At 49.9% G+C, this 137905-nt stretch overlaps 7 protein-coding genes, 2 long non-coding RNA genes and 2 other non-coding genes across 34 annotated transcripts; 3 read left to right on the top strand and 8 right to left on the bottom strand.

Moving 5' to 3' along the window:
* Window positions 1–5563: 5563 nt before the first annotated feature.
* Window positions 5564–12936, bottom strand: LOC134478618 (uncharacterized). The gene is made up of 2 exons (XR_010051369.1): window positions 12791–12936; window positions 5564–6388 (listed from the first exon to the last, which is right to left on the bottom strand). It is a non-coding gene; the product is annotated as an uncharacterized LOC134478618 (long non-coding RNA).
* Window positions 12937–17296: 4360 nt separating this feature from the next.
* LOC134478753 (uncharacterized) lies at window positions 17297–39511 on the bottom strand. Its single transcript, XR_010051616.1, has 3 exons — window positions 39273–39511; window positions 29559–29684; window positions 17297–17814 (listed from the first exon to the last, which is right to left on the bottom strand). It is a non-coding gene; the product is annotated as an uncharacterized LOC134478753 (long non-coding RNA).
* A 22372-nt stretch (window positions 39512–61883) lies between these two features.
* On the top strand, window positions 61884–66328 carry LOC106029170 (uncharacterized). The gene is made up of 5 exons (XM_063260530.1): window positions 61884–61888; window positions 62008–62066; window positions 62277–62318; window positions 62477–62541; window positions 64980–66328. The coding sequence occupies exons 1-5, from the start codon at window positions 61884–61886 to the stop codon at window positions 65553–65555; spliced, it is 747 nt and encodes a 248-aa protein (XP_063116600.1). The 3' UTR covers window positions 65556–66328.
* A 1990-nt stretch (window positions 66329–68318) lies between these two features.
* Chrd (chordin) lies at window positions 68319–77012 on the bottom strand. 3 transcript variants are annotated; one of them, XM_063261167.1, is made up of 23 exons: window positions 76850–77012; window positions 76625–76728; window positions 76057–76186; window positions 75816–75950; window positions 75617–75716; window positions 75447–75534; window positions 74953–75094; window positions 74698–74838; window positions 74536–74618; window positions 74311–74458; window positions 74080–74186; window positions 73866–73985; window positions 72950–73106; window positions 72420–72640; window positions 71904–72017; window positions 71362–71628; window positions 71183–71276; window positions 71041–71094; window positions 70678–70781; window positions 70059–70161; window positions 69361–69506; window positions 69133–69232; window positions 68319–68761 (listed from the first exon to the last, which is right to left on the bottom strand). In XM_063261167.1, the coding sequence occupies exons 1-23, from the start codon at window positions 76995–76997 to the stop codon at window positions 68706–68708; spliced, it is 2862 nt and encodes a 953-aa protein (XP_063117237.1). In that variant the 5' UTR covers window positions 76998–77012; the 3' UTR covers window positions 68319–68705. The 3 variants fall into 3 exon arrangements, 2 of the variants coding, with proteins under 2 accessions (XP_063117237.1, XP_063117238.1); XM_063261168.1 differs by having other exon boundaries at window positions 68319–68758; XR_010051615.1 differs by lacking the exons at window positions 68319–68761; window positions 69133–69232 and having other exon boundaries at window positions 69366–69506; window positions 70743–70781.
* Thpo (thrombopoietin) lies at window positions 76351–85032 on the top strand. Of its 2 annotated transcripts, none has more exons than XM_063261171.1 (6): window positions 76351–76675; window positions 80210–80373; window positions 80592–80719; window positions 81239–81325; window positions 83477–83644; window positions 83864–85032. In XM_063261171.1, exons 2-6 carry the CDS (start codon window positions 80361–80363, stop codon window positions 84524–84526), a joined length of 1059 nt encoding a protein of 352 aa, XP_063117241.1. In that variant the 5' UTR covers window positions 76351–76675; window positions 80210–80360; the 3' UTR covers window positions 84527–85032. The 2 variants fall into 2 exon arrangements, with proteins under 2 accessions (XP_063117241.1, XP_012996249.1); XM_013140795.3 differs by lacking the exon at window positions 76351–76675 and adding an exon at window positions 77414–78988.
* A 2662-nt stretch (window positions 85033–87694) lies between these two features.
* Polr2h (RNA polymerase II, I and III subunit H) lies at window positions 87695–93680 on the bottom strand. Of its 2 annotated transcripts, XM_063261172.1 has the most exons (6): window positions 93610–93680; window positions 92658–92920; window positions 90793–90876; window positions 90599–90692; window positions 89256–89339; window positions 87695–88037 (listed from the first exon to the last, which is right to left on the bottom strand). In XM_063261172.1, the coding sequence occupies exons 2-6, from the start codon at window positions 92728–92730 to the stop codon at window positions 87920–87922; spliced, it is 453 nt and encodes a 150-aa protein (XP_063117242.1). In that variant the 5' UTR covers window positions 92731–92920; window positions 93610–93680; the 3' UTR covers window positions 87695–87919. The 2 variants fall into 2 exon arrangements, with proteins under 2 accessions (XP_063117242.1, XP_003477112.1); XM_003477064.5 differs by lacking the exon at window positions 93610–93680 and having other exon boundaries at window positions 92658–92921.
* Window positions 93681–94289: 609 nt separating this feature from the next.
* Clcn2 (chloride voltage-gated channel 2) lies at window positions 94290–107833 on the top strand. 7 transcript variants are annotated; one of them, XM_063260491.1, is made up of 24 exons: window positions 94290–94552; window positions 96563–96719; window positions 96868–96969; window positions 97310–97438; window positions 97533–97666; window positions 97779–97856; window positions 97945–98023; window positions 98201–98326; window positions 98423–98507; window positions 98599–98700; window positions 99812–99896; window positions 100031–100186; window positions 100535–100604; window positions 100853–100963; window positions 101223–101436; window positions 101755–101888; window positions 102084–102256; window positions 102370–102484; window positions 102641–102714; window positions 102901–102960; window positions 103084–103203; window positions 103285–103389; window positions 107087–107173; window positions 107315–107833. In XM_063260491.1, exons 1-24 carry the CDS (start codon window positions 94484–94486, stop codon window positions 107507–107509), a joined length of 2760 nt encoding a protein of 919 aa, XP_063116561.1. In that variant the 5' UTR covers window positions 94290–94483; the 3' UTR covers window positions 107510–107833.
* Window positions 107834–108322: 489 nt separating this feature from the next.
* Window positions 108323–115892, bottom strand: Fam131a (family with sequence similarity 131 member A). 4 transcript variants are annotated; one of them, XM_013160232.3, is made up of 8 exons: window positions 115706–115892; window positions 115189–115325; window positions 114725–114785; window positions 113608–113750; window positions 111297–111390; window positions 110917–111099; window positions 110553–110669; window positions 108323–109350 (listed from the first exon to the last, which is right to left on the bottom strand). In XM_013160232.3, the coding sequence occupies exons 5-8, from the start codon at window positions 111364–111366 to the stop codon at window positions 108875–108877; spliced, it is 846 nt and encodes a 281-aa protein (XP_013015686.1). In that variant the 5' UTR covers window positions 111367–111390; window positions 113608–113750; window positions 114725–114785; window positions 115189–115325; window positions 115706–115892; the 3' UTR covers window positions 108323–108874. The 4 variants fall into 4 exon arrangements, with proteins under 4 accessions (XP_013015686.1, XP_003477110.1, XP_063117240.1 ...); XM_003477062.5 differs by lacking the exons at window positions 114725–114785; window positions 115189–115325; window positions 115706–115892 and adding an exon at window positions 114378–114567; XM_063261170.1 differs by lacking the exons at window positions 113608–113750; window positions 114725–114785; window positions 115189–115325 and having other exon boundaries at window positions 115706–115877.
* A 514-nt stretch (window positions 115893–116406) lies between these two features.
* On the bottom strand, window positions 116407–133947 carry Eif4g1 (eukaryotic translation initiation factor 4 gamma 1). 11 transcript variants are annotated; one of them, XM_063261155.1, is made up of 34 exons: window positions 133776–133947; window positions 132928–132984; window positions 132600–132693; window positions 132216–132302; window positions 131701–131721; window positions 130944–131120; window positions 130686–130785; window positions 129514–129626; window positions 128615–128707; window positions 128346–128412; window positions 127271–128101; window positions 126940–127028; window positions 126672–126858; window positions 126452–126585; window positions 126174–126329; window positions 125861–126049; window positions 125507–125704; window positions 125148–125294; window positions 124736–124972; window positions 124502–124606; window positions 124245–124404; window positions 123933–124033; window positions 123011–123113; window positions 122706–122808; window positions 122148–122380; window positions 121900–122018; window positions 121647–121819; window positions 121277–121402; window positions 121063–121144; window positions 119450–119548; window positions 119213–119347; window positions 119028–119109; window positions 118760–118900; window positions 116407–117025 (listed from the first exon to the last, which is right to left on the bottom strand). In XM_063261155.1, exons 3-34 carry the CDS (start codon window positions 132657–132659, stop codon window positions 116844–116846), a joined length of 4830 nt encoding a protein of 1609 aa, XP_063117225.1. In that variant the 5' UTR covers window positions 132660–132693; window positions 132928–132984; window positions 133776–133947; the 3' UTR covers window positions 116407–116843. The 11 variants fall into 11 exon arrangements, with proteins under 11 accessions (XP_063117225.1, XP_063117230.1, XP_063117226.1 ...); XM_063261160.1 differs by having other exon boundaries at window positions 122196–122380; XM_063261156.1 differs by having other exon boundaries at window positions 125861–126046.
* On the bottom strand, window positions 124109–124184 carry LOC111753621 (small nucleolar RNA SNORD66). The gene has a single exon (XR_002788420.1). It is a non-coding gene; the product is annotated as a small nucleolar RNA SNORD66 (small nucleolar RNA).
* On the bottom strand, window positions 127148–127223 carry LOC111753622 (small nucleolar RNA SNORD66). The gene has a single exon (XR_002788421.1). It is a non-coding gene; the product is annotated as a small nucleolar RNA SNORD66 (small nucleolar RNA).
* Window positions 133948–137905: the final 3958 nt, after the last annotated feature.

The raw sequence follows: 137905 nt of genomic DNA, 5'->3' as shown, positions 1-137905 counted from the left end.
TTATTAAAGAGGCCTCTTTGTCAAATATAGTGGCTGAGTGTGTTTGGAATTGTTTCTGCATCTTCCAATCTGTTCCATTGATCCTCGGATCTGGGGTTTTTGTTTGTTTTCTTGCTTGTTTTGTTTTGTTAGTACCATGCTGTTTTTATCACAGTAGCTCTGTAGTATAATTTCAAGTCAGGGATTTTGTCACCCCTGCTTCTCTTGCCCTCAAACTGTAACTTATATCATTAGCCTTCTTGTTCTCAGGTCTTCAGACTTAGATGAAAATTCATGCCATTGCTTCTCCTGATTCTCAGGCAGCTGAAACAAACCACCAACTTTTCTGGGTCTCCACCTTGCAAATGGCAGGTTGTGGGACTGCTTGGCTTTCACACATACACACATATATTCTGTCTGCTAGTGGTTCTGTCTCTCTGAAGAACCCTAACTAATACTGTGCATATTTTTGGTACTGAAAATGGCTCTAGAAGAGCGAACTGTAACAGTGAGTTTCCTGAATGTGTGCTGGGGTTTCTGGAATTAGCTCTCTAATCTGATTAGATCTGTCATCAGAAATCTGCAATATGTCTCCATAGATACTCCCAATCAACCACTTCTAAGAAGCAAGGAGCTTAGAGGTTAGACTTACAATACTTCCGGGCACTTTTGGCAATTTTATGAATACACTGAGACTGGAGAGTTGTAAAATGTTGAAAGAAAAGGATGAGCTCAGGGATCCAATTTTCAGCTCAACAGCTGCATACACAATCTAAACGCTTCTGTGTGTCCTAAAGCGTTCCTTATCTTCTGTAGTTGCAGAGATGACGTTGCTGAAAATGAAATATAGAATCTCCTCCTCCCATCAGCTGAGTTACAGCTCACTGCTCTCCAACCCTACAGAGTATCTTCTAATAAAGTAAAGACATTGATCCATGAAGAAGGAATCTTACAAGTTCAGACAAGCCTGTGTAGTGAGACTCCATGAAACTGTGGACCCCGAGCCCCTGAATTGGATGAGACTTCTTTACCAGTGGAAACAGCCGCTGCTTTCCCATCTGAGATATGCATTGCCCGAGGAAATGTAATTGCCTCTCCCGAGACAGCTGCCTCAGGAGACACTGCTGATTCCCCTGGGGGCCCACCCTATCCCTCCTCTCAATACTACCAGGTAACTAACCTGGAGTCCTGGCACGTGAGGAAATGTGCCACATTCCAAACAGAACTGTGCACACAAATTCAGGGCCTGTGTGTGGGAATGGTATTTGAATAACAGTGGGAGATAAATCAAGCTGGGTCAGGGCAACTGTACTGGCACGGACCGCCTAACCTGAGGTTCTGGATTGAACACTGCAGCTCGGGCAGTTAGACAAGGCTCTAATAGTTTGCCTGGGTAACTGATACATGGTCCCACAGTGAGCTCATTACAAATGCTGGATAGGCCTTGGTTTAATCTAGGGGAAGAGAGGAAAAGGCGGGGGAGATTGGCATGATTCAGAGGCTTCGTCATTTAAGGCCCATTCACCCACACTGGGAGAGTCCGGCAAACACCTTGCACCAATACGGTGAGAAATTTATGAGCCCAGAGCTCTCCTCTGTAACTTGGACCTTACAGCAGTCGCTAGGTTGGGAAACCCAAGTCAAGTGGAAGTAATTGGCTCTCAGGGCGTCAGGGGTGAGGTGGTGGCAGCTGACAAGGGCAAGGTGTGGCATGGTCATGATAATGGAGACCAGAGTCATAGCAGCAATCAGAGCTGTCTGACTCATAAGGACCAGTGGCACTGGCTAGTCCATCACAGCGTCCCTAAGTAATAAGATAAGATGCCTGCTAGATTGCTTCATTGGTATCAGCAGGGAAGTCCTGTCCACTGAGAACGTCTTCCTGTGTGACAAGTACTCACACACTTCCTTTCAGTGCCTAAGCTCAGCAGAAGAATGAGAGCTCAGAGCTACGGCAGGGAGCAGAGAGGCGTCACAGATGTCTCTCCCTCAGCCGGAGCCCTGCCTCATCAGCTACCTGAAAACAGACCTGATGCTTGCACTTGCCCATGTGTGGGCAGCAGAGACAGGCCAGTAGGGACTATTTGCCTCCACCTTCTGCCAGCTCGAGGGTGACAAGCTCCTGGTGAGACAGTCACTCACAATCTCCACTCTAGTCCTGAGCAGACTGCTGGCTGAGGCATGGCGCTTTCCCTGACACTCTCTTCCTGAGCTGGTCGGTCATCTGTGACAGGGAGGGCCACCAGGCAGGGACATTGTTCTGAGCCCTCCTGCGGGGCCAGCAACTCCTCTTCTTCTGCTTTTTCCAAGGGACAAGGCAAGAGGACAGGTACATGTGGAGGGAATGGCAAAGGTGGGAACCTTCTTGCTCTTGATCTTTAGGAAGTTCTTTCCTCCTAAAACCAAACACTTACCCGTCCTGGACACAGAGGCCCGTTGGAAGCCTTTGTGGAACCGCAACTTGTGCCACCGTGTTAGGTTTCTTCCTGCTCAGAGGCCTGGTGGAAACCTAAGCAGGCATGGTGGCTCATCCCAGCATGATGCCGGAATGAGTGACATAGCCTTGGCCTGGTTGTTGATGCTGCTGCAAGTGGTGGCCCCCATGGGACACAAGAACACCCTATGAACCCACATTTCTGACTTCCTGCTGCTCCTGGTGTTTACCCTTGAGGTCTAAGATGCCCACCAGTCCCACTCTGAGTGCTCAAGTCTTGGCTGTTGCTTCTATTTGGCTCCCGGATGCTGCAGGTGCCCCTGGTGTTATATGCCCTACTCTCTGGCAGCCCTGGCAGACAGACACTCCCTGCCCCCTGGTCTTCCTCACACCTCCTCTTGTTGGCACCTGGGCTAACACTTCCGCAGCCTCCAGCATTGCGATTGTTCATCCTGCATGGCATTTCCAGGGGCCAGCATGGTCCTAGCTGTAAAGAGCTCTAGAAGTTAAGGGCAGAGGCCAAGCTGCAGGATGGATATGTTTAACTTGAGGACTGTCCTGTCCCCAGTTTTGCTCTGTCTGGATGCTGTAATATACCTTGTAAGGATGCCCACTGGGTGACACTGTAGTCTCTTTGGCTAGGCAGTGTGGCTGTTCACCTTGAGAGCAATATTCCTTGTTCCCAAATAAACCTACCAGCTCCAGGGTTGGCTCTTCATGCTGTCGATCTACCAGATTTTTATCTATCTGTCTTACTGTAAGATATGGTCTCCTGACCTCTCTAAAGGCAATCCATGTCCTTTCCCCTGGCCACTTCAGAATTCCAGGAAAGAACTCTGGAATTAGTTGGACAAAATGAGACTAGAGTTGGGTGTGGTAGAGCATGCCTGTAATCCCAGCACTCGGGAGGCTGAGGCAGGAGGATTGCTGTGAGTTCAAGACCAGCCTGGGCTACAAAGTGAGGTCAAAGCCAGCCAGAACTGTATACAGACCCTGTCTCAAAAAGAAATTGAAAAACAAAGATAAGACTAGATTAGGTAGACAGACAAGGGTTTCTAGCTCCGCTCCATACTGGTATTTGGTAGGAAAAGTTTCCCTTCCTTATGGCTCTTGAAACATAGACTGGCTGTCCCAAAAACTTTGAATAAAACTATGTTTTAAAAAGCAAGTCATTAATAAACACAAAATTTAGGAAGATGGACCCCCAAGGGATGGGGCAGGGGGAAGAGAGGCGACAGAATGGAAAATGGTGGTTGCACAGAGATTTGTGAGGTCACTGCAGATGGTTTAGCTCTGAAAACCAATGCAATGGGCCACTTGAGTTTACAGCTGGACGTGATGTCCAGAGGTGACGCCCGTGTGACGAGGTGGGTCACCGGGGCGGCAGCAGGTGCATAGGTATATAAATAGGTAAATAAAAGGACAACCATGGACAATGATGAGAGTTTTGTTTGGAACCAAGCTCATAATTGTTCTTCTGCAGACCCAAGGGAGGCAGGAAAGGCAGTGTAGGCTCGTGCTAAAGCTGCAGCCTGCAAAGTGAAAGGGAGGTCCAAGGACAGGGGCTTAGGTCCGTGCTCTTTTGACCGTGAGGATTTCTGGTGGCTTCATTTACCAACCTTTTCAATGTAATCTGTGCATGTAGTTTTGAGGGGAAATCATGAAAAGATCCAAATCAGAGCTGATGAGAGCAGAGGAGGAAGGATCACCAAGAAATGTGACCGTTTGGAACCCAGGAGGCAGGAACTGAGCGACTGCTGGTCACGAAGTCACAGAAAGTTTCAAAAAGCCTTTGAACTTCCGCAGAATGAGGTGAAGAGACGCAAGTGAACTCAGCTGAAAGGGCACTAAGTAAACAGCGGAGATCCCAATTTACAATGCTTGATTAGAGCCAGGCGGGCGTGGTGGTGGACACCTACTCCTAGCACTGGGGAGGCTGAGGCAGGAGGATCGCCGTGAGTTCAAGGCCAGCCTGCGCTACATAAACAAATTCAAGGCCAGCTTAAATTGCAAAGTGAGACCCTATGTCAAAAAAAAAAATGGAATGCCTCAGTTACAATAGCTCGACCTGCCCATGAGCTGGTGTGAAAGCCATACAGAGTCCGTGAAAACCACACTTGGGATTTTGAATTTTGATCTTTTCCCAGTTGGGCAATATGTGGTGTAATAGTCTCTGGTGAAACAGAGGTGCCTGGCTCTGAGGTGGCACCGGGCCAAAGGACCTGGCAGAGGAGAAACAGCTCAGAGAGTGGCACCAGGAAGCAGAGAGGTCAGGGGGAGGGAGGAAAATAAACGCTTCCAGGCCACGCCCCCAGTGAGCCACCTCCTCCAACCAGGCTTCTTCACCTCCCAACATAGAGACCAATCACTGATGGGCATCACGCCCCGCGACCCAATCGCCTGCCCAGCACCTCTGAACGCAGCAGCTCTGCTGGGGACAAGGAGCTAGACGCCACGAGTCACCTGGAGAACGGCGTTGGCGCCTGGGACACGCCCTGCGCACTATGTGAGCTCAGGGCATGGTGGAGTGAAGCGGCAGCGACCGTTTCTCATCTGCCTGATTTCGCTGTCTTGGAACCAGCAGACTATGAGCTGAAACTTGTGCAGCCTGGGCTAAATAACTTCTATCCCAACGGCAAGAAAATAAAAAGAATACTTCCTTTCACTTTTTAGGTAGAAACAAAGTGAGACGTGGTTCAGCAAAGAGACCTTGAATGAAATGTTGTAACACTATAAAGCTATGTTTCCAAACACAATTACAAATAGGTGTCCCCAGGGTGAGTTCCCAGCCAAAGCATTCTGCTCTTTGCGAGACCTGTACAGTCATGTGTCTAATGGTGTCTCATGCGGCCTGGTCGCCACATCACGGAGAAGCAAGCTCCAGATGAAGGAGGACAAAAGATGCCTCAACTGGGGCTGGGGATTTAGCTCAGCGGAATAAGCACCTGCCTTGCAAGCTGGCGGTCGTGAGTTCGATCCCTGGTACCGATAAAAAGAGAAGAAAAAAAAAAAGATATATATACAAAAAAAGATGCCTCAACTGCTGGGCCCAGACAGGCCCCAGTTCATCCTCCTGGGGGGAGGGGACGGGGGGCCTGCCCAGGGCCTCCCTCTGACCTGCACCGGCTGCAGACCTCTAAACCAGACAGGCTCGGGAACGGAGGGGCCAGCACATCTGTGCACCCGCAGATCTGACAGCAGAAGAGAGAGACCCTGGCGCAGGGCGGCCCCGTGGGCCTCCTGGGTGCAGAGTTGCGCAGCGTCCTGTCCACCCCAGCTGCCTGGGACACACAGCGGCTGTGGAGGGGGAATCTCTCTCCGCACATCTGCGCTCTGGCCGGGCAGGTCCCTGGCCACGCAGACAAACACTGCCTCTCACACCAGCCGGTTTGTCATATGTTTCTGAGACTCACAAGAATGCGCCGTCTCCCTTTCTCCTTTGCAGACATTATCGTTGAAATGTCTCTCCGTTGTGTCATCTCCACAGAGGGAAAAATATTTATGCTTTTTTTCGGATCACAACAGCAATAAAGGTCCGTTAGATAAACAGCTGGAAGCTCAGAACGCATTAAGAGCGGAATGGAAATTGCTCACGAGCTGGCAGCTCCAGAGCTCTTGGGGGGCTCCAGGGCGGCTCCAGGCAGGGTGGCAGCACGGCAGAGCTCGTGTTCCTGCACCCCCAAAGAGGCAGCAGCAGACAGAGACGAGAGCAACCCCCTCAGTGCCCTGATGCGCGGTTGTGAACACCATGAAGAATAAACAGGGAGGCGGCTGGAGGACGTTCCTTGGTGGTTTTTTTGGTTCTTGGTGGTGTGGTGTTTTGCTCCAGTTTTTGAGCCAGGGTTTCACTATGTAGCCCAAGCAGACCTCAAACTTGCAGCAACCCTCCTGCCTCAGTCTCCCGAGTGCTGGGACTACAGGTGTGCACCACCATGCCCAGCTTCGTTTTTTTCATATGAAGGGTCAGATGATGTACTAGAAGAAAATACGATAAACTTTTGGATGGTTTTGCTTTCAATCTTTAAACTACATGTTAACATATGTATTACCAGTAGCAAGTTCTCTGATAAAACTTTTTTTCTGGGCCAGGGATTTAGCTCAGTGGCATAAGTGCATGTCTGGCAAGTGGGAGGTAGTAAGTTCGAACCCCAGTACCGCAAAAAAACACTTGGTTTTAAACAAACTAAACATGTTTATCTTAGAAAAGTAATATTGTTTGTTATGTAGAAAACCTAAACTATTATAGAAAGCCCACAGGGAAGAGTAGAAAGCAGGCAAATCTCCTACAGTACTACCACAGGATAATTCTTCTGGGTATGTTGGCACATTTCCCACCTATGTTAATTGCTATCCTCAGATGGACTGGGTGTGTAATCCCAGCACTTGGGAGGCTGAAGCAAGAGAATCACTACAAGTTCAAGGCCAGCCTCGGCTACAAGATGAGTTCAAGGCCAATCTGAACTACAGAATGAGACCCTGTCTCAAAAAGTTCAGTGATTAAAAAAATAATGATAAATTCATACGGGTCCTGCCATTTTACTCTTGAACTTCTATCCTAAACACTATCCCAAAGGGCCATCCACCTGTCACAGAGAGAGGCAGGGACAAGTGATTAGTCCTAGGTATCCAGAGTAGAGCCCAAGCAGATGGGCCACTTTGTGTCACGGCCAAAAGGAGTGGAAGCTGCTTCCTGAGGCAGGGGAACCTATGTCAGAGGCAGAGGTGAGGGCCAGTCCTTGTAGGAAGCAAGGAGAAAGAGGAAGGCAGCACCAGCAGCAGGAATGTTTGTCCCCAGAGCTGAGCCGACGGCCCCCAGCCTAAGGGTTTGAGGCAGCCCCTGCTCTTTCCCTAAAATCTCTACAGGAGAAATGGCACAGCATAGAGAGCCTCGAGGCCTGGGGAGCCCGTCCTAGGGCCCAAACGCTGACGACACCCTTCACTCCCACACCAGCCTGGCTGCCCACCCCTCGGCATTTTCCCTGGCCCACGACCCCTCCTTTCATCTATGTGGTCTGCTACTGAGCACAATCTGCTCCTCGGAAACCCTGCTTCTTACTAGCTGTGTGTCAGGAAGCAAATGACTTAACCTTTCTGACCCTAATTTTCTCCTTGGGAAAGGAAAAGGAATTAAAATGTGCATGAGAAATGCATGAGGCTCCAAGAGGCAAACTCTACGTAAAGAGCCCAGTGTGTAATAAGGGCTCAGAAATGGTAGCCAGTGTTGCCTGTGCTACTTTGTGGCCCAGAGTGCTGTGGATTGGCCAAAGCAAGCAGAATTTTCCCTGCCTACACAGTGTTCGGCTCAAGACAGAGGTCACAGATTCATGCTCCTTCTGACCACCAGGTACCATAAATGAGAGACGACAGGGTGGTGGGAATTAGGCTGATCCTGTAGGATGGCAAGTCTTAAGTTCGGATCTCGCCATTTTTCTCTCCACAGGGAAGTTACAGATTAGAATTTGTATGTGAAATGATTGGATTTTTTTAAATGGCACTTATTCTTTTTGGGGAAAAAATGCAGAGAAAACCAGTGTGCGGTGCTTTCCAGGGTGGGCCAGTGCACTGAGGACCCCTGTGAATAAAAAGATTTTAAGTAGAGAGGGCGAAGGGTCTCTGTGGGAGAACCCCGTATGGGGTCACAGAAGGGGACAGTGGAGTTTGGAACTTGGTGTTGAAGGTGTGAGCTCAGCAGTAGGTGAGAGAGAAGAGCTGGCTCATAGGAGATGAGAGGCCTTGGGATGGACGGGACAGGACAGGATAGGACAGGACAGGAAGCCAGCAAGGGGCTGCCATCTGGCCAGGACATAGGAAGGGCTGAGCTGGCAGAGAAAGATGTGCAACACAGGTACTAGGATCTTCAGTGGGAAGGACGGCAACCCAACAACAGCCTCAGAAGTGCTGGAAACTGGGCGACAGGCAGCGAGCCCTGCCGAGGGTGAGTGGGGCTCCAGGAGCACCTCCAAGGGGAGTCTGGCATTCCCGGAAGAACAGCTGTGCAAAAGGCTTAGCTCCAGGCCTCGTGGGCACAGATGCCCAGGAAATATCTGACCGGGTGGTTTCCTGATTTCTCTAGTAGTGATTAGCAGGGGAATGTTGTAAGCCAGGGATGACAGGTGAGCAAAATCTGGGAGTTCTTCCCTGAGAGAGAGCTGAGAGGCCAGAGGAGGAGCCAGGTGAATCAGGCGGTGCTGGCCAGCAACCCAGCAAGGGCTGTCACCCTCTGAGGGCCGGACCTGGGTGGGCAGGGAGCTTGCTGAACTCCAGCAAGGAAGTAGGATGGTGAACAGAGAGTGCCAGGAAGAGATGGGTGCTAAAGCCACCGGGTCACAAGCACCCAACTGGAAATGAAAGAACCTAGCGAAGCTGGCCCTCTGCAGAAGGAGTAGCATGCAGGTGCTTTTGAAGAGGGAAATCCTGGTGGTGCAGTGGGGTGCAACCTTGTAATCCCAGCTGCTCAGGAGGCTGGGGCAGGAGGATCGCAAGTTTGTGACCAGACTGTTCAACTTAGTGAAACCCTGTATCAAAAAAGAAAAACGCTGGAGTGTAGATCATTGCTAAAGTGTTTGCCTAGCAAGCAGGAGGTCCTGAATTCAATCCCCAGTACAAGAAAAAAATCCCAAGGCATGACAACGCCATCAGGCCCCGACAGGGGAGGGGGGCCCTCAAAAAGCATTAAGCAAGGAAACAACCATCTGAGCCCACACTTTCCTCATCTACCTGTGCACCAAGCACTCTTCAAAGATCTTCATAAAATTACAAATACATTTAACTCATTTAATCCTCCTACCAGCCTTATAAAGTAGGTCCACAATCCTTACTCGCAGTCGACAATCCAAAACTCTGCAAATCTAAAGATTTTTATAACTTGCTTGGCAGCAGCATTGGAGCTGAACTGACATGCAGCTATTTCTAGCTTTGTTTAGCTCCCACGTCCTGTGAATATTCATATGTTTTACTGCAGAAATACTGTTTGATTACAGGATATTGCCTCAGATCTCTCAGGGAATGTTAACAGATGTATGATACACACAAATGGCTGCCTTTTATGAAAGCTAATATCTCCCAGTTCTAAAACACAGAGTCCCAATCTCTTGTCAATGCCAGCCCCACCCTTATAACCCATTCATCCTAATTATCTCCCAATTAGCCCCATTTTGTAGATGAGGAAACTGATCAAGAAGTAATGCCCCAAAGCTTACGCAGGTCCTAAGGAAGAGAGCTCAAATATGAGCTCAGACATGCCAGTGCCAGAGTCCACACTACAGGAGGTCTGAGTTGTTCTCTGTTTAAGAAACATGTTTGTACTTACTGCTAGCACAAAAACTGGAGGAAGTCAAGGCAGTCAACCAGATATAGGGTGACGATACAGAAGAAAGGAGCGGAGACTGAAGAGAGATTTAAAAGGGAAATCAGCAGAGACAGCTGGGAGCACTGAGGGTCCTGGGAAGGCAAGTTATGCAAGGCACCCAGGATTTCTGGATTCATCCCTGGGGAAGACCAAATAAAAGAGGGAAACAGAGGAGAGGGGTGATGGGCAAGAAGATAATGAAGTCACGATTCCATGTCTGGAGTTTAAATTGAGGTGTCAGATAGGTGGATAGACAGCTCGGGCTGGTGAAAAGGGGCCTTGGGACCAAGACAAGAGTTGAAAAGCGTTCCACCCAAGTGGTCGTGAAGACATGACCATGGTTAGAAGGCCAAAGAGTCACTGATATTGGTGTTAAGAAGTAGAAAATAAGATAGTTCAAGAGATTAAAAAAGAGAAGGCAGACAGGTAGAAAGCCATGAAAGAACGTGTCTTGGAGAAAAAAGACAAGGCCAGTGACGTTAGATGTTCCTTCCTGCTCTCTTCCCCACGTGGGAGGTGAATGCTGGGTTGACTATCTTTTCCAAGGAACAGGGAGGACCTGGCCCTCGCCTCCTCCAGCCCCAAAGGAATCTGAAGAGCCCAAGGCCAGCAACAAAGAGCAGCAGAAGAACCAAAAAGATGGCCAGGAGGAGGGGCTGGAGCAGCAGGGGAGGTGGGCCGTGTCCAGGGTGTCACGGGAGCCGAGCTGTGGCCTTTGGGTGACAGCTTTTAGGAAGTCCAGGCTGAGCCTCCGTGGGCAGTAAATTGGAGCCCTACCTCTGTCTGACTGTCTGGATGACTCAGTGTCTAACCTCTTGGTTCAGGGTCTCCATCTAACAATCAAAATAGTAACGTCTATGTGGTAGGCTTGCTGTGGCTCCATTACGTCTACTGCTTTGCTCCATTTTCTATGCTGTAACTGAATACCACAGACTGGGAACTGCATAAAGGACAAAGGTTTCTTTTACTCATAGCTCTGGAAGCTGGGAAGCCCAAGAACATGGTCCTGGCATCTGCTTGGCCTCTAGTGAGGACCTTATTTCTACCTTGTAAAATGGCAGAGGGCATCACACAGTGAAATGGAACAAGTCGCTAGCTTGGATCATTCTTCTTTTCATGAAAACATTGGTGTCATCATGCCAGCCTCACCCTTATAACCCAACCCATTCATCCTAATTATCTCCCAAAGGCCCCACCCCCAAAGACCATTCCCAGAGGATTTGGGGGATTATGTTTCCAACGCATGAAGTTTGGGGGAACACACTCAAACCATAGCATTTACCGAGCATCATACCTGGGTTAGAGGTGAGGCTCAAAAATTTGTTTGCACAATTACTTGTACTGGTACTCCAAATTATCATTGTTATTCACCAGGTAGAAGAGGGCAGGGTGAGGACTTTCCTGGCACAAAGAACACCATGCACCAAGCCTGGGCAGGGCAAGGTGTGTTCAGGTAGCAGAACTGTGTGCAGGGTCACAAAGGATTCAGGGAGGGGTTGTGGGGCGTGTAAGGAGGAGGGAAGATAAGGTCCAGCAGCCTCTGCCATTCTGTTCTCCAGTTAACATTTTTTGGGGGATTCCCCACCCCTAACCAGGCACTCTCTACAGAAATGCTCACTACATCATGGTCCCTCTCCAGTCCCCTCCTTGTACAGGATAGGAAGTGTCTCTCTAGCCCACTTTCCCCCACAAGCCCTCGTCATCCCCTGCCTGGTCACAGCAAGTCTCCTAACTGGTCCTCCGTCCAGCACAGGCCCCAGCGCCATCTCTGAAGTTCAGCATGCAGTCCCTGTCCACTGCCACAGAGCAAAACCTGTTTCATGGGCTTCCTCTGCCCTCTTCCTCTCCCTCCATGCATTCATTCTGCCTGATCTGTGGTATCGGAGCAGTCTGTCCCTCCAGCAGGTGACCTGTTCTCCTGACCTCTCTGGAGCTGGGCAGGGTGATGGTGGGGACCACAGAACCACCTGCCTCCACCCAAATGTACTGCACACTTGTGCCTGGGCCCTTGCACATGCAGGTCCTCCTGCCCATGATCCCTTTCTCCATTTCTTCCCCTACGCCCGGTCCCCTCGCTTCTCCATGCCACATGGCTCCACGACAGCCCATGAGGCTGGGACACACCACACAGTGAAGCACCCTTTGTTCCATTTGTTCCAAGCCACGAGCACTTTGGTTCTTGGTTGCTTTCAGCACCCATCTCAGGGCTGGCTCTTGACAGGAGCCTGACTGCAATGTGCAGAGCGATTGAAATGGGGAAAAGAAGGGCCAGGCAAGGGGAGTCTGAAACGGTACCGTCGGGGGCTGGGTTATAGGAAACCACCAAAGATTTGGAGGCCAAGTAATGATGTTCTAAGGTGGTTAAGGGAGATGACCTCAGGAGAAGAGTGGGCACAGTGGATCTGCCGAAGATGGTGGGGCCGCCCCTCCCCACCACCACCCTGCCCAGCTCCAGAGAAAAGCAGAGGGCACGAGAACAGTGGTCACCTGCAGGAGGGTCGGACTGCTCTGATGGGACAGAAGGGCTGCCCTCTGCTGGCCCTGTAGCAATGACCCACTGAGAGTGTCCACTCTGATACTACAGATCAGAGCCAAGCCACTGGCAGGAGTGGGGGTAGAGGGAAATCATCCATTCAGCTGGAAAAGTGGGAGAACCTGGGGGATCCCCATATTCAGACACTGCCCCCAGAGAGGCGTATGAGCAGTCCCAGCTCTGCTGTTCCAGGAAAGTCCTGAGGGAACCCAGTTCCCACACCGTGCCTGGCATCCTTAGCAATGAGAGATGCACCCGGCTGCCTCCGACAGCAGGTTTAGTATTTCTGAAGGTTGCACATGCCTCTGCTCAGACCATAGGACAAGGGTGGGAGAGAGAAACCCAAACTTCAGCACCCTCCTCAAGTCCGCACACCTAGCAGGCCCTTTCACCCCACAGCCACTTTGGACCTGAGGCTCTCTCTCGTCCACCAACTCCCTCCTTCTCTCCCCAGGCCTGCCCTGGCATTCCCTGCCCACTCTGCTCTTGGACTCACCTCTGGCACCGTTAGGGTGACTTCAGCTGTTAGTTACAAATCTCAGCCCACCATGTTTCAAATCATAGACAGCATGAGGTGCTCATGTAACCAGGAGGAGTCGGGCAGGAGGGCTTCCCCGGGCTTAAGATCTGCAGATTCCCAATCCGTTTTCCAGCGTTTCCCCTGGCAGTGTACAGAAAGCCCCACACCCACGTGTTACACGGAACAACTCAAAAAAAAAGAAGGAAAAAAACCCTCCCTGTATTTGAGCATTGCACAGATTTGCTCACTAATGTTAGCTAGGGCGGGAGCCCTGTGTCCATTTTTTTTTAAAGTATCTATCTTTCTTCCCTTTCATTTTTGTCAGACTCTCAGAAGAATCTATGACCCAAAAGAGGTGATGACCCATTGTCTGGCAAAAAAGAGAATTAATTCATGATGATTGCCCTTAATTCCTAATGTTGAGCAAATGTTCAAAGTCAACTTACAGCTTTCAAGAATTCGAATGCAGCAGAGGATTCAGTCTTTTTATTTTTTTTTTCAAATACATTTTATTTCAAGGAAAAAAATGAAAAGGAAACCGGGTGTGGTGACTCACGCCTGTAATCCCAACACTCAGGAGGCTGAGGTAGGAGAATCGTTGCGAGTTCGAGACCAACCTAGACTACAAAGTGAGCTCAAGGCCAGCCTGAACTACATAGGAAGACAAAAAAGAAAGAAAGAAAGAAAGAAAGAAAGAAAGAAAGAAAGAAAGAAAGAAAGAAAGAAAGAAAGAAGAAGAAGAGGAAGAAAAAAAACTAAAACAAAATTTCAAAGCACATCAATCAGGGGACAAAAATGGTACACACATTGCGGATTGTCATCCCCAAATCATTGATCCAGAGCACAAGACATCTGCACTCAATTGCACATGGGATTTGTTCTGACACCCACAGCCCCTCCAGGGAATAAAGAAATTCTCAGAGCAGGGCCCAGCAGCAAGGTAAACACAGAAAACTTAGAACCAAACTTCTCATCTAGCTTTGGAGAGGCCTAAAGGGAAAGATTAAAGCTAAAAACCAAGCTCACTTACTATTTTTGCAACTTACTATACATAATTATTCTAAACAACTTATTCTTAGGACACTTGTATGGATAGTGTCTTAAATTATCTTTCTGGTTATGCTTCTGAAGTCCTAAATTAAAAGAGCTCCACGCACAGTGCAGATTAGAACCCCAGAGGGAGGCTACTGTGAACCTGTTAGGGCATCTAAAGAGATCAACGATACGAAGGGTTAACGAGGATAGGAAACAACCAGAACTCTCATACACAGATGGTAAGAACATGAACTGAAACACGCACTTTGGAAAATAGTCCTCTGGTTTCTTTAAAAGTTACGCATACACCTAACCTACGATCCAGCCATAATTCCCTTGAAGGTGTTTACCAAAGAAATGGCAGCATATATCCCTGTAATAACCTGTACACAAATGTCCTAGCAGCTTTAACTAGAGTAGCTCAAAAACTATAATAGCTCAAAACTAGAAATAATCCAAACATCTTTCAAGAGGTGAAAAAATGAACCAAGTATAGTGTGTTCATGCAAACAGAATACTATTCTGCAATGAAAAGGAATGAATTGTTGATATATACCTCATTTTAAATGCAAAAATTATAAAAGGAAATTTCATTAAAAAATAATAGGATAATAACAATAAATAATACATGCTGTTATCTTTAAAGTAGTTGCTCAGGGTACAGAATGCAGGCATTAAAATTTCTGCAATTGATATTAGCACAAACCTTCCTTTTTAATGAACTAAAAGATATTAATACTATAACTGACCTGATTTTTTTCCTTTTTCCCTGCTGTCTTTTCCCCTTTCACCCACCCTAGTTCCTTTTTTCTTTTGAACAATTTTTCCCCATTGCACAATATCTATTGTGCATTTTATACTATATTTACTCTTTCAGTTTCTCATGCCAGGGAGACAATATGATGCTTACACATGCAGATCTGATTTATTTCAATTATGAGGATAGTCTCAAGTTGCATCCATTTACCTATAAAACCCTCAAGTTTATCCTTCTTTATGGCTGAGTATACTGTATAAAAATACCACAATCTTTTTTATTCATTCGTTGGTTGACAGGCAAATGGATTGTTTGCAAGACTTACTATTACAAATTGTGTTACTATGAACATGAGTGCACATAAATTGCTGTAGTATGATGTTTTTAATTCTTTACCAAGAAGGAGAACAGCTGGGTGGAATGGGACCTCTCATCCTAGATTTTTGAGGAACTCCACACTGATTTCCACAGTGGTTGCACCAGTCTACACTCCTACCAACAGTGAAGAGGGGTCCTTTTCCCCCACAGCCCCTCTAGCATTTGTTAGTGGCTGATTTCTTGATGACCGCCATTCTTTCTGGGGTGAGATGGAATCTCAGTGTTGTTTTAATTTTCATCTCTTGAATGATCAGAGATATTGAACATTTTTTCACGTATTTATCTGCCATTTGTATCTCTTTATCTGAGAAGTGTGTATTCATTTCAGATGCCCATTTTTGGATCGGGTCTTTAAATATAGATTCTTTCTGTGTTCTAGATAAAAATCCTTCATCTGAGGGACAGTTGGCTAAAACTGTTTCCCATTCTGTGAATTGTCTTTTCTCTCTGTTGGTGATTTCTTTCACTGTGCAAAAGTTCTTTAATAAGATGAGATTCCAATTGTTGATTCTTTGAAGTACTTCCCATGCAGACTGTTTTGTTCCTAAACTCTCTGCCTACTCCTATGTCTTCAACATTTCTGCCTACTTTATCTTCCAGTAGATTTAGTGTTTCTGTTTTAATATTGACATCTTTGATCCATTTTGACTTTAGTTTAGTGCATGGTAATAGACATGGCTCTAGTTTTAGTCTTCAGCATATAGAGAGCCAGTGTTTCTAGCACCATTTATTAAAGTGGCTGTCTTTCTTCCAGTGAATGTGTTCGATATCTCTGTTAAACACATTGCTTGAGAGTGTTTGTAGTTGTGTTTGCATCTTCTAATCTCTTCCACTGGTCCTCAGGTCTGGTTGGTCTGTTTGTTGCTAGTACCGTGCTGATTTTAACACAATAGCTTTGTAATATAATTTCAAGTCAGAGATTGTGATGTCTCATGTCTTTCCTTTGTTGCCCAGAATTTTTTTTTTTTGCTATTTTAGGTTTCTTCTGGTTCCAAATTAATTTTAGGAATGTTTTCTCTAGTTCTGTAAGGTATGTTAATGATATTTTGAAAGGAATTGCATTAAATCTGTATAACAGTTTTGGGAATATGGCCATTTTCACTATGTTCTTCCTATCCAGGAGCAAGGGATATCATTCTATTTTCTAATATCCTTTTTGATCTCCTTTTCAGAGTGCTATAATTTTCAATATATAGACCTCTTACTTCCATTGTTAGATTGATTCCCAAGTGTTTCATTTTTTGGATGCTATTGTGAATGGTGTGGTTTCCCTAATTTCTCTCTCAGTGAGTTTGTTACTTGAGTACAGGAAGGTTATTGATTTTTGAGTGTTGACTTTGTATCCAGTTATGCTACTGAATTTGGTTATTAAATCCAGAAGTCTTTTGGTAGAGTGTTTAGGGTCTTCTATGTAGAATATCATGTTGTCTATGAACAATGATAATTTTACTTCTTCCTCTCCTATCCTTATTCACTTTATTTCTCTCTCTTGTCTAATTGCTCTGGCTAATGTTTCCAAAACTACATTGCATAGGAGTGGTGATAGTGGATATACTTATCTTCTTCCTGGTTTTAGAGTGAAAGCTTTCAGTTTTTTCCATTTAATATGATATTGGTTGTTGATTTGCCATAGATGGCTTTTATTGGATGGAGATAAAGACCATCTATTCTGATTTTCTGTAGGATTTTTGCCATGAGTGGGTGTTAGACTTTGTCAAAAGCTTTTTCTGCATCTCTGAGATTATCATGTGATTTTTGTCTTTGGCCCTGTTGACATGTATATTATATTTATTGATTTGTGTATTTTGAAGCATCCCTGCATTCCTGGAATGAATTCCACTTCATCATAGTGTATATTCTTCTCAGTGATTTACTATACACTGTTTGCTAGAATCTTAGTGTGGATTTTTGCATCTATGTTCATTAGGGGACTGGCCTGAGGTTCTCTTCTTTGGTTGGGTCCTTCTCTGGTTTTGGTATCAGGGTAATACTTGCCTCCAGGAATGAGTTAGGGACTGTTTCTTCCCTTTCATTAAAGAGTTTGAGGAGTATTGGAATTAAATCCTCTCTAAATTTCTAGTAAAATTCAGCAGTGAATCCATTAGGACTTGACAATATCTTAAGTGAATCTCAAAATAATGTTGAGTGACATGAGTCATACAGAAAAAAGTACATACTATGTTATTTCATTTATAAAAATTTTAGAAAATACAAGACTTCCTTATAGTGACAGGAAGCAGATATATACACATGACTGCCAAAGGACAAGTGAAGGAGAAGCACAAAGAAACTTTGGGGCATGTTAGATGCCTTCACTATCTTCCTAGCATGATGATGTGTGCACATACGTCAAAGCTGACCAAATTGTACATTTTAAATATGAAGTTTATTGTACATGCATTATACCTCAATAAAGTCATTGTGAAAAAAATTTCCAGTATGCCTCTCCCACCCTTTCCTCTTAGGACTTTGATTTGAGAAATTTTTTTAAAGTCCCTTCTTCTGCTCTGTGTCCCTTTCAGTTACACTCACTCTGTGACAATTAAGCTGGGCAATGACACCATTCTTTCACAGCAGTGAGGTGGAAGCGTCAGGATCCATGGAAGCGGTTAAAACACCCTGGTTTCTCCTCATGGTGCCAAGCTAGGAGCCCTGCTGCTTCGGCCACGTGTCAAAGGGTCCTTCCCGTGGCTCTCCCAGACAAAGGGTCCAACGTCTCTGCCAGTCTCGGCAGCTGTGGGTCCAGAACTGGGGTTGCTCCACAGATGACAGCGTAAACAGAGACGTCTTTCCTGGGGAACCCAGACAAGCTCTGAGTAGCAGCCAGCACCTGTCCCAAGACAAAAGCTGTGACTACACCTATTTTATTAGTACACGTTTGCAATGCATTATGATACTTTTGTTGTGATATATTTACTAGGTAAATATATACATGACATATACAAATGGCAAATATAAATAATATTTACAAGCATTTCCAATACAACTATATATATATATATATATATATGTATATGCCATATATATGACAAGTATAAATAATAATAGCATGTTGATTCCACCCACTTCTTAAAAAATATAAAACTCCTTTCATGTGGGTGCCAGGAGGCCTCAAGTCAAGGGAGGGATTTTCTAGGGGGCGACCAGAACCCCTCAAGCCCTCCCTCCCACTACCATGATGAAATGCTGCTTGCCGCCTGCCTCAGCCTGCCCTCATCTCCACCTGGCTTTGGTCTCCCCTTCCATCGAGGTCGCTCTCAGGAGTCTCAGGGCTGACTGTCCCCTCTCTAGTCTCATCCTCTCTGTCCTCTGCCCTTCTGAGTGGTCTGGTAGCTCTCCAATTACTTCTCTGCATTGACTGATTCCCCGTTGTATTTAGGTCTGGGTATTTCCCTAAATTATATCCCTGCCTGGCATTCCTCTCCGTGTACAGACACTCTGAATATCCTGTACTCTCCCATGCTTTATGTTTTCATTTATTATTCAAATGACTCCCAAATCTATGTATCTAACCCTAAACTCTCTCTAAGCTTGAGATTCACAGATGGTTGACTATAAATAAGGTAAGTCCCTAACAAATGAAAAGAAAAGACTATTTTAAATCTGCAACTCAAAATCATGAGGTCTGTTAGTGGAGCAGAAACCATGGAGACTTTCTAAAGGCAGGATGCTGATAGCGTTAGCCTGAAGAAAGAAGCAAGGCCCACATGTGGGCAAGAGAGGACCATGCCCAAAGAAGGAAAGGCCAAGAGCTCCAAAGATCCAGGGCAGCCCAAAGGCGGAACACCAAGAGGAGCTGCCCTGTGTGATCTCCCCCAAACAATCCCTGCCCGCATCTATGTGAAGAGCCAGCAGAGGCCCCTGGATGTACCCTTCGGGCAGCCCAGTGTGCGGGCTTGGCTCAGAGAAAGGCAGTGCCCCGTGTGTTACCAGGTTCTGGGTGGTGTAGGCTCTTTATGGCAATTCTCTCCAGGTTTTTGTTGTCTTAGAAAAAGAACTGGACAAGGCACTTGAAAAAGGTAGCAAGATTTTACATTTATTAAAGGTAGAGAAAGAAATATGTCCTGCAGAATGAGTGCGGGCCACTGAGAAAGCTCACAGCAGCCACCAGCCTCAGGGCAGGCATCTTTCTCATATCCTCCTGTTTTCCAGGCTGATGTATGCCATCCTATCAAAAACCTGCTTGGTTTGGAGCCAGAAGACTTGAATATAGCATTTTCCTATTGGTCCCACCTGCAGGCTTTGGAGCTGGGGTTTTTTTTGGTTTGTCTGTTTGGAGGTTAGTTGTTTTCGTTTTGTTTTGTGTTGTTTTTCACACATGTAGCCTGGAGCTCCATGATTGATGGGTCACTGCCCATTTGCCCCACTGGCTGGCCCCACGCTAATCTCCTTCCTCTTGTGCATACCAGAAACTGGAGGATGCACCCCCACAAGACCAGCTCTGTCATACCCTGCTCTCAGCTGTACACCCGCCTTCCCCCACTCTCCCTCCCAGCCCACTCCGTCCTCAAGGGAGCAGCATAAACAGCTATTAGAATCTCTAATCTGACCTCTCAGTTACAACCATGAACACAGTCAACAATTGTAAGTATTTGAGGAAAGCCAACACCGTGAAACAATAAGAAAGGACGTAAGGAGGCGAAATGTAATGACACCAAGACTGACATATAATCCAAATCCCCAGAGGAAGAAGGGAGGGCTTTGTGTTTGAGAAACAATAGGCAAGTTACGAGAGAAAAAGAATCCATCACAGATCATGAACATTAAAAAAACCATAGTAGTCAAAATAAAAAATTAGCCATACAAAATGTAAATACAAAAGATAATACTAATAATTGAAAGAGTTTTCAGTATGATAAAAGAGAGAATATAAAGTAAAAAAATAGCCTTTGTTCCAAGGACTTGGTGAGGAATCCATGACCATAGACGGCCTGGGTCCCTCTAATTGGAATGTGGGGCATGGGACCTACATATAACCTCTGACTGGGGGTGGCGCTTAGGGCGGGCATTGCTGAGGCGTGAGGAGCTGATCGGAGATTTCTTCACATGCAGACAGGCAGGGGAGCTGCAGTTAAGGCTGAGGAAGAAGCAGGAAGTGGTAGGCGGTCTCGCTTTGGCCTTCCACCACCTTAGACCATCACCATAACAGTACAGTAATGTATACTAGGGCAAGAACCTTTCAACAATTACATTTTATAGAATTACTGAACTAAGAAAGGAAAAGGATGTTATAGTCAAAGGACTCAAAGGAAGAGCCGCTAACCATGGCTGTGGATGTGATTCGGTGGCAGACTGCCTGCCTAGCATGCAAGGACTACAGGTTCACTCCCCAGAATCACACAAGACCAAACAAGCAAAGCAAAACTGCCAAACAAGAGCACTATACCAGGCAAAACTACCCTTCACAAATGGTGAAGGCATACACCTGTAATCCCATGCTCAGGAGGCTGAGGCAGGAAGACGGTGAGTCTGAGACCAGCCTAGGCTACATAAGGAGTTCAAGGCCAGTTTGTCTCACAAAAGGCAAAAAACAAAAAATAAATACATTAAAAAAGGAGAGACAGAGACTTTCTCAAGTAACAGAAGCTGAGGAAATTCATTGCAATTATACCTACCAAACATAGGCCAGGTGTGTTAGCACACAACTGTGATTCTAGCACTTGGAAGGCTGAGGCTGGAAGATGACTATGAGTTTAAGGTCAGCTTGGGCCACATAGCGAGTTCAAAGCCAGTCTGAAGAATATAACAAGACCTGTGTCTAAAAAAAAAATGATACAAGGAGCTCTTTAATTTGAAAGAATGATCAACACAATAGCATGAGAAAGTATAAAGCTCATTAATAAAAGAAAGTTTATAGACAGGTGTAAATACCATACTACTATTAATGATGATGGTTGAATCACTTTAAATCCCAGTATAAAAGAAGACTTCCAAAGGAGGTTAGATGATAAAGGTATTAAAAGTCAGTGTAGGAACCAGGGGTGTAGCTCAGTGATTAAGAATGCCCTGAATATGCACAAGGCCCTGAATTCAATCGCCAGTACCACCAAAAAAAAAAAAAGAAAGAAAGAAAGAAAGAATAATAAGTGTAACCAAAAAATATGTTAGAAGGTATAGTCTTAAGTACACAAGTAAATTGTGAGGGGCTGGGGATTTAGCTCAGCAGCATAAGCGCCTGCCTTACAAATGTGCGGTTGTGAGTTCAATCCCTGGTACCAATAAAAACGAAAAAAAAAAAGACAAAAAAAAAAAAAAAAAGTAAATTGTGATAATACTTCATAAACTGTGGTAGGGGAAAAGTTAGTGTAGAGTTTTATAGCAATTGGCCTAAAATTATCATCAGTTTAACAGATACTATTACAACTATAAGATATTTTGTGTAAGCCCACGGGGAAAAAAACAAAAAAAAATTCAGCAATTACACAAAAGAAAGGAATCAAAACCTATCAACATAGAACATCAACACATACAAGCAGAGTCTGTAAAAGAGGAAAAGATAGACAAAATAATTACAAGGCTAACAGAAAACAATCATGAAAATGGCAACTGTAATTATCAACAATCACTTTAAATGTGAAAAGATTAAATTCCTCAATTAAAAGACACAAGATGACTGAATGTATTTTAAAAACTCAACTATACGCTGTCTACAAGAAACTCAGCTCAGATGTAAGGACATACAAGGTCTGAAAGTGAAAGGAGAGAAGAGACTCCATAAAAATAGGAACCGAAAGACTGCTGGTGACTGTTCTTGTTTCAGACTTTACATCAAACACTGTCATGGGATACATAAGGCTACCTTATAATAATAAAAGGGTTGATCCACCAGAAAGATATAAAAAGTATAAATATATATGCATCCACCATCAGAGGACCTAAATACATAAAGTAAATGTTTACAGAACTAAAGGAAGAAATATTCATAAGCAGTGATGTGACAACAGTAGGAGACTTTAATACTGATGATGAAGAGAACATTCAGACACAAAATCAATAAAGAAACAAAGACTTAAACAAAACTATCAGTGACCAAGGAGAACTAACAGACATACAGCATTTCCACCCATAGGAAGGATGAGCATTTTTCTCAAACCCAAAAATCTTTCTACAGGATAGATCATGTTAGATCACTAAACCAGTCTTAAAAAATTTAAAATTGAAATCACACCAAGTATCTTTTCTGACCACAATGGAATGAAACAAGAAATCAACAACAGAAGGAAAACTAGAAAATGTACAAATATGTAGAAGTTAAACACCAGCTCTTGAGCAAACAGCTCCAAGAAGAAATCAGAAAAGAAACTAGAAAATGGCTTAAGACAAACAAAAATGAAAATGTAACATACGAACATTTATGAAACACAGCAAAGGCGATCCTAAGGGGGAATTCATACTGATAAATGCTGATGTTAAGAAAACAAGATATCAAGGAAGTAGCCTAACTTTACACTTCAAAGGACTAGGAAAAAGAACAAATTAAATCCAAAGTTAGTAGAAAGGAAAAACAAAGATGAGAGCAGAAATAAACACAACAGAAAAACAATGGAAAAACCAACAAAATTAAATAGCTGATTTTTGAAAAGATAAAATTAACCTTTTAGCTAGATTAACTCAGAAAAAAGACTCTAATAATTAAAATCAGAAAAGAAAGAAGAAACATTACAACTGATGTCAGAGAAGCAAAGATATTTTGAGTTATTATAAATATTTTACATCAACAAACTGGATAATTTCAAAGAAACAGATAAATTTCTAGAAACAACCTACCAAGATTAAATCATGAATAAACAAAGTCTGAACAACTCTGTAACTAGTATGGAGAGGAGTAAGTAATCAAAACCCTTCCAACAGTTCGGTACCATAGCGTACACCTGTAATCTCACCTACTATTGAGGCTGAGGCAGCCTGAGCAACCTGGTGAGATCCTGTCTCCAAATAAAATAATAACTAAGAAGGCTGGGGATGTAGCTCAGTGCTCCCCGGGTTGCAGGACTGCAGATGCATGTATATACACACATACACACGACAGCAAAGATGCTTATGTTGGTGAATGTTTGGTTGGTTGGCTGATTGCTTGGTTTTGAGATGGAGCCTCACCACGTTGCCCAAGTTAGCCTTAAACTCTTTCACTGGCCTGGCAAGATCTGGGGCTACAGGTGTGTGTTGCCACACGCAGCAAACAGACTTTTTCAAACCTGGGTTACACTAGCTATTTTTTTCCAGGGCTTGGAATCAATTCCTGGGTCTTGTACATGCTAGGCAAGTGCTTTGCCTTTGAGATACACCTCCAGTCCTGATTTAGTAAAGTTTAAAGAATCGATGGCAGAATTTCTCAAATCTAAACAATTAAAGAAGAAACACTGGCTAGGGATATAGCCCAGTGGCACAGCGCCTGCCTGACAAGCATGAGATCCTGAGTTTGATTCCCTGCACCAGAAAAAAAAAAAAATAAAGAAATGCTTCCTAACTCGCTCTATACTGTTGGCATTACCATGATACCAAATCCAAAAAAATTCTAAAAGAAAACCACAAACGAACGTCACTTATGAACATTAACGCAAAAATCCTCAATAAAATACTAAGCCAAATTCAGCAGCATACTGAGCTATCATATATCATGGCCAAGTGGAATTTATTCCTGGAAAGCAAAAACAGGCATAAAATTGATCAGACTGATTGTACCATATTAACAGAATGAAGAAAAGCCACGTGGTCACCTCCATTGATAGGGAAAATGCAGGATAGAGAGCTTGCTTGCCTAGCATGTTCAAGGTACTAGGTTCAAACCCCAGCAGAATCCTCTCCCTCAAACAGCCAAACAAACAAGCAAGCAAAAGCTGGGCATGGTGGCACACACCTGTAACGCCAGCACTTAGAAGGCTGAGGCCGGAAGAGAGCTGCTGCAGGTAAAGGCCGGCCTGCACTGCATAGAAAACTCTGTCTCAAAAAGACAAAAAACAAAACAAAACAACAACAAAAACCTACTCAACAAGCTAGGACTAGAATGAAATTATTCAACATGATAAAAACTATATACGAGAAATCCACAGTGACCCCATCCTCAGCGTTGAAAGGCCAAAAGCTTTTCCTCTAGAATTGGGAATGAGGCAAAGATGTCAACGTTCTACTCCCAGGAGTACTGAAAGCTCCAGCCAGAGCATTGGTTAAGAAAGGAAAAAAAGACACCACCTTGTAAAAAAAGAAAGAGAGACAGGCATGGTGGCACACTCCTGTAATGCCAGCACTCAGGAGGCTGAGGCAGGAGGATTGGTGCAAGTTTGAGACCAACGTGGGCTATAAAGTTAGTTCAAGGCCAGCCTGAACTGTATACTGAGACTCTATCTCAAAAAGGAAAAAAAGATAAGAAAGATAAAAATAAAATCCTCTGTTGCTGATTTGCAAACAACACAATCCTTTTTTTAATCAAAAAAGTCATAACAAAATTAGAGAATTATAATAGTTAATATATTAACTATTATCTTCTTTTGAAGTTCTGTAAGGTCTCCAGTGTAGGTTTTATTGGTCTTGTTCTGTACTGTTTTGGTCAATTCTATTATACCTGATGATATAGGCAACTCTTTTTAAAATAGCAAGAGACATAATGGTAACCATTTTTGATCACCTGCTATACTATTTTTGTATCATGTACTATGCCCATCCTTCTGTTCTAACTGACTCTGTTTTGTCACATTTGGTTTTATTCTCTTCCAAAAAAAGTAATTAGAACTGTGGGAGTAATAAAACCAAAAAAGCATAATTGTTATTGTAAAAAAGGGAGGAAAAGAAAGTGGTCTAAAGGAAATAACTGCATGTATATTTAAGTGTGTAGGATAGAAAACCATATTACTGAGTTTTTGTTGGATCATTGGACAGAACTGTCTGCAATCTCACTGTATGAATGTCCACTTTCTATGCTTTAATTTTGTAATTTGGACAATTGTTTCTAAGATGACAATATGAAATCTATTAACTAGTGATTTCTAACTGTATATTTTTTTCTTGAAATTCTGTATTACTTGTACCCTCTTACTGCTTTGGGTTTTTTTTTTCCTTTCTTTTTACTCTTTAAATTAAAAAATAGTTAATTTACTGCATATCATTAATTTTAAAGTAGTTACTCAGAGTACAAGAAAGACATAAACCAAAAAGATTCTTACAAAGCAGGACCAAGCAGATAATAACACAAAATTAAAGTAATGAACATGTGAAGTGATGGAAATGTTTATTAGCTTAATTTAATCATTCTACAATGCATGTGCATATTAAAATATCACCTTGTACCCCATAAGTATATAAAGTTTTCATTTGTCAGTTTTAAAGATTTAAACAGAAAATCTTAAAAGACTCCATTAAAAAGCTAGTCAAACTAATAAATGAATTCAGTACAGTTTCAACATATATTAGTATGTTTCTATATACTTCCAAACTAAAAAGAAATTTACAGTGAAATAAATCAGGACACACAGGTTTAAATATCTTTTTTTGGAGGGGACAGAATCTCACTATGTAGGCTGGCCTTGAACTCACTTATGTAGCCCAAGCTGGCCTCAGCTCACAGTGATTCTCCTGCCTCAGCCTCCTGAGAGTGCTGAAATACAAGTGTGAGCTACGACGCCCAGCCTGCACATAGTTTCTCTTACATGAGAAACACAGTATAAATAAACTAAAGGGCAAAATAAGAGATCAAAGATAGGAAACAAGGACATCAATCTTTTGTAAAAGGGAAAGGGACCAAGAGATAAAGGGGGACGATAGGGACAGGGGGGAAACAAAAAGGATGCGGCTTTGCTGTGTGTATGTGCACCAGCACCCCACAATGAGCATCATCATTATTTACAGCAGGCGTAAACTAAAAATATTGGAGAAAACTTAGATGAACAAAAATAAGTAAATAATGGAAAAATCTTAAATTTGAAAAAATGCTTTAAAAATAAGAGAACAACAAAAAATATACATACAATAAAAGAAATTCATGAGGAAAATTCCACTTACACTAAACACCAAAAGAATAAAACATATAGGCACAAACTTAGTAGAACTTAATGAAAACTACCAAACACCGATGAAAGAAAACAAGACAAAAACAAGCTGGGAGACTCCCATGACCTTGGAAGGAAAGACTTCATACTGTTATAATGCCCAAACAAAACAGAATGATTTAGGAATTCAATGCAATTCCTGTCAAAACCCCAGTGGAAATTTTTACCAGTGTGGGAAAAACATGCTTAGATTCATGTGGAATCACAAATGACCATGAATAGTCAAATAAATAGAAAAAAGTTTAAAAAGCTGAAGGTATCACACTTTCTGACTTTAAAATACACTGCAAAGTTACAATAACTAAGTCAGTATGGTGTTGGCACACAAACAGATAGACCAATGGAACAGAACCAAACCCACATGCATACAATCAACTGATCTTCCATAAGGTGTTAAGAATATACAGTAGGGTGCAAAGCATACAGGGCCCAGGAAGAGAGACAAGGCAGCTCACCCTTCCTGTGGACCGACCTGGACTTGGGCTGAGGATCCAGAACACTATGCTTTCCTCCTCCTCCCCTATAAATAACCTGGGTGATGTGGAGGACTGGTTGAGTTAATAACAACTGAGTTACAAATGCTGGCATTGTTTCATTGACTTTGCAGATCTAGGACCAGAACAAGACAGAAGGAAATCCCCCAATCCTGAGAAACATGCAGTATCAGACATGGCACCAATAGACATAAAATGATATCTCCAGAGCCTCATAGACGAGTTTAGGAATGAAGTTATTAACGACCTAAAGCAAGATATAAGTAGAATAGTTAGTGAAATGCTAAGCACTGCCCAAGAAAAAACAGATGGTGGAATGGAAGAACAGAAAAAAAGGGGAGAATTGTTTGATGGAGAAAATAGAGAAAACATAGAATATGTGAAGCAGGTTCAAAGAGATTACTAGGAAACTAAAAACTCTATTGAAAGCTGGCATAACAGCTTGAAAGAAACTAAGGATAGATTATCTGAACTGGAGGGCAGATTCGTAATATGGGAGCATGAAATGGAAAACTTCTTAAAAATAACAAAAAAACAAACAGCTGGGGTGGGGGATTTAGCTCAGCGGCATAAGCACCTGCCTTGCAAGCAGGTGGTCGTGAGTTCGATTTCCTGGTACCAATAAAAAATGAAAAAGACAAAAAAAAAAACAGCAATAATACAAAGGCTAGAAGATGATAAGAGGATTATAACTTAAGAATTAAGAACATAAAAGAAGAAGTAGGGACACAAACAAATGGACTACAAAAGCTATTCACAGAAATAATCCAAGAGAATTTCCCTAATTTAGCAAAAGGTAAAGATACTCAGATGTATGAGGCATACAGGACCCCAGCCACCTACAACCCAAACAGAGCTACACCCAGGCACATAATCAAAATTCCAGAAATCCAATATAAGAACAGAATATTAAAAGCCATCAGAGACAAGAAACAGATCACTTACAAGGGAACACCCATCAGAATTAGACTTTTCGGCACAAACTATCAAATCACGAAGCGTGTGGGGGGAAATAATTCAAGCTTTGAAAGATAATAACCTCCAGCCAAGATTGATATATCTTGCACAACTATCCCTGGAAATTGATGGAAAAACAAGGTGCTTCCAGGATAAAGAGGAACTAGGGAAATTTGCAACCACCAATTCAACTCTACAGAGAATACTGCAGGATATTCTAAAAAAGAAAAATACCAAGATTCCAGAAATAATGGCAGAGAGGCCACAATGAATGGAGCAGAAAGCGAAATGAAGAAGATAAACTGACAACAAACGACAGAAAAAGATCTCAACAGAAATGAGGCAGAGAAGATTGGATGGTAAGAACAGCTATTTTGGAGAAAACAAGACATCATAATAGCTAGTGCTGATTTAGTATCATCGTGGTTTGAAGTCCCATCAAGCTTGTATTCTTCTGTCTCCATCTGTCTTAAAAGGTTGTATCTTATCGGATTTTATTATATGTGATAATATGAGCAAAAACTTTTATAGACAAGAAGATTATACAGAAACCATTGTTCATTTTCTGTTAGCTGGTTCTAAATACCCTGTAATAATATCATTCTCTTGAATGGTTTTACAGTGTCTTGATATGTTTGGTGCTACAGTATATGAAGTTATATTCAAAGATTTCAAGGAAAGAGTCACTATGGTAACTACTTTTATGTCAGGATATCTTGAGGTGAAACACTATTTTGCTTAAATGGTTATGTTTTGACCTGTGCTGTTCTGTTGTTATGCCCTCTTTTATCTCAATCCCCCCCCCATTTTTTTTAAATTAGTTACTTTTTTATTTTTATCTTTTTAATTAAGGGAAAAATAAATAAAAAATAGCAGGAGACATTATAGTAACCTATTTTGATTTCCTATTAACTTGATTTGAAACCCTGTATGCCCTCACCATCTTGTTTTGACTGATTTTCCCCTATTCTGCTTTCCTTGATAGTGCCAAGTTCGAAAGTATAGGCATAACTGTGAAGATAGTGAAATTCATTATGACGCCCATTCTGGTTGACTATTATCTTCTTTTGAAGTCCTGTAATGTCTCCAATGTTTTGGTTTTATTCTTTACTATTTTGTTCAATTTTATTATAACTGATGATATAGGCAATTCTTCTTAAGATAGCAAGAGGCAGTATGGTAACCACTGTTGATCACCTTGTATTTTGTTTTTATTATCTATTATGTCCATCATTTTGATTTGACTGACTCTGTTCTGATATGTCACGTTTGGTTTTACTCTCTTCAAAAGAAGTAATAAGAACTGTGGGAGTAATAAAACCCAAAATGTGTAATTGTCATTGTACAAAAGAAAAGAAAAGAAGGTGCTCTAAAGGTTATACTGCATATATGTTTGAGTGTGTAGGATGGATAACCATATTGCTGAGTTTTTTTGGATCATTGAACAAAACTGTTTGCATTCTCACTGTTTGAAAGTCCACTTTGTATGCTTTAATTTTGTAACTTGAACAACTATTTTGAAGATGAGAGTATGTAATCTATTGACTGGTGATTTCTTACTGTCTATTTTTTAAATTTTGTATTACTTGTACCCTTTTGGTTTTTTTTTTTTTTCTTTTTCTCCTTAAATAAAAAGAAAAAAGAGATCACTCATACCTGTCGGGATGGTGATTATCAAAAAAGTGAAGACGGAGTAAGAGAATGTGTGGCAAATTGAGGCCCCACATCTATTCATGTATGTACAGAATGGTACTGCCATTAGATATTTAAAAACCCAATATGAAAGTTTCTTTTTAAAAATTAGAGCAACAGGTATGTAATTCCAGCACTAGGGAGACTGAGACAGGAAAATCATTACACATTCAAAGCAGCCTGGGCTACAAAGAAAGACCCTGCCTCAAAAATAAATGAATAAATAAAATTTTAAAAATGTTTTGAACTATAAATATTATGATTATATGAGCCAGTAATCACACTTCTGGGTACTTACATAAAAGAATTGAAATCAGGATCTCAGAGAGATATTAGCACTCCTACATTCCTTGCAGCAATGTCCAAAATGCCCAAAGGAAGGAGAAACTTACCTCTCCATCACAGGGTCAAAGAAAATTGACCCTGGCGTGGTGGTAATCCCAGCACTCTAGGAGGCTGAAGCAGGAGGATCACAAGTTCACACCCAGCCAAAGCAACACAGCAATTTAGCAAGACACCTGTCTCAAAATAAAAGCTGTAGGTCAGTGCAGAGGCCCTGAGTGCACACACAAACACAAAAAGAAAGAGAGACAGACAGACAGAGAGAGAGAAAGAGAGAGAGAGAGAGAGAATACCACTCAGTCTTTAAAAAGAAGGAAATTCTGCAATATGTGAATACATGGATGAACTTTGAAGATACTGTGCTAAGTGAAATAAGGCAGCATAGAAAGACAAATATTGAATGATTCCATTTTATGACAAAGCAGTGAAACTCAGGGAATCACAGAGTGCGATGGTGTTACCAGGGGCTGGGGGAGGAACTGATCAGTGGGCAAAAAGCGTCTGTCAAGCGAGATGAGAAACTCCAGGGCACCGCTCTGAACACCGTGTCTACCGGCCATGTTTGTCTCATTCTTCTAAATTTTCCTTAGAAAGGGAGATCACAAGTGTTCCAACAACAATAAAACAGTTTTAAAGTTAGAAAAAAATATTACCAGATCATAAGACCAAGTGAGGAATTCTTGTGAAACTCAACATGCAGGAAAAAAAAATATGACAACATATTTAAGAAATATGGACAGTAGTTTCTGAAGTCAAATATCACTCGAATATGGATTTCAAAAGAAGAAATAAGAATAGGGAGAAAATTTTTCTTCTGAGATCCGCGCCATGTTGGAACTTACGAAGCTGGGAAACCAAGCAAGCAGCCTGCCTCCCTGCTAAGCAATAATGAACCTACTAGTGCCCGGCCCAGAGTCCAACATCCCACTTCCCTTACCCGCCTTCTTCTGTCCCCCCATCATTAGCAAATGGGGACTAGAAATCTGAGCATCTCTTGGGAGGCTGACCATGGGAAATAAGGGGGATTTCCTTCTACCATCTCTTTGAAGGCAAATATTTTTACTACTGTTTTGCTCTGTTCTGATTAATGGTACTGCTCTATTCAATATTCTGTTTTGATAAGTTCTATAATGTTCTGTATTTCATTGTATTTTGATATACATGATTGAAAGAACAACTATTGTAAAGATAATGAAATATACTGTGATACCTATTACTGTTATCCCAGTAACCTTCTGTGAAGTTCTGTACCAATTTCTACATGGTCTCAGTTGGCTTTATTCTGTCTTGTTCTGTTGTATTTTACTACTTTCAAAATAAAATTTTAAAATAAATAAATAAATAAATTACTAGATACTTTAAAAAAACAAAAAACAAAATTTTTAAAGAAATGTTGAAAGTACTGCTCTGACTTCATGAATACATTTACCCATTAGTGGCCTCATTTTAAACAGAGGTTGAAAAATGGTGGAACCAGAGCTGGGGATTTGGCTCAGAGGCCTAAGCCCCTGCCTGACAAGCTCAAGGTCATGAGTTCAATCCCCAGTACCAAAAAAATAAAAATAAAAATGGTGGAACTTGAAGGCAGGGCCCAGCTGGCAGAAGTAAGTCATCCAGTAAGTCTTCTCATTCTTTCTTGGTTCCATAGCCTCCATGATGCTGGCAGCTTTCTTCCTCCATGTGCTGCCTACCACAGTTTTTCTGCCTCACCGCAGACCTACGGGCAATGGCGCCAGTGACCATGGACTGACAGCTCTGAAACTGTAAGCCAAAACAAACCCATCCTCCTGTCAGCCGATTCGGTCTCAGCCACAGAAACCTGACTGACATACTTAGCATCAAGGTCATCAGAAGCAAGAAATGGTTTTTCTTAACAGAACTTCTCTGCCCTACTGGTTTCAGAAATGTGACCGTAGTAGTCAGCTGTCTTATTTCTGGGACAAATACTGTACGGTTTAAGGAAGGAGAGATCTATTTCACTCCCAATTTTGGAGACTTCAGTCCAAAGCCACCTGGCTCCAAAGCAGAAATATTATAGCAGAAGGGCAAAACTACTTGGTTCATGGCAGCGGGAATGCAGAGCACTACGGTGCTACATGGGAAGGGGCCAAGCGGAGCCGAGGCTCACACCCCCACAGCCGGTATGGTTTCTAGCTAGGTGAGCCTCATGCAGACGCAGGTGGGGCTTCGGAAGGTGACTGTGTCAGGTGGGGGGAGAGCTGACTGGCTGGCAGGAGGCGGCACGCTGCTGGGCTCAGTGGCATGGAAGGCCCTCTCCCTCCCTCCCGGCTCCTCCCCTGCTCCCTGCTTCCTGTCGGCTATGCCAAGAGCAGCTATTTTGCTGCCATGCCCGGTGCCAAGTCATCCTATCCTGAAGCCAGCAGACTACGGACGAAACCTCAACAGATTGTGAGCCAAAATAAACTCCCCTCCTTTAAGTTGTTGGTGTCAGGTATTGTGCCTCAGAATCAGAAAATGACTAAGACAACAACCCACTCAGACACACCTAGAGATGTGCTTCGATAATCCCCTCAGCAGCGCTTCCAATGCCAATCAAACCCAGAGGCTTAACCGTCTACACTACACTACCCTCGGCTTTCCGACGGACAGTGGGCTTCAGGTGTTTCATGAGCCCTAGAGAAAAAGCGTCACGGTGAATGGATTATGCACTAGAGACCTTTGTGCATGGAGGGGATGGAGTGTCCCAGCACAGTGCCCAAAGGCAGCTGCCTTAAGTGACCAGAGAGCTGTCCCCAACACCATCCATCTTCAGGAAAGGAAACCCTCCTCAGCCTGGGTGACAACCCAGCAGGCCTGTGACATTCCTGCTGGTACACGGAACAGTCTGTGGTCACTCTTCGTTGCAAAACCAATGCTACTCCAGACCTCAGAGCGTTAATTCAAGGTAGTCATTGAACTCTGAGTTTATTTTTACCTTCACTTCTCTGTCCCCCAGCTTGAGCCTGACCAGCTGGAAGCCTCCTCGAAGGCAGCGTGAGGGTGTTGGCACCCTCTCTCTTTTTCCACTGTGTGTCCCTAGCCAGACACCACAGCTAATACTACAGCCTGGTCCTGGGGGACCAAGTTGGAGGGGGGCTGCTGCAGCTGTAAATGAGAGTCAGGATTTTTTTGCCAGGCAGATGTTAAATTCCTCCTCTTTCTTGTGCGGTGCTTGAATACCCTCTCCACAGGTTCCTGGCTCAGCCTCTGTTTACCAAGACTGTGTCCAACCTGTGGCTGCATCTCAAGTCCAGTCTCATTTCAGACACTGTGGAGACAGCAACCTCAGCTCCTGGGCATCACCTCCAGCCCGCAACTATGAAGCAGCTCTGCACAGGACCCAAGGAGGTCGGGAGTTTGTCACGGTTTGACATGGTGCCCAGAAGCTCCATTGGAGCTGGAGATTGAGCCCTCCAAACTCACATGTTCACGGTATTTGGAGGTGGATCCTTCAGCGGGTAATCAGGGTTAGGTGAAGTCACGTGGGCAGAGTCCCCAGATGGTGTCAGCATCTTCATGAAGAGAAGAGACTTGAGCAAGCAGTTTTGTAGATCTCACCATGTGACACCCTCTACCATGCAGTGATATCAAAGACAGCCCCAGCAGACGCTGAGCAAACGCTGGCTAACACTGCCCTCTAGGACATCCCAACCCACAAAAGTGTGAAATACAAAGCTCTGGTCAACATCAGCTCCTATGGCTTGATTCAACCTACACACTCCAAACAAATTTCTATATGTCACCAATTACCCAGTCTCGAGTATTTTGCTACAGTAGCAGAGAACCAAGCTAAATGGAGTCTTTGCATGCTGTCTCCTATGGGGCCCGCACCTGTCCAGAGGGAACGCCCACACTTCCCTTGCCTGAAAACACTCCAGAGGGCTGGCAGGGTCCATTGAGGTGCCAGTGAGTCCCCTCTCCCTCCTGGCTTCCCTCCAGCTGTGGGTCACTCGTTAGGATCTTAGCAAAGCCAGCCCTCACCGACTGAGGTGAGGGTGCAGAGCTCACCCTGTCCCCTACACCAGACTCACAGTAGAGGTTGCTTCAGGGACTTCCTCCCCACCAGACCCTCCTGTCTCATGTATCTACTCCTGCATCTCAGGGTAGGCAATGGATGTCAAAAGCTGGATGCAACAACATATGCCTACAATCCCAGCCGCTGGGAGGCTGAGGCAGGAGAATCGAAAATTCAAGGCTACCCCGGACAACCTAGCAAGACTCTCTTTCAACTTTAAAAAGTAAAATAAAAATGGCTGGAGGTGTCGGTGGTAGAGCACTTATGGCATCATACATCATACACGGCACACGTGGACACACTCAAAATCCTGGGGTAGAATTTAGTGCCTCTTTAGAAAATCAAAAGCTGACCTGGAATCCCACTCTGTATTTCCACATCTGTGCCATATAGTGTGCTCAGTAGGAAATTTAAGACCCCATGACATCGCTATGAATCCATCTTTTTTTCTTCTAAGTACAAACAACAATTTCTATTTTAAAGGTGAGGAAAAGTCATTTCTCTTAGAGAGGTCAGAGAGGTGAGGCCATTGTCCCCTTCCCAGTCACCCATAAGGCTGGCAGTAGCCAGGTCTGTCTGGCAGCTTTTGAGAGACGCGCGGTCATTGACCCCAAGGCCAAGGGGAAAATACGGGGACACACAGGGAACCGTCTCCCTCGTTTAGGGACAAGTCACCAGGAGCGACTCCATGCTACCTTAGACCCCACCTCCGTCCACTTGGATGGCCTGATTCGGCCCCCAGGCTCACAGGACACATTCTGAGAACTGGGGTAGGAAAAAAGCTGGGACAACTCGGCTTGTGGGAGAGACTTGCCATTCTACCCATCTGGCGACCGTCCCAGCTGGATGTGACTTTCTGGCTGACTCACCTGCTCCACCATCCAAGGCAAACACTATGAGGACAGGACTTGGCTCGGCCAAGACCGGAGCCGCAGGAGGCTGGGAGCCCAGCCAGGTCCTCGCCTTGGTGTTTTCTCGTGTCGAGGCCTTGTTTTCTTCTTATCTTCTGTGAACTTGGGAACAACACCTCCCCGGACCACACAGGAAGAAGCTGAGAGGTCAGCAGCGGGGAGACTGACCTGCCTCATCCTCACAAGAGAGGAAAGTACATGGCCCTGAGCACTTCCAGGATGGGCTGGGCTTGGTCTCCAAGGAGGTCCAGTTGGGTATGAGACGTTAAAAAGGTGCCGTCATGATGTGAAGGGGTGATTACAATACGGTGCTAAGTGAAGACAGCTCAGCTCCATCCTTTCCAGACAGAAGCAGCGTTCCAGCTTGGACCAGCGCTTCTGGTGGACAGGCCTGGAGGGCAAAGGTGCAGGAGGGCCAGGCGGCTGGCTCTGGGGGTCTCTATGGGTCCTGGGATCATGTCCTTTCAGACTGACCTAAAGAGTTGAGGTCAGGACAGGATCACCTCCGTCACATCCCACATCCTCTTGCAGAGATGGCCCTCTACCCTCCCCAAATACAGACGAAGTCCTCCTATGCCACACCGGCTCCCCTGGGTAACTGGGCACCCCATCTGCGATACTAGGAGATCCCACCCAACATACAGTGGGAGCCATGTCTGTGGGGCCAGAGTGAGCATGGAGCCCCTCCTCAGTAAGGGAGACACACGAGACACACTCACACTCAGCCACAACCATACACCTGTCTACCCCAGGACCAGCTGCCTTGAATCAAAAGCCCAGAAACTCATAAATGTTCTTGCTCAGGGTTTTGTTTTTACATACAGTGGGTCCCTAGTAGGTACATTTCCGCGCCACTAGGGCTTGAGTGAAATTCATACTGTAATCTGAAACACTTTTCCCAGGAAGCAATCTGCAGAGACGAACCTCTGCCCATCACGGGCGACCTCTCATGCACTGTGTGGGATTCTGGCTTCTTCCCCACGATGCTCCGCACATCTCTGCACTCTGAGAGGTAAATTACTTCACCTCAGTGTGCCTCGGTTACAGTGTCTGTGAAATGAGGCAGTTACAGACCCCACTGCACAGGACTGTTGTGAGGATGGAGGGAGTGAAATTTATGTTAGTTAGGTGCCTGGCACAGAGTAAGTACTCAGCTAGTGGCTGTAGGTGTCCGCGTGGGCAGTGCTAATTAGAATCACAAAACCCCACTGGCAAATGATCTCCACCTCCCACATCGCTCTCTGGCTTTCTCTCCCTCTCTCCCTCTTCCTTCGATTAGTTTTTTGGGCCAACTCCACCACCCATTTGCTGTCTCTCCACCTTGCAAGTTCAGCATCTGAAAACTGGGCTGTGACCACACTTTTAAACACTCACACTCAGCTCCCAGGCTCACGATAGTGCACACTCACACTCAAGCACCACAGCTCATGACTCAGCACACTCGCTCGAAGCTACCAGGCTCAGGGTGTGGAGCTGAGATGCTCCCGCCCATCGCACCTGGGAAACTCCATGAGCCCACAACTGACCCTCTTTTGCTGATTCGCAGCACACTTCCCAAGTTGTTTCCAGCCCTTTCTCTCGGGTTCCCAGGCTTCCCTCCAGCGCCCTTTCCTGACTGCTCCTGCTCACCCATTCTCTGGGCTCCCTCGATTTCCTTCTCCCGCCCTTTCTCCGCTCAGTCCCTTGATGGTGATGCCAGGACCCGCCTGCAGCCTTCTCTATCCCCGGCAGGAGGGCACCCTGCCTCACTGCTTGTCACCTTCCTCAGATCACAAGGGTGACATTTCCAGCCCCAGCCTCTCCTCGGCTGGAGACCTGCGTGGGCTGGAAGGAGCTGCACTGTGAGAGCCAGAAGCCTCAGCACTGCCTAGAGCCACCGAGTGTTCCTCCTGAGCCTGCCACCCTACGGGCGGGTGCTGCTCCCAAGGGGGAGGCTCAGGACACTCTCCCACTAATCACTCCTCAAGTCCAGGAGGTCTAACGCCCTACCTTTCCGCCAGCCCATCCGTCTCTCTCCACATGAGTCCGTATCAGCGGTAGGCAGTCAAGGCACCAGGGTCTCAAGCTCCGCATCATATTCCTCCTTCCCTTCCTCCTTTTGCACTCCCTCATTTCCCACATATTCAGTCAGTCAATCAACAAACACAGGTTGAACCTCCACACTACAATCAGCACCAGGAATTTAAAGAAGGAAAAAAAAAAGGGGGGGCCCTGAGATCAGGGAGCTCACCATATCATTTGAGAGGAGCATCACAAATCCCAATGCAGGGCCAGGGATTTAGCTCACCAGCATAAGCACCTGCCTGGCAAGCTTGAGGTTGTGAGTTCCATCACCTGTACCAAAAAATTTTTAAAAATTCTCAAGAACCCCAGTGCCCAGAAATATGCCCATACAAGGAATCCATGAACCACTCTCTCTGATAGTCACATAAATCTGAATGTATGATCATCACTGTGACATTTCAAACTAAAAGTAAAGACACTAGTTCAGTAGCAAACATCCAAGCACTCAGCACCCTGCTCTAGGGAATTCTGTGCTCATCTTTCTCCTGCTATCGTGTAACATACATGTACCTGTGTGTCTACTGCATGTTTCCAAACTTCATACGAAATGCGTCACACCCTACGTGCTGTTTTATAGAGGGATTTGTTTGCTCCACACTGGGTTTTTAAGGTGTGTACCTATTTTTAGGGGAGCATTTCAGAGGAGCCCTCCCCTCACTCTCCCACTGATGGACATGTGTGCGATTTCCAGTTCTGCCCTAATACAGCAATATTGTCATGAATCCTAAAAATCAGTTGCAAAATTCCAGGACCGGCATGTCTGATGTTATTCAGACACTGACAAATTGCTCTTCAAAGTGGTGGCACCCACTTATATACACTCCCACCAGCAGCCTAGGAGAGTTTATTTTTGTTTGTTTATCTACGCTCTGTATTTAAATACTTAGTAGTAACCCATTTTTACTGCTGCTAGTCTGCGAGATCTGAGCTTCCTTTTTTTTTATTTCCTGGATTTTTTTTCCCCTTTGTACCAGGGTCTTTCTGTGTAATATAGCTTGAACTCCCAGCAATCCTCCTGCCTCAGCCTCCTGACTGCTGGGATTACAGGTGGGCACCCACTGTCCCTGACTTGAACTCATGACCTTAGCTTGCCAGGCAGGCTCTGCGCCATTGAGCTGTATCTCCAGCTCCTTGAGCCTTGATGGAGTTGTATCTGGATTTCCTTTCCTGCTGAACTGCCTTTACATAACCTGTGCACATTTTTCTATTGTAACATTCCCTATTTTTCTATTTTATTTGTAGGCACTCTTTAAAAATTGTAAATCCTGATCTCTTGTCAATTCTCTAAACAATAAATACCTTCTCCTAAATAACTCTTTGCTTCGGCTGTGTTCCACTTGTCATGCCTAGACAGAAACCGTCAAACAAGCGCAGGTAAATTCACTTATTCCTGATGTATTCTGACCTTCTGTTTTTAAAATCACTATCTGCCCAGATATCATCAGTATCTCCTAGAAGTCTGAAAGATTAGCTTTTACTTATTTTGGAGCAGGAATGTAACAACCTGATCCCAGGTTTTTTCAGTGTGTATAACTAATTTTCCAGGCTTCCCCTATTTTCACAAGTCATTTTCCCCCACAGGTTTGAAAGCCCAGCTGCCGCCCTGGCTTCCCGCTGGGCCGCGCTCCGCACCCCCCCCCACATCCCCCCATCACCAGTCCTTCCCACCCACTCTGTCCCTGCACTCTGCAGATCAGCCCCACTCCCCCCTCCGCCTGGTGTTCTCTTCCAAAATTATCTAGCTCTTAATCCTCCCTATGAATTTCAGATCAGCTTGTCAAAGTCCAACCAGCCCCAAAACTTTTTTTTAAAAAAATTTTTTTTTAACTTCATTGAGATTTTGCTTGGGTTTATGGATTATTCGGGGTATGGGGAATTGGCACAGGTAGGAGGATAGCAAGTTTTCTGATTCATGAACACATGGCTCTCCGTTTATTTTTAGATCTTGCTTTAATTCTTCCCGTAATACTTTGTAATTCCCTCCATAAACATTTGCTATCTCTGACTGACTCACCGCTGGGGCCGACATGCTTTTTCTTGCCGTTGTGGATGGGCTCTTTGTTCTTCTATTCTGTTTTCTCTCTGGTCATCATCGAGGGCTAGGAACACTGGTCATTCTGCTGTGCTGACCTGGTGTCCAACGATATCACTGGACTCACCGCATACATCCAGTTATGGAAATGCTTCAGAGTCATCTGTGTGATGATTGTAGTTTGCAAAGAGAGAACACTTGGGTCTCTCCCTTTCCAAAGCTTACATTTCCTCTTTTTTAGTGCTGTCCCAAAGGCTGAGTTCTCCAAGGTAGAAAGGAAGTGGGACAGTATCGCTTCCTCCTGGTTTTACACCTATGAAGCACACACCTGAAAGTGTGCCTCGCATGTGTGCTTGATGGTTATTGGTAGATTAGCGTCATCATGTTTAAATTTTTCCTTCATGATTTCAAACTTCATCACGAACAAATGGCACAATTTTATCAAATGCTTTTTCGGTATCCAGTAAGAGGATCGTGTATTTTCTCCTTTAATTTCTCAATCTGAGGAGTCAGGTTAGATTCTCCTGAAGTGGACATTCTGACGTGCTGGGATAAACTGTAATGCACGCCGCTTCGTTCGTTTCTGTGGTGCTTTATTTATGACCTCGGTATCTAAGTTCCTAAGCAAACACATTGGTTCTTTCCTGCTGCACAGTACTTATCCCTGACAAGTGAATTCAAACAACAATAAACCGTGCTTATCTCTCAGCTTCTGTGGGTCAAAAATAGGGGAGCAACTTACGTTTATGGTGATCTTGGGGTCTCTGGGGAGGCTCCAGGCAGGTTGTGAGCCAGTGGAGCCGCTGCAGGATCGGACTCAGTTATGGCATGGCAGATTGGTGCTGACAGTTGGCAGAAGACTCAGTGTCTCATGCCATCTGCGGGATGCTGGAATATGCCCCTCACCCAGAAGTTAGCTTCCTCCAGAACGAGATAGACAGAGAGGGCAGACACTTTCATGTCTTTATAACATAGCCTCTGGTGCTGGGGGGTGCACCATATGATGGTGCACACCTATAATCCCAGCTCTGGGTTGGCTGAGGCAGGATTCCAGTGAATTTGAAATCAGCCTGGGCCACAGAAAGACCCTGTCTCAAAATAATAATAATAATAATAATAATAATAGCTTCCAGCATCACACGCTGTCACTTCTGCCCTATCCTGCTGGACAGAGACAAGCCATGGTTGGTGGGGAGCAGGCCCACCCCACCCCAGGAAGCAAGGATCCTGGGGAGCTACCTTGGAGCTGGGCTACCATAGTGAGGTTAGTCTGTAATTTTCTTTTCTTGAACTCAGCAAGTTTACTTAGCCTTTGGAATGTGCAAACCCGATTTAAGGTATCTGCTTTTTGATTCTCTGAAGGTTTAGTAAAGCCTTCCTGTTAAGCCTGTATTTTCTGAAGGGGAGGTTTGATTAACTGCACAGTTAGCGTTGATTAATTCAACTTTTCTATATCTTCCTGAGCAAGTTGACACTTCAGGTTTTCTAGAAAAGTAGGCATTTTTATAATTTCACTGACATGAAGTTATCCTATCATTCATCATTTTTTTAAAAATTTAACCTCATTTCAATTTATGTGCGTTTTTATTTTCAGTATTGCTTCTTGGCAGCCTTTTTCTTTCTTTCTCTGATGGGTCTCACTGGAAACTTCCTGTTACTTTTTTTTCAATGAACCAACGTTTAGTTTTCATTTCTTTTCTGCCTCCCTGACTTCGCTGTTTACCAGTCTCTTCCTCTGCTTTGCTTAGGTTTACTCTGCTGTGCCTTTTCTGCTTCCTTGTAAGAGAATAATTTAACACATAAATAATTTAACTTCTTATTTGTAGATATGCCTTAAAATTAGAATTGTTTTCCCTTGGCCTACAGGTTGAGATATGTAATGCTCTTGTTGTCACCTGTGATCAAGTATTTGGTGATTTTACTCTGCACATCGGTGTACACCTGTGACCCCAGAACTTAGGAGGCTGAGGCAAGACGATCTTGAGTTCAAGGCCAGCTGGACTAGATAACAGTTGGAGGTAAGCCCAAAACACCCTGTTTCAGAAAAGAGACAGTGTGTTTGTGATAAGTTTACCTCATTTATTAAGGAGTGACTAATAGTTAGAAATGTATAAAGGACTTAACGTCACTTTTATCACTAATTTCCAATATGCTTGCATAATTACTCTATGCATGCTTTAAGATAAACGTATGCTCTGAGTCAAGTATATTAGATTAAACTTTGTATTATGGGTAAAACCAGCTATATACTTACTATATTTTTACCTCCTGAATCTATCAGTGTCAGATATGTGTGAAAATCTCCTGTTCTGGGATTTGTTCCTTGATCTTTGCAATTCTAATGGTTTTTGTTGTGTTGCTAGATCCAGAAGTGGTCATGACTGTCATATTTGTTTGCTGGGCAGTTCTTATTACTGCGTAACATTCTATTATTCCTTTGCTATTAGTGGTTTTTCTTGATTTCATCTATTAGCACATTGTTATACCAGCTTTCTCATGAATACTTACATTCTTGTTCATATTATTTTCAACTTCTGTGCTTGATTCTGCACAGGTGTGTCTTTTGAGCAGCATATGAGTAGTTCACGACACTGATCAGTCTCTCATGCCATCTGCTCATCTCTGTATTTAATGTATATATATATATATGCACATTAAATTGTAATATATAAATGGTGATGTTTTTCACTTATTAATACTTTTTTTGTTTCTGCTTAATAACAGCAAAATCTCTGTTATTTTCTAGGGGACTTAAAAGTTTCCTATATTCTATGTTTTAATATTCTTTTGTATTAGTACATGTTTCCAGTACATAATGATCACAGTTTTCATGGGGAGTTGTTACATGTACATCTTAGTTCTTTTTTTCTCTCTCTCTTTTTTTCTCACCCTCTACCCCTCCCCTCCTTCCCTGTTCCTTTCAACTCCTGGTCTCTTTCCCATTAACAAAAGCTCTATTTTCATCCTTTTTTCCTTTCAACTCTTTATTTGTTCCCATCTTTTTTTCCCTCCCCTCCTTTCTTCTCCTTCCTCCATCTCTGATTCTCCCACAAACTTGAAAAATATCATCTCCCTCCTATTTATAAATCTTCCATTCATATATATATGTATATATATTTGAGTTTCTTATATAAGAGAAGCCATGTAATATTTAAGCTTCTGTGTCTTATTTCTCTTAATATTATGGTCCAATTTGCAATCCTCCTGCCTCAGCCTCCCAAGTAGGTGGGTTTATGGGCATGCATTGCTATACCTAACTAAAATGATTTTTAAAGGATAAAATTATAAAAGAGGGGAGAGAAAATTGTGTAAGCTGGAAAGCAGATGGATGAGGAACAACAGACCCAACATACCAGAAAAAAGCTGACACCAAAGCCAGCCACATAGGAAGCACAGCCAGAAGCTCACAGATGGCACAGTCATGAGAAGCCATGGAAACTGGAGGCACCAGAATGAGGGTGGGGGGACTATGCACAGTGTAACTGAATTCCCTCTGAGACTTCTATAGCCATGGGTTCCCTGAGCACGATGGCGGCTCACACACTACTGTCACAGATTAGAAGGTTCCTCCTGGTGAAAAGGGCTGACCCTAGAGAAAAGATCTACAGATGTGGCCACGGGAAAATGGTCCTGCCAGACCACCGCATGGCAACACTGGCTGTGACAAGGCCCACGTGGTCCACAGTGCTCTCAGACACTTTCCAGGACTCTGTCCTGAACCTCAATAAACAAAGCTATCAACCTGTTCAGGCAGTGTCTTGGTTACTTTTCTCTGGTTGCTGGGACAAAATACCCAACACTCAAAATGAAGGAAAGAAAGGTTTATTTAGCTCACAGTTTGTGGAGGTTTCAGTCCATAATTAGCTGACTCCAAGGCAGGGGGGCTCAGCACAGGCGCAACACTTAAGGAGCAGCCAGCAAAAGCAGCAGGAGCAAAAGTGGGAGAAGTGGTCCTCTTTTCCTCCCTTATATTGTAAGCAGGCTACCACCCCCCAGCAGGTGTAGTAATCATAAAATCTCTGTGCCCTCCTCTTAGGAAGGATGAGGATGTTTACAAAGTAAGAGCCCTGGCTCCCTGCTGAGTTTCTTAGTTAAACTTCTAAGCTTCTCAAGTTGACACAATGTATCAGCCATAACACTTAGTTACTTTTTCTTGTTGCTAAGACAAAAAGCCAATACCTACAGTTAAAGGAGGAAAGGGTTATTTAATGCTCAATTTGTAGAGGGCTCATAGTCAGCTGGCTCCAAGACAAGGCAGCATGGTGGAGTGGCATCACACAGGAGAAAGAGTTCATGGCAAAGCAGGGCAGCAGCCAAAGCCGCAGCAGCCTGCTTCTCTTTTATCCCTCACAGAACACAGGCCTTTGTGTGATGCAACCCACCTGGGGTGGGGTTTCCTTAATTCCGTCACCTCACACTCAATCCCAGTGTCACATACCCTAGATCCAGCCACCTCTGAAAAGCCCCACCTATGACCAAATCAGGCTTTGGGAGTTGGGGGGAATGGTTGATACATTGTATCAACTTGAGAAACTTAGAAATTTAATTAAGAGATTCAGCAGCAGGCCAAAGTCCTCACTTTGTAAAACTCCTGAGCCTATGCAAGAGGAAGGCTTGAAGATTTTGTGATTGCTGCACCCAACCTGGGGGCTGGTAGCCTGCTTCCAATATAAGGGAGAAGAAGAAGCTTGCTGTCCCCCTTCTTTTGCTCTGGCTGCTTTTACTGTCTTCTGCTTCCTTGAAGTGTTGCCCCTGTGCCCTGCCGCTCTGCTTTAGAGTCAACTGATTATGGACTGAAACCACCACAAACTGTGAACTAAATAAACCTCTCCTCCCTTAATTCTAGGTGTTGGGTATTTTGTCCCAGCAATAAGAAAAAACTAAGACAGGGAGACATCGAGAAGACTGCCCACAACAAAAGTAATGTCAAGTTAAACAGAGAAGGAGCGTGGCAGGACCCCAGGCACATAAAGCCATTTGATCTTTGATAAAGGAGCCAAAAACACACACTGGAGAAAAGATAGCCTCTCTAATTTAAAGTGGTGCTGGGAAACTGAATACCCACATGCAGAGAACTGAGTACACAGTCATACATCTCACTATGTAGTAAGCTAAAAACAAAATGGCCCAAAGATCTAAATGTTAAAATAGCTAGGTGTGGTGGTTCACACCTAATAATCTCATCATTTGGGAGGCTGAGACAGGAGCATTGCATGGAGTTTGAGGCCACCCTGGACTACACAGTGAGCTCAAGGCCAGCCTGAACTATGCAGCAAGATCCTGTTTCTAAAAAAAGTTAAAATAGAAATGATTAATCTACTGGAAGACACAGATCTTGAAGACACAGTTGTAAACAAGAACATCCTGAACAGAACTCCAACTGCACAAGAAATAATACCAAGAATCAATACGTGTGATCATATCAAATTAAAAAGCTTCTGTGCAGTAAACAATCAAAAGAGTGAAGAGACAACCTACAGAATGAGAAAATTGTTGCCAGCTTCCACAGAGGACTAGTGTCAAGAACATATAAAGAACACAAAAGTTAGACCTCCCAAAATAAAACACCTAATCCAAAAATGGGCAATTGAAATGAACAGGTCCTTCTCAGAAGCACAAATGGCTACTAAACACATGAAGAAATTTTCTTATTGCTGGCCACTAGAGAAATGCAAATTAAAACTACACAGAGATACAATTTTACCGCAGAAAGAATGACTAGCATCAAAAATATATATAATAATAACAAATGCTAGCAAGGGTGTGGGCATTGTTGGTGGAAGTGTAACAAATACAGCCACTGGGAACACAGTGTGGAGAGTCCTAGAGAAAATAGAAATTTCTGGGCTGGGGACTTAGCTCAGCAGCATAGGGGCCTACAGGGCAAGGGCAAGGTCCTGAGTTTGAGCCTTGGTACCAAAACAAACAAACAAACAAAAAAAAAAAAAAAAACAATGGGAAAGGGGAAAGGGGAAGAAATCCCACATATAGAATCTGGAACCAAAATATCAAAGAACCTTTATAAATAGCAACACCAGCTGCTAACAGATAAGAAAGGGGCAAAGTCCTGAAGCTCTGAGAAAATTATTTACAACTCAGAGGGCAGCCTCACTGCACCTCAGGTGTGGCTCCAGAGTAGACACTTTCAGAAATGAATGTTTTCAAAAAGTGTGCCTAGGTCTTACACTCCCGTGCCCAGGAAGCCGCTGGGGAATCCCTTGTGGAAAAGGGGAACAGACACAGAGGGAACCCCAGGGTGACAGGAAGTGGTGTCCCAAAGGGACAGCAGTACAGCAGGCATGGAGCAAAGGGTCCCGGACAGGAAGTTCCCAAGAAAACACAGAAAGTCATGGAATCCCTGGCAAGTTCAGACACACTGAGATGATTACTCGCAAGAACAGAGCTCAAAGCAAATAAGAATAATACCAAACCAGGGCCGGGTGTGGTAGCGCACGCCTGTAATCCCAGCACTAGAAAACTGAAGCAGGAGGATCACTGTGAGTTCGAGAGCAGCCTGGGCTAAAAGTGAGCTCAAGGCCAGCCTGAACTGCATAGCGAGACTCTGTCTCAAAAAAAAAAAAAAAAAAAGCAAAACATTATTATCACCAGAGCAAATAAAAAAAGATACACCCCCCCAAAAAAAGCCTATGTAATCATGCTAGAGTGCAAGAGTTAGCCATGGGTAGTGTGGATATGGTGCTCCAAATATAAGCACTGAGGGAAAAATACAGTGGTACTACCTGGAACCAGAAGGAGAGAAGAGTTTGGAAATTAGGAGAAAAAAGTAAAATATATATGCATATGTATATATGTTATATAAATATATATGTAATTATACAAAGAAATGAAGACACAAAAATGAGAAAAGTATATTGTATAGACACATAAAGGTCAATACCAAAGCAACAACCACGGAACACTAGCTCAAGGCAGCCGGAGGTATGTGTCTTGACGAACGGGGCACAGGGTCAGGGGATGCCTGCACTTCCTCCTGCCGCGTGGTAACTCACCCTCACGCTTACAGGCACAGTGTCACAGTAAACATTCAGTTCCACGTGCTCCTGCCCCTCCTGCCCCTGCCCCAGGCCTGCCCCAGGCTGCAGGAGCCGCTTCCGCAAAGGCTCCCAGGAAGGGAGAAAAGGACCAACGACAGGTGGCACCTGGAGTCCAGACTCCTAAGGGAAATAAATCACACACACACACACACACACACACACACACACACACACACGTATAAATATCACAGTTCCTCTGGAGTGAGAAACAGAAAGAATAAATAAGGGCCAAAATGTGTAATAAATGTTGGGAAATAGGAAGAAACCATTCAAATGGGAAGGGAGGCTAGGGAGGGAGGAGGGGGAAAGGAAAAGAAAAGAAAGAAACAAATGAGAAAAGAGAGACACATTGGAAACAAAGCTTTAGTAAGTGAGAAGGGGAAGGGAGGGGGAGAAAGAAGGGGAAGGGGATGTGGAAAAAATAATATCATGGGGTACAGGTACGGGTACAAGTTCAATGTGACAAATGTGATCATTATGTATATCTAAACTGTACCAGTAAGCTTATTGGTTTAAAGAGTTTTTATTCATCCCAAAAGAAAGAAGAAAGGGGACTGGGGATTTAGCTCAGTGGCATAAGCACCTGTCTTGCAAGCAGGCAGTCATGAGTTCAATCCCCGGTACCAATTAAAAAAAAAAAAGAAGAAAGGAGGGATATTGGGCAGAAGAAAAAGAAAGGAAAAGCCAAGCCAATATGGTGATCCATGCCAGTAATCTCAGCACTCTGGGAGGCTGAGGCAGGAGAATCACTGCAAATTCAAGGCCAGCCTGGGCTGCATAGTGAGATCACGGCCAACCCGAACTATGTAGTGAGACCCTGTCTCAAAAAAACAAAATGTGAAAATAAAGGGTTTGTTTACAGCCAGGACTCATCTAGACTTGTCAGTGAGTTTTATCAGTTTCTACGTGTCATATCATCTCTTGTGCCCTTTTCCTATGTTCATTGTCCTGCTTGAGGGAAGTCCTGTAATAATTCTTTCAGTGAGGGTCTGCACTCTGTATCAGTATTTATATGAAAAGCCCCTTTATCTTACATTTTAATAATGCGTTAGCTGGGTGTGAAAACTTAGTAGGCACCTGGAAGGTTCTACTCCCTAGCGTCAGCCTCACTCTTTACATAAGCTGCAGGGTGGAAGGAATTCCTCAGCTCTGGTCCTCAGGCTGCTTGATTTACAACCTCAGAGTGAGCTGAGGGATGGGGAATGAATTTTGTCTTTTTACCTCTAATTTTCACAGCGTCTCTAACTCTCCTGCACTAGCACCAGAGGCCCAGGAGAGAACCAGGTCTGTTCCAGCCTTTTGGGGCACCCCTCAAACCTGCTCACCCCTTTGCATGTCTGATCTGCTTCTAATACAGAGATAACCACCTTGGTCCGAGGCCCAGCTATGTCCTTCTGTTTATCATTTTTTCCTGCTTCATTTATTTTGCTGTGAGTCTGGAACACAGAGGAGGCCAAAGCATGAACTCACTATGCCAACTTGACTGGAAGTCAAGGACCGAACCGGGCGGTTGTCACGCCAGTAGGGAGGTCCACAGTTACTTTGTTTAATGCAGAAGAGAACAGGTGATTCTCTAAAGCTTCAGGAGGCTTTGCACATTCACACCCCCAAGGGCCCCAAGAGAGCATGGCTCCTCTCTGGAGGCTGGAGCGGAGGTGTGAGGACCTGAGTCAGCCCTGTCTCTATCTCTGTCTCTCTGCTCTGTCTCTCTGACTTTCTGGCTCTCTGTCTCTCTCTGTTTCTCTCTCTGTCTCTGTCTCTCTGTGTCTCTCTGACTTTCTGGCTCTCTGTCTCTGTTTCTCTCTCTCTGTCTGTCTCTGTCTCTGTCTCTGTCTCTCTCTCTCTCTCTCTCTCTCTCTCACACACACACACACACAAACACACCCTGTGAGTGTCTCATCAAAAGGGGAGACTGCAGCATCTCCATGAGGCCTCATCAGAGCCACTGCCTCCTCCTGAGGAGAGCAGGTGGGAGAGGCCCTAGGGTGGAGTGCCCCTGAAGGAAGGAGGCAGCCTCTTCTCCCGACAGTTCCCCGGGGAGCACCTCCCCCTGGTGGCCACCAGTGTAAGCCTCAGTGCCTCAGCCAAGGAACAGACCCAGGACTTCAGGCCTAGACAGAATCCCTCACATCTGGGACCCCTGGAAAGGGGGTGGCCGCCGGAGGGCCCCCTCATATGGAGCCGAAGGTAGGATTCTCTCTCCTGCCGCCTCCACTGCACCCACCGGAACAGAGTCCCCCTACCCAGGCCTGTGCTGCGAAGGCGGGTACTTCATATCTGGCCCTTTTGAGCATCAGCAGGTGGGCACTAGAGTCCACTGGGCCCAGAGTTTTCTGAATGTGTAAAATGTCCAGACCTTCCTTGAGACCATGGAAAGCACTGTGCGACTGGCAGTACCAGGGCCTAGAACTGCACTTGGCGGGGAGACTGACAGGGCCCGCACCCCACATCACACACTAGCTGTGTCTCTGGACAAGTTCCCTAACCTCTCTTTACCTCTGCTTCCTCGTTAGTGAAGTACAGACAGTGGGGTACCAGGAGATTAAAACCAGATCATCAGAACCAAGGAATCACAGAACCCCTCCTCTCCTACGGACATTCAGGGGGCTCTTACTGTCCCTTCCCAGCCCCGTCCTGGAGTCTCCAGGCCTCCTCGAGCCTCAGCTGCACCTCAGACGGCAGCGGGAGCACATTTTTAAAGGAGGAACCAGACCCAGATAAAGTGTGGTTCCAGGGACCGAAGTTCTCAGGCCCTAAAATTGTCCCTGAGACTCTGGAACTCACAAACATATCCTCTGGCTGCTGGTACCCAGTGCCTCTGTTTAACCCCTTCCCACCCAGGAGCCCGCAGGCCCTGCATTCTAGAGAACCCAGTGCAGAATCCAGGAGAACCCCGCAGGCCTGGCTCGGTAGTACAGTAATCCCAATACACTGGATGCTGAGGCAGGAAGATCTCTGTGAGTTCAAGGCCAGCCCAGGCTACACAATGAGTGCAAGGCCAGCCTCGACTACATAGCAACACATTGTCTCAATAAAATAAAGCACCCAGCAAGCTGCTTTCCACTAAACTTCTCAGACACCTGCTCTGTGTTTTTCCCTGAGGACAAAAGATGCAACCCTACCCCTAAGGCCCTCGAAAGCCAGTGGGGACTCACAGGGCTTCAGCACCCCACCCCTGGTCTGCCCTGGGAGTCAGGCACAGCTGCCCAAAAGAGGGGCACCGGCTGGGCACCTGAGCCACACCTCCTGAGGTCATTGGGGTCCCTGTTTCTGCTCTCTGCACAGGGGTCTCAGTGATAAGAAGGGAAAGCAGGTCCTGCAGCCAGGGTTTGGCAATGTCAGGGCTGCCGTGCTCTGCTGCTGAACATAAACAGCTTCACAGGACATCAACCTCAGACAAGGCCACTCTGTGGATCTAGACAAAAACAACCCACCCCGCTCCAATCTCTGTGGCACAGGGGGACCGAGACACCCACAGTGCCTCAGACCCTGTTCCCCTTCACCGCAACGAGCAATAAACCCAGAGCTCTCTACAGCAGGTGGCCTCCTGGTGGTCCCTGGGCGGAGGAAACTGAGCCGGTTGACCTAGAAGCAGCCTGAGTGATATGAGGGGCAAGCCAGGTGGAGGTGCCCTGGCTCGGACCAAGCTTGGCTTGTGTGCAAGCAGCCAGCAGGAGACAGACTGGGAAAATAACCACACGGACCGGGCTTCCTGGTCAACCAGAGCTGCAGACCTGCTAAAGGGCTGCAATGGGCACTTTGTTCCGGGATTGTTCTGGAAGCAGGAAGTACATCCTGTACAATGAACATACAAGCACGAGCCTCCGTGCTTTCATCAGAGACCCTTCGCAAAATCACCCAGGGTCCTGGGGTCTGTCTGTGGGAGCCAATAGGCTTTGTTCCATGAGGTCCAACAATGTGTACATCAATACGTCCTCTTTCTTAATCATTTCTGTGTGTTATCAGCAATGAAGCAGGGACAATAGATGCCAATACCCCACCTCTTGAGCAATCCTATAACTCTCTCTCTATGGATGTGCATGCTCCTAATCCATCGAGGGAAGGAAAATCTGCCCCCTTTCCTTGGCTTAGAATCTTAGGATAAGTCAAGCCAAGTATCTGTGTGGTCCAGTGTGATTTAGTAGTGAGAGAGACTGAGCAAATTTCATCACCAGCTGCAATTTATGCCCCAGAAAGGATACCAAAAAAAAAAAAAAAATCTGCCTTCTAGCTGCTGGCTACATAAACCGGAAATTCCCTGCAGCCGCTCCCGCTGCAGCCGCAGGTGTGGGCGCACACACACGTCCACCTCCCCCGTCACCGAGCCCCCAGCCCCAGCCCGGACATCTCAGGGCCCCGATGCCTAGCAGTTCGTTTCCCAGTGAGAAAGGGCTCAAAGCCATGCAGCAGAGAGCTAAGTGTTATTTTAGAATCGGAGTTTAATAGAAGGCAAAAGTAGGCTTTTGACTTTCTCTAGGTGCCCTGAAGTTCCTGATCCATTAAAATTAATAAAATCAAGTACGGTCTGTTCCATAAGGAGGATGAGCCCCAGTTTGGGCCAAACCCTAGAAATGGCATGCACGAGATTTCTGTCTTGCACCTTGTTGCCAGTGGAAGCCATGAAAGTATTTTTTGTTTTCTTTTTTTTTTTTTTTTATTATTAGCCCACGTTTGCCACACGTATATAATGATCACATTCCTTGCACGGAGTTGGTATGCAAACAATACTTTTTTGTTTTGGGGGGGAGGGTTGCAATTTTTTTTTCTTTTTTCTTTTTATCGGTACCGGGGATTGAACTCACGACCGCCTGCTTGCAAGGCAGGTGCTTATGCCGCTGAGCTAAATCCCCAGCCCCAAAAAATACTTGTTTAACATAACACTCCCTGTTTTTGTTTTTGTTTTTTTAGCCCTTTTCCCCTCCCCATGCCCGCCCTCTCTTGTTCTCATGGGAATGTTTCAAGCAAGAGGATGATGGGGCAGGTTTAAGTGTTAAATATTAGAAAGATCACTCTGGTAGCTCAGCAATAGATGAGGCTGCAGGGGTTATCACACTCTTTCCTAATGGCTTCTTCTTTTTTTTTTTTTAAGATTAAATTCCAAAGGTTTGTGCTAATAATGTTTGGACAATTAAATGCCTAGGTCTTGTACTCTGAGTAACTAATGTAAAGATAACAATACATTAAAAAAAAAGATAACAATACATAATGCATTAACTATTGTTACTCACCTATTATCTTGTTATAAAGCTTTGTGGGGGGGGGTCTTTTTAAAATAATTTTTTTTTTTTTTTTTTTTTTTTTTTTTGGACTGGGGATGGAACTCATGACCTTGCGCTTGCCAGGCAGGCACTTATGTTGCTGATAAATCCCTAGCCCTAAAAATATTTTTTAATTTAAAAAAGAAAATTCCCCTGGCATGTGGTGCACATTTGCAATCCCAGCACTCTGGGAGGCTGAGGCAGAAGGACCACAAGTTTGAGCCCAGCCTGGGAGACTTACCAACTTAGCAAGACCTTGTCTCCAAGTTAAATAAATAAATTCTTCAGGTGGGTTGGAAATGTAGCTCAGTGCAGCTGCCCTTGTTCAATTTCCAGCACCATACAAGAAAAAAAAAATTGTTAATTCATAAGGCAAATAAACAGAGGAAGCATCAATAACAACATTTTTAGACACTAGAAATAGCTAGAAAAATGGCAATCAATATACTAGAACCAAGCAGGCTCAATCTTAAGCAAGAAAAAGCAAACAGTACATTTTACTTATACCCACGTCAACACATGGCTCAGGAATGGATGACACCAAATACCTTCTGGAAGTGATGAAGAGGAGGTGGGTGACAATGGGAACACAAATGGGAGGATTAAGGATTGATTCTTCTACCCTATTCACTCCTTCCCTCATTCTGCTGGAAACAGGATACTTTTCTTCTAAAGGGATAAAACTGAGTCTGGCAGGGGTGGAATTGAGTCTCTGAACCAGCTCACCAAGCAGCGTAAGGGAACCACTCTGACAGTGGGATCAAACCGAGGCTGCAAGTTTAATGCATACACATCCCCTCTGCAATCCTTTCTCAGTCTCCTCTCCACCATGGCACCAGGTTCCCAGCTCCAGCCAAGACCCTGGAAGAGCCATCCACTTGCAGGGCTCCGGCCAGCCCAGGAGGAAACAGTACAGATTCTGAAGTCCACACTTCCCAGCCACAACGCTTGAACAAAGAAAATACACTCCTCCAATGCACTCCTCCCATGCATGCCCTGAAGAGTGGTCAGCTCCAGGAAACAGGAAGTGGGGATAGGAAGGGAGAGGAAGGCAGGTCTACACCTGGAAGCTGAAGGTCTTCTTGAGTTACGTGACTCTTTAGGTGCATGGAAAGATGTCATAAAAATAAATGTTAACTTAGTAAAAGAAAAGTGACTAGAGCAGATTGGCAGTAAAAGAGAGAGTACAGAAGGTGGAGAAGAAACTATTTCACCATCCAGAAGACAGACAATGTGACCCACCCTGTTGCAAAGTTTCACGTCATATGTCAACTTGACTGGGATAAGGGATGCCCAGATCACTAGTAAAACATTTCTTAGTGTGTCTTGGATCAGTAGACTGAGTGAAGATTCACCTTCATTGCTGTGGGCAGGTTATTACCCACTTTCTGCAGAGCCCAAACAGAACAAAAAAGTGGAAGGCAGAGACAACTCTTGCCCTCTGGAGCTTCTGGTTCTCAGGCCTGCAGACTCAGACTGGATTGCACCACTAGTTTTGCTGGGTCCCCAGCTTACAGAGAGTAGAGAGAAGGACTTCTCAGTCTCTGTAATCATGTGAGCCAGTTCCACAATACTGTGCCTTATACAGTAATGTTGCAAATGTATGTATGTCCATATCTCCTGTTTGTTCAGTTTCCCTGAAAACTGATTAATACAAAATTTACAGGGGAGGGGCTGGGGATTTAGCTCAGCGGCATAAGCGCCTGCCTTGCAAGCAGGCAGTCGTGAGTTCAATCCCTGGTTCCGATAAAAACGAAAAAGACCAAAAAAAAAAATTTCACAGGGGCTAGAACAGGGTGGACATAGTGACTAGTTGACTGGGACAGAGGTGAGGAACAGAAGGAGTCCAGGACGTGCCCTGGCTAGTGGCTTCAGTGACAGTGATTCCTTATAATGACCACAAATGCAAGTGTCTTAGTTACTTTTCTTGTTGCTGAGACAAAACACCTGACATCCAAAGTTTAAAGAATAAAAAGGTTTCTTTGGCTCACAGTTTGTAGAGATTTCAGTCCATAATCAACCGGCTCCAAGACAGGTGGCACATGACAGAGGGCAATAGTTCATGGTGGCAGAAGACAGCAAAAGCAATAAGAGAGAAACAAGTCTCCTTCTGTCACTTATATTGTATGCAGACTACCCATTCAAGAGCAAGTGTAGTACTCACACCCTTCATCCCAGCACTGAACTATATGAGTCAATCACAGACTCTAGAAGCCCACCCCCATGACTGCATGAGGCTTTGGGGGATATCAAGATGCAAATCATAACATTCCATCCCTGGCCCCTCTAAGACTCATGTACATCCCTTTATGCAAAAGGCATTAATCCATCTCTAAGCATTGCCAGAGTCCTAACAGTTTCAGCATTGCTTAAAAGTCCAAGTCCCAAGTCTCTTCTGAGATTTAAGATAAACTCTTACCTGTGAGCCCCTGTACAAATGAAAAGAAAGTTAAACACTTTCAGCATTCAATGGTGCAAGATAGATGTTTCAGGACATAAAAGGAATAGGACAAAAGTCCAAAATCCAGCAGGGAAAACATTGAATCCTGCAGTTCCATATGCACCGTCTGAAGCAAGTTTTGAATTCCAAAGGGCTTGGGTGGCTCTGTCCCCATGGCACTGCCGGTGGTTGGAGCTCCCATGGCTTCTCTCTTAGGTCCATTCTGTTTCCTCCTTGCAGTTTTTCTCAGACAACTCATGTTCCTGGTTTTTCCAAACTTCCAAGGTCTCCACTGCTCCTTTGGTTTCACACTCACAGCTTCACCTGCCCTCTCAGAAGCACACTGCACAACCTCCCAGACCTTCTGAAATCTAGGAGGAAACCTTCCAAACCCCACAACTGCTGCATTTTACATGTGCCTAAAACCAGCACCATACAGACGATGCCTACGTCTGGTGCCAGCTGGTGCAGTAGCCAGACTTTCTTCTCTCTTGGTCAGTGGGTTCAAGTGCCCAGATTGCTGACCACTCTGAATCCAATTATGAGTAATAAATTTTCTATGCTGCCATCATTCTGGAACATTATACTCTGGGGCTTTTTTCTCAAAGCAAAGTCTTTTGATTTTGCAAAGAGTGGAGTTCTGGTGCTTCTTGTGATTGCCCTCAGGCCATCTTTTCTATTCTCTGTTCCTTCTTAGCCATCAAGATCTTCCCAGATCTACTTTTGTAGAAGCTTTACTGGAGCTTCCTTTCTAGCCAAGCCCAGAGGTTTATTTTATTTTGCTGTTTTTTGTTTTTGTACTGGGAATTGAACTCAGGACCTTGCACTTACCGGGCAGGTGCTTATGCCACTGAGCTAAATTCTTGGCACCCAGAACATTTTAAATCATTCTTCTGGGCTCTTTGCTCTTGATTCTCAACACAAATCTGGCTAAAATCTCTCATCCATTGCTTCAACATTTGACTGCCTTGAAATTTCTTCTGCAAGATTAATTAGTCTTGGCACCGAGAGATGGTGCTGAGAGGCCTTAGAGGAGATAAGTGAGCCATCTCCAAGGATCACCTGACACCTGGTGTGGACATCACAGAAGGCTCAGGACGACCTGTCCCAGTACCAATGTCAGGATGGAGGGCACTCACAGAGAACACCTGCTGCCATCCCCACCACTCTCAGATGCTGTAGACACAAAGCAACACTGTGGCCAAAGCACCCGTGGGTGGGAGCTGACACACAGCGAGGACACAGGGCCATTCAAGAGCTGGCAGAATACCATTCATAGCCCTGAGCCTTGAACTTGTTCTTTGACCAACAAACCAGGATCATCCAAACACACTTAATCACACAAAAGAAATACAGCTCACCAGGCTGCCCTGCTAGAAGTGGGACCATGCACAGACCCCAGAACCCCACCATAGGCTTGGGGTCCCCAACAGCCGATAGCAGCTGGTTCATTCCCACAAATCCCATCAAGATTCAAGGTTCCTAACCTCACTGGTACTGCCAGCCCAGCCTAGCCCATAGCCAAGGAGGTAGAAATTCTAAGGCAGGCATCCAAAGGCCTGAGCTCTATGAAGGCAGAGAGCTGCTTGCCCACACTAAGCATGCTACCAGCCCAAGGCAACAGTGCACCTCCAAGCCATGCTCTCAGCCCTGAGCCTTTTGATTTTTCTGGTGAAGTTGGTGTGACACTCAGGGCCTTTCCCAGGCTGCCTGGGCCTGCCTGTCTAGTGCCACCTCTTGTTCCGTATTCCTTCTTAAACTCCATTGGGCCCACTCTGCTCTTGCTATCTGCCACTCCATGTCTTGTCCTTGATTTGCAGTATTTTAACATCTAAGTATCAGAAGCTGTGTCCTCTATGAGTCTCCCCTGGTTCTGCCAGCAAAGGGTACATCTCCCTCCCTGATCTCCGATGGACCCATATCTGCTCCGGGCCACTGAGATTCCATGCACAAGTTAAGTCTCTCCTACTAGATGATGAGAACCCAAAATCCAAGGTCTGGACTTGCGTGAAGGCTGGGGAGAGGGAACCTGGAAAGGGGCAGAAAAGTCCAGAGTAGGAGACACGAGTAAGTGGTCCATAGCAAGGGACAGGTCATGGCATCTTTAGCACAGGAGAAATAAAGGTAAATGTGGCACCTGCACTGCCACCCCCAAAAAAATGCAGCCAGTGAATAAGTGGGAAGTAACTCTGTGATGTCTTCCGGCTCACCATGGTCCTCCCTGTGAGTTCCTGCTCCATACCCCACAAGGGGCCCCAGCAGCCATAATTCTGCTCTGACTCCATCCTCCAACCAAATTCCCTCTCTAGACATTTGTACCACAGACTCAGCAATGAATCTCTGAGCATGGCTGCGACTTGAAAATCTGTAACACTCCAGGATATGGACACACATTCTGTACCTGGAAAAGCCAGAGAGACCTGTGTCCTGAAGGAACCATAGCAGACAGGCCAGGAGAAGCAGTACTGGTCAGCTTTGGTTCAGAAACAAGCAGCAGAAACTCAAATCAAACCACCTGAAGCCCAAAAGGATCATTTGGACCTCACAGTGCTAAGGGTGGTTCCTACTTCAGGCCCAGCTGTCCTTGTGGAGCAGAGTTTTGTCCCTTTCTCCGCCTCTTGATTCTACTTGCCACAGTTTGGCTCTAGAATGTCCCCCAAGAGCCTTGCACCTTTTGTAAGGTGATGTGATCACAGGGCGTGCTAGGGGAGCTGCAGTTAGGAGGTGGGGCTGCCTGCAGACAGTCACTGGGGGTCTGCCCCAGAGGCTGTGTCACCTCCTCTCTGTCTCCCTTTCTCTCTCTGCTCGCTGACCCCCATGATGTGAGCAGCTTTTGCTCTGCTATACCTCCCTGCCTTGGAACCAGCCAATCGGGAACTGTAACCCTAAGCCAAACTAAACCTCCACTCCATTCACTGCAGGTGTCAGGTGCTGCGCCTCAGAAACAAGGAAGTGACTATACGACAGCTGCCCTAGAGCCTCAAGCTTACAGGTGGACCAAAGAATACAGACTGACAGACTGACAGTCCCTCCTTCATCCACCTGGGTGCATCCGGGCACTGGAAACTGGCTAGATGAGTCCTCAGGCAGCAACAGAAGGGGTGACACAAAGACCTCAGCCTTGGTCCACCTCCAGGCCGGGGCAGCGGGCCCTGGCTCCTCGCTTCAGCCTCAGAAGTCCACGTGCCTAATGCACCTCCTCGCTAGCCTCCAAATATGTTTCTTTTTGGTTAATTTTCCTAAGGATGAGGTGTTAATTGTGACCAAAAGAACAGGACAGCCACCATTATAAATATGAATAACAGCACGAGCACAAGTGCAGAGGGTCAAACGAAGGTCTTGACAGTAGCTCTTTCTGAATGTGTCGGACTTAAGGTGATTTTAGTTTCCTGCTTTATAAGCTATTAAATTTTTCTTCCCAAGTTTATATTTATTTTACTTTTATTATGCAAGCACTAAATATTTAATATAGAAAAACTGCAAATAAAAATTACAGAAGCTTTTCCATAAGAGTCCTGTATGGGAATCATGATTATTAATATTTTTATTTTCACACACACACACACAAAATGTGGTCTATGGAATCGGATGATACTAGCCACCCTGTGGCATCTTTGTGACAACTAAGTTGTCATAAAATCTTTGGGATGTGAGATTTTGGGGGTTCTTTTTGCTTGTTTGTGTTTGTGGTGCTGGGGATTCAATCCAGGGCCTTCACTCTCAGCTGAATCCCCAGGCACCCTGCTTCTTACAAATTTTTGTGTTAGTCAGACTGGGTCAGACTTGCTCTCCTCCTGGCTCAGTCTCCCAGAGTGGTGAGATTACAGGTGTGTACCACCACACCGGCTAAAATAGGTGTTGTACACCCATGGAAAATAACTTGAACCTTACTCCCATTTGGGATTCACAAGGTCAATAATGAATGCATTGCTGGGTGGAGGTAGGAATAAAGAGGCTTGGTGGACACTCGTGACTGCAGCAGCCGCTGGACGCCCAGGAAGGAAAACACCACAGGTGAGGAAACCGGCCAAACTGCAGTGTGAAGGTCAGGCCAGTCGTGAAATCAAGGGACCCCAGGAGGCTGCTCCCCTAACTCACCTCCTTCCCCACATGCAAAGGGCAAGGAGCAGCACGCACCCACCTGGCTGCACCAATTCAGAGAAGCATTTCTGTGCACCGAGTTTTCCTCGGTGCAAGCTAGGAAAGGGCCGACCACACTCGTGAATTCCAGGGGCTGCCTCGAGGACCACAGGAATGCCGTGCTCTCATCACTGTCCTCAGCGCATAGTCAGAGCTAACAAGTGGTCATGATGGTGACAGTGAAGAAGACAAGAGTGGCTCAGCTGCAGGATGAAGGAGACACCATCCTGAGGGACCCAGGCAGCTCTGCATCAGGGCTCAATCGTCCACTTCCTCAATAAGTCAAAGAGGAATTATGATGCCCAGAAACCTTGGAATGGGTGCCCAGAGGCTGTCAGTATGGCCCAAAGGGTGAGCACTGTCCCGTGAGCCAAAGATGAAGGATAAGGAAGGGCCACCCCGTCTTCCTTGTCAGCCAGCCCCAGGGGACTGCGTGAGGATGCCAAAGACCGAAGGTCAAAGATGAGGACAGCAAGTGGCAGGGACAGGGGCCCATGGCAGGGATTTGGGTGGTGGCGGCATAGAGCAAAGAGGTACCTCAAACAGAGGTGCTCAGAGTGAAACGAGACCCCATCCCCACCTCCCGCTCATCCTTGGCTCAGCACTCTTTGAAAAATGCCAGAAGGGAAAGTGAGTGGCCTCATATTGTGGCAGTTGATTGCCAGGGATCTAGCACGTGGAAGGGGCAAACAGATAAACTGAGCCAAAGCCCACAGTGTAGAGGGGCTGGGACTCCTGTGGGAGGTCTTTCTGCTGCCAGGAACGGAGTACAATCGTGGCTCTCTAGCAAGGCATACCAAGGTGGCTGTCCTATTCCTCTGGTAGCTCCAGGGGAGCACTGAGGAAGGGCTGGCCACATCTCCCAGCCACTCTTCTAGACCTACCTTTGGGTTCCTCCTTTGCTTGTATCAGAATCCCCACGGGAACTTTTGAAAACTGTTACATCCCAGCATAGTGGAGCACGCCTGTTATTCCAGCACTCAGGAGGCTGAGTCAGGAGGATCCTTATGAGTTCGAAACCAGCCTAGGCTACAAAGTGAGCTCAAGGGCAGCCTGAACTGCATAGAGAGACCCCTGCCACCAGGCCCCCCACCACAGACGTTCTGGTTTAGATGAAAAGATAGTTATTTTGTAAATATCCAAACCAGAAGCTCTTTTCAATAAACTCTGAGCCTTGCAGAATCTCTTGAAGACTCCATTTCTTCTTCTGTAAGTAGGAACAGGAGTACCTTCCCCAGGATAATAAGGATAGCATTTAAATACATGTCACTGAAGGAAGGGGTTTTAGCCACATCCCTGGATGGTTCAACCACAGAACTTTATTCTGATAAATTTACATTCACGTTTAGAAGTACCTCCAATGCCTCCTGCTGCGATCAAGTGAGAAACACAGAACACCTCTCAGGAAACCGCCCTCTCAAGAACTTGCCCAAGAATCAAACCAAGACTCCCATCTGACTTTGAATTTGCAGGAAATGTGGGGACAGAAGGACAAACTGCACTATGAATAGGCAGTATATAAATCTAGACTGTGGCTCGGTCTGTAGTGTCAAATAATCCAGTTTCTCCATCAAATGAACAGCAGGAAATAAAGAGAAGGAGGTGAAATAAAACAATTTAAGACATACAATAAAAACAAGTGATTCAGTTTGACAACCAAAGCACTCCAAAAGGAATCACCACATGACCATATGACATACTTGCATTAGGTTAAGTGAAATAAACTCAGTTTTAAAAAGGCCAGTACTGTATAACTCTACTTTATAGAAGGTGGCTATGGAGTAAGACAATTTATAGAGACAGAAAATAGAATAGAGATTACCAGGGACGTGGGAGCTGGGTTGGGAGTTATTGTTCAATAGTTTCTGTTTGGATGATAAAAAAAAAAAACACCTCCATAACTAGATAGTGTTGATGATTGTACAACACTGTGAATAGACTTACTATCTACTGAATTATACACATAAGTATGGTTTAAAAGATAAATTTTATACCAGGCATGGTGGTGCACTCCTGTAATCCCAGCACTTGGGAGGCTGAGGCAGGAGGATTGTTGTGAGTTCGAGATCAGCCTGGGCTACAAAGTGAGCCCAAGGCAAGCCTGGACTGCAATAGTGAGATCTTGTCTCAAAAAAAAATTGTTTTAAAGATAAATTATATATATATATATATATATATATATATATATATAATTTACCAGAAAAAAAGCAGTGCTGCTTTTTATTCCTCTCTTGAAAAACAAGGAAAACCCATAGACAAGGTCCACAGCAACACACTGGAATCTCTTTGCTATCATATCCATGTACTTCTCACCCCACATCATCTTCGGGGGTTTTTTTGTTTTTGTTTTTGTTCTGAGACAAAGTCTTGCTTTGTAGTCAGGCTGGCCCCAAACTCATATTGATCCTCCTGCCTCAGCCCTCCCAGTGCTGGATTAAAAGCATGCACCACCACACCCAGCCATTCAACCTGGGTTTATTTCTGCTCACTTCACCCTCCCACACCACCCCTGCCAACTCCACAGCCTTCACTCCTGCACTTTGCCTCTCCCAGAGCTAGATTAGATAGACGGACATAGCCTCACTCTGAGGAAGAAAGAATGCTTCGTCTGGGGGTAAAGGGAGGGTGAAGGAGGCTGGCTACGGAGAACCAACAGGCTGCCAAAGGTAGAAAGGTTGTGGTCACACCCACGGTGGTAATGGAAGTCTAAGTGCTTAGTCCCTCCACCCCAGCATGACCTCACCCTTCCAGAGCATGTAGCCTGCACAGCTCCACGGCGATTCTCACGCCCATTATCAGAGCCAAGGACTGTGCTGTTATTCAGTGGCCAGCTACTCATATGCCAAGGACAGCACATACATTTCTAGGGCCCTTACAACAACCAAGCACAAAACCATTATGATCGCCATTTTGCCAGAAACAGAGTCACACAGGGCAAAGGCCTTGCCCTTCCACGGTCACACAGCTACCAAGTCTCTCTGTGCTTGGATTCAGAGCACTCTACCAAGCAGCTGCCTGTTCTGGATTCACCACATTTCTGGGACATTTCCGCTAATGAGTGAACGGAGGCTCTTCTCGGCGATCCAGGCATCACAAGATTTGCTGTCAAAGTGCAATTTTCTTCTCCTCGGGAGACTCCCACGCCCCTCAACGCCACCCTCCTCAGCCTGAAATGTCAGTGTACTGAGCCTACATCCACTCCACTCGGCCTTCTTGGCAACCGAAATGAATACACCCATTGCAAATGACTGAGGTAACCATAGCTATATGCGGGCAGCGTTAGGATTTGGGGTGGCTTCTAACAGCTCCCAGGGCCACCCCACCTCCCCCAGAGTGGCATCTTGGACTTCCTCGGGCTGCAGTCACTTCCTGGAAAAAGCGACCACTTGCCTGCGTGCACCCCGATGGCTCCCCAGGGCCTCAGCTGGGTTATTTGGGATGTCCTAACTCACCCTTCATCACGCAAGGCGCTATGTGCTGGCCGGGGCCAGCCACCTCACCAGGATGACCCGAGTCTGGGTTTCAGCCTGGCTCCTGTGCCTGGTTTAACCCAAATGACCCGGCGCTGTGTCTCTTCGAATCCCAACAGCCCATGACAAAATCTGATGATGTGTCCAGCAAGGAAGGAGGGATGTAGCTATCCCCAGAGGGTGAGCCCAACGAAACCCACAGCAAGAAGAAAACGTTTCAAAAGATCTTGTGGTCTCCACAAAGAATTTTTTTTCGTGGTTATTTTATTATTATTATTTGTTTGCATTTTTTAAACCAAATATTCTACTTCAATATTTTTATATTTAAAACACGTGCCTCATGGCCCTAGCATAATGACCCAAACTTGTAATTCCAGCTCTCTGGGAGGCTGAGACAGAAGGATCACAATTTGGAGCCCAGCCTGGGTAACTTAGAAATTAGACACTGTCTCTACATTATAAATAAATAAATAAATAGGCTGAAAATGTAGTTCAGGGCAAAAGTCCTGGGTTCAATCCCAAGTACCAAGAAAAAGAGAGACAGAGAGACAGAGACAGAGAGAGAGAGAGAGAGAGAGAGAGAGAGAGAGAGAGAGAGAGAAACACCACCCTAAAAATGCTAATTTTTAAACAAATCATGGCATATTAAATCTTCAGGAAAAAAATTAGAGAAGAAAAATTAGAGGTAGAAGAGGAGTGGAACATTCTGAGCTGGAGTTTTAATTTTATTAAAGAAATTCACTTAATTTTTCTTCATGTTATGTGGCTCCCATTTTTCAGAACTTTTCCAGTGAAGCGTCATTGCATGTATGACAAATAAAACAGTATTTCTCTCATCCCTGTCCGGAGGTTCCCCTACTCACCCATTTCTGGAGAAAGGCAGAAAAAATTTAAAAATTAAAAAACAAAAAAAGCTTCTCCGAAGGTCTCGTCCAATGCCACTTGCAGCAGCACCTCAGTTGCAACCTATGAGGAAAAAGTTCCTTCGTAATGACGTCAGCCTTGCTTAAAAAAAAAAAAAAAAAAAAGAGTCTCTAAAACTCATGAAAAACACAGTTGATGTGAATCATATGTCTGGGTGGCAGAGTTCCCGCTAAACTGGCCAAGCATACAGATGTTCAGGACACAAATTCCTCTCCACCAAGCAACGTCTGCTCCTTGGAACTGTGGAAGGTAAATAGCCGGGCTCCCGTGAATGTCCCTGCCTGGAAAGCCTGGCCACTGAGTCCTCTGTGATCTATTCCTTTCTCTTGCTTGTTGAAAAAGTAACAGGCTCTGACAAGAGCCATTTACTCTGGCTGACAGATAGATTGTGCTTTCCTCGCATAGCCTAATAGCTCACCCCGTCATTAACAATGAAAAGCTTCCTTCTTCCATTTTCAGCAGGAAAAACCTCTGCTAAGAATCACAGGCATCGGCCAGCAGGTGCAGTAATGTTTTTGCCAAAGGGGGGTGTGGGCCCTAAAAGTAAATCTGATTTAGACTCTTGGAGACTTGGGGTGCCAGGGGGAGTAGGAGGAGGGGTGCTGGTCCTCTCCCACGTGGTTTCCCTGGGAAGACAAACTGGGCTGGGCCCATTTCAGCTGCTGGAGTTACTGAGAAAGAACGGGACATTTCCTGTACTCACCACCTGCGGCTGGCTCACCTGGTGAGTCTAACAGGTACTTCCCCCTCACCGTCAGCCCTGTGTTCCCCCTTTTCCCATTCACCCCTTTCCTCAGAGTTTCCAGGGACTGCCCTGTGTTTCCTGGCAAGGTGCTGCCTTAGGTGGTGTTGGGCAAGCTTTGCAAACTGCAGCCCCAACTGCCTGCCAGCCTGGAAGCCGCTTTATGCTTTCTGGGGCATTTTGGACTCTAACATTTCTAACCACAAAGTATGCGCTTAAATTATAGCTCGTCCTCAGTGGAGATGCTATGGGAATTTCCCTTCCTAGCCCTGAATAAATCCTCCTTTTTCCCTCCTTCTGCAGACTCCCAAATGCCCCAGTGATTATATCTTGTAAGCAAACTCAGACAAACACACCAACACATTAATGCATGTGGCCTAACTGTACCAGGTAATAGCTAGTTCTTTAATGCTCACTCTGGTCATATTTTATCTTTATATAATATATAATTTAAATGTTAGATGAGACACTGTGTCCTTTGAGATTCACATATAACTGAATCAAAATTTCATCCTCTCTTCTTGCGGAGGCTCATTTGTCTCCTCAGTATCCCGAGGAACTCTTTTTCTCAGCTTTCTTTCACGCTGAGTTCTGATGGCTACTGACCCATTGATTTCAGGCAAATTTCACAATTCCAGCATGTGAGTTCCTTTTGTTTCCCTTGACAAGAAATTTAGCCACATTCCTAATGTTTAAAAAACCATTACGATCTGGGTGTGGTGGAACATGTCTATAATCCCAGCATTTGGAAGGCTGAGGCAGGAGGATCCTCATGAATTTGAGGCCAGCCTGGGCTACACAGAAAGTTCGAGACCAGCAGGGACTGAGTGGTAAGGCCTTGTCTCAAAAAAATTAAAATAAGATAAAACTTTTTTAAACTGTTACTTATCCCCATGACACATTCTCTACCCTTTTATGAATTTCCATTCAAAATGGCACCTGACTGGAATGTTTCTCAAACCATCTTTTTCCTTTTTTAAAAACCTGGAATGGCACTCGGGTCCTTGAGCTTAACAGGCAGGTGCTTGTGCCACTGAGCTATATCCCTGGCCCTCAAACCATCCCTTCTAAAATCACATCCAGCTCCTCCTTGCCCACAGCCAGTTCCCCTCCTCTTGCTCTGTTTTCCATAGCCCCACCATTTGACTTATGGACTGTATTTATTGTGCATTGCAGTTGATCTGTTTATTACATGTGCTGCTATAGTTTGGATCAGAGTGTCCCCCAAAAGCTTACTGTTGAAGGGGTTATCCATGGGAGTAGTGCCATTGGCAGGTGCCAGACACTTCAGGAGGCAGGGTCTAGCGGGAGAAAGGTAGGTCACCGAGACTCCAACCCCTCTGTGTCTCCCCAGCAACCATTAGGTAAATAGGCCTCCTCTGCTACATGCTGTCCTGAACCACTGCAGGCCCAAAGCAGCAAGTCAAGCGACCATAGACTGAAACCTCTGAAACCACGAGCCAACATAAACCTTCCCTCCTTTTTAAATTGATTCTCTCAGGCATTTTGTTACTATAACAGAAAGCCAGTAGGTACATTATTGATGATCTTCTCCCACAAGTTTGTAAGTTCCACATGGACAGGGCTTTGTGTCAGTTTCATTCCCGGCTGACTCCCCAGCACTTAGGACAAAAAAATGCTCAATAACTTACCAGAAACCTTAATGATAGAGCTCATTTTGCTGAAAGTGTAAGGTGAGGGGCTGCCTGCATCACTGCTACTCACAAGGTGTCCCTAAACCAGCAACATCAGGGGCCCCTGGTGTCCCATCAGAAAATGAAGGCACTCCGGCCCCACCCAGACCTTCTGAATCAGCATCTGTGGTTAACAAGCCCCTCAGAGGATCCAAGTGCTTTGTGAGAGTTTGAGAAAATCCAGTCTGTATCACAACAATGCAGGTAACTTAGACTTGGACCTTAGACATCCCTATGTTTAAAACGCTTTTCTATATGCAAGGAATTAGCAATGGTGGGGGGGGGGGTGTAGGTCAGTGACATAGTGCCTGCCTGGCAAATGCAAGGTCCTGAGTTCATTTCCCAATACCAAAAGAAAGAAAGAGAGACAGACAGAGAGGGCGAAATTAGCACAGTGAGTCTCTTTAGGGGATGGATCTAGGTGCCCAGATGGGGGCAGTACTCCATACATATCATTGTGTTCCTTACTAGCTATTTAAAAGTGACTAAGCTGACAATGGTACATAGTAAAAAGTACCTGTCAGCTGCTTCTCCCTGGCTCTGACTACTGAGCCCTCTGCCTTGCCGCGCACCTACACACACACATATATGCACCGCACGCACACACGCGCACAACTCTTCCCCCAGTCTAAAACATATGTCGCTACCGCTGCCGATGTAAAAGGCAGAAAAAGCTACAGAAGCTTTGGCTTTGAAAGAACCTTATGTTTTTTTATACTCATGTAGGAGAGACTGGTCCCCAGCTTCCCTCACTTTCCCTCAGAGCAGGGGCCTTTCTGGGACCAAGGCCCCTGTATTCAAAGTCCCGGGCCTCCAGGAATTCCGGCAGCATTAACAGGCTGTGCATTTCACGTCCTTGCCGGGCAAGTGGAATCCCAGCCTCGGCCACCTGCTCCAGCCTCATGTGCTCCTGTGCCGCCGCGTCAGACTCCTGAGGTTCCCCAGCTGCTGAACTGGAAGCAAACGCACTTGGCCGGGGCGTCTTCCCTGCATCGAGACGGCAGCCTTGCTGACCCTGCGAGGAGAAGGCCTTGGCCCCAGCTCATCAGACACTTTACCGGCACCCGCTACTGTCAGCCATGCCTTGTCTGTCCCGCTATGTACAGGACAGAGTCCGTCTCTGTCCCCAAAGTAGGACAGGGACTTCAGCTCCAAAGCAGCAGGAGAAACCTGGAGAATCGCAAGAGGCTGCAGCTCAGCCACTCAGCTGGTAGCCAAAGCAAGCAGACAGGAAGCCCCGGTGGACGACCCCTCCCCAGGAAAAGCAGGAGCCTCCGTAGCAGATACCCTGCTGGGTGGTGACCTCTGCTGCCCATGCGAGGATGGGACATTCTCCTGGCCTGCCCAGCACCCAGCAGCTGAGGACCTGGGGCCCACTGGCGGGATCTGCTCAATTTCCTAAAGATCAGATCACTGAACACCAATTTTCCAGCTTTTCTGAGCTATTGGACATTTTTTCCAACATTCTGCTTTTGTGTCTCTTCAGCTACTTTCAGTGTCAGAGGTCAGACTTCCCTTAAACGTGCTCTGCTCCTCTCCCAGCCCCACCTCCAAAGGCTGCCAAAAAATAACCACCCCAAACTGTAACATCACAGCCACTGCACAGGTGGCAAGACCGAGACACTGTAAGGGGCAAGACCCAGAGCGGGCTGGAGTGCAGCGAAGCAGCTAAATGCTTCACAAAACCGCTCAGCGGCTGCTCTGAGAACCGTTCCTGAGGTTTGGAGTAGCAGGTGATCCATTCCCTCTTCCGTCCCATATCTGCGTATTGCTGAAATTATTCACGGTGATTTCCTTCCATGATGAACAAAACCGATTCTGGAAGCCCCCTTTGTCCACCAAAGTAAAAATTTCAAAAGCAAACGACAGCACCAGGAGTGGCTCCTCCTGGGAGCACTGCGCATGCTCCTCAATCCCTAACCAGCATGAGTGTTTATATCAGCGTCCCATCTGTGCACGAGGGACATCCCTCCTTGCCCCAAGAATGCTCCTTGCTGTTACTTTTGTCTTCCTCTTTCTCATTAGTTTATAAAAGGTCCAGGGATGAAATGCAATAAAACTCCAAAGTCCAAAAACTTTTTTTTTTTTTAAAGTAACCAGCTCGGTTGTGGACCGCAGCATTGCGAGCAGCGCTAGCGCCCTGGACTCTGCACGCGTCGTAGGTCCCGGGACCCTCGTAGCTCTGTCTGCTGATGGCATGTTCACATGGCTCAGGCCACAGTGAGCGCTGCTCTTCCTCAGTCACTCCCGTAATGATCCAGATGCCCACACAACGGCCCTGGTGGCTGATGGCTGCCAGCAGCCTCACTGTGCCATCGCTCCAAACTGGTGGCATCTGTCACCTGACATACCAAAGCCAAGGTTTAAATCCCACAAGTAACTGTTTTGACCTGAAATATTCTATCCGGAAAAATGGGTCTCTCCTGGGGCTTTTGCTGCTGTGTTTTCTTGGCTTGGCTTGGTTTCTTTAGAGAGGGAAATGGCTCTTGACAGTGTCTGAAGGGGAAGGGATGGGGAGCCCTCTTGAGGTCTCTGTATGCCAGGGCTCCCAGGATCACTGCACAGGGCAGGATTTCCCCAGTCACCATGTCACTCGCCCCTTGGGGCATGGGTGGGACCTAGGGCCTGGCCAGTTTGGGTTAGAACGCAGGCTAGGATGGGAAGTGTTTCAAGGACACTGCTCTGCCTGGATCTAGCATCTGATGCCCCCCTCCCTTTGCCCAGCTGAGGCCTGCGCTGAAGCCTTGGAGGTACCTGCAGTTCAGGATCCTGGGGTGAGGACCCTAAGCTGACCTGTGCCTAGTTCCCTGTACCCTCACAGGGAGGACAGTACTGTCCCCACATCCATTTCCAGACCAGATCCTCCCTCCCACCACACCAAGCCCTAAACCCGGTTCCCTGTGTCTAACCCCACGCTGAATCCTGCTGCTTTCTCATCCCTAACTGGCCTGAGCCTGGGGACCCCCATCCTTATCACCCCTGCATCTTCAGCCTGACTCCTCCATGCACAGCCTGGCAAACAGAATGGAAACCCATCAGCCCTCTCTGCCCACATTTCTCCCTGCCACCTCCAGAAATTCCCAAACCAGCTCCAGAAATTCTACTACAGTTAGTGTCTTTGCCAATGAGCACGGGCCAGGCACTGCCCTGCTATGAAAAGCACATGTTCTGATTGTGTCCTGGGAGAGAGATATCTGCTTTATGAAAAGGGTTCACAGAAGTGAAATAATTCAGCTAGTCAACAGCAGAACTGGAACTGGGTATTCCAAAGAGCAAAGACAGTAACGAACTGCACACAGCGTGCCTCGCACTAAATAAAAAGAATACGATTTTCCTTTCCTTCTGCCCTACTAGGTCATAAAATCCTTTCATTTTACCCTGTACGGTTTACACAAAACACAGATCTGCTGGTTGTGCACCCTGTTAAGTTTCCGTCCTGATGGTCTTTATTTCCTGCAGCTCGTGGGGCCTGTGGGAATAACCGGCAGGGGTGAGCGGGAAGGGGGGAAACGTGGCAGGCGTGTGGCGTCTTGTTTTGGGCCTCGCATCACTTGATCTCCAGATGAGCTCAATCAAGAACCGGATCTGAGCTGATCCCGGTCATTCTGATCTGGACGTGTCCTATGACTTGGTCCAGAACATCATGCATTTCCAGGAAAGAACAGGAAGACTCGGTAGGGATAGAGCTCAGTGGCATAGGGCCTGCCCGGCAAGCACTAAGTCCTGAGTTCAATTGCTGGTACCAAAAAAAACATAAAACAAAAGCAAAAAGAATAAAGCAAGTGACTCTTCTGTTCTTCTTCTGGAGCAGCTCCACATACACAGCCAGGTAGAAAACAATTCTGAGCTTCAGTTCGAATCCTGCTTCAGGCTGCTTGTGCTCCGGAAACTCCAATCCAGCCCTGGGGCAGCCCCAACCCCTCTGCCGAATCCAGCTGTGCCAGCCAACTGCTGTGCCATCTTCACCCTGTCCAGAGCTCCCCCTCTCACATCCTACCCTCAGACCGTTTCCCACTGGGACCCACTCAGGTCCCTGGCCAAAAAAGAGCCCATCTGGAGCCCAAAGACTGAAAAACAATGTTTTAATAAATACCAAACTCTCCAGTAATGACTCTGCTCAGCTCAGGGGCAGCAGGAGTGGGGTGGGGGGGGAACCCTTGGTGCTGAGTGAGGATAAATTAAAAATCCCAACAAGCCAGTGACATTATTATGTACAGAAGGAAACGGTGGGGCTTCCAGGGCAGAGGCCAGAGGGCGGCAGGGCAGAGCTGGAGTGGGTATGGCCACGGCCCAGCCTGGCCACCTGGTTCCCAGAGGTAGTGGGGGAGGGGAGAAGAGGCAGAACGGAGGAGCTAAAGGCACTGGGCTTCCACATGGAAGAAGGCAGCGTCCTCGGCATCGCCCCCCAACTCAGACCCTGGCCTCTTGGTCACACGACCTTCCGGCTGCTTCCTATGAGCCTTGGGCTTCTTTCTCCAGCTCTGGAACAGTCCTGGTCTCAGGGGCTGCTGGAGACAGAAGGTTGGAGGAGGAGAGGGAACAAGGTAGCAGGGAGAAACCCACAGGGGACCTGAGCATAGCACCCCTGCCCTGGTCCCAGAAAGAAAATGACTGTCCCAGTAAGTCAGTGCACACCAGCTGTGTGACCTCAGTCTAGCTGCTTGATCCTCTAAGCTTCAGAAATCTCATTTGTAAAGAAATGATGATACATGACAACCCCTGGTGGGCGACAACCTGTGTGGGCAGACTAGGATGGTGCCCAAGAAACAGATGGCACGGTTCCTGGCAGCACACAGGCTCCCAGGGCTCCCCTCCCTCCCAGGTATCCCGCAACCAGCAGGCCAGTCCACAGCTGCTGTCCCCAGCCTCCCTCACTTACACCGCCGACGTGTACAGTGGGAACAGCATCGACTGTCCTTCCCCGAGCCACAGGACAATGACAGTGAGCAGTCATCCCGCTCACAGTGGGGCACCCCTGCCTGGTGTAGGACAAAGCAGACACTGAACATCCCCAATGGCGCTAGGCTGCAGTGGACATCAACCTCTTCCAGGAAGCCCACCTCTAGGAAACCCCAGGAAGAGCTTCCCACTGCAGGGCCCCACTTACCCCACACCTGCAGGTGATACAACTCATCTCCCCAAAGGGAGGTACTGATGGGTGCCAGCTCTGGCTCTCTGGGAACCACTGTCCAGCAAAACGGCAGCCCCGGGGGCCATCAGCTTGCATGGAGTCCCCCAGCTGGGGGTGGGACCCTGACCCCATGGTTGGGAGGGAAAGAAGCAAGGGTCAGCCCCACCTTTGATTTCTCTTTGACTTCCCACCACCTAGCAGTTTCTGGCACTTAGTGGGTGATAAATTTGGATGGATGGATAGATGGACGGATGGATGGATGAATGGATGATGGATGGATGGATGGATAGATGGATGGACGGATCAACGGGTAGGTGGGTGGTTGGATAGATAGATGGATGAATTGATGGGTGGATCAATGAATTAACAGATCAATAGATGGATCAATCGATGATCAGTGGATGGATGGATGGATGGATGATGGATCAATGTATAGATGGATGGATGGATGATGGATGAATGGATGAATGGATGGATGGACAGAATAGAAACTAAAATCCACCACGTCCCACTAGGAGGGGCACATTCTCCGCACTGTGCTCAGAGCTTTGGCTTCAGGACGGGCACAGAGCTGTGCTCATTAGATGCTGAAACAGCTGAGAGGCCCCTTCCTCTCACCCAGGTTAATGCTGTCCCAACCCCAAGGGTAAGGTCTCAGAGCCCAAGCTCCTCACCTGGACACTGCTTGCAGCAGTCAGTGGGGTTAGCGCGGACAGGCTGGGCACAGGCCAGTCGGGGACATTGCACCTTCTCACAGTGCACCTCTCCAGTGCCCCCCTGTGGGAACCCAATGCATGATGGGTGTCAGGGAGGAGCAGGACACATAAGCCTCCTTCTTCCTCCCACTTCTTTCCCCACTCCAATGAAATATATGCATGGCGTTTTACTCAGAGTCCTGGGCCTGCTCTACACACCTGAACTCAAATCGTCACTGTGCCCTACAAGATAGGTGATGTTTATTTGCTTACAGGACAGAAATGGGTGACACAGGGAGGTTCAGAAAACACCCAGGTCCCATGGAGTCAGCAGGGGGCAGAGGCAGAATTTGCACCCAGGTCAGCCCCTTGTCTTCTATAGCAGTGATGACAAACCTCTTAGAGCTTTCAGTGACAACAAGCAGCCCACTGAGTTCACCACCACGATGCAATCAGAAGCCCACAGGGCTTCTCCAGCATGTTTGCATCCTTGAGTTCCCCACTCTGCCCAACATGGACAGCACTGCTTTCCAGCCCACTCCCGCCCCTACTCTGCAGACCCCACTGGCTTATGACCAGAGACCATGGGCGGCCATACCTTGCAGGTGCAGACAGCACACTTAATTAGGCCAAAGGGGGGCACGACAGGGTGCCACCGGGTACCTGCTGCCCGCCAGCTCCGGTCACCATCAAAATAGCAGCCTGGTGAGGGAGGGTGCCCAGCTGCTGTTAGTACTGAGCTCATCATCTGTGCCCACAATCAAGGCTTGAGCTTCAGGCCAGCACACAATAGCCTAACCCAAAGGCTACTGGGGGCCAGAAACACTAATGAGGCCTGTCGGGTGACACCTGGCCCCTGTGTCCTTTGCCCTTCCCCTCTCCCACACACTCTCATATCCTCTTGGTCCAACCCAATGGCTCCCTAAATGCTCCCACCCCTGCATGTACCCTTCCCGCTCACCTCCCTGGTCCTGACTCCTTGGAAGCCCCGGCAGGTCTCTAGTGTCTTGCTTCTCTGTGGAACCAAAGAAAGGGAAGCAGAATGTGACCCACCCCCTTCGAGCCCTGGGAGCCCATCCCCTACAGCCCTGCAGAGAACTCACCAGGGCACACTGGGCAGCACTGGTCAGGCGCCTGCACCGGGTGTGAGCAGCTGGGGGTCGGGCACACCACGGGGTCACAGATCACCGTTCGTCTCTGCAGAGAGGAGCAGAGGCGCTGACCAGGTTCCAGTCCCTTGTCCCCCATCCTCCTCATTGCCCTTCCTGAATCTCCTACTTACCTGGCAGGTGCAGAGGGAGCAGAGTGGGTCATAGTTGGGTGCCCAGCGAGCCCCATGGGGGCGCTGTTGCCCCTCAAAGAAGCATGTGTTGGGGTCTCGGAGCCGCCCAGAACCTCCAGGTTTGGCAGGTGCAGGGGCCTCAGGGGCCAGGGCAGCGGGCATCACAGGTCTGGTGGCTGCATCCAAAGCCTCAGGCATCCGCATCCCCTCTGTCCCGGCCGCAGCAAGGTGCTGGGCCCCCACCTCACACTGGTGGGCGATATGTACCTGGAAGCAGAGGCCGGTGGAGGGGCTGTGTGCTCCAGACATCCCCTAGCATCACCAGCCACGGCTCTGACCCTTGAGTGCTGCAGTTCCAGGTGACTGCAGTTAGCCACAGCGATCACCGAGCTGCAGGGCCAGGGCTGTGGGCTGCCAGCCCCCTTAGATGCCTTGTATGGCTTCACCCTTCTCACAGGGTGTTGAGAGACCAAGTGACAAGTGCAAAGACACATGGCACTGGCTGGCCGCTGCACCTTGTTATGGCCACACTGCTCATTTACCTGCCCGCGGAGCTCCCCTCTAGGGCTTCCCTTGGTGGCGATCAGCAAAGAAGCAGTGCCCTGCGCCAGGTGTCGAAGTAGCTCAGGCTCCAGGTCCTTCACCACACCCTGGGCCTGCACAGGATGAGGGATGGCAGCAAGGCGCTTTAGGGTGGAACCTACTGTCCCCAGTTTGTAGAAGAAAAACTGAGACCCAGAGAGATTGAAGTCTCTCCAGTAACAAAGCCACGAGCAGTGTAGGAAGCTTGGAAGCTAGGTCAGGTCTCTCTGATTCCAGGTCTATGGGTTTGGTTCACCTCCCCCCAATCCTTTCCCCTCTAGTGGCCAAGGACATGCCACAGTAGCCCACGAACTCCCTGAGAATGAATGCAAAACAAAAGGCTGAGCCAGATCACACCCCGGTCCATCTGACTCCCCAGCCCATGCCCGGTCTGTAATAGCAGGCTGCCGGCTCTCTGCCTCCCCACCACAGCCCTGCTCAGCCCTCCACGCTGTCTCCCACCATCAGGTCCGCACCTCTGGGCCGTAGAATCCCTTCAGCAGCCGCCGGGGCCCTGGCATCCCAGGAGGCCCTAGGAGGTGGGCCGTGACAGTGCCCTGTTCTGAGCCACCGAGCCCAGCCAGTAGCACCTCATAGTGGAGGTGGCAGTGTGTATCCAGGGAGAGCCAGGCATGCCCTGCTGCCTGGCTCTGCACAGGGGGCAGCACCAGGGCTCCTGCCAGGGGCACAGGCAATGCTGGGTCCAGACAGAGGAGAGGTGACAGATGAGAAGTCAGCCTAGAGCCCCTTAATCTCAGCATTCTCCATCTCCCCCACTGTTCATAGGGCCAGAGCCTGGAGAACAGCAAGTGTTAGACTCATGCATGCACCGTGGCGACAGACAGGGCCTGCCAGCAGGGCCACCCTGCGTGTGCCCCATTCTCCAGATGCCAACCCAAAGCTCATGCAGGGGAAGACACATAAGACTCTGGCCGGCTGGTAGCATCTCACATCTGAGTCACAGGGCAGGGGACACGGGAGGACAGGCAGACACCAGGGCACTCACTGTCATGGCGGGCACTGTGCCCACTGTAGGGTAGGGTAGCCACATGCCCCCGCAGCTCTCCATCCGGGAAGTCCTTGGTACCCACATTCAGGAAGAGCTCATTCTGCAGCAGCATGTGAGCCCCTCGTGCACCCAGCCTGGGGCAGATACCCACAGCCTGGGGAGGGCAGGAGAAAGAGAAGAGCCCCTCAACTTTCACACAACCCCAATTCTGAGGCCTTTCCACACCCTGTGTCCCCACTATACTCATAGACACATGCCACACACACACTAATAAAGAACTTTCTAGATCAAGTTCTCTCTCTGCCCCTTCCTAGCTACATAACAATCTTGAAGAATTATTTCAGCTCTCTGGGCCTTTACTTCCTTATCAGATGGGCAGCATGAAAGGCAAAAGATATAAAAATAAGGTAACCAGTGAAGTGCCTCTTTTCTGCTATCCCGTACCAAGGATTGAACCCACAGCCCCGTGCATAGGCCAACACGCCACACTGAGCTGCCTTCCCAATCCTACCTGAAACATAGGAAGTAGCGACCATTGCTATCATACTGATTATTCTACAGTCTATTGCACTATTCTTCCTCACTCTTGCCATTCACCTGAAACTTGCTGAGGTGGGGGGCTGGTGGCACACGCCTATAACCCTAGCACTCAGGAGGACCAGAGCGAGTTCAAGGCCAGCCTGAACAACAAGGCAAGACTATCTCCACTAAACAAAACTGCAGCTTGTTGAAGACAGGGGGCCACATCGAACTGTCCAGTCCTCAGTCTGAGGCTCACTGAAGCTGTGTCACAAGCCAGCGAGAGAGCTCAGGATGAAATGAATGATGCTGCATGTCCCCGCTGTCCCACCTGGCTCCCAGCAGCAGCCCCAGCACACAGGCCCCATGGCCCAGCTCTGCCTGGCGCTCTCACCATGTGTCCTCCAGGCTGGAGTCCGGTCATGTGGCACAGAACAGTATGCTGATTCCTCTGCTGAGGCTTGGTCTCCAGGGTCATGGTCACCACCTCACTGCCCGTCCCCACCACTTGGACCTGGTGGCCAGGGGAGGGGAGGAGGAACTGGAAAGGCAGCAAAGGGGCCCTGCCCCACTGCTCTCCCCAGCCCCTGCAGCCCCTGACCCTGTACCTGGTAGAGCAGGGAGCCATTTCCCAGCAGGGTGAGGCTGGCAGAGCCGGCAGCGCCCGTGCGAACAGGGACCAGGGCATCGGCCCCACAAAGGACACTTTGTAGGACTGCAGAGGGCCAAGACAGGTGGTGGCAGGCTTGGCCCATGCCCACGCACTCCCCAAGCCACCCAGCCCTCTTCTGTGCCTCTTGGTCACATGCCCCTAATGTTCCAGACCCACGCTGCCTCACCATCACAGCTCCGCCGGACAGCGATGTACCCCCTGAGGCGCAGCTCTGGTCTATCTGCCCTCTCCAGCGCCATCTGCAATTCCCCCAGCACCAGCCAGTCCATCTCCTGGGCTGTCAGACTGGGCAGCACCTCAGCGAAGCCTGGATCCTGGGGACAGAGCAGGGTGCAGTGGGCAACAGTGAGAGGCCAAAGCACATGACAACATTGGCCGGACCCTCCCTCACCTGGGCCGAGGTGTTGGCCTGGAGTTCTCGCAGCAGCTGCCCCTCTCGCAGAATCTGGAGCCTCACAGGAACCTGGGCTGGTCCTGCAACAGCCCTGCATGTGGACGTTTCCAAGAGGCTGTGCCCTCTCCGCCTTCTCCAGTGTTTCCCTCCCCCACTTACCGGCATTCATGGGTTCCAGCAGCCCCCGGAAGAGCAGCAGAAAATGCAAGGCATCCTCTGTGTCACTGAGGGTGAGCACGGCTATGGCCCCTGCACCCTGCTGCTGGGGGCCTTCCAGAGTCAGGGTGGCACTGAAGGTCTCTGGAGGAGGGGAGATGGGGACAGCCCATCAGAAAACCCCTTCCTCACCCCACCCAGGCCCCTGGACAGAGAAGCAGCAGATCCTCACATGCCAGGGCCGGGTGCTCCCCTTACCTGCAGCCAGGGCCCGGTGCCGGATCAGAGGCCCCCCGACTTCCCCCAAGGGGTGAGTGGGTGTAACAAGTGCCACATGCACCTGTTCTGCCCTAAGGAGCCGCAGAGACAACCGAGGCACTGCCCGCCACACCCCACAGACCTGGAGCAGAGAGACAAGGCCTGCACTCAGTACACATGAGAGGTTGGCTAAGAAAGATTCCCAGGCCTGGTAAGGAAGCATAGGGCTGGCTGAGGAGGCTTAGAAAGGACCCTGGCAGCGAGAGGCTGTTCTCAAATCCTGGCTGCTCTGCTTACTAACTCTGTGACCTTGGACAAATCACACTCTGCTACCGAGCCTCGGTTCCCTCATCTGTAAAATGGGCCCCATGGTGTCAGCACCTTCCTCCCGCCGAGCACTTTGCCAGGACCCAGGGCAGCCAGGCAGAGCCTGCACTGCTTCAGGTCCAGTACCCAGACTGGACAAGCGCTTATCATAAATGGCATCGTCTCACCAGGCCATCTTGAGTGGGTGCTGCAGGGTGTTCAAAGAGGACGCTGCCTGAAGCATCGGAGAAGCGGACCCGGCTGGGGGGGTCCAGCCTAGCAAGGAGAGGTGCAGTGAGGTGGGAGGCTCCTCCCCCACCCACTCCTACAGCCTCCCTCCTTCCTTCCCCTTTCTCACTGCCGGTAAGAGATGGAGAAGCGGAGGCTGGAGCGCTGCAGCGAGACCCGGGCACGTGCCACCGCCTGCGACCTCGGCCCTGTCAGCAACGCCACAAAGTCTGCAAGGGAAGGAGGACGGCGTGGGTACTGTCAGCCCCCGCTGGCGCTGGCGGCCCGCCCCGGCCTCGACCCCACCCCTTCGGCCCCTGCCTACCCACCCGTGTGGCCTTCGGTGCGCGCGCGCTCCTCGGCCCCCAGCTCGCTGTGGTCGCTGTAACTGCGGTGCTCTGGGTCCCTCGGATATTCGAAGGCCAGGCTTGGCGGCGGCTGCTCCAAGTCGCTGCGCTCTGTGCCTGGGGTTGTAAGAGACGCTCTGGCTTCAGCAGGCAGCCCCGGTCCAGGTCTAAGCCGCCCTCAACCTGGTGGTGCTCCGGGCCCTGTGGGCGGAGCCATCCTTACCCTGGGGGCAGGTCTGGCAGCAATGTCCTGGCAGCTGGCGGGGCTGCCCGCAGGCCAAGGTTGGGCACTCGGGCTTGATGTTTTTGCAGCTGACTCTGCCAGGGCCCCTCCCACGACGAACCCATTGAGGCTGATCGCAGAGAACACGGAAAAATGAAGTGAGTGCAAGATGTCAAATGGTCAGACCAGGGGAAGAAAGGAGCAGTCCAGGGACCAGAACGTGCTGGGTCAGCAGAGTCAGAGCGGGTGGCCGCGACCCTGGACAAGTCGCTTAACCTCCGTGGGGCTCGCGGGCCTCAGGGTCCAGTCCAGAAAGTGGGGGCGACACCGGCATCTGCCTAGCGAGGCTGCGATGGGAGTTAAGTGACACAGGCTACGGACTGTGGTCGGCGCCGAGCCGCCCCGCGCGTTCCGCGGCCCCGCATACCCGAGACCCAAAGGGGCGACCTCTCTTCCTGCACCCGCACAGCATCCCGAACACTGGCAGACCTGCCCCTTCTCTGGAGTCCACTCCGCTGCCCCAGCCCTGCACTCCAGGACCCCGGGCGGTGGCCGCGCGTCCACTCACCGCTTCGCAGGCGCAAAGCACGCAGCGCATCACCCCGAAGGGCTCCCCCAGGTCCGGATGCCACGTCTCGTCCACGGCGTAGACCTTGCCGCCGAAGGAGCAGCCTGCGGGGACGAGCCTGGCTGGCGGCCGCGGTCCCCCCCCCCCCGGGTCCCTGTGCGCCCCTCCGCCCGCCCGCCCGCCCGCCGGCCGCGCCACCTGCGCCGGCCCTCGGCGCCCACCTACCTGCCGCGCCCCGCACGGGCAGCGGCTCCTGCTCCGGGCGTATGGGCAGTGCGGGGGGCTCGGGGCCGGCGCCGCGGGCCGGCCGGGAGCCGAGCAGCAGCAGCCCGAGGAGCAGCCGCGAGGCCGGCGGGGCCGGGAGGCTCGGCATGACGCGGGCGGGACGCGGGAGGCGGCGCGCGGCGCGGGCGGGGCGCGGGGAGGAGGCCGGGCCGGGCCGGGCCGGGCCGGGGGCGGGCGGCGGCGAGGGGCTCGGCCAGCGGCCGCGGAGTGCGAGTCGGAGTCGGAGTCGGAGTCGGCGCCGGGCGGGGCGGGGCGGGCGCTGACCCGGGCCGTGCGCGGCTCCAGTGCCCCGGGCGCCGGCTCCGGCCCGTTTTATGCCCCGCGCCCGACACCCCGGCCGGGGGCCTCCTCCTCTGCAAACGGGGCGGCGGCGGCGGCTCGGCGAGGGGCCGGGCTGAGCCCGGGGGGTCCGGCCCAGCAGCAGCGGCCCGGATCGCGCGTGGGGGAGGGGAGGGAGGGGCTGGGACCGGGCAGGAGAGGAGGGAGGGGAAGGGGGCGGGGAGGGCCGGGGGCGCACAGAGGGGGAGGAGAGGCGGTCCCGGAGCCCCCCTCTGCCGACAGCCACAGGGTGAACCAGGACATATGTGTCCAGCCTGAGATCCTCAGGCAGAGGTTGGGCCCGAGGCCTGGACCCGTCACTGAGGGGAGGACCCATCCCTGCCTGAAGGATGAAGACTTGTCTTTAAGGGTGACAGCCGATCTCTCCCTGACCCTGGGTCTTCTGCACCCTTCTTCCCTCAGCCCTGGCTCTGGCTGCATTCACATCCCTCCTGAGGGTGTCTGCATTCTAGGGCTCCCCGACAGGGACTTGGCCAGAAATAGGCAGTGTTTCCCCTTGGGTGAGTGGCAGGGTTTTCTTCTCCACTCTCACTTGTCCTCAAACCCATTCAACCATCATCCTGTCACTTTCCCAACCTCTTCCTTCACCCCAAGGACCTTCTTCTTCTCCAACCCACCCCCAGCCTCCTTTGTCCTGGTTTTCTGGTCTTATGCCCTGTCCCCTCCCACCCACTCCCCCATGAGCCTCCCCCAGCACCCTCCTTCCTAATCTCGGGAGGCATCTCGTCTGGCTGAACTGGAGAATTCCGGGATCTAGGCCATCCTCTGTAGCGGACAGCCCTATCCTTGGGATGAGGAACAGGAGAGAGCTGGGAGAAGGGAGGGGTGGGGTCAGGAACCCCTGAAGACAGAGACTGTGGGGAGCCTGGGACTGAGGGAAAAGCCAAGGAGCCACAGCCAAAGGAAGAAGGGGGCCAGCAGCGAGGTACTTGCTGGATGAGGTCCAACAGCTGTCTTTTCTGAGACAGGGACACATGGGCACAGAGATAAGTGGCCTTAGTTAGTTATCCAAGCCCCTGGGCCCAGCAGACAAGCGCCCACCTGGGTAGGCACCCAGCTTCCAGCTTCCAGTCCCCTCCAGCTGAATGCACCTTTGCCTATAATGTGACCCCTTACAAGATCACTAAGATATACAACATGCGCATTTCCAAGGAGAAAAGACTGACAAGAGGGTCTCCTGGGTGGCATGGGGCTGGACTCTGGGAAAGAAAAACAGGAAACAAGAGTCCTATTGGATTTTGACAGCAGGTGTGGTGTCCAGGGAAAAGAAATTTGGATAGCCAGCAACTGAAAACCCCGCCAATCTAAAATAAGACCTCCAAGACTCTTCCCCAGGGATGAACACATACTGCCAGATCTCTCCTGAACAAATCCTCCCCTCCTTTCCCACCTCTTCTCCAGCTGGGTCCCAGGTTTCCAGCTCCTAGGAAAAACTGGATCCCCCTATGTAAATCTTCCCTGTGGTGTGTGTGGGTGGAGGAACTGGGCCTCATTAGTGGACCATGGTCCAGGGCAGGGGATCCAGGCCCAGCACGGGTAGGAGGAGAAGGCGTCACTTCCGGGGGCCTTCGCCAGTGTCTAGTGGCTCTCTGCTCCCTGATTGGGCAGAAGTGGCCAGGTCAGACGTGTGACCCCACTGCTATGGAAGGGCTGTGCCCCAACGCCACATGTCTTCCGACTCATCTGCTCCCCAGAGTGCGGTCCACTGTGCACCTAATCCCTTAAGCCCTTCTGCACCCGGTGAGTACGAGTAGCGTGCTGGGTCCGTGTTGGAGAGGGTCGGAAGGACAGCAAAGAATTGGGCTCCCAGCTGGGGGAGGGGCAGGCCAACTGGAACCTACAGGCATTGACCTTTGTCGAGAAGAGTGTAGCTTTCCCAGAATGGGAGGAGCAGGGTAGAGCTAGGGGTAGGGGGTGGGGTGCTGGTTTCCGAGGGACTGATCACAGACGTAGAACACAGCACCATCCGGACTAGCTCTAGGGAAAGGAGACCTGAGCCCAGATAAAAAATAAAGGAGGTGCATGTACAGTGACAGAATCTAGCACCAAGATGGACACAGCCCCAATCCCCATTCTTACAAGGTCACAACTCATGAGTTTCGGGTTCCCAATTCTGGGGCTGGGGAAGCTGGATCAGGGAAGCCAGGGGCACCAGGAAGGGTGTTAAGGGAGGAGGGCTGAAGCATATTGACACACCCACAGGAAATCCCAATATTGAATCAGGTGCAGACTTCTTTGCACAAGTTGTGAAAGGAGGCGGAAGCCATGTGGGGGGTCCTGGGAAGGAGCTGGAAGGGATCTGCAGAGGGGGCAGAGAGACAGGTGCAGCCGTAAGACAGGTTGGCTGCCCGTCTCAGGGAAGTAAGCCATGTAATGTGGGCACCATCTTCCTTAGGAGGTGCCCACTGCTGGGCTACTGGCTTCAGGAAGGAAGGCCCAGGACTGCCAGGCCATCTCGGTTTTTCAGAATGTGGATTGCAAAGCAAAACTCCAGGAGGCTTTATGTGTGGGGCAGACAGGGAGGGAATAAGAGAGTCTTGCACTGGCTTTTAATCCCTGCCTTCTGGTGGTTGAAGTTATAGCTTTGCCCAATTCCTCCTGAGCATGTTATGCATATTTGCAACTTTCTCATCCCAACCCATATTCCCTTTTCCATGCTTCTCCCCTTCCGCATCCCCATCCCAGAGCCTCAGCCCTAACAAGCAAGCTTGCTTAGAATTTGAAGCCAAATAAGCCATGTGTGTGTACATATCACGTCCTGCTGCTCTCAGCAGGTGTGACGAGTATCGATGGCACCAAACTCACACCAGAGTCACTGATAGAGACCACACCATATGCTGCAGTCCCAGGAAGACCTGGGGACAGTCAGAGCTGGCCAGGTCCTCCCAGCATCTGTTCCCCCAGCCAGGCAGTCTTTTTCTTGAAATTTGGTGAAATGGTCACTCTTCCTGTCATTTACAGGACAGATTCCAGACCCTCTTTCTCGGCCCACCTGTGCCCCACCCCACTCTGCCTAAAAGTGCAAAAGCCCAAGCCGCCTCCATGGCCCCAGGAAGGATTCAGCGGAGAGGTCCCGTACAGGGAGCCACTCCAGCCAGACACCCCAGCCAGAATGGAGCTGACTGGTAAGAAAGCACTCAAGGAACAAGGGCCAGACTGAAACACAGCAGGGGAGAAGAAAAAAAAAAACAGATTATGAGGGGGGATGGGGAGAATCCACTCTCCAGGATAAGGTCTGATCAATAGAACCCCAGGTTTGGGTCCTAAATGGGAAACCCTGGATCACCACCTGACAGTGACTCCTTCCTTACTGCCCACCCCCAACCTTTCTACCTCATCTAAGAGTTGCTCCTGGTGGTCCTTCTTCTCCTTACTGCAAGACTAACTCTGTCCAACCCAGCTCCGCCTGCCTGTGACCCCCGACTCCTAAATAAACTGCTTCGTGACTCTCACGCCCTTCATGGCAGACTGGTAAGAATCCGACACACCAGCCCGCTCTCCACTTAGCTGGTAAGCTGCCCTCCCTCACGCCACTTTCTTATACTCCCTGACCAGTGACTATTCCTCCACTGTCGTCTTTGGCAAAACCACCACCATCCAGGCATGGTGGCAAACGCCTGTACACTCAGCTGCTCAGCAAGCTGAGGCAGGAACTGTCCGTTTGAGCCCAGCCTGGGAAATTTAGTAAGACCTTGTACCAAAAAAGAATAGAAAAGAAAAGAAAAGAGAGAAAAAGGTGATGGGGTTTAGGAGTATACCTCAGTGGTAGATAGCTTGCTTAGCATGAGCTCAATCCCTGCACCAAAAAAATACTAATAAAAACACTTCTGCGTACTGTTGATTACTTCCTGCCAGGGACTGTGATTTGCACTAGATCCCTTCTTAGAAGCTCTGGTCTGGACATAAGTGTTTGTGGGGTCTGTCCCAGCTCTAGGCCACCATACCCTCCTCTACTTCAGCTCCCTTCTCTCACCCCATCTTTCTCAACAGAGCCAGTGCCCCGAAGTGAACGCTTTGTCCACACCCATCCTGCTGCCTGCTGTGGACTTTAGCTTGGGAGAATGGAAAGCTCAGACGGTAAGAAAGCCACCCATGACCTGGGATGTGGCTCGGTGGTAAAGCACTTGCCTAGCACGTGTGAGGCCCTGGCTTTGGTTCCCAGCATCCGAAAGAAGGCAGGAAGGAGAAAGGAAAGGGAAAGGCGAAAGGAAAAAGGAACAAAGAAAGGGAGAGAGGACAGGAGGAAAGGAGGGAGAGGAGGGATGGAGAAAACAAAATGCCCCTTACATTGGCTTCCGTAAGTCTTATCACTACCAAGCCCCGCCTGCTTACCATTGATTCTTCTAAAGTTTTTGTGCTCTAAGAATATCTCTCAGGCTGGGGATTTAGCTCAGCGGCATAAACACCTGCCTTGCAAGCAGGCAGTCATGAGTTCAATCCCCGGTACCGATAAAAAAAAGAGAGTATCTCTCATCTTCTGCTCTGTCAGCCAAACTCCACCTACATTCTCCTATGATGATACCCCCTACACAAGATGATGGATTTGGGCTTAGTACCTTCAAACAGATTTGAGGCTGACCACACACAGAGCTGCATAGGACTCTAGTGGCCATGCCTTGAACCTCTCTGCCCCTTCAACCTTCTTAAATTGGCATGAAAAAGTAGTACTGTGTATAAATATCTACAGATGACACCAAGCTGGGACACACCACTGACATGACAAAAGCTAGAAGCAAGAGGAATTGCATTTCAAGGTGAAGTTTAACAGAGATGCATGTGGTTAATTCTGTGTAAACTGAGCAAACTCCTTCCGGCTCTCAGCTCTCGATGGCCTGCCCTGTTCAAGCCTCCAGCTGCAGGAGAAAGATTCAAGAGCCGAATAGCTCCAAATGTAGCTTGCAGTTGAAGAAGCTCTTCTTTTTCTTTTTGCAATGCTGGGATTAAACCCAAGGCCTTGTGCTAAGCGAGCCCTCTACCACCAGGCTATACCTGCAGCCCTGAAGCAGCTATTTTTTAACTGTTTTTTTATTAGTACACATTTATAGTTCATAATGCTCACATTCCTCCTGGGGAGCTGGTAGCTGTACATAATATCTCAATTCCTTACCCTCCCTTCTTTCCCCCTCTACCTCTTGGTCCCCTTCCCATTTGCAAAAACTCTTACTTCCCTACTATCTAGCTTTTATTTTGCTCTTTATTTATATTTGGAGTTTCTCATATGAGAAGCTATGGTATATTTAAAATGGGTGTCTGATTTATTTCACTTAACATGGTCTCAGAGTGCATCCACTCAGCCAGGTGTGGTAATACACGCCTCTAATCCCAGCACTCAGGAGGCTGAGGCAGGAGGATCATTATGTGCACAGGGCTACACAGGGAATAGCCTGTCCAAGTAAGTGAGTAGCCAGGGCTACACAGAAAGACCCTGTCTCAAAAATAATCAAGGAGCATCCATTTGCCTACAGATCACTCAAGTTTATTCTTAAATATATTCATAAATACATTCTTGATAGTACTGTATTACATATGACACTTTTCTTACCCACTCATGTGTTGGTAGACATAGAGGGTGAAGGCATTATTTTTAAAGCTGACAGTTCTGGACTGCTTTAGAAATTTAGCATCTATGTTGTAGAAAAATTCCTATCGAATTCTATTCTGTCTCTTCTTAGGTTTTGTTTTGTTTTTCTGTTGGATGAGGAATGGTCTAAGAAACAAAGCCACAAACCTGACTGAGTAGACCCTGTGTCCAGCAAGAGCTGCTCCCTGGGGACCCAGATCAGCTCCTCTTGCTCCCAAGCATCCCAGAATCTTCTTCCTTCCCTCAGGTCTCCCAGGGGTCCTGGGTCAGGGGAGAAGGGCAGTACCTACAGATCGCTTCTATTCCACATCTGCCACTCCCATGACAGCAACACCTCACCTCCACTTGGAGTTTTAAAATGCTGTGGCCCTAAGGTTCTGTAGCACAAAGAGTACATGCGCAGCACTGAAACCAGGAGCTAGAAGTCAGCGTAGGAGCAGCTGGCTCGGTGGACACTGGACTTACTGAAGCACAGGCTGATGACCAACTGTCGGGAGACTGCAGGAATTCCTGCGCTGGGTGGGACGCCGGTGCTGTCCAGTTCTTGGCTCCTATGATTCATCCTGCTGGCTGTCCCCCCGGGCTCCCCACCCGCTATTAGCACGGCCTTTGAAGCAGCCTGCTTCTCTTTTCCATCCCTCTCCCAGGAGCAGAGCAAAGCACAGGACATTCTAGGAGCAGTGACCCTTCTACTGGAGGGAGTGATGGCAGCACGGGGCCAGCTGGGACCCTCGTGCCTCTCTTCCCTCCTGGGACAGCTATCTGGACAGGTCCGCCTCCTCCTTGGGGCCCTGCAGGGTCTCCTGGGGACCCAGGTAAGTCCCCAGTTAAGGAACCATAGAAAATATCCTCCGCCTCAATCCCCCTAAGAGACCTGCAGAAAGGGGGTCCTAGGGTGGTGAGGGTAGGGGAGGCACCCACAGGGAGTGCCCTGTCCCAGCCACAATGCCTAGGCGCTGGCACCATCTTCCCAGTCAAGGGAGGCCAGGGGTCTGGGCCTGGTCTCTGGCCTCAGGCCCATCCTCTGCCCTCAGCTTCCTCCACAGGGCAGGACTGTAGCTCACAAGGACCCCAATGCCATGTTCCTGAGCTTCCAACAGCTGCTCCGAGGAAAGGTGCGTTTCCTACTGCTTGTAGGAGGGCCCACACTCTGTGCCAGGCGGGCCCTGCCCACCACCACTGTCCCAAGCAGTACCTCTCTGTTCTTCACACTAAACAAGCTCCCAAACAGGACTTCTGCATTGCTGGAGACCAACTTCACTGTCACAGCCAGAACGCCTGGCTCTGGACTTCTCAACACACTACAGGGATTCAGCGCCAAGATTCCTGGTCTGCTGAATCAGACTTCCAGGTCTTCAGACCAAATCCCTGGACACCTGAACAGGACACATGGACCCTTGAATGGAACTCATGGACTCCTTCCTGGAGCCTCAGCCAGGGCCCTACAAGTCCCAACCATTCCACCAGGAACTTCGGACACAGGCTTCTGGCCACCCTCCCTCCTGTACTTCCACTCAGCTTCCCCAGCCCCTCCTCCTGCTGGACAGTCCACACCTTTCTCTCCTCCACCCGCCCTGCCCACACCTGGAGCCCAGCCCCGCCCCCTGCTGCCTGAGCCTTCCATCACAGCCAACTCCAGCAGCCCTCTGCTCACTGCAGCCCACCCTCACTCCCAGAATGGGTCTCAGGAAGGGTGAGGGACCCACACATGGCCACAGGGGAGGGCCCCGCCCGGCAACTGCAGCTCTACCAGCTTTTACCTACAAGCTGAAGCCCTGGCAGAGGAGCTGGCTTTCACTGGACATTATACAACTTCAGAAGCATTTTTTTTTTTTTTTTTTTTTTTTAGCTATTGACAATATGTATTCATCAGAGCAGCTAGTTATCTTTGGTCTGTTTTCCGGGTCATTTTGCAAATCACTATCAATGTGTTGTTTTTCATGATAACCCTACGAAAGCCTGGCCTGGCCTGGCCTGACCTTTTGACAGAGGTAGATTAACCTTGTGTCAGAAAAGTAATTTCCTTTGCTTCAAGTTTAAGGCCCTCTAATGCCCAGTTCATTCTTGATGGGCCTCATTTGACCCTCTGTTTGAGATTTTTACTCTTTGATGAGTAACAGGTGTTGATTAAAAAGGCCATCGAAACACACAGAACAAAGCTTGGAAAAGAATAAATCATGAGTATGCGAGAGCTAACCAAAAAGCAAGGGAAAGATGTTCTTGGGGAGTGGGGGTGAAATAGGTTCCACACCTCCCAAAAAAGCTAACAAGAAGCCTCGGAGAGCTTCACACCCCAGGTAAGGTGTGCAGACAGATGTTTTGGTTGGGATGGTGGGCACTCAACAGCTGAGCAAACAGCCAGCACTTCAGAGCTCAGCCCTGCCAGGCCTGGGCTCCAGCCTCCCTCCTGTGGAGGTCACCAGGAAGTGCAGGAAGTGCCCTGAGTCAGGCTCCTTGAGCTGACACAGCAGGGCAAGCACTAGAAGGAGCTGAAGGCTCACTTCCCAGTTCCCACGAGTACATGAAAAACACAGCTTTGCATGACCACTGTAAACACAGGCAGGGGGTCCCTAAGAAACCAGGCTTCGGAAGCTCTGCAGAAACTCCACCGCCACTTCAGCCTGCTACCTCAGGAGTTCCTGCAGGAACTGTAGAAGACTTTCATTCACCGATAGGAGACCCTATCGTTCACTGGTTCCAAGTCTATGGGGAGCAAATACATCAACTACTAAGGCTCTTGGTGGGGGTGGCTAATTTGGACATCTCCAGGTGTCCTCCTCTGCCTTCATGGGCACAAGAATCACCAGGGAGAACGCATCAACAAATGCACACAGCTGTTGGCATAGTTCAGAGGCACAACTGCCTAGCCTGTGAGGCCTTTGGTTCAATCCCCAGCACTGAAGAAAAAACAAAAAAAACAGATACAGAAAGCTTGGGGCTGGAGATTTAGCTCAGCAGCATAAACACCTGCCTTACAAGCAGGTGGTCCTGACTCCGGTACTGTTAAAAAAGAAAAAGACAAAAAAAAAAAAAAAAAAAAAAAGCAAACAGATACAGAAAACTCAAAATGCCCTCCACATCTCAGATGGTGTCGGTAGGGGAGAATTAGTTCACCCACACTACAAATCCTAGTATGAACTTAAGGGAACGGTAACCGCAGGGAACGGTAACCGCAAAGTGTAACTTACTGAACTACTGAAGTAGGTTAAATTTAACAATCAAAAAGAATTTAATCATCAAATGAAACACTTCATGACACAGAGAGAGCCAACAGCCAGAACAAGGTGTCAAAGAGACAGAAGAATAACAGGTTCTCAGCACAGTTAAGAGGCAAGGGTTGCAAAACTGCAAATGCAGGCAGACGGCTCCAGGCATCTGATACCAGTGTCTCACTCCAGCTCAGGCCACAAGCAAACAGCCTTGGGCTTCTTTTGTGTGGCTAAATCTGCCCTACCAAGAATCTAACCTGGGCTGAGGATGTAGTTCAGTAGTGGAGCGCTTGTGTAGTACATGTGAGGCCCTGGATCCAAGCTGTGGCATCAAATACAAAAACAAAAACTCACCATCATGATTATCTAACCTGAGGCTGGGGGAGGTGAGGCCCTGAAGTCAATCCCCAAACCCCGAAGAAAAAAGAATCTAATCCATTCCATCTGATTCCATCCCTTCTTCTCTTACGCACACTGATTAAAGTCAGAACACTCAACCCTATTCTACTTTATACCAGTTCTGTCCTTTGCCACCCCAGGTCAACCCAAACCTTGCTACATAGCCTGCAACTATTACAGGTAATTAGGTTCTCAAACTTAATCCCAATCCATCCTCCGTGCCCTCAAAACCCTCAGAAAAGCTGGGAGCCCATAAAAAATCATCCCAACCCCCACTGCACCTCCTATCCCCTCCCACCACCTCTGGGAAGGTGAAAACACCTTCCCTCCTGCCTGCTGAGCCCGTTCCATTTTCCATCCACCTCCCTAAATACGATTTCTAATGTCTCCTGTGAAGACCTGAAAATGATGGGGAAGGAAACTCCACAGGTATCCCAGCAGGAGGACCTGCTCTGGAAGCAGAGCCAGGATGTAAGAGACAACTGCTGACTGCAGAGCTTCTTTCTGAGTTATTTAACCTTGCCTTTCTCAGGGGAAGAATCCCAAATACTTCCCCAGAGAACTCAAACGTCAGGCAGAAGAGCCAGCTCACACTCACACTAGGGAGTCCTTGTGACCACTGTTTCCTTGTTTCTTTTCCCTCTTTCTAAGTTAGAGACTGCAGTCAGGCTGGAGCATTGTCCTGCGCACTGGTGCTGGGCCGCCAATCTCATTGGTATTGGTGTCCTGTCCACTTCACTGGCCTATGCAGCAGCTCCCCATCTGGTGTCAACAGTGAGAACCACCACCACCACTTGGTCCCTCTACGGTCATCCCGGGAGGGGAAAGCACAGACTACTCCCCCACTTGCTTCCAGGCCTCGGAGCCCGTGTCTGAAAGCTTCCATAAAAACGAACAGTTCCAGTCTATGCGAGTGACTCACTCACATCAACGTGAAAGGACTCCTAAGCGACTGAAAGTGTTGGAAGGACATGGTCAGGGCTAGGTGCCAGTCCAAAGCTCTGCCAAATGGGTGGTACCTTCCAGGCCTGGGGTACTATCCTCAGGAGCTCGAACACGACACTTTCTCCCCAATCAAGAACCATACCAGGGATAAACGTTGAGAAGAGTCACTCAGGAGACCCCAAACTCTGACACCAAAAGGGACAGCCTGTCACACATGATCATCTGGCTGCAGACCAGAAACATACCATACACAAATTAACAAAAATATAATTTTAAAGAAAATGGAAATTTTTAAAGAAAGGGGAGGGAAGCTGTCTGAAAAAGTGAGGTTTTAATTAAAAAATATATATATACACAAAAAGTGACTTCTGATTCATTTTTAGCTCCTGCACTGGATCTCCACGGGCCAAGTCAGTCTCCTCTGATTCCGGGTGGACAGAGCCGCTCCCTTCTCCACAAGGACCACAACGACTTTTGCTTAGGCTTCAGTGTCCATGACCCAAGCAACTCAGCAGCAAAGCCAGTTTCCTGAGAGGTTCAGAAGGCCAGTTTCTTCATCAGCAGATAAACTCTGGAATCCACCTCAAAGCCGTGCAGGTTGTTGGCATCACCCTGCAGCCTCATGAGCAGGCCACCGTAGGACACATAGGCAGAGCTGAAACAGAGCCCCCGCCCAGCATGAGCTCCAGAGCATCCGCCCCGTGTGAAAAAGAAGAGAGGCAGGCACTCTCCAGAGGCTGTCAGTAAGAGCTAAACATTCAGACAACGAGAATGCACACGTGTGTGCAAAAGTGATGTTGCATACTAGCAAAGGTAGAAAACAACTAACCCAACTTACATGACCAGTTAAATGAATTATGATAGATTTACTAGAATGTTATAGTTATTAAAATGTTTGGGAAAAGCTTTACTAATACAGCGAAATATGGTTTATAAATGTTAAGCAAAAACAGAAAACACAGAGCCAGGTGTGGTGGCAGAATCCTGTAATCTAGCACTTGGGAGGCCGAGACAGAAGGATCATTGCAAATTTGAGACCAGCCTGGGCCACAAAAGGAGCCCAAAGCCAACCTTAACTGTATAGCAAAACCCTGTCTCAAAAAGACAAAAGCAAAAAGAAAAACCACGAAAACACTGTAATGAACAAGCTCTCAAAGAAAAAGACAAAAAAATTAGAATGCTGGACATGGAGAACAGGTCTGTAATTCCTGCTACTCCAGAGGCTGAGACAGGAGGATCACAAGCCTGAGGCCAGCTTGAACAACTCAGCAAGACCCGGCCACAAAATAAAAAAAGCTGAGTGCAGCTCAGTGGCAGAGGGCTTACCTAACATATGTGAGGCCCTCAGTTATTTAAAAAAAAAAGACCTAGAATATTCAAAATGTTTATGCAAAAAATTCCCTCTGGGTATGGAATCATAGGTGATTTTTTTTCCTTTTTTTCATTACTTCTCTGCTTTTTAATTTCTTACAAAGAACACATATTGTTTCAATAAAATTTTATAGGAAGAAAAAAATAGTTGAGCAGGGAAACCAAAGAAGCAGAGATTGGGTTACAGAGTAGCAAAACACACTCACACACAAAATAAACAAAAACAAAACAGCTTAGCAGTTTAATCACTTAATGCTGTAAGGATTTCCCAGAAGAATCCACTCTCCTCTGCAATTTACACAGCAAGAAATTATCTGAGATCCTGAACAAGGGCAGGAGGAGCAGCCAGAATTTCAGACTGGGAACTGTCCCCAGAGCGGTCCCTTTTTCATCCCATCTACATCTGAGGTGTTTCAGGAGGACCCAACACTGCAATAGGAGCACGGCCCAAATTTTCAGTACAGGGAGGGACAAAGGTTTCTCACCAGCCTATGGGACTTACAGGCGTGTTGCTGCTTCTGTAGACGTTTCATCCCCCTCAATCTTGTATACTTTCCCATACATTACATACTCAAACTGGTCAGCCCTGTGGAAAAACTGAACAAAGTTATGCTTCATAATAATTAACAGCATTAAGAGGCTCCTTACAAATGGCAACCGAGCCTGACATGCTGACGCAGGCCTGTAATCCCAGCTGCTCAGAAAGCTAAGGCAGGAGGATCATAAGTTCAAGGCAAGCCTGGGAAATTTAGCAAGGCCTTGTCTCAAAATAAAAAAAAAATAAATTTACCACATAAATAAAAACACAGTAACCAGCAAGTAAGTGCCAGCATATAACAACAGGCAACTTAGAAACTCAGGTCCTTATAGCAATCCTGTGAGCTTGGCCACACAGCCTGGCTCACTCATATGGCCACGTCCTCAACCTTCAAAAAGCTGCAATAGGGGGCTGGGGATTTAGCTCAGCGGCATAAGCACCTGCCTTGCAAGCAGGCGGTTGTGAGTTCGATCCCCAGTACCGATAAAAATGAAAAAGACAAAAAAAAAAAATGCAATAAACAAGCATGTTATTGATTCTCTCAATAAATGCCCGGTTGCTTGATTTCTTTCATATTAGCACATGTTTGCAGACCATAATAATGACATTTGGGCCATACATGGCAGTATATGCCTATAATTCCAGCATTTGGGAGGTTGAGGCAGGAGGATTCCTGCGAGTTGAAGGCCAGCCTGGACTAACTACATAATGAAACCCTGTCTCAAAAAGCCAAAAAAATGACATTCATCAAGAGGAATTGGTGCACATAGATAAATTCTTTTTTATTTTCCCTTCCATTTCCCTCCCTCTTACCTCCCTAGTTGTTTGATTTCTTTCTTTTTTTTTTTTTTATCAGTACCAGGGATTGAACTCACGACCACACGCTTGCTTGCAAGGCAGGAGCTTATGCTGCTGAGCTAAATCCCCAGCCCCTAGTTGTCTGATTTCTTAACTGCAATAATTTCCTTAAAGTTATTCAAATTTTACTGATACTATTTATTCCAGGAATTAAATAAAAGTTTTTCTAGGCTTGAGGATGTAGTTCAATTTGGCACAGCACATGGGCAAAGTCCTGGTTTACATCCCAGCACCACAGAAGTAAATTAGTACCCAAAATACATTAACAGCCAGACATGGTAGTAGCACTTGGGGGTCTAAAGCAGGATGATGGTCATGAGTTCAAGACCAGCCTGAACTACACAGCAAGACTTTGCCTCAAAAACAAAATTATAGTAAGAAAAAGTCTTTCTATACCATTTAGCTAGTTAGTCTTGGGGCATACTTCACTCCCTTCTCCACTCCCTTACCTGGAAGGCCTGTCATCTGTGGGGTTGTATTCACCATCATCAAGGGTACCATCTTCATACAAAGTACTTGCTATAACCAATCGGAATTTGTCACCTAAAAATAAAAGCAATGCCCTCAGGGTAAAGAGCTGAAATTTCGAAGAGATTAAAAAAAATTTTTTTTAAGTTTTTTTAAATCTGTATTCAATACTTACCCAAGTCTACAGGGTAAATCTGAATGTTTACATCTAAGATGAGGTCCATCTTGAAAGATTCACTCTCACAATGCAGTCGAGACACTGGAGAGAAGTACGAACAGAACAACAGGCATAACACCAGGTTCAGGGCAGTTTGGGGATTAAGTACAATAAAATTTTGTTGCTGCTGATGTCCTTTTAAGCCAGGTTTCCCTATGCAATTCAGGCTGGCCTTGAATTCACTTTGCACCCCATCCTGGCCTCGAACAAACAGCAATCTTCTTGCTTCATTCAACCTCCCAAGTGCTGGGATTACAAGCATGTGTCTCCATGTCCAGCACCATTTTTTTTGGGGGGGGGGGTCTTTTTCCTTTTTATTGGTACTGTGAATCGAACTCAGGACTGCCTGCTTGCAAAGCAGGCGCTTATGCCACTGAGCTAAATCCCCAGCCCCCAGCACCATTTTTTATAATACGCACTACGGTGAAGGGATTATCCGAATGCTGAAGAACTGATGTCTGAGCAAGGAACTGAGGCACATGCCTACAATCCCAGCACTCAGGATGCTGTGACAGGATTAGGATTTTGGTGAGTTCAAGACCAGCCCAGGCTACATAATGAATTCAATGCTAGCCTGTACTATACAGTGAAACCATATCTCAGAAAACAAAGTAACAATGAAAAAGAACCTATGTCTGTATTGAAAAACATGTCTCCAGGGGGCTGGGGATTTAGCTCAGCGGCCTAAGCACCTGCCTTGCAAGCAGGTGGTCCTGAATTCGATTACCTATAAAAATGAAAAAGACAAAAAAAAAAAAAAAGAAAAAAAGAAAAACATGTCTCCAGGCAAAGAAAGTGACACCAAAGAAAAACAATTATCAATCAATGGCACAATAAAGTTGTATGAAGTGCAATGTTTAAAAACATTACAGTAAAAGACACATTGCCATTAATCTCCCCAAAATACTCCCCTCTCTCCAAACACTTAGCTCATTGTTCTTGAAACTTTCTAAAGCACTTCTGAAGTCCTCTTTTGTGTTTTTAGTTGCTCTACTCTGGCTGTCTCTCGATTTCCTAAACTGATTCAAAACGTTTACCTTTCACGGTCATTTTAACTTTGGGGAAGAGCCAGATGTCCCACAGGGCCAGATCCGGCGGATTGAGGGCACACTGTGTTTTCACCAGCCTGCCTTTTGGCTGGATGGCACCAGTAGCTACTGCATTCATCACACCTCACAGACACCCGACACACAGGACTATCAAGACTGCTTCAGAAAGTGGCAAGCACATCGGGATAAGTGTGTTCAGAGAGAGCACTTTGAGGGAGATTAATGGAGATGTGTCTTTTATTGTAATAAAGTTTTTGATCCACTTGGTACTTTTCTATAACCCCTTGTACATCAACCAGTTAGCTCTAACTCAGAGCGGACTTCACACGGAGTTTAAAGATTATGGGGATGATACAAGCATACAGGCTAGAAAATCAAGTAACTGTGTCTGTTTTTCTCTTTAGGGCCTGGCGCATGTTAGGCAAGCGCTCTACACCACTGAGCTACAACCCTAGACCCGCTGTGTGTGGGGGGTGGGGAGGTGGTATTTAACCTCTTCGGAGCAAAACTAGGAAGACACTACCCACCTCACAGGAACCCCTGAAAGAAATCAATGTGGCAAAGTGTGTAAATCGCGCACAGTGCCGCACCTAACACAGAGCGGGTAGCGATTACAAGAGGCTCCGGAGTTTGGCGGCACCACGACTAAAGTCCGCCCAGACATCAGTTCGGAGTCCCAGTTTTCTAGTCCTGAGGATGTCTGCAGAGAAGGTCGCCCTGCCACGTGAGCGGGGGGCCAGGTGGCCCAAGGACGTGCCCTAACTCCTCGCTTACCTCGGTCGAACTTCTTGCCTTCTGGGTCAATGTCCTTCACATCGAAGATATCCTCAAACAGGATGCCCGCCATAGTGAAGGGGCCGCAAAAGGAGCAGCAGCAGCGCCAGGCTCCGAGCCCGGCGCGGAGAAAGCGGGAGAAATAATCGCCGAAGAACTGCAGCGAGGTAGCAGGACGGCGCACGCGCACCGAGGGCCAGTAGCGCAGCCACTTCCGTCGCCGCCTCCCTCTCCGGACATCTTCACTTCCGCCCCTACAGACCCTGTCGGAGAAGCCGGCGCTTTGTGGGCGGGTCTCACGTCCTGAAGACTCCGCCCAGGGCGGGGATAGCGCAGGCCCCACCCGCTGCGGAGGTGGTGCTAGTTGTCGCGCTCCTCTCCAGAGCTCTGCTGCGCCCTCTTCAGAGTCCAAGTCCCAAAGACTGGAATACGTGGGGGCCTAACCCGGCTGGGACCTTGATCCTTGGCCCACAGCAGCCCGGCCTAGCCCTACCTTGCCTGCCTGCGTGCCCGCCTAGGGCACAGTCCGCGCTAGGGGCGGGTGAAACAGAACTCCGCCCCCGACCGCTGACCCGCAGGGCCTGATGCTCAGACCCTCTAGCTGGCAGCAAGGCACCCCGGGCCGGGCAGGGTTGGCCTCCTCCTGCTGGACGTCACCGGAGCCGGGTCGGTCGGGTTTGGGAATTTGCTATGATGTCACTATAGGGAAGAGAGAAACCTACACTTTCCCTTCGACTTAGTACCGCTCTATCCTTCTGGCACTGATCTCCGTGTCGAGGTGCCAGCAACTCTCAAACACTGCACCCCTTCTCGCCACTGCCCCCTCCCTAGACATCGCTTCTATGCCCCACACTGCTCCCCTGATCCCTGGGCACTGGCGTTCAACCCTGCCCACTCCGCCCTCCAAGGACTCCGAGAACGAACGCGAAGACCCCGCAGGCCATTGTCTTACAGCGACGAGCCTTCAGCAGCTCGTCAGCAGCTCGGCGAGTTTCGGCTCGGGCCTGGCCAGGGAGGAGCGACCTCTGCCCCTCACGCCCGCCTCCCAGGAGTGGCATCCTGGCACATATGACTCCCTGGCCTCGGGCCTCGCCTCTTCCCATCTCCTCCCTGGCAGCCTCAGGTGCACTTGCACCTCTCCCCAAGAGTGAAGGGAAAGCATGGGGAGACGGCCTACAACTCCCCTCTGCGACGCCCCCCAACTTTGCTTCCTCCCCTGCTCCGGAAAGAGGAGCCTTCCTTGGCCGATCGGACCCTGCCGAGGGGCAGACGGGGCTGCTCCTGACAGGTCCGGGCGGAAAAGCCTGAGGTACACAGTCCTGCACGCCATACCCCTTAGCCCCACCAAGCCCCGCATCTCTGGTCTTGATCGCCCAGCACAGGGCGCCGCGGGCCCGGCCCCTCCACGTGCCGGCTGACCCGCCCTCGCCCTCGCCGGCCCGGTGCAAGGCAGTCTGAGGTCTCCCCGGGGAGGGGCGAGAGCTCGGGCACCCCGGGCGCCCCCTGCCGCCTCCCCGAGCGCAGGAAGCGGCCCTGGCGCAGACCCTCGCAAGGCTGGGCCGGCCCCTCCGGATGGGCCGGCAGGCGGAGCCGCACGGAGGGCACCGCCCTCGGCCCGCCCGCCAGGGAGGGGACGCGCGCGGGAGGCTGCGCTGCGGCGCCCGCCGGGACCCGCCGCACTCTGCACTCGGCCGCCCGGGCTGCGGGGACCCGACGGGCACGGACGTGGGGTCTAGGGGCCGGGAGCTGAGTCCCGGCCGGGGCCGGAGTCAGAGCCGGAGCCGGAGCCGGCGCAGCGCAGGGAGGCGCGAGGGCAGTGCGCGGAGATGGCGGCCTCGGCAGCGGCGGCGGGAGAAGGCATGGAGCCGCGGGCGCTGCAGTACGAGCAGACCCTGGTAAGCCCAGCCAAGCCGAGCCCCGAGATGTGCACCGGGCCCTGCAGCTCTGGTTCATCCCAGGAAGCGAGGTGACTGGGGGCCTCCCCATCAGGCTGGGGCAGCTGAGCCTCAGGAGTCTGACAGGCTGCAGCACCAAAGGGTTGAAAAGCCGCTTGCTGGTTTCCAGCTGAAGCTCGGGGGCTGCGAAGGACAGTGACACCAGGTGTCTGTCGCCCCTTCGCTTCCCTTCAGCCCCTCCCTGCACGCACGTTTTTTCACTCCTCCGACCGCCTGAGCTCAAGCCTCAGCACCCTGCTCCCCTTCCCCAGCGCCATTCACACCCATGAACTTTCTGCACACTCCTGTCTCCACATCCGCGACGGTCCCTGTGATCCGGCCACGTCCACAGCTCGTGCTAGACACAGAATCAGGAGCTGGTAGACAACGAACAGACCCAAACCCAGCCCCAGCGCCAGCCCCTGCCTCGGTCAAGCTCCTGGGCTAAGACGCAGGCCACAGGAGCAACAGGAGCTATTTAGGGAGGATGGTGGAAGCCTAAATGGGTGTGGGATTGGGACCTTTGTCCACGCAGCTCTGAGTATGCAGCTCCCACCCACCCCAGGCTGTCCCTTGACCCATCAGAAGCAGGGGTCTTGGGCTCAGAGCTGACTCATGGCCATGCTGTTACTTAATATTTGAGAAGCTATTTGATCCTTCTCATGTCACTGAGGTGGGGGACCCAGGGCCTCAGAAAAGCAATGGTCCCTCTGACTCCTTTTTATCAGCTTGGCTGGAATTTGCCCAGGAAGGTGGCAGGGAGGGAACCTCTCCAGAAGAGGGCCTAGGCCATAATCTAATAGGGGAGGTGCCCAAGTGCCCAATTCCAAAAGTGACTGGAGAAGCAGGGTGACTGAGAGAGGTGACAGCCTCCATCTCCTTCCCTCAGAGTCTCCAGATGAGCTCTTGGGGTCAGGCCCTCTCCCGGGGTCCTCTGCGCCAGCCTCTCCCCCTCCTCCTACTCCTCCTCTCTGCCCTTTGTCTTTCTGTCACCTCCTGTCCTATACTGTGTCTGTATACTCCTCTTTCCCTCCCTGCTGCTTCTCTTCTCATCTTTCCCTCCCCTCTTTGCTCTTTTCCTCTCTACTCTCTAGTTCCTCTCTGTTTGTCTCTCTCCTATCTCTCACTCTCTCTGTGTCTCTATCTGTCCCTCCCTCTCCCCCTCCCAGCCCAGCCCCAACAGGGGCCCTTTTGTGTCCTGAAGCTCTGCGGGTGGCAGCCGGAATCTACTCCTCCCCACCCCCCAACACACGCCCAGCTTGGCAGGTCTGGCCACAGCTCCTCGCCTCTGCCTCTGTCCCATCACCCCAGCATCAGTCACAGCCTTGCCATCCCACAGCCTCTGGTGGCCCCCAGTCTGCCGCTGGACTCCAGAGTGGCTGCCACCTTTCCACTCGCAGCAGCCCGTTGGCAGGCTGGGGTGGGGGTGGAAATGAGGACAAGGGGATTAGGGTGGGTGGGAGGGGTACAGCTGAGTTGGTCACAGGCCAGAGGCCCAGCAGGAACGTGATAAGGATTGGGGCCGTGCCTGCTCCTAGGCCCAGCTTAGCTGCCCTCAGCTCCGCCAGGCTCTTATTGTGCCCATATGCCCTTGACCATCCCTTATTCTCTGACCTTCCCTCCCACTTTCAGACAGTGGCTTACGTTTTTCTATCTTTCCCTGCCTCTGGGGTTTTCCCTCCTGTTCCTCACACGCAGGCCTGGGAGAAGAGGACTGATTATTCTGCCACCCCTAGAGCTGTGTCCCCATACCTCGACTGTCCCCATCACTCTGGCCAGGACAGCGCCCACAGTCTGCAATGTGCATTGTTCCCATACTGCAAGCCAGAGTGGGAACCGTGGGTTCCAGAGGGGCACACAAATTGGGGGAAGAGAGAAGCGGACTCAAGACCCCTGAAGCCCTCTGCCTCCCCACTCAGACCCCCACATACACACACACTAATGACACACACACTCTGTCCTTTGCTCCAGATGTATGGCCGTTACACTCAGGAACTCGGGGCTTTTGCCAAAGAGGAAGCTGCTCGGATTCGCCTGGGAGGGCCTGAGCCCTGGAAGGGGCCTCCTTCCCCCCGGGTACCCCCAGAGCTCCTGGAATATGGACAGAGTCGTTGCGCTCCGTGCTGCAGTAAGACCTGGGCTGGGAAAGGGAACCAGGCTGCAGTGATGTACTGGGGGATGGGGGGACCTAATCTGGGTAGGCGCCCTTGGGTGCCAGCCTCCTCGTTGGTCTTCCCCACTCCCAGTCTGTTCTGTGCGCTGCCACAAATTCCTAGTGTCCAGAGTTGGTGAAGATTGGATCTTCCTGGTCCTTCTGGGGCTCCTTATGGCGTTGGTCAGCTGGGCCATGGACTATGCCATTGCTGTCTGCCTGCAGGGTGAGGGCGAGCGCTACCTGGGGACGGGCTAGGGATGACTGACTTGTTTCCTCCCTGCCTCAGTCACTGAGGTGCCTCCACCACCTAGCCACTGACCCCTCTTCCTAGCCAGTCTGACTGCCCATCCTTGGACACGATCACTACCGCTCCCAAAGGCCACATGGTCTTGCTTCCCTTCTCCCACCCACCCTGTTACCCACAGTGGACACTGCCCCATGAGTGCCCTCTAGGGCCCCTTCACTTCCATTTGCCTAGGCCGCGGGCAGTGTTCCCTGGAACCACTCGACGTAATGGGCTGCCCACAGCATCGAGGGCCCAGCACCCTGTCCTCTTCCCACAGCTCAGCAGTGGATGTCTCAGGGCTTGAACACCAATATCTTACTCCAGTACCTGGCCTGGGTCACCTACCCTGTGGTCCTTATCACTTTCTCAGCTGGATTCACACAGATCCTGGCCCCTCAGGCTGTGGGTATGCTAGGAGCCAGGGGAGGGCAGCGGCCAGGCCTCCGGCGCTGAGTCTGTCCAGTGACTCTCCTGGCCATTTCCCCCCACCCCACCTCCAGGGTCTGGCATCCCCGAAATGAAGACCATCTTGCGGGGAGTGGTGCTAAAAGAATACCTCACCCTCAAGACCTTTGTGGCTAAGGTCATCGGGTTGACCTGTGCCCTGGGCAGCGGTATGCCCCTGGGCAAAGAGGTAAACTGGAGGCCTGTGGGGGAGTGAGGGGGCTGCTCCTAATGAGAACAGCCAGGCCAGGGTCAAGGCCAGCCCCTGCCCTGCTCACTGGCAGCCCCACTCCACCCCCCAGGGCCCTTTTGTGCATATTGCAAGCATGTGTGCCTCCCTCCTGAGCAAGTTCCTCTCCCTCTTTGGGGGGATCTATGAGGTAAGAGGAGCCCTGGGGGAGGGGAGAGGAGGGGAAGCCCGGTCCCTTGAACCCAGGCCATTGCCCCTCTGCCACCGCACTTTGCCAGAATGAATCTCGGAACACAGAGATGCTGGCCGCCGCCTGCGCTGTAGGAGTGGGCTGCTGCTTCGCGGCGCCCATCGGAGGTAGGCAGGGCTCTCAGTGGGCGCAGCTCCTGGCCCTGGGCCCTGTCCTTGGCCTCCCTGTCCCCCTCCCCTCCCCCTGCCCCCTCCCTCCCCCACCCCTGCCCCTCCCTCTTCTGTGTCGTAGTGAGCCCCCGCCACGGAGACTCAGGCTGTGGTACTTTCCCCGGCCCCTCACAGGAGTCCTGTTCAGCATTGAGGTCACCTCCACTTTCTTCGCTGTGCGGAACTACTGGCGGGGCTTTTTCGCAGCCACTTTCAGTGCCTTCATATTCCGGGTCCTGGCGGTCTGGAACCGGGACGAAGGTGGGAGGCACCTGGGAGACGAGGGCACCTGAAATGGCCAGGCCACGTCGGGGACCTGCGAGGCTGAACCTACCTCCCTGCTGCCCTTCCCTGCAGAAACCATCACTGCTCTTTTCAAAACCCGCTTCCGGCTGGACTTCCCCTTTGACCTCCAGGAGCTGCCAGCCTTCGCTGTCATTGGGTGAGGAGCTGCAGATGTGGGGGCACGGGACACCCCACTTCCCCGTGAGAAGACCCACCCCTTTCTACCCTCCAGCTTCTTCCCTCTCCAGTATTGCTAGTGGCTTCGGGGGAGCCCTGTTTGTCTACCTGAACCGGAAGATTGTGCAGGTGATGCGGAAGCAGAAAACCATCAATCGCTTCCTCATGAGGAAGTGAGTTGGCCACAGTCTGCTCCAGGGTGCTCAGGGTTATCTGAGGGCCACCGTGGGTGGAGGAACACTGAGGAGTGAGATAATGGGCTGGTCAGAGAAGGGTACTTCCCAGGCTTGGGGAATGAGACCTGTAATCCAAGCTTGCTGGGAGGCTGAGGCTGGAGAATCACAAGTTTGAACCCAACTTGGGCGATTTAGTACAGAAATTCTGTCTCAAAATAAAAACTTTAAGAAACAGTTAGGCATATAGCTCAGTGTAAAAGCTCTAAATTCAATCCCAGTACCAGGAAACAAAAACAAGTACTCCACCGAGAAATCAGCTAGTGGTGTTTATGTGAATTATCTGAAGTTGGCACTTTTGCATTTTTAGTCGCTGGCAGAGGGCATTTGGGATCAAAGACTGAGGCTTTTTTTTAGGTCCTCTGTCCTGGCCCAGATAGCAGTGCTCCCTGGAAAATGTGTGAGCCTCAGTTTACCTCCTGGGATCCATAAGAATGGAGGAGACTTTTTTTTTTTTTTTTTTTTGGTATTGGGGATTGAACTCATGACCTTGCGTTTGCCAAGCAGGCACTTGTGCCTCTGGGCTAAACCCCCGGACATGGAGGAGACTTTTAATGTCTGGAACATAGCTGTGAGTTGTAACCCATAAGACCAGGAGTAGGAAGGCCTGAGAAGTGACTGCCACTAGACGTGATGTCCAGGGAGGGGAAAGCTAACGGAGCCTGCCCCTGTGGCTCTGCAGTAACTTTATAAATGACCCCAGCTTCCTCTGAGGCACCAGAGAGGAAGAGAGCGACGTCTCCACCCTAAACTGTGTCCTCCCAGCTAAGGCTTTTTTGGGTGGAGGTTGGAATGACAGCTCACAGGTGTCCAGGTGTCCAGGACAGCGTTGGGGATGATAGAGTGTCTCCTACTACTGCTGCCTACTTACGGCTCCAAGAAGTGACAGACAGGCCTTGGGGTCAGGTTCTCCACCTCTGCTAATACCCCGAGGGTCCACTATCACTCTTGGGCCCCTCATGTTGGAGCAGCAAAGGTGACCTCAGCTCTGTTGCGCTCTGAGGTGCGGAGGGCACCACTTGTGCCTGACGCTGTGAAACCCCATCTCCAGACGCCTGCTCTTCCCGGCGCTGGTGACCCTGCTGATCTCCACTCTGACCTTCCCCCCTGGCTTCGGACAGTTCATGGCAGGCCAGGTAACCCCAGGCACAGCAGAAACGCAACCTTTCCCTTCCCGTGCACTCCCCCTCAAGCCACGCATGCAGTGTGATTGTGGGGTCTCATTCCAGCATCCTTTGTGCCCCCACCTGAAGCACTTGTTCACCCTTAGCTCTCACAGAAAGAGACACTGGTTACCCTGTTTGACAACCGGACATGGGTCCACCAGGGTCTGGTGGAGGAACAAGAACCACCCAGCACCTCACAAGCCTGGAACCCGCCGCGTGCCAACGTCTTCCTCACATTGGTCATCTTCATCCTCATGAAGGTGGGGGGCTGCTTCCCTTTGTGTACTTCATTAATGATCCTCAGGCCGCTAGGTGCTGCTATGCAGTCACCTTGCTATGGATTCATTCTCCCAAGCCTCCCAGCAGCTGAGAGAAAAGCACCCTTATCTCAGTGTTAGGAAAGGGTCAGAAGCCCCCCCCCCAGGTTAAGTCATGGAGCTAGACAGCTATCGAGTAAGGAGCTGAACCCAAAGTTGACTGCTTTCAGAGTCCTTCATCTCCCAGAGTCCTACCCCTGTGGGGATGCAGGGACTGCTGGGTAAAACACAGCCCACAAGCAAGGTAGGCGCCCCCGTGGGAAGCTTGTTTGAGTCACCTCCTGCCTACAGTTCTGGATGTCTGCCCTGGCTACCACCATCCCGGTGCCCTGTGGGGCCTTCATGCCTGTCTTTGTCATTGGTGAGTTTTTGCTCGTCCTCCCCATCTACGTCCATCATTCTCTGACCCTCAGGCCACCTCCCCACCACCCTCTCTCTGCCCAGGAGTGGGTTTTTGGTCAAGCCCTAGCCCAGACCCCCACCCCGCAGAGCTGCCCCTGCGCTGAATAACCCACCAGCCCCTCCCCCACCCTCTGACCCTCTCTCTTCCTAGTGCCCCCGCCCTCCCCCTCCACTACCTCTTTCTCTTCCCACCCCCCCACCCTGAAGGAGCAGCATTTGGGCGCCTGGTGGGCGAAAGCATGGCCGCCTGGTTCCCAGATGGGATTCACACGGATGGTAGTACTTATCGGATTGTGCCTGGGGGCTATGCAGTGGTTGGTGAGTACCCTGGGTCTGCATGGATTTGTTTTGTGATCTCACATCTGCTAGGCAAGCACCTACACCTCCAGCAGCGCCCTCAGCCTGCGTGTACCCAGCGAGGCCCCTAGACTGGGCTACTGACACTAAGCCTCTGGTGCCCCCTGCTGGCAGACCCTGCTCCTAAGGACCATTTGGGGCAGTCCTAAGGAACCCCCACAGGCCCTGCCTCCCCTCCGGGCTGAAGGGTCTTGGGGAGACTGAGAGGAGCTGTTGCCAGGGGCGGCCGCACTGGCCGGAGCAGTGACACACACCGTATCCACGGCCGTGATTGTGTTCGAGCTCACCGGCCAGATCGCCCACATCCTGCCTGTCATGATCGCAGTCATCCTGGCCAACGCCGTCGCCCAGAGCCTGCAGCCCTCACTCTACGACAGCATCATCCGGATCAAGAAACTGCCCTACCTGCCTGAGCTGGGCTGGGGCCGCCACCAGTACGGGCTGGGGGTCGGGGGGTGTGGGAGGGCGCAAAAGGCCTCGGGGGACACCCAGCCTCTCCTACACCACTCCAGCAAGGTTCTGAGCGAGGGAAGCTGGGAGACTGGCTGCCATGCCCTCTCTGGTCAGATGTCCTCCCCCAGGGGTGCTGTAGCTGGCCTGACTGATTGGAAAAAAGGGTGGGGAGCACTTGTGAGCCCTTGGCCTTTAGTCCCTGTTCCCTGAGGTTCTGGAACCTTCCTCTTGGCACTAGCATGGTGGCGCTCTGGGTCACTCTCAGCTGGCCACAGACTGATTGCCCACTCTACCCCCAGGCAGTACCGGGTGCGAGTAGAAGACATCATGGTTCGAGACGTTCCCTATGTAGCCCTCAACTGCACCTTCCGGGACCTGCGGTTGGCACTGCACAGGACCAAGGGCCGGATGCTGGCTCTAGTGGAGTCCTCTGGTGAGGCCAGCAGGGACCCTTGTTTCTCCAGGTGTCTCCCAGGATCACCTGTGAGAAAGGGGCAACAAACCTAGAATCAGTCTCCCTGGTTCCCCTTAGTCACCTGGGTCCAGGGCCCCACAATGGGTACAGGGGAAGGCCTAGGGTGGGAAGCCTCACCCTCAGCTCCTAAGCCCTTCTACCTGCTGTCTCCAGAGTCCATGATCCTGCTGGGCTCCATTGAGCGCTCACAGGTGGTGACGTTGCTGGGGGCCCAGTTGAGCGCAGCCCGCCGGCGGCAGCACATGCAGGAGCGCAGAAAGGCCCAGATGTCACCACCATCAGATCAGGATGGTCTCCCCAGCCCCGAGAGCTCCGTCCACTTCCAGGTGAGGGGTACAGCCACCCACACTCTGGAAATGTCGTTGTACAGACTGATGGGAAGGCAGTGAACAGGGTGGTCTGGGGCCAAAGCCTCCCCAGCTCCTTCCTGCCTCTGCAGGTGAACACAGAAGACTCGGCCTTCATCCCAGCCCGTGGAGAGACACACAAACCCCTAAAGCCTGCTCTCAAGAGGGGGCCCAGCAATGCCAGCAAGGTTGGGGAGACTTCCACAGGTGAGCTTGTCTCCCCCATCCCAGATAGCTGAGCAAGGCCACTGGAATACATGGGCTAAATTAGTCCATGGCAGCTAGAAGGGGCTGCCCCTCCTGCTCCCCTATCCTCTTCCCCAAAGATGACATTGACATTGCCCCCACCCCATGCTGACACAGGCAGCATGGAGTCAGCAGGCATCGCCCTCAGGAGCCTCTTCTGTGGCAGCCCACCTCCCGAGGCTACTTCTGATGTGAGTGGTTGTGGCTGCTCCTCCTTGGCTTGCTTTTCCCCCAGCTCCATGTGGCCTCCCGCAGAGTCCTGTCCTCCTGTCAATCCTGCAGTGCCCTCTCTCTTCCCCTGCCCTCTGTCCTTCCTCCCAGCCTCTCCTCTCCTTGTAACCTCAACACCTCTTGTCCTTGCTTTGGCCCTGACAAAGTTGGAGAAGCCAGAATCCTGTGAAAAGCGCAAGCTGAAGCGAGTCCGAATCTCCCTGGCGGTATGTGTACCCTCTCTTCCCATAGCTCAGGAGAGCAGGGGTGTAGGCTGGGTAAACATCCCAGAGCCAGAGCCTGAAGGGTGGGCAGAGACGACACCCAACTCCCTCCCTTCTTTTTCCTAGAACGATGCAGACCTGGAAGGCGAGATGAGCCCTGAGGAGGTTAAGTTGCTGCTGGACTCTGGACCTGGTTCCTTCCGGGTGTTTGCAACCACCCTCCAGGCTGATGGGAGGGACTGTGGGGTAGGGGAAAAGCAGACCAGCCCGAGGAGGTGATGGCAGCCTTTGGCACGTTCTCCCTAGCCCTGAGTCTCTTCCCCTCAGATCCTGGAGTGGGAGGAGCAGCAGCTGAATGAACCTGTCAACTTCAGTGACTGTAAGATCGATCCAGCCCCCTTCCAGCTGGTGGAGCGGACCTCCCTGCACAAGGTAGAGTCGGGTTGGGATCTGGGCCCCTCCCGCCCCGCCCACAGTCTGAGTCAGGAGGGGGAGAGAGCAGGCTCTGTGCTGAGATGTTTTTCAGGCAAACTGCTTTGGATGATGGGAGGCCGGGATCTGTGTCCCAAGCCATGTCCTGTTCCGTGGTGGAGCCCGGCATCCTTTTTATTTTTTTGCTAGGCTCAATCTTGCCCCCAGGGAACTGTGGACCAAAGAAGCAACAAAAGCAGGGCTTGAACTGGGTGGAAGCCAGAAGGCCAAGCCAGGGTCAGAGCTAGGCAGGAGGCCTAGCCAGGCCTAGCCAGAGCTGGACCAGGCTGATACACCCACACTGAAAAAAAGGGGGTGAGAATGGGGCAGGATAAGAAAATCTAATAAACAAGCTAACCAACAGCCAAGTAGGGGTGAGGAGACTGCAGAGGAGAGATAAACAAGATGAGAAACCACCCTGTGGGGGGCTAGGAATGTCAGACACCAGAAAGGCTGACTGGATGTGGGCCATAGGAAAACTGGGAAGCATTCAGGAAGATGGCTCAGCAGAAAAGCAAACCGGCTGCAGAAACGGAGAGGAGTGGAGCAGGGAGGGTTGGTAGCAGGTGAGGCAATGTCAGAGGAAAGCAGGGCTTCCAGTGAAGGACAGCTGGCACGATCAGGCACCTAAGCTCAGTGAGGGCAGGGATACACGCAGCAAAGGCAAGGGGTAGTTTACTCCCAACCGGGAAGCAGACCCTGACCTCAAGCACAGCTCTACCACTGAGCCACATCCCCAAACCCTTAGCTAAATTTGCAATGTGCAGACCTCTCTTGAGGACAGGGGATTCAGGGAAGAGAGGACAGTCAGGATCCTCAGTTTGGGTGGCTGTCAGAACAGGAAGGACAGGAGACAGAGGAGAACCACAAAAGCAAACTGCAGTGAGGAATTTGCTAGCCTGGAGATAAGTCCCTCAGATCAAAGTGAGCAGGAAGCCACTGCACACGCCTGTAATCCATGCTTACTGTGGAGGCTGAAGCAGTAGGATCACAAGTTTGAGGCCAAACTTGGCAATTTAGCAAGATCCTGCCTCAAAATACTAGACAAGAGACCAGGCATGCTGGCAATCCGAAGAGTGAGGCAGGAGGATTACTATGAGTCCCAGGCCAGGCAGAGCTACATAGTGAGACCCTGTCTCAAAAAAAAAAAAAAAAAAAAAAAAGAAAGGGCTGGGGTATAGCTCAGTGTTTTCTGAGTTTAATTCTCAGTACCATCAAAGAGAAAAACAAACCAAAGTGCAAAGGAGGTAGGCCAAAGATAGTAAATTAGGCTTTTATCTAAAGTTTTTTGTTGGGCATTTAGCTCAGCAGCATAACCATCTGCCTGACAAGTGTGCGGTTGTGAGTTCGATCCCTGGTACCAAAAAAAAAAGATTTTCTTCCTAAAACTTTTAAAGCCATTGCCACACTGTTTGATCACTTTAATCCTCAGACATCTAAAATGATGATGGTGATACTGAGATTTTTGAGGACTTCCTGTGTGCCAGGCACTGTGCTAATCTCTTTAAATGTCAGTGAAACCTCACAAACACCCTATAAAATATTGTGGTATTCCAGTTTTTAAGAAAAAATGGAAAATCAGAGAGATTAAGCAAGTTTCTTAAGGTCACACAGCCAGGAAGTAGCAGAACTAGGCCAGTGCAAGATGGGCTGACTCAAAAACCTGTAGTCTTAGCCATTTTAGTACATAAGGGGCACCCAGTGAGGGGTCATTCACCCCAATTGGTTTTGCACAGACAGGCCCAGAACCCAGATCTGGCCCTGCTCCCAGGCTTCTTTCAGAAAGCCACATTGTCCCAGTCAGTTCACTGTTCCCAAGTCTAAGAAATTTAGGCCCTGCAATGGGCTCCCTGCTGGCTAATTAAATTACAATGAAAAAGAACAAAGTGGGTATTTGTTACAAACTTAAAAAATCAGAGGAAGAGATGAAGCCTTGAGGAACTGACTCACAAAAGTACAAAGCACTGGAATGATAAGATCATAAAAGATCAAAATTCAAAATGTCCCTGTAGGCCTAAGAGAACAGTAAGTAGTAGCCCAATTAAGTGCAGCAGTTAAGGAGAGAACACAGCTGCCAATCCGTGCAGCCAGGCCCCTCTCCTTGGGACCACCCATGCGGGGCCAGATGGGGCAAACCGAAGTCCTCACTTCACCACCTGAGAGCTAGCTGTGTAACCCGAGCGAATGGCTTAGCTTCTCTGTGCTGCACTCATCCATAAACCAAGGATTGTGTCCCACTGGGTAGTCTGAGGACCAAGAGCTAAGACATGGGAAGCACTTACAGCAGGGCCTGGCCCACGACAAGGGTCCAGTGCGTGTTAGGGATTCCTACTGCTGCCTAGATGGAGCCACCAACAGTGGGGCCTTTATAAAAGATGACATGAAGGGAAAAGCTGAAATGTGGAAACAATGGGTATTTTCAGGAAAAGGCGACCCTGTGAGTCTGGAAGCTAAACCTGAGGCTGAAAAGCCAGGCTGGGGCACCTTGGGAAGGGTCTGGGGCCATCCTAGGGAGCCTGGACGCAGATCAGGTTTAGAATGCACACAAAGAAGAGAAGCAAAAGTGGCCCCAGTCCTGGTGGTGAGGGCAGTGAGGCTGAGTCAGGCTCAGGAAGTCTGCAGATAGGTTGTGCTAACTGCCACAGCCATGGGGCTGCAAACCTAAATGGGACAGCACCTGGCAGAAGCTTACCTAGGTTAGGATATAGGGAAAAGGAAAAATGCAAAGGTCCTGTTTAATAGGCTCCTTGGGAGAAGTGAAGAGGAATTATTTGGCCATAAAATAAGGCAAAACCCAGGTGTGGTAGCACAAGCCTACAATCCCAGCACACAAGAGGCTGAGGCAGGAGGATCACCACAAGATATGGGGCAACCTGGGCTACACAGTGCAAGGCTAGCCTGGACTATGTAAATAGCCCACCAAAACCCTATCTCAAAAAAGAAAGGAAAAAAGCATGGCAGGGTTTGGCAGCACAGCCTTTAATCCCAGCTACTTGGGAGGCTGAGGGAAGTGGATCTCAAGTTTGAATCCAGCCTCGGCAATTAATCGCGAACTTGTCTCAGAAGAAAAAAGGGCTGAGGATGTGGCTCTTGCTGTGTTCAATTCCCACTACTGCCAAAAAAAAAAAAAAAAAAGAAAGAAAAAGTGTTACGTCAACTTAAATGAGCTGTGACTTATCAGAACTCAAGAAGTTGCCTTATTACTGCTCATCTTGATTCACCCATTAAGCCAAGAGGCTTATAAGTAAACTGGATACAGTGAGATAAACTCCAGGCCCAGATTCCTGGAACTGCTGAGTCAGGAGAGCCGTTTTCAAGACATTTGGCCTAAGAAAATCCACTTACGCACAAGGGGAATTGTCGGACCATTTCTGAACCCTTGGCAGTCACATCTGAAAGCTTGCAGGAGGGTTCAAAGCAAGAAAAACAGGAGATGAAAGTAAGCCCTTAAGAAGGGCAATAGAAGAGTGTCAGCTAAGTTCCACTGCCTCAGGGCACAGTTACATTCTGTCATTTTCCTCCCCGCAGTGCAGTCCTCTCCCGTCAACCATCTGTGCCACCCCTTCTGCCCCACCCCCACCCGGTCCTGGGCCCCTGTGGCCTGTGACTTAGAGCTGCCCCTGGAAATCAAGCCCAATGTTTCCTCCTCACCCTGCAGACTCACACCATCTTCTCACTCCTGGGAGTGGACCATGCTTACGTCACCAGTATTGGCAGGCTCATTGGAATCGTTACCCTCAAGGAGGTAAGATGACAGTGGCCACCAAAGCCATTTCCACATCCAGAGAGCTGAGGAAGCTCATGTCCAGTCCTCTTGGACAAGTCCTGGAAAGGAGGCTGGGCAGGGAGCTCCAAATCCAAATTTCTGAGCCTCTCACCTCTTCAGCTCCGGAAGGCTATCGAGGGCTCCGTCACAGCCCAGGGCGTGAAAGTCCGGCCGCCCCTCGCCAGCTTCCGAGACAGTGCCACCAGCAGCAGTGACACGGAGACCACAGAGGTGCATGCACTCTGGGGACCGCACTCCTGCCATGGGCTCCCCAGAGATGGCAGCCCTTCTGACAGTGATGACAAGTGCCAGTGAACCTCTCGATGGCTTTCCTACTGCATTGAGAGAGCAGGAAGCAGCCAGAGGCCAGAGCCCAAGCCCTCCATCCAGACGTGGGTGCTGGCTGCCCCCAGTCTATCCTGCCTGGAGCCCAACCCAGCAGCTCTCCAGGCCCTGGGCAAGACACAGGCAGGGTCAAGTAGCTCCTGTTTCCCCTTTGAGGGGAAAAGAAACAGAACTAAGATGGATTTTATACTGGAACCTCCAATGACCAGATGTATATAGAGATTTACAAAGATTTTTATATTAATTTAATAAAACAAATTCTTAAATAGAACAAAATAAACACCTAATGAGCCACTTGTGTATAGAATGCTTGTGCCCACTGGCTCTCGTGCTTACCTTGGATCCTCTTACCCTCCAAAGCCTACAGGGCTCCTAGTTCTGCAGCCCCTTTACCCTACGCACACCATACAACCCTGGAGCCCCCTGCCCTTGAATACAGAATGTGCCAGTAGCCACCACGGCTTGGTCATTAATACTACAGTAGCCCCAGCCACGAAAGGCACGACCCTCCTTCCCGGGGAGAGGAGAGGCATTCCCTCATGACTGTCAGTGGCACAATCCTGGCCTGGCAGAGGCATCTGCTGACAACTCCCCGGCCGCCAGGTGGCCCCCGCATAGCCCTTTCTAGAACATCAAAGCCATGCCTCGGGAAAAACCCAAGGCCACTGCCCTGTGAACTCCTAGGGTACTTGCACATCCCTGGGGAGCCCAGGAGATGAATTCATCATTCCAGTACCTACTTGAGAAGATCCAACTAAAAGAAAAGACCAGAAACCCTCTGTCTTTAGGAAGAAAAAAGATTTAGAGACGATGGAGAGGTGAAGCACAGCACAAGCTTGGCTGGTCAGGGGCCCTCGGGACGGCTCGATGCCTGGGCTCCGGGCAGGCAGGAGCTGGGCCCCCAGGAAGGTGGTTCTATCAAGCACGGCACATGGACTCCAGGTGAACAAGAGAAGCAGAGAGGCAAGGGGAGGGGAGGAGGCAGCCAGCTCCAGCCCTCCTTGCCCCCTACAGCCCAGTCCCAATGCCCCCTCAGGAGCTCACATCATCTGAGGAGGAAATGTGGCAAGTCTGGGACTGAAGAACAGGTACATCACTGTCTGCCACAGCTGTAGCCATGCCACAGGGGCCCCGGGCAACACCCCGGCAAGCCCCAGGCACGGGGGCAGGACATGCGCCCCCCAGCCCGGTTCTGCCTCCTCTCCGAACACTTTCATGCAAAACACACAATGGAGAAGTGAGTGCTCCCGGGAGCGCCCCAGCCCACACCTGGGCGCAGAGGCTTCGCCCCCAGCAACAGCCGGGGGACACGGGCCAACAGCGGACAGGACTTGATCACTGTTCCTCAGGCTCTGCCTCATCCTCATCTAAGGACACCACCCCAGAAGAGGCCACGTCAGAGGCTTGCCGCTGCCGTTCCCAGCTGCCCGCTGGCAGTGGGCAGAGCGGCTGGCAGTCCTTGCAAGGGTCCGGCTCCTCCTCAGCAGGGGAAAGGCAGGACTCCGTGAGGGGCGAGTTGTAGAGCGAGTCCTGGGCCTCCGGAGGACCCAGGCTACGGAAGGCACTTTCCCGGCTGGGGGGCAGTTTGGCGAGGAGCAGCTCATCACCCAGCAGCTGGGAGGTCAGGCGGGCTGGGGAGCCCAGCAACCCGTCCTCCAGGCTGCACAGGCTGGAGCACAGGGTATCTGGGGACACGGTCTGCGAGCAGTCGCTCTCGGGCTCCACGGAGCCCTGGCGCACAGGCCGGGAGAACCGGCGGCCAGTAAAGAGGTCCTGGAGATGAGGCCCCAGGGGCAGCTGCCCGGCCATATCTGTGAGGGAAGAGGAGAGAGAAACGAAGACAGCTCTGCTAACCCCATTTCAGCTGACCAACCTGGAAGCCAAGCACCCCAGCCCCTCCTATCCTCCAGGAGCTCCAGGAGTAGGGGCTGGACGGGAGCTGGGGACCTAGGGCAAGTCCTGATTTTAGCTGCTTTATTTCCCTTCTGGGTGAATCAGGGATTCTTAATCCTACCTACCTTGTGGGGCTGTGGAAAGAACAATAGTGTGGCACAAAGGAAGCAGGCAATCAACGAGGGGCCAAGGTGTATGGCCCTGCAGGTCACTCACGCACAGAGCAATGAGTGAGGACTGCAATTCAGCCCACTCTACTCACCAAGTAGCAGGCCTGGCATGGGGCTAAGCCCATTGGAGGAAGCAGAGGTCTTTTTATAACTGCTCCATGGTTCCCCATGGGCTAGCAGCAACCTTGGATTATCATTATGCAATTCAAGTAAACAAAAATGCCTGTGACTGGGGTTCCAACTTGGTCTTGAGCATCCAAGTCAGTACCCTCTGGACCACAGCAGCAGTCTCTGGTTGTCTCTAGTGTGCGAGCACTGCTTAATTCGCCAGAGGAGTGGGAACTAGTGAAGGCAATCTTCAAAGGCAAGGAGGTGGGGGCAGGGGTCCTGTGAGGCTGGGACCCAGAAGCTTCAGAGAAACTCAGCTGAGCAGCCCAGGCAAGGGAAGATGAAAGAGCACCGAGCACAGCTGCACAGCCCCACAGGGTCCCCTCAGCAAGCGCTGCCCCTGGAATGCATGGATGCTGAGCTGGAGCCAGCAGCGCTGGGGGAGCACAGACCCAGCATGTCCTTTGTTTGTCTGGGGCTGGTGCCTTGTGAGGGCTGTGCCACTGCACCGAGGCTCATCTGTCCCACCACAGCCATCAAGAGTTAAAGCAAGGGCACTGTGGCCCCTTGCAGAGACATAGCTACATGAGTCCCCCCACCTTTTTTGAGCACTGCAAGGCCCACCTGCGTGCTCGGGTGGAGGCTCCGCACCTGTGGGAAAGGAACTACACACTCCATTTCCAGCTGCTGACTTCCCACCTCTAAGTGTCCAGGTCTGCCCAGTCTGCCCCCTCGCTCCCCCGCCCCCCAAAGCCTGCAGGTGCTCGGGGTGTGGCTCTAAGTCTCAGACCAATTAGGCAGATCCACTTCAGCTCTCAGCTTGAGCACAAAACACCCCTCACCTGCGTCAGTTCCCCCAGCAAAGTCTTCATCGTAGGAGTCATCGGTGGAGTCATCGCCATCCACCGAAGACCATGCTCGGAGCTTGGCTTCTGCAATAGCAAACTGTTCAGCCACTCCTGTTGGGACACAGAATTCATTTTTACTTTTTTTTTTTTTTGGTACCAAGAATCGAACTCAAGACCTTGCCCTTTCAAGGCAGGTGCTGTGCCGCTGAGTTGCATCCCTGGTAGAATTCATGAACAGAGTTGCTGAGCTAAGACAAAGGCTCAGCTTGCAGATGGGAAGGAAAGACTCAACCCCCAGCAAGATCAGAGGCAGCAGCCCTATGACAACTGTGCTGCTACCTTCTTTTGTGTCACCCACCTGCTGCAAAACGAGCCTCTTGTTCACCCTCGCTGAGGTCCGAATAGGAGGAAAAGGCTGATTCCAGAGCAGCAGGAGAATCACTGGGCTTGCTCCAGCCCTTCCACTCAATGAGGTGAGCCACTCGCCCTTGGGCCATGGCCGTGGGCTTGGTCACGTGGTCCTTTACCACCTGGGAAATACCTGGAAGTGAAGGGAAAAAGAGGCCTGATAAGGGAACCGGCCAGGGAAGCAAAGGCAGCCACAGTTAGGATCCAAGTTGGGCCTTTGGGAGGCAAGGAAGGTGATCCCAGCAAGCACCCACAGGAAACGGCCCCAAAAGGCAGGTGTAAAAGGAAGAAGAAACAAAGTGGCCAGAGGCAGGAGAGGTAGGTGCATACCATGCAGGGAAGACCTGGCCAGAGCAGCAATCTCCTGGATGGTTAGGGCTCTCCGGGACTTGGGCAGCATCGCGACTGTGTCTCCAACATTCACCTTGAGTGACACAATCAGAAGGTGAGTGCCCCTCTGGCAGCAGTGACCACACCCCTCGCTCACAGGTATCAGGGGGCATGGGAGGTGGGAAGGAGGTCTGGGAGGCACATTCGCTCCAGCAGCTGCTGGCAAGCACAAGATAAGAAGCTACACCGGCAAAGTGCCCTCACAGGGAGCACTGGCAACTTGGGCAGGCCCAAGGGAAGAGAAGTGTAGCCAACCCTCCACATTCTCAGCCCCCAGCAGGCACACCAGGAAGTGAGGAATCAAGGGGCTCCCAGAAGAAGGACGAGGAAGTAGGGAAAAAGAGTATGACATCAGGGGCTTCTTAAAGGTCCTCTCCCCTTTGCATTCCTCCTGTCTTCAGATCCACATTCTAGCTGTCCCCAGCCACAAATTCAGCAAAACCAAAATCAATGCAACACCTTCTCCCCACTCATGGCCCTGCTTCTCAACTTCTTTATTTTGCACACTTCACCATTTTCCCATTCGGACTGGCTCCAAACCTCAGCACTGCCATGAACTGTTCGCTAAACGTCTCCTGCCCACACCTGTTGTTACATCCTAGTGACTCCTCTGATACTACCTTGACCTTTGTGCTCACACCGCCACTCCTCTTCCTGGAACCTTCAGTGAGGGCTGCTCCTTGAGCTCCTGCCCAGGTTAAAGAAATCATGTTTCTTCAACTTCCTCCAACTCTGCTATTTGCTACTTTTTACAATTTTATGTATTTATTTTGAGACAGGCTCTTGCTATGCAGTGCAGGTTGGCCTTGAACTCACTATGCAGCCCAGACTGGACTCAACCTTGCAGTGAATCTTCCACCTTGGCTTCTCAAGCTGGGGTTATGGACATACAAAACCACAATCAGCTTTCTGCTGTTTTCTTAGCCCCAAATGTGTGTGGATTTCTTCTCTCTCCCTCTCTCCCCATGGCTGGCTAATTCTCTCATCCTTCCAGGCCGGGCCAAATATCACCCCTCAAAGAAGTCTCCAGAGACATCCTGCCTGTGATCTCTTCTCCCTCTGTAGTCCCCACCAGATCACTGTCTCACATCAATGTGCCAGACTGTGGCCCTGACTCACAGTAGGTAATTACAGCCCATGTGCTTCCTTTTTCTTGTTGGACTGTCTGGTTGATTGTGTCTATTGTGGTCACTGCTACACCCCAGTGTTTAGCATGGTGCCTAATACAGAATAAGCTCTCAAAATGCACAAGCCAAATGAGAGTGACAAGGTATAAATGTAAACAGTTTTCCTGGAGTGCAGTGGGTCACAGCATATCTCTACTAAAATCCTTCCTGTCCAATGACATGAATGCAGGCCCTCAAGGCCCTAGTCTGTGAGGCCTCTACCTCCTGCAGATCTTGCCATCTACCACCAATTACCACCCACTCCTCACCTTCCCCTTCCTCTTGGAGAACCCAGTGTTCCCTTGGCCAAGAAGACCATCCTTGCCTGACAAAACACTCCCTGTCACTTCAAGTCTAAGGTGCCACTTCCTCATAATGCTATTGGCCGACAGGTGCTTTCCTCCCTCCCAGCCCCCACATCCTTTCATGGCTTCTAAGGGAGCCCTGGATGTCAGGGCCTAAGTCCGACATGCCTGTGTTCCTAACTCCACTTGTGCCTGGCTCCTTGACCAGCCCCCAGAGAATGCTTTCCTCCCTGAATGGAGGCACACCCCTCTCCCCAGCACTAACTCCCCATCACGTTCCTACCCAGCACCAGAGCAGTCTTGTCAGCCTCCTGACCCTAAGGCCCACCCTCTGTCCTTCCCAGTTAGTACCTGGCTGACAGAGCCCCCTGGCCAGGCCTGGGGGGAGGAGCACCTGCGGGGTGTTTCCTGTCTTGCTGTCCCTCCCTGCTCCTGCTCTCCCTGGCCGCCACCGCCATCCGTGTTTGCCTCTCCGCGCAGCTGCGGCCCAGGCCCACAGAAAAGGTGTATGTCTCCCTGGCAACCCATCACCATGCAACAGGGTCTCCTGGGATACAGCCGGGGATGCGCTTACGTCAGCTTGAGCAAACCCGCCCCGCTGGCACTGAGCCGAGCAGAGCAGACCGGTGCGGGGGCGGCCTCGCGGCCCTCAGGCCGGATAGCGCCTCCGCGAGCAGGAAAAGGGAGCCCGAGGCAGGCTGGTGAGGCGGGGGTGGGGAACACAAAGCTCCGGGATGTAGTTGCAGCATCACTACCACCCCCAACACCAGGACCCAGCACCTCTGGCAAGTCCTGGCTGTCAACTGAGGAAGGACGGGAGGACCGGCTCCAGCCTCGGAGGGTCCGAGAAGATCCCAAAGAGGATAGAGACAGGCCACGCGGAAGTTCAATCCACTCCACAGCCCACGCGGGGTCCGAGGCCACTGCGGGGTGGACGAAAGGCTGTTCAGCTAGGGCCCCACTTATATCAAGATCCCCCGTTTATATCCGGCGATGCCAAGGGTCATTTCTTACCGTCCCCTCCCCCACCTCCCAGCCACCACCTGGTGTCTTCCCAATCCTGTTTAACCCTGGAGCTGTTTTTGTGGCCACCTTCCTCCTCCACAAATATTTTTATTTCCTATAAATATTTTGCCATCAGAACTCTAGGGGAGAAACCCAAGTGCATAAATTCTGAATCTTCGCCCAGGTTCTCAGCCTGGCCATACCGCTTGGAAAACACACTATATTCTCCTCCACAGCAGAAACCCCAACCCTCTGTAGCTCCCTGCCTGCCTGCTCTCCACCCGCTACCTAGGTTCTTAGGTTCCCCCAGTCTTGGCTACTTGCAGCACTTTATCATTCTTTCCTCACAGAAGCTTTTTTGTTTTTCTGATTTTCATCCCTGTCCCGAAGCCTTCTCTAGATGCCCTCTCTGGCACCAGCCTGGGTCTTCTTCCAGCCTGGTTCCCAACACCTAAGCCACAGTAAATTTCCTCTCGCCATCTAAGCACCTTACTCCTTGCCTCCCATCACTTTCCGGATCATATCAGACCGGTCCCTCGTCTCACCTCTGCGACTTGTCTGACAAGTCCACCGTCCTCCAGGCCCTTCACGCTGCCACAGAAACATTTTGCCCAGCACAGAAATCATAGGCATGCTGGCTGTGTTGATGCAGAGAACCAAAAGCCCAGAACCGCTCCAGGCTCAGCTCCCAGTTCTATTCCTGTTTTGGCTCCGGATGCTGAGCCAGTCCCCTCCCCACTTGGAACTTGTGCCTAGTCACATAAGGAGAACACTCCTGCCTCGTGGCTCTGAGGAGGTGGGAGTGCCGGAGGCCTAGCTGAGCTCTCTGGGGGATGGGGAGCCATGGCCCATCCCTAGACAGTGCCAGCAGGCCACGCATATCATAACTGACCTTTAGCTGGAGCAGCGGTCTCTGTCCCTGAGCCTCAGCCAGCTGGTGGTCCTCAGAAATGCTACCAACCAGAAGGAAGACAGTTGGTTACAGGCCATCCCGGCCCCCAGCTGGTCCTGGACCAGGGCTCTCAAGGCCAGTCCTGAGCTTAGCCAAACTCCCCTCACACTACAGGACGGGATGACTTCCTGAACTCCAAGCAGGCCACAAGGACCAGAGCAGCCTGGTGCTTCTCAGCCTCAAAAGCCATGAGGTTAATTAGGACTCCAAATCCCACAATTCCTCAAGGCAAGCACAAATCTCAACAAGAGTTTAGCTCTGAAGAACCTCTAGAAGCACCAAGCACACTAAGGCCTGTGTGGCTCTGAGCGCCTGCCCTGAAGACCCAGTGTAACCCCAGCGGTCCCTGCCGGGCCTCAGGCTCTAATGCAACTCAGGAAGTGAAGGGGAACAAGCTGGCAGACCTCACGGGCACAGGCTAAGGCCAGGCCTCCGTGTGCATCGCCATCCGAGGGAAGCAAGGCCCACGCAGGGGTTGGCAGCCGTGGGATGGATGCCCGATGGCTTTCCTCTGGGGCCTCTGTCTGCACAGCCAAGGTGACTTGTTTTAGGCAGAGATGGAAGGAAGAAACACACACAGTTGTAAGAGGTGAGAGACGGTCAGATGCTCACAGGTCCATTGGTCAACCAGCTGCCTCTGAAGGGACCAGCATGTGCGAGGGAGAGTGCCGGCGGGGGACTCCGGGAGGGGAACCGCGCCTGCCAAGAGGCAGGCGCAGGCAGCAGGGTGTGGGCGGGGGCCCCTCCCGAGGCTCTGGCCTCCCCTCAAGGGCCAGAGGTAGGCAGCCCCCTCCCCGCCTCCGCGGCCTCCGTCTGGCCCGCCCCCCACCCCGTGCAGGCTCCGCCCTCTCCCGGCGCGGCGGCCCCCTCCTCAAGGCCCATCCCCGCGGCGGCCGTAGCCCGACGCCCCGGTCCGCTTACCCTGACCCGCCGGGCTCCGAGAGCCAACGCAGCCCAGGGCCGGGCACCCAAGCACGCTCGGGGCCCAGGCCATCGCCTTGCCGAGGGTCAGGCCGCGGCCGAGCCGGGGAGGGGACCGCCCGTGAGGGGGGAGGGAGCCGTCGTCCGCGCCGCTCCCGGGAGAGGGAAGCGGGCCAGTGACGTCAGAACATGGGCGTGGCCACCCGCGTCCCCTCCCAGAGCAGGCGGGGCCAGGCTACGTCATGGTTGGGCAGGGGAAGCCACCACCTGGTCCCAGCCCCGTGCGCCCGCCCCCACCCACCCCCCGCCAGCCTGCAGGGTCGCGAAGCAGAAATTGTCAGGAGTCTTGAGGACAAAACACCTCGTGGACTAGCCCCTCATTACAAGCTGGACACCTTGAGTCTAAAACGGATTTGGCTAGCTAGGCCGGGCCTGGAAACAGCCTTGGTGCACTGGGCTGGAGCGCACCCTGCAGGCCTGCAAGGATGTTCCAATGAGCACCCTGGGCTCCCGTCCCCTGTGAGCCAAGGACACAATCAAGCCCCCAGCACCCTATCCTTGGCTCGCCAGACCCACCAGGGACAGGGAAAGAGGCAGAAGGGTGCCAAGTTACAGGACCAGTGCCACCTCTGGAGAGTAAGTGGCCCACCAATCCTTACCCTTCTCCGAAGGGAGCAGGCCACAAAGCAGAGGCAGTGAGCTTAATTGAATTCATGTTTAATAATTACAGGCACCGTGCCCCCCCTTCCCCCTGCCCAGGCAGCAGCAGGGGTGGTGCAGGGGCTGGGGCATATATGCCCCCAGCAGCGAGGACGGCAGTCCCAAGAGTGATTTTCAGAAAATAAAAAAGGACCTCAGGGGCAGGCAGCAGTGCCCCCCCTCAAGACACACCAAATTTCAAGACTTTATATATAATATATCTCTGTGCCCCCAGGGGAAAGAGAGGGACACCTGGCAGCATCTTGGAGGGGGCCCCAGCAGCCCCAAGCCATCCTGCCTCTTCAGCCACTTTATTAGCTCAGACACATCGCACTACAGGCACCTGCTGCCACCGCCACTGCTGCCGCCCCTGCAGTCCAGGCGGCTGGCCGGGCCATCAGCGCGTCCATGGGGCTCAAGTCCCCAGCCCCACCCGCCCTCAGTTGTGGTCAGATTCCTCCTCTGCCTCCCGGAGCCAGTTGAAGAAGGCTGTGACCGACTTCAGGGCCACGCCCTTGCCCTGCTGCTCGGCGGGGTCCTTGCTGCTCTCCCAACTGTAGAATGCTTCCTCCTTCACCACGTCCTCGTCATACAGCGCATCGAAGAACATCCGAAGCAAGTCTGCAAAGCATCGGGAAGCAGTCAGAGGGCCACAAAGCCACACTAAACTGTCCCAAGCACCATTTGCGCCTGAACATTACAGAGTAACTAGGTCTCTGACAGGGTGCTAATCTCATGATCCAAGAGACTGGTACCCAGGGCATGAGTCACCTGGCCATCAAAAATCTTACAAACTTGCCCAACTCACCTTGGCAGTTTCAAACTTCTCCACTATGTTTAACAGGGGTTAACTATGCGCACAATAGGTGCACCCCTTTGTGGGGACTCAAAAATGCCAGATGTATCACTCACAAATGTGAAGAGTATAATGTGGAAAAGCCACTGGCCCCTGAAATAAATCCTTGACTCCTTTCCACTTTTCCTACACTACTCCTGAACCCTCCCTTCTCTAGCCTTTCCTTTGTCACCTTCCTGGTAACTCATCTGCCCTTCCTCCGGCCACTGCACTAGCCCTAGAACCCCGGAAGCAACCCCCTTCCCATGCCCATACTGCACTGCAGCCCTTCCAAACCAAATCATACATTCCTGAGATTTTCCTCAATGTGAATAAAGCACAGTGTCTTAGGTCCAGCCCCCAGAAGAAACCCGAGGCCAGTTGTGTAGACCTTATGGCACCAGTGCTACAGTGGACTTCTTGCATTGTTGAACCCCGAAAGGTTTGCCATCACTGCGAAAGGGCCTAGGCTGTCTGAAAGCTGCATGCTGGGACAACCCACCCCCCTAAGTCTCCAAACTGCCTGTGGGTGCAGCTGCCTCCCACCCCACCCTATCCCTGCATCCGTTTTATGTTGGGTCTGAGTTGCCCAAACTGGCTGTGAACTTTGGATTCTCCTGCCTTGGCCTCCCAGAGCCATGCCCAGGGCCACCTCCATTTGTGATTGATTTTTGACCTCTCACAGCATCTCTCCAGATCAGTATGGCTACAAGCTCTTGACTACTCTACCTCCTAGATATGTCTTGAATCTGGTCTCTGCTCACTCCTCCATCTCTGCTGTCACCAGGGTAAACAAAACCACTAGTGTTCATCTTGCCATTCACTCTCAGGCCACTCCATATCTTTCTTAGCAGTCACTGACCTAAAACCAAATTCTGAGGCCCCTTTAAAGCATTTGCTGTGGCCTCACTCTTGACTGGCACTGGGTTCTCCCACACGGCCTGCCTTTGGCAGCTCTTCCCCATGCCAATCTCTTGCCCCCTCAGAACCTGCCTTCATTCACAGGGCCCCCTTCCCACCTGTCACTTAGCCAACTGCCCCCTTCCAACACCCATCACTCACACGGCCACTGGACACATGGCCAGCACTTGAACTGTGCTCAACTGCTGTGCTGCAATTATCCCAATGCCCAATTTCAGACTATAACCTAAGCCTCAGTCTTCCGATGTGAAAGCTGGGTTAACACCACCCAACCCTAAACAACAGCTGCGAAGATATAGGGATTCAAGATAAGTCATTTCAGCCTTGTGCAAGGCACAGGAGCACACAGAGTATCAGAGAGATGCTATGGTTACCATCTCTGCACTGCTGGTTAGGCACAAATTAACCTTCACGCCTGGCAGACACTACTTCCACTTGCAAGCAAGAAAACAAAGGAGGAAGGAAGCAAACCATTAGGGTATTTTGCTCCCTAATGACTGCCCATAGTTCCTGGACTGACCTCCTTCCCTGACCACCCCTCTCACCTGCCAGCCCCCCTACCCTTACCCCACCCCCAACCCTCCTGCAGCCTGGCTTACTGGGGGGTTGCTCTAGTGTCACTACAAGGGCCTGGAGGGCATAGAGCGCTTGCAGCTCCTTCTGTTCATCACACAGGTATTTCTGTAGCAGTCGAGCTCGCGCTTTCAGCACCGCAACATCCACTCGGAGAGGGGTCTCAACTACAGAAATGAGGACAAGGACAAGTGGAACACTACAGCGTTAACCTGCTTCAGCCCTAGGAGGTGGAGACTGAAACGGTTCCTTCCACTCCTCTGCTGGCCCCACCCCTGCCCCAGCTTCTCTTACAGATAATTGCAGAATAGCAGACAGCTGTCATGAGGGCTCGAACTAATGTGTTGGATGCTGTCTGCTGCTCACTCAGATTGGCCTGTGCAGGAGAAACAAAAGCCCAAGTCATCATTTCTGCCACCTCCCACCCTAGCCCAGAAACACCTCTCCTCTAGCCCTCCCCCAGCAGAGGAGAAACACACCTCTATCCAGTCAAACACCCGCTGATTACTGCTGCCCTCCTGCAGCAGCTTCTCCAGCTGCTTGCTCAGCTCCTCTAAAGGGAGTGCCCTCTGCCCAGGGGCATCTGACTCCTCTCCCAGGGTGTACTCCACATTCTGTAATCAAAAAGGTCACGGTCAAGAGGTCAAGTGCACCATGCAGGAGATCAGGGAAAGTAAGACTCAAATATTAGAAATAACCAAATTCCAGTCCCAAACCTGTTTAGCAACAAATGCATTAACGTCTTGGCCTTCGGGCAGAAATTCCTTCCAGCTGAGCTCAGCCTCTCGCCATAGCATCCCCACCTTCTTGGGACCCTGGAAAATAGTTTCAACTCAGTAACCGACCATCTCTCTGTCCAACACCCAACACCTCCACAACAGTCATCCAACTAATACTTTAACTAGAAGGCTGCCAGGTACCTACAAAGAACTGAGGCAGTTACAGAGGTACCACAGCCCTCCCACGCCCTCATCTAGTGCAGGGCACAGACAGCCCCTGTCAAATCAACACCCAAATGAACAAGTCCTCACTACCGTAATGCTCTGACACTAGGGTGGGGCATCATCTAAAGAGTCTCCAGGAAAAATATCAGTTAGCTTATGCAAAATTCTGAATGAAAACACTGGACCTCAAAAGGCAAACGGGGAAAGGGAGCATAAAAAGAATTAAAATGCATTATATATACACACCAATTCCCCACAATGAAAGCAATCATTATGCAGTATAAACACTAATAAAAATTTTCCAGAGGCAAGAGGATTGCCACAGATTGCAAGCCTGGGATACATGAACTCAAGGCTTGCAATCTGAATTACAGAGCCAGGCTGTCTCCAAATCTGAATTACAGAGCCAGGCTGTCTCCAAACAAACAAACACATTTTTAAAAAGACCACCAAACCAAACACAAGTATCTCATCCTACCATCTCCCATTGTTTCTTTTTCTAGAACAGCTTGGTTTTTCATTATCCTAAGAAACCAATGTTTGCTTATAGGAACAGGTGACTTGTTAGGTATGGCTTTTTCTTTCTTGAAACTTAGCAGCATGTACAAGCCACCAACACACACATCCCCTCAGAAGCAGATCTGTGCACTTCACCCGACAGCTTCGATCCTGCTCCTGCACAGTGTAACTGCTGGCTGCTGCTAAGCACCCCACCCAGCATGCCTTTCTGCATCTTCAGCCTGTCACAAACACTGCCAGACGCTGCAACCTCACTGTTCTGAAGCCACTTTGATTCAACTGTTACTTAACACTTCATATTTGTATTTATTTAGGTAGTTTTTTTTTCAGACAGACTCCCTATGCAGCCCAGGCTGGCCTCAAACTCGTAGCAGTCCTCTTGCCTCAGACTCCAGAGTGCTGGGATTATGGGTGTGCACCATCCCCGTGGCCTGTGCTGTTTGTATTAAACTGTCATTCTTACTTTTTCTCTACCAACCTGTTTCATTGAGTGCCAACCTCCCCTGCTAAGAACATAGAAAATGTTCACAGAATCACCACTGAGGACTGGGGATGTCACTCAGTAGCACAGCATTTGCTTATCGTGCACAAGGCCCTGGGTTTCATTTCTAGCAACACAATCACACATAAAGCTGAACAAATTAAACGAACAAATGAATCATGGAAGTGAGGGCTTACATGCCATTCTCCTCCAGCCTGACCAGAAGTCATGACGGGAACTTTCTGAAGGGGACTGCCCACTTTAACACTTCCGCTCAGGTACCAACATAGTTCTGCCACCAATACCATAAGGATTAAGGATTCATAGTCACCAGGAGCAACCAAAAGAAACCCTGAACACGTCACCCTTTGAAAGGCCCACTCACCATGCTTTTGCATAGGAGGCCCAGGATCTCCAACAAGAGGGAAGCAGCTTTGCCCAAGGGTCTCAAAGGTTTTGTAATCTCCCTACAAGAAAAAAACCCTGGCATTGACGGGCTCCACCTCCTCCATCCCTCTCCAGGCAGGTGTCTGCTCTGCCAGAGCTCCCACCCATCTCCTCTAGCCTCTACCTCTCCACAGTGCACCAGGAGAGCTTACCTGAACAGTTCGCCCATGGGCACTCCACCTTCCTGCAGCATGGGTGTGACCAGTTCTGCTAGGTAAAGCCACACGTGGGGGACATCAATCTCCATGTCCTCAGCCAATTCCAGGATTTCATACAGCCTGCAGAGGTAATTCAATGGACACTGTGGGAAAGGAAGCTAGGCCCCCACCCTGTACAGCCACTAAGGAGCAACTGTGTGAACCTCCAGGAACACTTTCTAGACATGGACATTGGCTAATTACAACAAGCTAAGGCCCACGTTCTTACCCTCACCATTTCATCTCGCCACCAGTAGGTTTCACTGGAATTTCTGAGCCCATACCCTTAATGCATGACCCCAGATGTCCCCCAAGGCTGCCCTACCCTCGGTAGTACTGGGCAGTGGAGAGGAGCCCGGAACACAGCAGCCTATGCAGCAGCCTCCCCATGTGCTCTCGAGCGATGGTGCTGCGTTCCAGCGTGGACTCGACACCGTGCCGCACAAAGATGAAGAGCAGGGAGGGCGAGGCCAGCTCCTGTACACACTGCACTGCTTCCTGAGGACAGAGCACGGCAGTGTTCACCTCCTGGTCCAGACCCTGCAGCCCACACACCAGCCAGGGCCCATCCTGCTCACCTTCATGTCATTGAGATGGAGATACTCCTCGATGATGGCCTTGGACTTCTTCTCCAGCTCTTCCTCGGAGAGTGCAGCCTTCAGGGGGCTCACTGGGGGGAGCGCGGCTTCCCGCTTCACTGCAGGGCAAGACAGTCTTCAGTTCCAGTCTTCTCAGTGCACACAATCTGGAGCTCCTGAGAACTGGGGCCAGCTCATCCCAGACTAGCCAGCAGCCCCCCACCCCTACTTCTGTCCTGGCCCCTCACCAGTGTCCCGGCCCCGGTCCCGGTCCTCGGTGAGGCTTGCCGCCTTACGCAGTCCCTCAAGCTGGGAAGGCCGCTCTCTACTCCGCTCCTCCACTTCCTTGCTGAAGCTTCTCTTGGTGGCAGGTGTCCGTGCACGATCAGATCGGTCACCGCGGTCACCACCCCGTTCACTCCGCTCTACTCGGTCTCCCCGGTCCCCAGCTTTCTCACCTCGTTCCCGGCTCAAGCTACTCCTGAAACAGAGAGAGGTACACTGGTGTAATTATTCAACTGCCCTGCCACCTCGAGGCTTTGTTCTTGGCATCAAGATATATTCAATCTGGGGTTGGGGATTTTATCTTATGGCCTAAGCGCCCACCTTGCAAGGGCATGGTCATGAGTTTGATCCCCAGTACCAAAAAAAAAAAAAAAAACGTGCACACACACACACACACACACACATATTCAATCTCAGCCAGGAGCTGCAAGCATTACAGGTATGAGGAACTCCCACACTTTGATAACCAAAACCTAATCACTGTATGCTTAGTGTAAAAAGACAGACCTGGGAAAGCTTACCTCTGCACTACACGTCTGTTATCTGTGCTCTCTGTAGGTACTGCTTGTTGAAGGGCTGAGAAGCGATTCAAGGTACTAGTAGCTGGACGAGCAGATTCTGATGCTAAGGAGACAGAGAGCTCAGATTAAGAGCTCTTCTTACTTTCTTGCATTCTGCCTACCTGACAGGTTAAGACACTTAGCCTCAGTGCTGACGGTAAAGGCACCACCTACCCACCTTTTCATTACCTAACCACAGATACTGAAAGCCTTCCACAAGGGAGCCCAAATTAATCATTGCCCACTCCTTACAGTGGCCTCCATACCTGCATCTGAGGGCTTGGCTCCTGAGCCCCCACTGCTACCCTTGCCCCAGCTCAGTCGCCCTCCTGGTGCAAAGAGCTGGTTGTTAGAATCAATGGAGCCAGGCTGTAGAAGGAACAGCAAAAGTCATGTGTCTGACCAGGCAAAAGCCATCAGCTAGCAGCCCCCACACCCAGCCATGCCAGTAGCAAACACTAGACTTCAGATTCCGCAAGCTAAGATCTCCATCACAACTACTACTCAGTTCTATCACTGCAGTATGAAAGCAGCCCTAGCTGATACTTAAAGGGCTGAGTATGGCTATCTTCCAATAAAACTTTACTTACAAACATCGAAAACATTTCTTTTCAGTTTCTCAAATCAGGGACTTGGTACAGTCCAGGCTAGCCTTGAACTCACTACTGTAACCCAGGCAGGCCTCAAATTTGCAGTGATTCTCTGCCTCAGCCTCCAGAGTGCCAGAATTGTAGGTGTGTGTCACCATGCCCAGTGAAAATTTAAACTTTTAGGTAATTACAGAATCATAGAAGTATCATTTACCTTTGATATTTTTCAACCATTTAAAAACAAAAAAGAGGCTGAGGCCGGAGGACCATCATGAGTTTGAGGTCAGCCTAAGCACTACTTCAGTAATCTCAAGGCCAGCTTCCACTACACAGTGACACCCTATCTTTAAAAAGTAAGAAAGTAAAAATAAAAACAAATACGCATTCTCGGCTTGCAGGATATACAAAAAGTAGGCGACACACTGGGTTACCGTGCAGTTAGTTTGCCCAGACCCATGTGCATAAACCCCTAGAGCTGGCAGTCCTGTCTAGCAATTTCCATTAGTCTAAGAAAGCTCCAGTAGTTGCCTCCACGACCTCAAGGGAAGTCAAGCCCTTTACCGTCAGCCTCAACATCACCCCTCAGCACACCCCTAACCTTTGTGATCTTAGTGAGTCGTGAGGTGTCGATGGGGCGGCTGCCTTTGCTGATGGGGACCGTGTTCCAGCCACCATCATCCACAAGTGGAAGACCACGACCTGGAACAGAAAGAGAATGTCACCAAATTAACAGTAAGTCTCTGCAGCCCTGCTCCACGGGCACCCCAGCTTCCTTTCCTCAGGTCCTCAGTTCCATCATGGGGTCTCAGTGGCCCAGACACGTGGCACTAACAAGAAGTCATCATCGGAAAGCAAAATCCCAGTCCCTTCCCTACTCCTACTCCCTCCCTAGTCCTGGCCTCCAACTCACTAATGGGTGGGCCTGGGGGGCCACCGCGACGCTTGTCACTGCCCTTGGCCATGAGCTGCTGCACTTTGATATGTTCCCGATGCTCCTCCATCTCGGCCTCCTTGTGGATCTGGTCAATGGTTTTGGGGCCCTGATCTCCACGGCGTGGCACCCAATTGCTCTGTGGGACCAGAAAGCCATTTCCAATTATGTCAGGAAGTCCCAGATGAGGCAGCACTGACGATGAGAACAGAATGACAGTGGGAAGAGACATATACCTGTCGTAGATCCAGCACATCCTGTAGCATAAAGCGGATGCGAGATGATGTCTTCTTTTCTTTGATGATTTTTTCCATCTGGTTGAAATACTGATCCATTCGGGGCTAGGGAGCAGACAGCCAGGTCATGAACTTTCATCATCTCACCAACAGCCCAGACCTGGCAGTCTAACAGAGATGTCTGTCATCAGTGGCTGGGGGCCCACAGGCCCACCCCCTTCACAAGAGCCTCACCTTGGCTTTTGCAAAGTCCAGGTCTTTGCCAATGGTGGTAAGCAGGCGACAGAGGCATTCCAAGGACTCCTCATCGTGGTTCTTAAGTAGTTTGACCACACAGTCATGCATAATTGCCTCGGTTAACATCTTGAGCTTAAACAACTCGCCAATAAACTTGATGTTCCCTAAGGAGCGCCGTCGGGCAGTGTCCCGAGCCTCTTCTAACTCCTCCTTTAGGCGTCCCCGCTCCTCTGCCTGCCAGTCACAGAAGAACCACATCAGAGCTGACACCTGGCCACTTGGTTACAGCCTTTCTTGAGCTACAATCTGGACACCCAGCCGGCCAGTAAAGCAGTAGTTTCCCAGATCCTACATCTGGGTGACAGGAGGGTGGTGAGCAGGGGGTGAACTGTGGAGTGGGTTTTCTCACCGTAGCAGCTTCATCCATCTCTTTTTGCTTTTTTTCAAAAACTTCATCATCATCTTTATCTTTTTCAAACTCTTTCTGACATCGATTCAACAACAGTTTTCGGAAGTTAACAGTCACTGTTGGCTTTTCTGTAGTGGGCACTTTCAGCTGCAGGTCAAAGAGAAGGGCACGTGGAGACCAGTGAGGGCAGGCAAAGCCCTCTGAGTGCCTAACCCCTGACCCAGAAGACCTCTGGGCTTTGGTCTCGCCCTCAGCCAGCATCCAGCAGAGGCAGGAGGGGAACCAAGACAGTGAGGCCAGGAGCCTTGGGAACTGCAGAGGAAAGCAAGGTGGTGATTTAGAAAAGCGGGGCCACTAACCGTCATGAGGCAGCGGCACATGTTGGCGTAGGCCACAGAGAAGTTGGGCTCAGAAATGGCCTTCTCAAAGATGAGGTCAATGACCCCTTTCAGGCGTTCCTCAGTGTCGATGGCCAGCTGTGTCACTTGCTTCATCAGCTGCTGGAACATCTGAGGCGTGAGCTTATTCAGGATGGATCGCACCCTGCGGAACAGGTCCTGAGGGAGAGGGGACAGAGAAGACACAGGATCCAGTGAGGTTCTCACACAGAGGTTGCTGTGGGGACTGAGGGATGGATGGACAAAAAGGGCAAAGCAGACTTGTGGCAGGCCTGAGAAGCAGGGCTGGACAGCACACACAGGACCTGTGGATACCTGTGTTTTGGTGCCATCAGCATCCTCCTCTCCCCTTTCCTTATCGGCCGCTGTCCGCTTGCTGCTGGGTTTCCAGGCCTTCTCCGCTTTGTTCAGTTTTATATCTTCAGTCATTAACACTGTGGCAATGATCTTGCGTGGTTCTTTTCGGGGGCCCTGCTGAGAACGCCTAGGTCCCAAGCCAGCCTGCTAAACAAGACGCAACAACAAGTGAAGACAGGAACCACTAAGCACCTGGGACCTTACTGCTGCACATCTCCAGGGCAGACCTCTCACCCGCTCCACAGACACCCCAAGCCCCAGCCCCACTCACCGGCCCTCGGGGCAGCTCCCCACCTGGCCCACCCCTTGGGGGCCCACGACTAAGGGCTGGTCGGCCAAGGTTGGCAAAAGAAGGAGTGAAGTCGGGACCACAGTTTATGCCAGGCAGTCTTGAGGGATCCAGTGGCCGCAGGGGTGTCTTATTGGCCTATGAGGGAAATGCGGCAAGTCTCACACACAGCCCAGGACCACTGGCTGCTCCTTCCGTACCTTGACTCCTCTCCAGTCAGCCCGGCTCAAACTCACCCACTGCCCCTTCCAACCACCAACCTTGTCCAGCACCACATCAGTGATATGGGGCAAGCCCTCCGGCTTCTGCATACTGGCAAAGATGAACTGAAAGCCAAGCAGGAACTCACGGTCGTAACGCTTTTTCTCCTCAAGGTTTAGCGGCTTCCACTGATCTGCAAGAGAGGCTGTATCCATCACGCTCTGTTCTTCTGGGACCCTGTCCAGAGCTGCAGCCACCTCAGCCCTCCCCTCGGCATACCTGACTTGTAGTCGTACTTCTGTTCCCCGGGCTGAATGTTCTCAGCATTGTGGATTTTGTCTTCCTTGGAGTCCCAGGTCTCCTCGGTTTCCTCGGGCCTTGGGGGCACACTGCTGCCCTCTGACTCTGGGCCTGGATTATTGCCCACAGGAGGTTGATTCTCCACCTCTGGTACTGCTGGGTTCACCTGCAAAGAACACAACAGTGGATAGCAGTCCATAACCATACTCTGCCCTCCCCAGACCCCTCTTCTTCCCAGCTCCCTCACCTCTTTGAAGGCATCAAGGAGGTCTCCCACAGCCTCCTTTTTATTTAGCTCCTTAATTTTCCGTCTCCTCTTTGGCACAGATACTGCCACTAATTAAAAAAAGAAAAACACATAGGAATTTAGATGACCCTCAACCTATGGGGCAACTGTAATGCAGCTGTAGCATACTACTTCCTCTTTCCATCACTCTCTCCAGCTTCAGAGCGCTCACCATAGCTCCTAGATTCCATCACAGGATTTCCACGACCCAGGCACGCTGACCTACATGGAGGTCACCAATGAAACCACATCTCCTGGCCTGCCCCACATCTACTATCCAGCCACACCTTACCTTGGGTGGCTGCTGCTGCCTCCAAATTCGGGGACGAGTGAGCTGGGGTGGGGGTGCTCTCTGAGGAGAGCAGGTCTTCCCCTCCCTTTTCATTCTCAGCTTCAGCTTCTCTTCCTTCTTCCTCCTCCTCCTCCTCCTCTTCCTCCTCTATCTCCTCCTCCTGAGGAGGGGAAGCAGCTGGGGGAGTCCCAGATGGAGTGGAAGAAACGGTGGCCAGGGCAGCCAAAAGCGCAGGGACCTCCTTAGCCTGCTCCTCGGGCTCACTGACTGGGCTCAAGTCCACAGCTGGCGGTGAGGGGGCCCCATTGAGCAGTTCCTCAGGCTGAGCAGTCGGAGCAACAGGCTCAGAGGAATCTGTGGGGCAAGCCGCTGGCGGAGGAAGGGCAAGCTCTGGGCTTGACTCCCCCTCTGGTTCCAGCTCCTCAGATGGCACTAGGCCATTAGCCTCGGGAACTTCCACCTTGTGAGATTCCAGGGGGTTGGGAATCTGTAGCGGACTGGAAGAGAACTCAGATTCTGGAATCGGTTTGCTAAGTGTCACTTCTACTTCCAGTATGGGTTCGGCAAGAGGAGTGGGTTCTGGAGAGAGGCAATATGGCTCCTCAGTTTCATGGGAGATGGGAGTTGATTCTTCTACAGACATTTGTAGCATCCCCGTTGACACAGTGTCCCCAGGAAGAGAGAGGACTCCGAGATTAGGCTCAGATCCAGGTTCCAAGACTGGAGGCGGTGATGGGGTTGGAGAGGGTGATGAGGGCTGGGACTCTGAAGGGCTGTGCTCTGGGCCAGGAAGTCCTGGCCGGCCCGCGAGTGCTCCCTGGGGCCGGTCATCTGCATCACAGAAGAAACCATGAGAAGGCAGGCAGGCTCTCCACTGTCACTGTCCCTCCCCTCCCAACCAGGCTGGTCACCACTCTGACCCCACCCCTCATCATGTTTTACCAAAGCCACCTCCCTACCCAAAATGTATCTACCCTCCAATCTACTACCTGAAACTCAAGCCATTCCACCTCCTTGGAATTCCCAATTGTCACACTCCATTTCCTCATAAAAGCTGTCCCACTGGCCAACTCACCTGGCCGGACAATGACAGCAACCTGGGGCGTCTCCCCATTAGCTTGAGGCTCCAGACCGCCTCCCGTCTGCAGGACACAAAGGGTTACCAAGTTTGCACTGCAGAGTCCCACAACCCTTCTTTACTAGAGCCATTTTTACTTTAGCTCTGCCTAGAAATCCAGGAAAGCAGGGAAACAGATCCCTTAATGGAAGAAAAAAGACCAAGGGACTTGGTAGAGGAGCGCAAACAGCCATCCCAGCCAAGGCACTGAGAAGAGGAGACAGTACCTGGGGAGGTGTGGGTGTGGAGGCAGTTCGAGCCCCAGACATGATCTCCTCCGTGATATCTTTCCCTCCTTGGTTTGGATCTCGAATTCGGATCTGAGGAAAAAAAGCTATGGCATAAGCAGGAAGAGCTGATCTCTCCCCTCGGCCCCACTGCTGACACTCTGGGCCAACTCCCCACCCCCTACTGAGAAGCAGGTGGGTGGGTGCCAGAAACCCCATGAGTTTATAGTCAACCCATCTGGCTGCCCTTGTAGTCCCTGCCCTAGCCCCCCACGCCCTCTGAGAGACCCTTGACCTCACAGAGCAGCCCCAAACATCACAATGCCCCTCCCTCCACACCCTACCCTGACAGCAGTCCCCAAGTCAGAGGCTGCACACCCTAGAGGCCAAGACCCCCATCTAGCACCTAGCCGGCTCACTTGTGGCTCTTCGGCCTGATCTCTGGGGGCAGGGCCCAGATCCAGTGGGTGGAGCCAGGGTGACTCAGCGGCTTCCCCAGCCCTGGCACCCTATTCTGGGCACCACGCCCAGGGCTTGAGGACTGAGCAGAGGCGGAGGCCTCCAGAGTTTCCAGGACTAGAGAGTGGGGGGTGGGGCCATAGAAAACAAACCATTTCCAATGCACACCACCAGAAACCTAAAACCAACCATAGTTCTTATGAAGCCCCAGAGTCCAGATCTCAGGAATTTCTCCATTTGCCATTTCAGTCTTCCTATGATCAGCTGCTCCTACAGACAACTTGGAAGCTTACAAAGGACCTGAGCATTCCACAGATCCCATTCTGCCTACTCTCAGCTAAGGAGCTTCAAGATCCTACTCAGAGACACAATGCCCCAGCAGCACTAAACCTTGATTCTCCCCTTCCTCAATATTCCCAGAACCCCCTGCTGCTACTTACCGGCTTTCGTTCCCTCTTAGGAGCAATCTGGGGTGGCTGATTCATCAAAACTGGGGCAGGGGCAACGCCAGCAGGAAACTGCTGCACACCTTGGGCTGGGTAGTAGGCGCCAGCTTGGAGGAAGGGGACAAAAAGGAAGAATAGAAGCAGCGTCAAGACCCAGCCATCAGTGTGATGCCTACTTGAATACCTCCTACCTCGTCACCCACGGGCGGCCCCTGGCCCAGCTCCGCCCTCCTCCCCCAGGGAATTAGATGTCTGTCAAAGCCGGGGAACCAGTCTGAACTGCGTTTACAAGAATTCCTGACCCTGACACTCACTCTCACACACACCCCTCCTATGCAGACACTCCTTCCCCTACCACACTCTGGCCACAGGAGGACTCATACTGTTGCACTGTCCTGTAAGCACCCTACCCTGCAGGCTGCACACACACACTGAACCTGAAACAGAATCAGCTCTTGGGCTGCAAATGAGAAACAGAGATTTGCCAACTCTGTTTCACTCACCAAGTCAAATCCCACTATTCAACCTCTGCAAAGGGCCAAGGAAACAACATACTACATACAGTCCAAGCTCAACATGGAGAAAGACTCCTTAAAGCAGTTTTCCCCAAACAAGTTGCACTTGTCTCACCCAAAATTTCCACTGAACTGTTTCTGACAGCACCAGGAATACTATCTACTTAAGTTACACACAATGTACACAAACAAAACCATGCATGTTAGAGAATTTCATACTCTCTAGGATAAAAAAAATGTTTTGGAAACACTACTATAAAGAACAGACATCCTTTTCTAGAATATAAATAAAAAATAGCCACCAAAATATAAAAGGCAGCTCTCAAACCCCACATTTAATGGGCCTCTCCAGCACAGACGGAGCACCATGGGGAAAGCCCACCAACAAGCCACAAGCTGGAGCCTGACCCCACATTTCTTGGTGTGGAGAGAATTTCGTATGCCTTGGCAAAAAAAAAAAAAAAAAAAAAAAAAAAAAAAAATCACCTGCCCCCCACAACCAACACCAGTTAGCACCAATGCCCACCTTGTATCCATCCTCTCATTTTTAGACCAAAGCCACAATGGGAAGTGGCCTTTGCTTCACGAAGCAGTCCATCAATTTAAATGCTTTCTGGGATGAATTCTCACCTGACTCCCTCTCCCACTTACCGTATGTCCCAAACTCAGTAGGGCTTGCACCCGGAAAGAAGCTTGGGGCTCCTGGCTGCACTGGGTACTGCTGTGTCGGGACAACATATGTGGAACGCCCCTAGTGGGGGTTGGGAGAAAGAAGGGGGAAGAAGGAATTGAGGGGAGCTATGAGCACATCCGATTACTAAAACAAAGTTGGACAAGGAAGTCCCATCTCTTTAGAGGGTCAGGGTGGAGGAGATCTGGGGCTCCTGGTCCCCAAACTTCCATCCTCACCTGTCCAGGGATGTAGTAGGCCCCCTGGGAGGCTGAGTAGGAGATCTGGGAAGGGATCATCATTACTTGGGATCCAGCAGGGTAGACATGGGCAGCTGGGCCAGGACGGGCAGGGGCTGCACTCTGCACTCGGGAGGCTGCACTGCTGGGGGGCTGGGCCCGGCCAGGGTAGAAGTGCTATCAGGAGGGAGGAAAGCAGTCGGATCAGGAAGAGGGGAAGTGGATGGCAGAACAGCCACTCCACAATGTCTGGGGAGAACTACTACATATGCTTTGGAGCCTGGAGACCAATCCTTCCAAGACCCACTTGACCAACTGATGGTTAAGTGGCTTCTTGTGCTCACACATGCTGTCCTAACTCAAGTGAATACTCTGCATCCTGTATATATTTAATCTCTCACTACCATGCATACTCATGGCACCTCCACCAGACTAGTATTGTGCAGAGGCTTCCTAACACCCAGATGTATCATGCCTAGGTCAGGCCCTTTCAGGCAACACACTCCCCAGCATGCACTGCTCCATCTAAAGTACTGAGAAGCTAACTGCTAACATGCAACAGTCTCCCAGTTCCCAGACACCTGCTCTTCAACAGGAGCCCCTAACATGCACTTCTCAGCTTCAAACTGAAGACCTAACCAATGCACAAGTCCCCACCCTGAAGATGACCCCCAATCCCTGTATCTAGTTCCTAGCCAGGGTAAAGGGAAGGGGTGAGACCAGGACACGGTCTAGAATTAGGAAAGGGTAGTATTACCTGCAGAGACCTGAATCCTCCCTGAGAGCACATGGGGGCAGGAGAGAAGAGAATTATCCCCAAGGTGATGAGGGAGGAAAAATGGAGGAGGTAGGACAAGAATCCTCCCACTTAGTGAAGAACTTGAGGAACAGAGGCAGAAAAAAAAAAAAGAAGAAACCAGCTGGAATGCTTATCTCGCCAGTCCAAAGAAAAAGCAAGAAAAGGGAATAGAGCAATGGCAACTTCCCAGTAAAAGAAGAAACAGGAAAGCAAGAGTTGGCAGCAGGGCCCACAGCACTGTCCCGAGTTCTGAGGGATCAGGACCCCAAAGATGCCACCCTCACCAACTACATACTCCCCAAGGGGCCTGCCACCCTGTAAGTAATCAACAGCACAAAGTACAGAACAGAGACAACACCGAGGGACTGTCAGAAAATTGAGCCAGGGCTTCCATAATTTCCATCCTAGGCCCAAACTGGCAGTAAATTTCACAGTATCCCCCAAATTCCCCCTGCACCCTCCCAACCTCTCACCTGGCGGGGCTGAGAAGGCGTGTTCATTTGTGTCGCTTGTGGCGTACTGAACACCACCGGTGCAGTCTGCCCCGGGGGAAACGCTGGCTGAAGGGGGAGACCAGAGTTCAGCAAGAGGGGAAGGCCGGGTGGGGCCGAAACCCAAGCTGGTGAAATAAGGGGAGCGTATCTGCGGCAAGAGCCTTAGAAGCCCACATACTCCCTCCTGGTGACAGCCCCCAGGGACAATCAGGGGCCCTGTGTGGATTTGGCAGCGGGCAACTGCACTTTGCCCTAACACAGATGGGGGTGGGAAAGGTTGGAACCTGTTCCTGACCTAGGACTGCCTGGTCTCCCCCACCCTCCCTTTCAGTCTGTATCTTCAGATAATTCCTCCCTAATTACCTGTGGGAGTCCAGGGGATGGGGTGGGCGGGGGGCCTGTGGGCTGTGGAGCTTTGTTCATTTCATTTGGTGCCACATCAGGGTCCCCCCAGCACCTGTTGGGAAACAGGGAGGAACAAAAAGGGGAAAAGATCCAAGCTTAAAGCAAATCCAATGGGGGAAGGGTTCAAGCAAGGGCTGGGTCCCCTATGGAGCCCAGTAGATACCAAAGAAGTGAAGAAGCATAAAAGATCCAGCCCGGGTCCCCCACCAGCGCGCTGTCAAAATTTGCTTCACCTCCAACCACCGCCTCCCACCCGGCGTCCGGCACAAACAGCCCCCTCACTCACCCCCTCTGTAAAGAATAGGTCCACGGTGCGGCCTACAGGTTCTGGGCATCCGAGGGCCTGGGGTTGGGAGGTGAGGGGTATCAACCTGGCTCCGCGGGGCCCAAGACCAACCAGACCGGAAATTCCAGGTCTCGCTGGCACCAGGCTCCCGGAGCACAGACGAAGCAAGCGGCTTGGGCCGTGGTGTCCCCACCCCCCACCCGGGACACCGGGTACCGGGCCTGGCCTGGGGACACACGAAGCACGCCCGCTGCGGAGGCCTCAACGTGGGGCCAGAGGCGAGGCTCGCCGCTGCCTCGGACGCAACCCGAAGGGCAGGAGTCCGCCCCGAAAAGCCGGGCGGGCGACCGCGGCGGAACCGGCTCGGGGCAAGCGAGGGTCGGCCCCGAGGGCGGGCGGGGCCGGGGGCTCCTCCCTGCCCGCCACCGCCCTCCCTGCGCAGCGCTGGCCAGTGCCAGAGAACAACGTGTCACTTCCCGGCGGCCCGGCCGCGAAGGGGGGGAGGGGGCGGCGCGCCCGGAGCCGCGGAGCCCGTGCCCGCGGGCCGCCGGGCCTGCTCGGGTCGCGCCGAGGTGGCATCGCGCTGCCGGAGAGCTCGGCGCACTCCCAGCCCGCGGGGCCCTCCCGGGGCGGCCCCGCGCTCCCCCGCCCCCACCCAGCAGCCAGGCCCGGCCGGGCCGGGCACACGTGGGCCGCAGATCGGGGCCTGGCGGGCCGAGGCCCACGCTCGGGCCTCGGGGCCGAGGCGCCAGGGCGCCGGCACAGGGTGGCCGGTCCCAGCCCGGATGGCGGCGGATGCGGGGGGAGGGGGTGGGGGGCCGGGTCGAGCCCGGACATGGCGGCTTTACCTTCAGTCTCCTTCAGTCCGCGCGGCCGAGCCCCACGCAGCCGCACAGACGTAGTCCACAACCATTTCCGGCTCCCCGCACAGATCCCGCTCGGCGGCCACCGCTTCTCCGCAGGCGCAGCCGGCGCCCCCACGTGACCGGCGCCGAGGGCGGAGCCGCGCCGAGTGCCCGGAGCCGCGGCGCACATGGGATTCGCCCCGCCCCATCACGTGACAGCCAGTGCCCGCCCCCGTGTCCCCTCCCGAACCTTAGAATTCCCAGACCGACCCCTGTCTGAGACTCTGGTGATTCTTTAGTTCATTCATACTTTGTGAAAGCATCTTCTGAATGCATGCTAAATGCTAGGCGAGGTGCTGGCCAGGTACTGAGAATATTGAAATGAATTATGCAACCTTTGCAAATACTTTGATTAGATCATTGATAGGCTCCTGCAAAAGAAATTGTTACCCTAAAAGAGTTGAAACTTTCAGCCGGCAATAATGGCACACGCCCATTGGCCAGCACTCTGGAAGATTGAGGCAGGAGTTCAGGACCTGCCTGGATCTTAGACTGAGACCCTGTCTCCAAGAAAAAAAAAAAAAAAAAAGATTTGGAACTTTTGGCTAGGTGTAGTGATACACCCCTATAATGCCAGCACTGTGGGGAGGTTGAGACAGGAAAATTTTGTGTGTCTGTGTGAAGTACTGGGAATCGAACTCAGGACCTTGTCCTTGCCAGGCAGGCACTTGTGTCACTGGAACCATAGCTAGCCCTAGTCTGGACAATTTAGTGATTTAGCAAGACTAGCTCTCATAATTTAAAAATAGCTGGAGATATAATTTAGTGAGAGGGCTCTGAGTTCATTTCCCAGTACCAAAAAGAATAAAAGAAACATTCTAACCACAAAAATAGCTTGAGTGGATTTGTTGTTTACTGAAATCAGCCACTCCTAGGGAGGGGCTAAATCAATAGTGAGGCCAGCCTCGGTGGTGCACACCTATAATCCCAGCACTCCCTAGGCTGAAGCAAAAGAATCTTCAGAAACTCAGAACCAATCCTGGACTACATAGCAATATGACTGTCTCAAAAAATTAAAAAAAAGCCAGGTATGGTGCCACATGCCTTTAATCCCAACATTGGACACCTAAGCAGGAGGATCCCTGCCAAGTCAAGGCCAGCCTGGGTACATAATGAGTTTAAAGCTAGTCTGAACTACACAGGGAGACACCACCACCCACCCACCCACCCCCGTCTCTAAATTAATTACTTAAAAAATAGGCCAGGGATACAGCTCAGTGGCATAAAAAATAAAGTCAATAATGAAAAGTCAGACTAAATAATGATGGAAGCAATCTTCAAAACCCCTGCCTGGAAATTTTGAGGGTCACAGGCTGGAACATCAGCTATCTTGGGTTTTAATCCAAGCTATTGTTACCTAGCTAGTACTACAACCTACCTCCTGCTGCTTTGTAAAATGGTGTGATCTGAAGCCAGTCTGGCTAAGGTCTGAGCGTTTTCTCACAATGATAACATCCACTCTTGGATTTGAGGATTAAATAATCTTTCCTGCATGGGGTAGTGCAGCCTTTAATTCCAGGGAGGCTGAGGCAGAAAGATCTCAAATTTCAAACTGGCCTGAGTAATTTAGGAAGACTGTCTCAAAAATTGAAAAATAGGGAGCTGGGGGTTTAGCTCAGTGGCATAAGCGCCTGCCTTGCAAGCAGGCAGTCCTGAGTGCAAGCAGGCAGTCCTGAGTTTGATCCCCGGTACCGATAAAAAGGAAAAAAGACAAAAAAAAAAAAAAAAAAAATTGAAAAATAAAAAGCTTTGTGATGTAGCTCAGGGCTCCCAGAGCTCAATCTGTTACTAACACACACGCAGAGTTAACTGGTTATTTTTTTTGGTCTTTCTCCTTTTTATCGGTACCGGGGATCGAACTCAGGACTGCCTGCTTGCACTCACGACTGCCTGCTTGCAAGGCAGGCGCTTATGCCACTAAGCTAAATCCCTAGCCCCCAGAGTGAATTTCTTGTGTAAGTGCTTTAAACAGTACTGACCTAGCTAGCAAAGGGTCCCTCTGGAATTATCAGTGCCACAGGGGAATTGGTCACTCCATGCACATGACCTAGGCAATCTCAATCTTCACCATCTCCTGCTCCTCCTGTTTGCGGTACTAGAGATTGAACCCAGGACCTGCCACATACTAGGCAGTCTTCTCCTACCCCCTAACCCCTAGCCTTTATGAGACAGAGTCTCTTATGTGATCCAGGTTGGCCTCCAATTCACAACGATCTTCCTGCCTTAGTCTCCTAGTACTGGGCTTACAGACATGTGCCACACCTGACCCTTTTCATTTTAAACTGTCTAAATTGGGGCTGGGGATTTAGCTCAGTGGCATAAGTGCCTGCCTTCCAAGTGTGCAATTGTGAGTTCAATCTCTGGTACTGATAAAAAAAAATTTTTTTAATAAAAAAATAAAAAATAAACTGTCTAAATTGCCCAGGCTCACCTCAAACTTGCCACATCCCTGCCTTAGCCTCCAGAATAGCTGGGACCACAGGTATACACCAAGGCATTTGGCCTGGGCCCTGTTATTCTTCTCACAATATGGAGAGCTAAACTCAAAGAGAAGTCTAGAATTGGCACTAAACCCTACTCCAGAGCCCACTTCTCCTGCTATCACAGATAGCAGGAAACTTAATGTGTTTTGTTTTTTTATTTTTGATTTTGAAACAGAGTCTCACTATGTAGCCCAGGCTAGCCTCCAACTCACGTCAGTCCTCCTGCCTCAGCCTCCTAAGTGCTGGAATTACAGGTGTGCACCACCACAGCTGGTTTGTACCTTATCCTGTGTTAACGCCCTGGGACTTGTATGCTAGGTAAAGGCCGTAATACAGGGCTACATAGTAAGTTCAGGGTCAGCCTGAACTAGAAATTAAGACTTTACCTCAGGGGGCTGGGGATTTAGCTCAGCAGCATAAGCGCCTGCCCTTGCAAGTAGGCAGTCATGAGTTCAATTCCTGGTACCGATTAAAAAAAAAAAAAAAAAAAAGACCTTGTCTCAAAAGAATCAAAACTTTCAACTGGGCGTAATAGTACACACCTACCTCTGGGAGGCTAGTCACGAGATATGGCCTTGAATCAGAATTTTTAAATCCTGAAGCCTACAAAGACAGATTAATGTGAGTACAGGCATGGTTACAGAGTGGGATGGATTTGAGACTCCAATCCTGTCACTCATCAATGTTCAGCAAGTTACTGAACCTCTCCAAACTTCATTTCTCACCAAAAGCCAAGCATGCTGGTACACATCTGTGACCCCACCCTTCTCAGAGGCTGAGACAGGAAGATCAAAAACTCCAATCCAGTTGCGGCAATTTAGCAAGACTTGTCTTGAATTAAAAAAAAAAAAAATGGGCTGGGGATGTAGCTCATTGGAAAGGGGCCCAGTTCAACCTCTGGTACTACAAAAAAAGTGGGGAGGGGAGTATACACTTCTCCGAAAGTTGTGAAATCTAAGATACCTGTAAAAGTTACTCTTTCATCATTCACAGAAAATTTATTTAGTGGTAGCCACTGTTTAGAGGCTAGAGCCACAGTAATTGTTGGGTGAAATGCTGGCTATGATTATCTAGCAAGACCATGTTCCCACACTGCATCCACGGGGCTCTAGGCCTTCAGAGGCAATAGCTGTTCTCATACAGCCCCACCAGGAAAGAGCACAGCAGATGACTGATTACATTCCACACAACAGGAGCTTTCCATTCAGTTTCTAAAAGGACAGTCTCCAAGTAGATGTTGGTACAGCAAATCTCTCAAATAGCAGCCTCCCCAAACAGGCAGGGCATAGTCACAGCAGGTAAAGATGTCCCACTCCTGCCCAGCCTATAATGGTGGTGCCTGCCTACAACCACAGCACTCGGAGGCTGAGCCCTGAGGATCACTGCAAGTTCAAGGCCAGGCACACAGCTTCTGGGCAGCCTGAACTCAAAAACGAAAATCAGAGCAAGGGGGATATACTTCAGTACTCTTGGGTTCAGTTCCCAGTACTGTGAAAATCAATTTTAAAAAACCTTGGGTTGGGGCTAGGGATTTAGCTCAGCAGCATAAGCGCCTCCCTTGCAAGTTGTGTGGTCGTGAGTTTGATCCCT

The sequence above is a fragment of the Cavia porcellus genome, unplaced genomic scaffold (genome assembly GCF_034190915.1).
Source record: "Cavia porcellus strain 051 isolate PalLab524CR breed Dunkin Hartley unplaced genomic scaffold, mCavPor4.1 scaffold_14, whole genome shotgun sequence".
Classification (NCBI taxonomy): Eukaryota; Metazoa; Chordata; class Mammalia; order Rodentia; family Caviidae; genus Cavia; species Cavia porcellus.
The sequence above is the reverse complement of the archived record's forward strand: the minus strand, read 5'-3'. Positions and strand labels throughout refer to the sequence as shown.

Excerpts from the sequence above, each read along its gene's own strand:
- Eif4g1 (XM_063261155.1), bottom strand. The coding sequence starts at position 132,659 with ATGAACAAAGCTCCACAGCCCACAGGCCCCCCGCCCACCCCATCCCCT. Across the intron at positions 121,820-121,899 it reads TCCATCTCAATGACATGAAG|GAAGCAGTGCAGTGTGTACA; the intron begins GTGAGCAGGATG and ends CTCTGTCCTCAG. Across the intron at positions 119,110-119,212 it reads GGGTGTTTGACTGGATAGAG|GCCAATCTGAGTGAGCAGCA; the intron begins GTGTGTTTCTCC and ends TCTCCTGCACAG.
- Fam131a (XM_003477062.5), bottom strand. The coding sequence starts at position 114,465 with ATGCCTATGATTTCTGTGCTGGGCAAAATGTTTCTGTGGCAGCGTGAA. Across the intron at positions 113,751-114,377 it reads TTGTCAGACAAGTCGCAGAG|TGGCCTCGGACCCCGCGTGG; the intron begins GTGAGACGAGGG and ends TCCACCCCGCAG. Across the intron at positions 110,670-110,916 it reads AGAGGCTCGTTTTGCAGCAG|GAGTGGCTGAACAGTTTGCT; the intron begins GTGGGTGACACA and ends GTGTCCCAACAG.
- Polr2h (XM_063261172.1), bottom strand. The coding sequence starts at position 92,730 with ATGGCGGGCATCCTGTTTGAGGATATCTTCGATGTGAAGGACATTGAC. Across the intron at positions 90,877-92,657 it reads AGGCAAGAAGTTCGACCGAG|TGTCTCGACTGCATTGTGAG; the intron begins GTAAGCGAGGAG and ends ACTTCTCTCCAG. Across the intron at positions 89,340-90,598 it reads ACAGATGACAGGCCTTCCAG|GGCTGACCAGTTTGAGTATG; the intron begins GTAAGGGAGTGG and ends GTTTTTCCACAG.
- Clcn2 (XM_063260490.1), top strand. The coding sequence starts at position 94,484 with ATGGCGGCCTCGGCAGCGGCGGCGGGAGAAGGCATGGAGCCGCGGGCG. Across the intron at positions 98,508-98,598 it reads CCAGCCTTCGCTGTCATTGG|TATTGCTAGTGGCTTCGGGG; the intron begins GTGAGGAGCTGC and ends TTCCCTCTCCAG. Across the intron at positions 98,701-99,811 it reads AATCGCTTCCTCATGAGGAA|ACGCCTGCTCTTCCCGGCGC; the intron begins GTGAGTTGGCCA and ends CCCCATCTCCAG.
- Chrd (XM_063261167.1), bottom strand. The coding sequence starts at position 76,997 with ATGCCGAGCCTCCCGGCCCCGCCGGCCTCGCGGCTGCTCCTCGGGCTG. Across the intron at positions 73,107-73,865 it reads TCCAGCCTGGAGGACACATG|GCTGTGGGTATCTGCCCCAG; the intron begins GTGAGAGCGCCA and ends TGCCCTCCCCAG. Across the intron at positions 70,162-70,677 it reads GTGCTGTCTGCACCTGCAAG|GGGGGCACTGGAGAGGTGCA; the intron begins GTATGGCCGCCC and ends GGGTTCCCACAG.
- Thpo (XM_063261171.1), top strand. Across the intron at positions 80,720-81,238 it reads ACGCCCTTCATGGCAGACTG|AGCCAGTGCCCCGAAGTGAA; the intron begins GTAAGAATCCGA and ends CTTTCTCAACAG. Across the intron at positions 81,326-83,476 it reads GAGAATGGAAAGCTCAGACG|GAGCAGAGCAAAGCACAGGA; the intron begins GTAAGAAAGCCA and ends TCCCTCTCCCAG.
- LOC106029170 (XM_063260530.1), top strand. Across the intron at positions 62,319-62,476 it reads TCACAGGCATCGGCCAGCAG|CTGCTGGAGTTACTGAGAAA; the intron begins GTGCAGTAATGT and ends GGCCCATTTCAG. Across the intron at positions 62,542-64,979 it reads ACCTGCGGCTGGCTCACCTG|GAGAGACTGGTCCCCAGCTT; the intron begins GTGAGTCTAACA and ends ATACTCATGTAG.